The sequence below is a fragment of the Thermobia domestica genome, chromosome 12, assembly GCF_964235325.1.
Source record: "Thermobia domestica chromosome 12, izTheDome1.hap1.1, whole genome shotgun sequence".
Classification (NCBI taxonomy): Eukaryota; Metazoa; Arthropoda; class Insecta; order Zygentoma; family Lepismatidae; genus Thermobia; species Thermobia domestica.
In genome coordinates this window covers 186,148,002-186,292,180 of record NC_137465.1, presented here as the reverse complement: position 1 = coordinate 186,292,180, position 144,179 = coordinate 186,148,002, and the positions used below count along the sequence as shown (strand labels likewise).

Here is a 144,179-nt window from a genome sequence, read left to right as displayed (position 1 = left end):
AAATTGTAACTGTTTAATTCCATGTGACAATAATTCCAAGTATTGGAAATCTTGTATGTAATTCGGTTAGACTAAATAATAATACTAATACTAATACTAATACTAATAATAATAATAATAATAATAATAATAATAATAATAATAATAATAATAATAAATTTTTATTTAAGCTCATTGTAGTCATTCTTGTAGTTATTGAAGATTAATCTCTTAACTCTCAATTGTTAAGAAAACGTTTAGATGAAAGTGCATTTAAGTTGTGAAATATATATTACTAACGCTGCATGTTTACTATAAATACGGCTATTTGAGTTACCGTTCTTACCAAGTTATTTGAAAGCTTTTATCTTGCAAGTAAGATTACTCAAATGTAACATGCCGATTTCATTCATACTTCACATAGACAGAGACTACAGAAAACTGGCATTTTTTACTACCGAGAATGTGGGGTGTAAAATCAAGCATTGTGAATCGGAATGAGTGGATAAGCATTGTGTAACAATGCAACTGTGAAACAAAACTATGTAAACTTTGAGTATACATTATTTTAAAAGGGTCGAATGAAAACTACATTATTCCAGTATTGATTTGCGAGACCGCGAGAAGTCTCGCGCGAGACGAGAACAGCTTTTGATTTTGCGAGACGAGACGAAACTTGTTTCAGTTCTCGTCTCGTTTGGTCTCGCGCCCATGCCTAAAGGCTGTGATAGAGTTGCCGTTTTCCGGACATTCGAAGGTTTACAATCCCTTGTGAAAAGGATGTGTTTCAGTGCACTCTTCATACACTGCTATGCCAAAACGATGGTGGAGTGCATGTTATCTTTCTTCTGGGAGTTCGGACCGTTTTCCGAAATTTCGTTTGATAGCCACTCCATTTTCTCAGGAAGAATGTGAAAAGAGTCTATTTAAGACTTGATGCCATTTCAGTAGTGCTTATGGCCTAAAGGAAATAGAAGAAAGAAAATGATAAAGGGTGTTCAAACGATACTTGGCATATATGCACATAAGCAAGAAAACTGGGAACGGGATATAAAGCTTATTGAGTTCGCAATTAATTGTAGTTTTTTTTCTGCAACGGGATATAGCCCACTTTTATTCTTCGAAGATCTTTTAGACACTGCTTATATGAGCCTAAAGAAAAGAAAGAAGAAATTTAAGGGGAATCAGATTATTGCAAATATGTACGAGAAATTCAGCAGAGAATGGAAACTGTATAAGCGGGCAAACGAGGTACAGATGCGAAAACATGCTGCCAGAAAGCAGATTTACAACAGAGGTCGTCGACCGAAATCCATTCAAAACTGGACAGATAGTATGGTGGAAGACTATTAGACTTTCTTCTTTTACAAATAAAGTGAGTGCAGCCCTCTTGCCGAGGTGCAGTGGTCCTTGGAGAATAGAGAAACAGCGACAAATACATACATAATTCGAAATGAAATCAGTGGGAGAACGGTCAAAACAAATGCGGGTATGTTCAAACCAGTCTTTATGGTCCCGGAGTTTTGTAAAAAGGCACGAGAATTACAGCCAGAATTCGCAAAAACCTTATTTCCTGACGAAAAAGAAACTAAAACTGGGTGAAAGATAAAGCGTCCCACAGATGAAGTAATTTAAGACCAAATCTTTATGCTGTTTTATTATTACAGTAAACCCCGTTAACACGAATTCCAAGGGACTGAAAAATCAGGAGTTCGTGTTAAAAAAATTCGTGTTAACCGGAGACCTAAATTTTATTATTCGAATACATTTTCTCCATACATATGCACTACAGTATACAGACTATACATACCACTACAGTATATTATGTATGTCTAGAAAACACTAGAGATGGTATCGAGACGAGACTGAGTAGTCTCGGTGTCGTCTCGTTTCCAAATTCGAGGCGAGACCAAGACTTTTCTCCGTCTTGATATCATCCACAGAATTGTATCGAGACGAGGCTGAGAGTTTCGGTCTCGTCTCGATTTCGAAAAGCACGGCTCGGTCTTAAATTCGAGTTAAGATCGAGATCGAGACTAGTTTCGGCCTCGGTACCGTCCTCTGAAAAGTGAAAACTCTACAGTAAACTTATTATCCTATCTTCGAAGATTTAAAAAAAAAAAATTCCACGCAGAAAATCCAGGTCAAGTTATAAAATTGATAACTCCGCTAGCAGGTTGGGTAACGCTAGTAACGGAGAGGTATTTATGACTGCTGTCACCAGTTTGAAGTTACAGGGGAGAGAAGATGTTTTGTCTCGAGCTGTCGCCAGCAGCTCGTCTGCCAAGCTCCTGCATGTTCAGCGCTTGACGGAGGACAGAATCAACACCTCGTAAGAGAGGAAATATACCTGTTTCTGGTTTTTCTCTTATTTACAAGGCAATTTTCGTCTGTATAAATACTGTATGACAAAAACTGATCTGGAGTGGAATCTGAAATAAGAAAAATGATCTAAAAAAAACAAACAAAATAAAAAAAGGATTGAAGGTTCGAGTTAAATGAAAACCTTTACTGACTCACGGGACTAAAAATTAGTTCGTAATTCGTGCTAACCGAAATTCGTGTTAACCGATAAAACTTCCTATAAGATAACATACAGCAATGCCGGGACCGAATTTTTGTTCGTCCTAACCGAGTGTTCGGCTTAAGCGAGTTCATGTTAACGAGGTTATACTGTATTATTATTTAGAGAAATTTAGCTACTTTAGGAAACCAGCCTGTCCGGGACTTCAGATTTCTCGTCTCTTTCTTACTGTTAACCCTACAATCACACCGTGGGGTCACCGGCGACCCCAGTGCATATAAAATGCGTTCTGCGCTAGCGCCGTTGTGAGAGAGAAACACAACACTTCGTCTAGCTTCAGTTCGGAGCATGCTGTTGACACTGCAAGTTGCATTGTTGTGTTGGTGCGGAAATTTCTGTTATTTTGAGTGCTCGGGTCATATATGACCCCACGGTGTGATAAATGAAACATAGTTTGTTTCAAATAGCCATATAACAAATCATTTTCTAGTGGGGGATTTTTTAGACAATGAGACGCAGAAACCAGAAATAATCTTATTCTACAACCAAACTAAAGGAGGCGTGGATCAATTTGTTCAATACTGTCATTCGAAAACAGTTGCCAGGAAGACACGTAGGTGGCCACTCAGAGTTCTTTATGGTATGTTAGTGCAGCGGCACTAAATAGCTTCGTTATCTTCAGTTGCAATTCGGGATCTAGTTCAACACTGAAGAAGCATTCTGATTTATTGAAGGCTCTTGCATTGGCACTCTGTGAAGAACACATGAAAAGGAGAGCAAATAACGAGAAATTGCGAAAACAGCTAAGGAACAATATTCGTCATGTTCTTGGCATCGAAGAGGAACCGGTACAAAGTGTGGCACCAGTTGGACGACCAGGTAGATGTGCTTTCTGTAGCCGGAAGAAAGACAGAAAAGGAGTACCAGTGTGTTACTTGTGTAAGAGAAGTGTGTGTGCTGAACACCGACACAACATTTGCGAGAATTGCAAAATGTAAACAATGGTAAACAATGAAAACTGCTTCATTTATGTCATCGAACAATTGAAACCCAATGAAAACATTTAATATTGTTATCATGTAGAACTCGTGTATTTTAGACTAATTGGATAATCGGTAAAGAAACGAATTATGTCAACATATTTAAAATGTGATACGTGAAATGTATAAGATTATATGACCTAATAAACCTAACCTAACCTCACCTCATTTAACCTTACTTAACTTAATCTAATACATATAGATATAATCTAACATATATATACATATATACACATATATACATAACCTACAAAACATATATAATCTAACAAACCACACAGTATCTACCCTAAGTTAACCTAATATTATCTAATCTAACATAATATAACCGTATCTAGTCTAATAAAACGACTCTCCAGACGGGTCGTATATGACCCCACGGTGTGATACATGTCCTAATAAAAGCACGGTGTGGTTGTAGGGTTAACATCGTTGTTTTGTAGACACTAATTTCATACAATTTTTAGAAACCGAAAACATCACACAGTGTTACGTCGCTGCTCGTCCCAGAGCAGGTTCGAACTATGAACTCGAACTATTGCCATGTGGACGCACCAAGATATAACAAGCGTCGATTACGGACACTAGTAGTAATAATAATAAGAAATTTCGTATGTCTGATCCTGGCTATACTTTGAAGGATATAAGAGCCATGCAATTTCAAGAGTGGGTGCAGGAGTATTATCGTCATATTACTCAAAGGGGCTCCAAATCTAGTGGCCTCAAATTAGATGGACACTTCTACTAACTCAAATTCTACGAATGAATATGATTTCTACTTGGATCTACTCACAGACGAGGAGGAGTTAGATACCGAATCACTCCCAAGAACGCCAGGTAACAAGATATTCTGTGGATGGTGTTGAAGGAGCAAGGAAGAAGTTGGAGTTTGAAGTGTATCCTTATTACAGGATTGTGGTGCAGCGGACAAATAAACTAGTTGAAAGTGGAGTGAAATGGTGAAGTGAATAGAACACTTATTTATCCGAAATTCGATAATTTCACATATCAACACATATTTTTGTGCAGAAAAGGTAATACTTGTTTTCCCGTAAGTTCGATACGCTGATTAAGGAAATGCACTTCGTTTTCCCCTATCACATCAGGTTTTTGAGTTATTTGCAATGCTCTAACTTGCTATGAGCGCAGGACTGCATAGATTTTGGGGCGTTTTAATTATTATCAATAATAGATGGCAGCACAGACATGTTTTTTGTGTCGCAAATTTATATAACAGAAGTTCTTTAAATAATTCCTAATTTAGTATTGTTTGTGTAACTAGTTTGTTATATTTGCAGGACTTGATATAAAACATAGAAAAAACTCAGCAGATCTATTTTATGTTTGTGGAGAATTTACTTCTAAATCTCAAAGGAGACGAATTTCTGATGTTCTCAAAACTGCATACAGATATTATTTCGGTTGTCCTATTGGTGATCAGGATCGAAAATGGGCACCCCATTTTACCTGTAAAAGATGTGACGTAAGGCTAACTCAATGGCTGAAGGGTAAAGATCACTTGCCCTTCGGTATTCCAATGGCGTGGCGAGAACCAGCTAATCACATAGATGACTGTTTTTTCTGGTTAACAAATGTGACAGGATTCTCTGCGAAAAACAAGAAAGCCATCCAATACCCAAATCTCCCTTCAGCTTTATGACCAATCCCTCATGGAGAAGAATTGCCTATTTCTGTTCCACCAACTGCAATACAAGAGTTCCCTGAAGAAGATCCATTATTACTGGATGAAACGAGATCATACACTTCCGGTGATTTATACGTTCCAGAGAAAGAGGACAGGCCTCACTTGATACCACCACAACAGGAACTAAACGATCTCGTTCGTGATCTGTACTTATCTTAACAGCAAGCCGAACTTTTAGCTTCTCGTCTGCAACAATGGAACGTTCTGGATCAAGGAACGAAGGTGACTGTGTTTAGAAACAGAAATGGTGAGTTGTTACCATATTTCAGTGTTACAGATGCTGGTGTTTGCGCCTGTAATGATGTAAACGGGTTATCTTCAAAATTGGATATTACGCATAAAGTGGCTGGCGCCTATTCATTGACGCTTCTAGTGTTAGCTTGAAAGCTGTACTATTACATAATGGTAACGTGCTTCCTTCTATACCTGTAGCATATGCTGTAGCAATAAAGGAAACTTACAGCAGCATGTCGAATATTCTACAACCTATTAAATACAATGATTACAGGTGGCAGATTTGTGCTGACTTCAAAGTCATAGGACTTCTTCTCGGCTTAGAAAGTGACTTCACAAAACATCCGTGTGTTTTGTGCTTTTGGGACAGTCGTGAAACAGAGAAACACTACATTGTTAAAGAATGGCCGGAACGGATGAATTAACTCCTGGGCAATATAGCGTAAAATGCGTATCTCGTTGATCCGAAAAAAGTGGTTCTTTCACCTTTGCATATAAAACTTGGACTAATGAAGAACTTTGTGAAGAGTATGGACAAAAGTGATGAGGGCTTTCAATATCTGCGAACGATCTTCGCAGGTTTAAGTGATGCGAAATTAAAAGAAGGCGTATTTATTGGGCCTCAGATAAGGAAATTGCTTTCCGATTATGTCTCTGATGGTAAGTGAAAGTGAACTAGAGGCATGGAGATCGTTCAAAGACGTTGTGAATCGTTTTCTCGGTAAACGAACAGACGAAAACTATGAAATGCTGGTGAATAACCTTCTTAAAAAATACAAGGCACAATGGTGTAGAATGTCGCTCAAAATACACTATCTGCATTCCCATTTGAGTTTTTTCCCTGAAAACCTAGGTGATATGAGCGATGAACAAGGTGAGCGTTTTCACCAAGACATTTTCCAGATGGAACAGCGTTACAAAGGGAAATGGGACCCGTCCATGATGAGTGATTACTGTTGGTTTCTCATGAAAGAGGACTCAGCAACATACAAAAGGAAAAGTGTTTCTAAACGGTCTTTGCTGTAAATCAGTTTCCATCAAGCCTTTATGTAAATATGTATCACAAATACCAATGATAAATGTTTTGTTTATAACATTTAATATTGTATAATATAATGTAATAAGTATGTATTTCTTTCATTAAAACTGAATTTGACTTTATAAGCACTGTATATTTTATACCTGAAATTAAGTTAATTTTGTAAACTGTGAATCATCATCATCATCATCATAGTAGAAAATCTGAGGGTGATAGGAAAAAACTGATTGCATTTTCGAATTCAGGACGTTCGATTTATTAATTAAAGATCACATAGTCAATGTCCATAGTTAATCTTGTTCTTAGTAACTTGAAGCTGCTTGTTAGAATGACACAACAGAAGTTCAATATAAGGAGAATGTCATTTTCTATTACTTAATATGCAAATTTTGTTACTTTTATCACACGTCATACGTCGTCTTTTTTATATACATTAAAAATTCTATCAGTGTTATTCAAATTTAGTGTTATGTTTCTATTAGATCAAAAGAAAATCACATCTCATCTAACAAAACAAAAAATCTATAAGCATCGTTGCAACTGCTACATTGGGATATAGATCAAGCTGATTCTCACTTAAATATCACAGATTCTATGAATAATTCGGCATTATTTTCATTAGTAAATTTCTAATTCTTTTACTGGTAACCCACTCTCTTTTTGGTGTAGTTATATATGAAAGTGAAAGACAGCACAGCTATTCGAAGAAAAGCCAAATCAGACACACGTTTCCTTTTTCAGCCATGTAGCATGTAAAAGAACTAGACAAGAAAGATATTTTAGCTATTGTATCTATATACGAAACTCGTACTCGTACTCGTACTCGTACATTTGTACAGCTATCCTGTATCACATACTGTATGATGAAGCCAAAGAGTTAGTTGGCGAAACTGTAACACGTGTTGAATTTTAACGTATATATATAGTTTTGCTCAGCAAATAATTAGTTTATATTTAATGTAAAAAAAGGTTCTAGATCAAAGCATTTTCTTTGGGGCTTGTAATATATATATATTTTTAATTCCACCCTGAAAACTTTCCTTTCTCTGCCGTCCTGGGATTCATTGGTGAAGGATTGGTCTTGAAATGAAGTAGGAGACGAATGAGATTTAGGCGTACCCAGCGGACTAATCTCGATATGATATATTCTCAATCTTAGTAACGTTTTGCATTCAAGGATTTACTTTTGAGCCTCATGTTATGATAGTAAAGCACCAAAATCTCTTATTTTCTGTTGTTAAGCATATAAATTTAGTATTCACTGTTAGAATCTCCTGATTTATTTGTATATAAAGTAACAAATCTTTAATATTAATCAGCATCTATACGAGAAACAGCAACAGATGTATAGGGTAATTTACGAATATTCGAAAGGCATCGAACCTAAGGCGGCACTGTATACTTCATGAAACAATTTGCGTTTAATTGGTTTGTGTAACTATACGTTCTCATATTATATATGGAACAATGGTCCTGTTATTTGAGTTTCAGATGCCAAGACTGCGTTCAATCACGTATTAAAACAGAACAAAAATCATAATTGGAGAAGAAAAATGCTGTCCGGATTGTGTATGGGAACAAGATCTAAACCCATCCTTTCACACTCCAGACTGTCTTACATGTGGAGAAAATAGAGAAGCTATGGTTGCGACACGGGACAGCAATGAATCCATATCCGGAAACCGTAAGTCCGTCTACACTGCAGTACACTATGTCCAGTACAAGTGCTGATGACTCGTTATTGCCCGCACAAATGCAGACGCTCTTCCAACAGCTAATGGTAGCATCCAAAAGATAGATGAGAAACACATTCAGGAGTTTCTCAAGATATGAGAAGAACAAAAGAGATCAAATGAGAAACAGGCATAGGAGAACACAAGGGAAGACCAACAACTGCAAGCCCAAAGATTAGAAGAGGAACCTACCCAAAAGATTGGTGAATATTTCAATGAGCAGGCTGAAGATCAACACAAACAAATACCTCGGATTGATCGCATAAAGTTGCACATTGACTAAACCGAAGAATGCTCACTACAATGAATCGAAGGCCAATACCTGCAATCACCTGTAGATGCAACAAAGATTTTGAAGGTTGTCAAGAAAATCTGCTCAGACTGAGGGTCAAATTAGAACAGCCAAGAAATGGCTTCACATGACAATAGTACCACAGCTTCCATCGTGCCAAGAAGAGGACAGAGAGCGTACCGATGCCATTAAAGACAAAGTAAATCTATTGTCAACCACGCTGACAGAACAGTTGCCTCAGACGGTTGTACAATGTGTGGAAGAAAACTAAAGAACTGCAGACACTCCCACAACAAATGTTAAAGGGGAAAGAAAGTCACTAACGCGTCCAAATGCTCCACCATTCGGAGCGGAGACTGTACAATTCCAAAGGTCAATGGAGACGCTTGTGGCTGGGCAAAATTTCCTGATGGCACCAGGATCGAGGAATTGCCTTCTTTCGACAGATACTGACACAGATCTACCTTCTTCTTTCCTGGACCGATTGTTAGACGGCTGCTGGTTATACGGCATAGCTCAGACGGAACTTATGCCTATCCTACTTCGTATTCTCAAAGAAGCTCACAAAATGTGGATTCATAATTACCTGCAGTAACTTGATACATTTGAGGATTTCGGCACGGCATTTCTCAGAAATTTTCAAAGTGACGCCATCGTCCAACGGAAACTCATTCGATTACGGAATAAAAGATGTAAGCAAACTCCAGAAAACTCTGCGCGAATTCTTCTGGGAGCAGATCAAAGCTTTTAGAGAACTCAGCTGCGATTCGAAGTTCTCTCAAATGTAAAGAACTGCGAGTGCAGTGACAGGTCATTGGTGCACTAACTTTAAAATACAGAGCAACTCTCCATGATCATCTGGGACTGTGAAGAGTTGGGTCGAATAGAAAACCAACATAGGGATGGGAATCCTCATCGCGATTTACAAAGAGGAAGTCGTATCACACAGCGAACACAAAATGTGCAACTACTACTTACATCAGCTTCTGTGCATTTGAAAACCAGAATTCGAGAGAAAGGGATAGGTCTCATCCTCATCAGAGTCGTGTTAACGTGAGAGGAGGACATCAGAGGCAGCAAAACCGGAACTTTCAAAATCGGAGAAACTCTCATGTAAATCGAGATTAACCTCCGGCAATGAATCAGCTTGTGCTTAGAGAGGTAAAAAAGTTTGGTGATACTGATGTCCAGACCAAATGAACCGGCTCGCACATCAACTAGACTAGACACATCACCGAACACAAAATACTTGCACACATACAAACAACAAAAACAGCCTCCGGATATCAAATGTGAAAACGAAGGAACTGATACACGCCACAGTTAGGATAAACTTTCCCCGAACACAACCTTATTAAATCGTTAAAAAGGAAAAAAAGTCAACACAAACCCACTGCAGAACGATTAGAAAATAAATTCAACGAACTGGCACTGGAGCAAGACAAAGGCCCTTGCAAAGTTGAGTTAGTGTAACAACTCAAGCGAGGATCACAGAAAAAAAAACGCTGCAAACCGGGCTAGGAATTCAGTGAAGAAGACGTAACGGCCCTTATTATCAGGATCAGAAACAATACACATTCCCTCCAAAAGGAAAAAAGAACTATCCAACAAAGAAGAACTCTGAACCCAGAACTCTGACACACACATAGAGAACATGACTCACACTATCATACTAAACTTTACAAACCAAATAACTCAATGTTGTTGAGGTATTCTTTGAAAAACAACATACGATGGCTTTACTACTATATAACACACGAGAGGCGAAGAAGAAATCTAAGAACAAAGATCTAGTCATTTATAGTCATTATATTCGCATTTACCAACTAAATGCTAAAACACCCTATGGAAACTATGGACACCGTATGGACACCCACAGCTTAGGTGACAGTTGGCACTATACATTCCCGACGGGATTACCAACTGGATTGGACACATCACCCTTCTCTTTAAAGGGCGAAAAACAAACTATCCAACGAGGAACTCTGAACCCAGAAGCCAAATAAACTAACACACACTCAGAGAATAACACGACTCACACTATCATACTAAACTTTACAAACCAAATAACTCAACGTTGTTCACGTATTGTTTGAGGAACAACATACGATGGCTTTACTACAGTATAACATACGAAAGGCGAAGAAGAAATCTAAGAAGAAAGATCTAGTCATGTCTAGTCAGTATATTCGTATTTACCAACTAAATGTAAAAGCACCCTATGAAAACTATGGACATTAATAGCTATGGACAGTTGGCACTATACATCCCCGACAGGATAACCAACTGGACTGGACACATCACCCTTTCCTCCAAAAGGAGGAAAACATACTATCCAACAAAGAACTCTGAACCTAGAAGCCAGATAAACTGACACACAGAGAGAATAGCACGACTACCATTATCATACTAAACTTTACAAACCAAATAACTCAATGTTGTTGAGGTATTCTTTGAAAAACAACATACGATGGCTTTATACAGTATAATATACGAGAAGCGAAGAAGAAATCTAAGAATAAAGATCTAGTCATTATATTCGCATTTACCAACTAAATGCTAAAACACCCTATGGAAACTATGGACACCGATAGCTTAGGTGACAGTTGGCACTGTACATTTCCGACGGGATTACCAACTGGATTGGACACATCACCCTTCTCTTTAAAGGGCGGGAAATAAACTATCCTACAAAGATCTCTGAACCCAGAAGCCAAATAAACTAACACACACAGAGAGAGAATAACCCGACTCACACTATCATACTAAACTTTACAAACCAAATAACTCAGTTTGTTGAGGTATTGTTTGAGGAACAATATATGATGGTTTACTGCAGTATAACATAGAGAGGGGAAGAAGAAATCTAAGAACAAACATCTAGTCATGTCTAGTCATTATATTTGCATTTACCAACTACATGTAAAAGCACCCTATGAAAACTATGGACATTGATAGCTTAGGTGACACTTGGCTTTATACATTTCCGACAGGATTACCAACTCGACTTGACACATCACCCTTCCCTCCAAAAGCAGGAAACAAAGTATCCAACAAAGAACTCTGAACCCAGAAGCCAGATGAACTGACACACAGAGAGAATAACACGACTATCACTATCATACTAAACTTTACAAACCAAATAACTCAATGTTGTTGAGGTATTGTTTGAAGAACAACATATGATGGCTTTACTGCAGTATCACATACGAGAGGTGAAGAAGAAATCTAAGAACAAACATCTAGTCGTGTCTAGTCATTATATTCGCATTTACCAACTAAATGCAAAAACATCGTATGGAAACTATGGACACCGTATGGACACCCATAGCTTAGGGAACAGTTGGCACTATACATTCCCGACGGGATTATCAACTGGACTGGACACATCAACCTTCCCTCCAAATGGAGGAAAACAAAGTATCCAACGAAGAACTCTGAACCCAGAAGCCAGATAAACTGACACAGAGAGAGAATAACACGACTACCATTATCATACTAAACTTTACAAACCAAATCACTCAATGTTGTTGAGATTTTGTTTGAGAAACAACATAAGATTGCTTTACTACAGTATAACATACGAGAGGCGAAGAAGAAATCTAAGAACAAAGATCTAGTCATGTCTAGTCATTATATTTGCATTTACCAACTAAATGTATTTGGTCTAGGAATTAATTCGTGCGGGTGGACAAGAGATGGCGCAACGAACGGAGCGTCCCAGAGTTCCGTGTATCCACACATGTGTTGCAAACCCCTGTCATCGCGTATCGTTCGTAGTATAGGGCAGTGGATTAAAGCGTCAACAACACCAGTTTGTAGTTAAGTGAACATGGCGCAATTTGTGCCTGATAAAGTGTTTTTGCGGGGTGTCCTGCTGCATTACTTTAACATGCAGAAAAGTGCGACTGAAAGTCATCGTATTTTGGTGGAAGTGTATGGTGACCATGCTCTAGCTGAGCGAACGTGTTAGAAGTGGTTTGCACGGTTTAGAAGTGGTGATTTCGGCTTGGCAGACCAAGAGCGAGCTGGACAGCCAAAAAAATTTCAAGACGAAGAATTGACAGCATTGCTCGAGCAAGATTCGTGTCAAACGCAGGAACAACTTGCAGCAGCATTAGGCGTTGATCAAACAACAGTCTCCAAACGCTTGAAAGCCATGGGAATGATTCAAAAGATGTCACATTGGGTTCCACATGAATTGAAAGACAGAGACGTTGAAAGACGAAAAACCATTTGCGAATTGCTGCTTCAACGACAGAGCAGAAAGGGGTTTCTGCATCGAATTATTACGGGTGATGAGAAGTGGATCCATTACGAGAACCCTAAACGAAAAAAGGCCTGGGTGAAACCAGGTGAACCAGGTCCACCACAACCAAAACGAGATATTCACTGTGCAAAGGTTATGCTGTGCATATGTTGGGATATGAAAGGTGTGGTGTACTATGAGCTGCTGCAACCGGGTGAAACTATGAATGAAGAACGTTATCGACGACAATTAATGCGTTTGAAGCAAGCTCTGGCCAGAACACGACCAGAATGGGAGAACAGACATGATAAACTTATTGTTCAACATGATAACGCTCGCCCACATGTCGCACAACCGGTCAAAACCTATTTAGAAAATGTCGGATGGGAAGTTTTACCCCACCCGCCGTATTCACCAGACGTTGCTCCTTCGGACTACTACTTGTTCGATTGCATGAACAACGATTTGATTGGACAGCGGTTTACTTCTTCAGAAGATATCGAAACATGGGTCTCTGACTGGATCGCTTCCAAGGATGAGGACTTCTTTCGCCACGGAATCCGTACATTGCCTGACAGATGGGCGAAAGTGGTGGCTAGCGATGGACAATATTTTTCTTAAGGTATTTATGTATTTTGTGTTTGTACTACAGCTTCAATGTGTGCGTACCAACCGCACGAATTAATTCCTAGACCAAATAAAAGCACCCTATGAAAACTATGGACATTGATAGCTTAGGTGACAGTTGGCATTATACATTCCCGACGGGATTACCAACTGGATTGGACACATCACCCTTCTCTTTAAAGGGCGGAAAACAAACTATCCAACGAGGAACTCTGAACCCAGAAGCCAAATAAACTAACACACACTCAGAGAATAACACGACTCACACTATCATACTAAACTTTACAAACCGAATAACTCAATGTTGTTGAGGTATTGTTTGAAGAACAACATGTGATGGTTTACTGCAGTATAACATACGAGAGGCGAAGAAGAAATCTAAGAACAAAGATCTAGTCATGTCTAGTCATTATATTTGCATTTACCAACTAAATGTAAAAGCACCCTATGAAAACTATGGACATTGATAGCTTAGGTGACAGTTGGCACTATACATTCCCGTCATGTCTAGTCATTATACTCGCATTTACCAACTAAATGCAAAAAGACCGTATGGAAACTATGGACACCGATAGCTTAGTTAACAGTGATTCAAAAAAATGCGAAGTACAATAGTAAAAGATTTCAAAATGAGATTCTTGAGTGTGCCGTTAAATTTGTTCTGGAAACAATTGTGGAAAACAAATGAATGTGGTTATTTTACAGATTTAGCTGATGAAACAACAGATTACTCTAATACTGAACAGTTGTTTCTGCTAGATACGTTAACGCAAGAGAAGTAGGAAAACTTAAGATTCATGAAATGTTTCTTGTTTTTGTGGTCCTGCATGACTTAAATGGTAATAGTTTGGCGGATGAAATTAACATTTTTTTTTCTATCATGTAGACTGAATTTATCTAAATTATGTGGACAGGGTTGTCATGGAGCTGCCATATGTCAGGCTATATGAATGGTGTTCAAGCTCATATTTCAACGGAATTTCCTAAAGTAGTTTACAGCCACTGTTTCACACTCGTTGAATTTGGTACTGTCAAATTCTTGTACAGCAAGAACTGAAACTGGTTTAAGTACAGTGAATTCAGTTATCAGTTTTTCTCAATGAGTCTCCAAGGAGAATTAATTCACTTTTGCTAACTGAAAGGAAGTATAGAAAACTTCTAAATTACTGAGTAACTAGATGGATTGAATATAATAGTATTATTGTGTTTAAGGAATTAGGAATTAGAATTCTAGGTTGTCGACATCTGAGGCCATTTAGCCCGTCACGTATATGAGGGATGACGTCCCTAGGCGAGCACGAACGGGAAGGAAGGAAGCTGTCTCGGACCATTATGTTAGATACCATCCCGACATTTGCCTGGTATGAACGAGGGAAACCCAGGAAAAAACTCACTCAAGATGGCTGGCCTGAAAAAGTTGTTACGTTTTTGCGACTGAGTGTCCTTACCGGGAATCGAACCCGAGACCGCTCGCACCGAAGACAAGAGCGTTAGCAATTACACCACGCTATCATTGTATTTGTTGATCTTTCTGATGCAATTGTTGACGCCCTTCTGGAAATACAAAATTGTACAGACAAAACCATAAGAGAGAAGGCATCGTCTCTACTAATTTAATGAACTTTGGTTTCATTGTACATTTCTTCATCGTAGAGTCATTATTTTCTTACACCGTAACTTCCATGGGAGCTTCAGAAAGAGAATGTCGATACGGTAAAAAATATACGCATATGTTTAAAGAACAGTGAGAATAATAGAAGATATTAGGAGTAACGATAATGAGAGATTTCCCAGAACATTTGAGAGAGCAGTGAAAGTAACGGAGACATATAATCTTCAAGTGGTGGTGCCCAGATTTTTTAAACAGAAAACACTACAAACAGAACATCGAATGCGAGAACTCCCGGGATTGCTATAGAACAGCGGGTTACCAACCTTTCTTGGATTTACTTATTGCAGAATTCAAATACAGATTCCATTCACAGGATATTACGGTAACAAATGTGGAAATTCTAATACCAACACATTTTGGCGACACAAAGTCTGATCGAAACAGACTTTCTGAAATCGTAAAGTTCTACGCTGAAGGCTTAACGTATTGCAAAAATGTTGTTCAGGCTGAATATGAAGCCTGGAGGCTCCTTTTCAGAAACAGGAGAAATCGTTCTACAACCGCTATAGACAGTTTGTTAGTGTGTACCAGTACCTGGTTCGCTAATATAAACACACTTAGAATTTTTTGTATACTTCCTGTGTTCTCTGCTACATCAGAGAGAAGTTTTTCAACTCTACGTAGGTTGAAAACATGGCTGCGTTCCGCCATGACTGAAACTAGATTGAACGCGTTAATGGTGAAGAAGCGAGTCGCTTGAGTGTGGACAAAGTAGAAGACAAGTTGATAGAAAAATCGCAAAGGTTGGGTTATATGTTAAAAGATTTTGAAAAAAAAAAAAAATCATATTAAATCTTGAATGGAACATGAGTTGATAACTGAAAAGTTTGTAACAGTGCCTCTTGAGGTTGAAAGTAAAATCATCTGCGTTGAATTCTGTTTGCAAGAATTGCGTCATATTTCAGGGAGGAACTGGTCGAACCCTTATTGACTAAGTGTTGTTAAAAGTTAAAATATCTTTTCTAACGTAAATTCTTGACCATCAGTTAGATAAAATTAGCATTTGTGATATTGAGAAATGTACTCCGAGTTATGTCATCGAAATTTGGTGAGTCTGATGTGTTATTAATTATTAAATTGTAATTTGATGAGCTGATACAGTTGATATAGGTCGCCATTCAATTTAACTTGTCAAGTGAATGCTGGGTTGATTAAGTGTGATTAAAATCCACTCATGGTTTCAGCATTTGTTAATAAATTAGATATTCTGATATTAAATATTTTTCAGAAATACTAATCAGTACTGAAATTGTTAAAACTGAATTAAACCTGAAGTAAACAGATAAGTGCTTTAAAACTTATAGAAAAGTTGATTATTGCATTCAATTAATTTGGTTGTTAATGTTCATTGTATTTGGTTGTAGTGATCTATATTTTTCTCGAAAATAACTATTTAAAATTTGAATTCCCGCCACTTGTCATTTAATCCTACGATTCAGGATTTTTTATGAATACGTATATTACAGTTTCTTGTGTAACGAAGAGAGGGGCTGGAAGTGAATTATTTGAACCGCAATTGCTAATTACTGCATTTATTGAAAATTACTTCGTTAAATTGCTTTAATCATGCACTAACTATATGCTGATTACTCTCCTACTACAAATATTGGGGGTGGCGTTTTGTGACCCTTGTAGAAGGCCGATGCCCTTCTCCATCATCTGCATATCGAAATGCAGATGAGGGGCACATTTGCATATTGATATGTAAATATAATGATTTTGTGGTTTAATTAATTGCTTAACCTTAGCATATTCTGGGCATATTATTTGATTTATTAGTAATGAAGTGTGAAACACCCCAGCATAGCACGTAAATATTAATACAATATTGTATTATATTGTATTTATTTCATTTGTGTTTACTGCAATTATAGGCATTATATAGTGTATTAATGGGTTGCATATAATTACTGCGTCGTTGCATAATGTAAAGTTTACAGGGGATGATGGAAGGAAGGATATTACAAGCATAGATGAAGGATTAATTAAATAGGAAATGAGAAAATTCTATAGGAATCATACATGAGTTTTCAGAACGCTTGGAAGAGAGCTAGCGCTGAGTGAAGTTTTTTTTTTTCCCGACTTACTGTCGCCTAGACTACTAGATGTGAGGTCTCTCTCAACTCAACATGGAAAGAAATTACCAAAATAGGAACTAAATAAGTATCTTTATACACAGGAAGTAGCCTACGGACTTCCTTGGTGAAACTACACTGAGTTTGATACAGTGTGTTGAAGCAGAGCATTTGTATTGTTTCAAAAGCCATAAACTTTTTCGCTTCCACATGCGAAATTTTAGCTTTCTATAGGTGTGATTTCCAATGCACCGAGTTCAAGCGTCATTTCCTCCCCCCCTTCTCACCAAAAACCAGTAACCTGGCCAGCGAGCCTTTTTCTTAGTTCCCAAAATGCAACACCAATTTGAAAATGTATACTCTGATTTAACTTATTTTCTGTGTTTAATATTAATATTTACGTACTAAGCTAAAACACGTTCTTGGAAATACCGCACAAAATTCTGATTTATTTGAACAGCGTGTTTCCCTTATCGAACAAGACACTTGGATCTTGTATTTGTGAAAAATAAATAATTAACAAAAATGTTTCCTTCAATCTCTCTCCAGGCAAACATGGCTGCATTAGTAGCAGACAGTTTTGAACGACAGCCACAGAAATTGGGTGTACTGCTGCTTCTGAGAGAGATGACAGTTCATAAATTGTATATATATGTATTCTTTGTATGTTTACTTTTATTTTGATGTATAATATCATATGTTTCTCAATTTTATTTGTATGTAACAAGTGAAGAAAAACAAAAGTGTGCGAAAAACTTTCATAGTTTCTGCTGCGAGCAAAAAGTTCAGTGTTGGCCGTTGCTCAGTGTAGGGGCAGCACGTATCAGCCAAGAAAGGGTAAATTTGGCTACGGATAGTGGCTGAACAAGTGCATTGTGCAGGTCGGACCACACGCAAATCGCCTCAGGGCAGAGAACTTTTTGTCAAAGGTTGCTTGAGGAAGCGATTTTCTTCGTTTCCTTGTTTTTGCCAGAAACATATACTCGTTTTCCTGAGAGAACGAGGTAGTTCAAGTCAAATTCGTGAAGCAACAACATATAGTTTTTCGGTTCGAAGGAAGTCACCTGACTTCGCTAACAGAGTGTTCGATACCCAGAACGAGGTGTGAACAAGTTGTTTTCCGGCTCCCCTGGATTTGTCCTGTGAACAACTGAATACGCAAGTGCATAAAACTCAGTTTTTTTTTATTTTAAAAAGCTATAATCATACTACAAAATGTGTAAGACCTACACATATCTGCAGTTTGTCATCAGTGGTGATTACTACATATAGTGACAATGGAAAATAAAATTTGAGATCAACAGTTTATAATTGTTCATTTCTCTGAGTGCTATGGACGCTCAATAGAGACCACAAAATTTAAATCTCGTCGCACCTCCCAATTTTAATATGGGAAAACCCAGTTTTTCAAACATGAAAGAAATACATACTTTACGATATCTCAGTTAGAGATATAAAAACCTAGGCCAGTAACGTCTCTAAGCTGTGCCTGTCCTTGGACATTTAGTACAAGGTTTAAGCAATTATAGTTTGCTTGTAAATAGGAGCTATTAAAAATTCCTTCATTGAACGTGTGAAGTCCAGCTTACCATATCTCCTACCGAACATTTTTCATTTTAATGGAATGGGAATCTAGGAGGACACTGTGTCATACAACATAGAACTTGTGAACAGCGTGTGAATATCGGAACAGTAAACCAGTATATTAAATTGTGTTTATTTTTATCTTCAATCTGTGTATTTATATCACAGATATTAAAATATGTTTCAGTAAAATACCTCTCTCCTCTAAACTGTTAGAGACAAGAAACTCAAAATTATGAGGAAATAAAAGAATGTTGTAAATATTCCTATATATATATATATATTTTTTTTTTCTTTTTGAAAGGTCAAACAAACCTTTATAACTTCAGGTTAATCCTACCTTCTCCTTTTGTTATTTTTAGTGTGTTAAAATTATCAAATATATCTATAGTTCTAAAAAGTGTGTGTGTAGTGCACTACGAAATGGTGATGATTATTAGTGTATCGAAGTTTGGATATCAACACATTCATCCTATTTTATGTTCCTGATTTCCGTTGTGGAAAATAAAACTGCCAGCTCTTACCAGAACAACTGTCTATTCAATTTGCTGTATGGTAAGTACCTGTGCTAATAATATGTTTGTTACAGGAGTGTGATTCAAGGAAGCATTTTCCCCTTAATTGCATATGTTTAACCACCTCTCTGTATGGGGCTCAGAGAGAGTTCTGCCCAAGGAACCAAATAACAGTCATGAAATAGTGAAATAACATACAGGCTGCTACCTGTAAATTTTAATTGTCAGATATATTTTTTTTTTAACCTTATTTAAAATATATAACTAACTCACTATTTTAGCATCTTTGAGCATGGCTGTTATGCAGATTGCCCTGAGATCTGCTGTTCCACAAAACATAAATAATATTGCTCTACCGACTTCATAAGGGAGTGGCGGCCCTTACAGGAGAGAATCTTATCTCCAAGAGGGAATAAATCTTTACTAAATTTTGTATTTGCATTCTATGCAAATATTTCAGTTAATAAAAATATTCCCAGCCACTCTCCTTCATTATTTATTTTTTTTATTTTGTGTTGGTGTTCTTAGGTAAACAGTAGTTTCGGCTCTGGCTACCTAACACCTCACAATAAAAGTGGCTACCCAGCTGCAGGGCTCGATACTTCACGCTTTTGCGCCACAAATAAAGTGGCGCCATCAGCGTAAAGGGCATGAAGTATATGTTATATACTAGCTGGTCAACATACAGTTTGTGTTAAAATTTCGGTATATGTTTTCTTTCTCTTCCCGAAAAATTTCCAAGAACGTAGGTGTCTTGTGTTTGAAATTTATGTGTGTCTTGAATATTTTGATAGCCATTACTGTGTTTAGAGAATTCAGTTTTCTTTTAGAACTTTGGGGGGAAGAAACCTTGTAATTCCTTTTATTTGTAAATGGTGGTAACGCGAGCACAGGCTCGAAGAGTAAGAAATATGGACACAGAGTTTGTATTTGAAGAGTTCGCTCAGAGAGCTGGGGAGCTCTCCGATGAGAATAGTGTTAATGACGCGCAGAGCGCTAGCGAGCGTCCGGTCAGCGTGGTGGGAGACGCTGATGCGGTGGATACCGTTCCGCCAGTCCCCAGTAGGGAACCGGGAGTACCTTTGCGGGAGGAAAGGGAGGTAACCACAGAATTTACAGAACGAAATGTTAGCCCAGCTGAAAATGTAGGTAACTCTTTTGAAAATATTAGTACCATACAGTTAGCTTCCATTTTGGGTGAACTTGTTAAAAAAATTGACGAAAGCACGAGGAGACAAGAAGAAAATGCAAGTCAGTTAAAGTTAGAAATAGAAGCAAAATTAGAGGAAAGTACGAGAAAACAAGAGGAGAATGTGAAAACGTTAGAAAGTAAATTAGTAGAAAATGCACAAAGTTTAGAAAGGAAGTTAGAAGAAAACTCAAAGGGTGTAAAAAAAGCTATAGAGTCAGTCAATGCTCGTTTTGAAGTTCGGTTAGATTCCATTACTTCGAGACTCGAGCAGAGTGAACGGGAATTGACGGAGCGACTTGAAATCACTACTGTAGAGCTGAGGGGGGAGATTGAAGGCGCTCGGGAAGATCTCAATTCTCGCGTCACGGAAACCACTAAGAGATTAGAAGAAAATTACTCAGAGCTTTCTGAGAGTGTTAGACAGGTCTCGTCTCGTGTAGAACAGACCACACTTACTCTGAATAATCAGGTCAGGCGAGTGGAAGTAAATTTCGCTTCCCAACTAGCCAGGATCCGGGGGGAACTAGAGCAGGAAACGCCACTCGATGAGATCAGGTCGGAATGTAACGGTAGCATCCAACAGATGCAAGAGACCGTTCATGACGTGTGTGCACAACTCGAGAAGAAAATGGAGGAGTGGAAGAGCTCCATCCAGAAGGAGACAAGCGAGGTGATAGAGGGGAGACTCGCTAATATCTCTGTCTCCGGCACACAAGAAAGACCGCCATCTCCGAACGACATCTCGAGTCGCGATCTGCCTGGTTCTCAACCTGGGAACCTCGCTACTTCCCGCGAGACAGAACCTGTCCCGTCGACGTCTCGCTCATGTAATCATGAGACGAGACAGCATCTCGCAACAGCTTTTGGTCTCATACACAGGGACGTTACCTTACCTGTGTATGCTGGAAATGAATCTAAGACTGAAACGTATAACTTTCTCCAAGATCTCGACCGGTACTTTGAGGTCACTGGAGTACCGGACGAGATGAGACTCAGTTTCATACCGCGAGCAATTCGGAATACTTGTTACCAGTGGTTTCAAGTTAACAGGAACAAAATCCACACTTACGAAGATTTTGTGCAAAACTTCAAACAGTGTTACCTTAGCGAAGAGCGGCTGGCAAACCTACGGGCTACTATTCTCACCTCCCACTTTGACAATCGTGTACACAAATCCCCCGCAGAATATCTGCTGGATTTGTTACACAAAAATAGCATATTAGAGCCTAGAATGTCTGATGCTACATTACTGAAGGTACTTCCGCGTCATTTCCCAAACTGGCTATTTAGGGCGATAGTCTCTTCTCGCCCAAAGACAATAGCAAAACTCTTAAATCTTGTACAGGAACTGCAGTCGTCGATGACGAATCGCGACCAGTTTTTCCAGAGTAACCAGAGGAAAGGGGTCAACATGCTCCAAGTGAGCGTGGAAAATGAGGACAATAACCCCTCTGGCCACAGTGGTAAACACGCTGCTCGTAAGAAAAATAGAACGAGAGAAAACCAGCGTCCTTACCAGAGAACGAGACATCAAAACACGAACCAAAACAACCACCAGCGATCCCCGCCTCGCCATCAGAGCAGCGGAAGTGGGTCGTCTGGCTGGTCACGTGGGGGAAACTCCCACTCCTCTCACAACAACAACGTTCGTGGAGCCCGCGGTAGGAGGGGAGGGATGCGCCAAACGGATAGACCGCAGGGAAATTCCTTCCGTCACGAGGACCAGGAAATCCAGCTGTTGGAACACTATGACCGGGCGCCTCCTCCTACCAGCCAGAACCAAAACATTACCAGGAGTAACCAATCCTCTTCTTCTGCTCCCAGAGAATGAGGACTGTCCGCATGTGCTTGGAACAACGGTAAGATGGCTATGGAGAATACGAGTACATCTGAGTTGACAAATGTAAATTCCAAGTATGTGCGAAATTTAGAAGAAAAAGTAGAAAATATACACTTATATGAAAATACATTTGAAACCGCAGTTAAAGAAATTTTTGAAAATGTAGAAGGAAAAGAAGAAGAAAATTGTAAAATTTGTTTAAAAATTAAGGCAAAGAAGCATTTCAGTGAAGGCATGTTAGAAAATAAGTTAACCTTGTTAAGTAGGACTGGAGAACACATCGATTTAGATAGGGCTGTATATGAAGAGGCCAATGGCATTTTTAAGAATTTATTTGATTCAAGTAATGAAGAACTACCCAGTAATAACGTCATCTCACTGCCAGAGATTAATGTACTTTTGTTTGGAAAGGAAGTTAATTCTTTATTAGATACAGGGGCTACTTGCTCCGCCATTTCTAAAGAAATTTGGGACTCCGTCTCAAATAGCCACCCCACACCCGCATTTTTGAGTGCTAAGAATATACGGGTTACGTCTGCTTTCGGAAGTAAATCTGCGACGATCATAGGCCAGACGCTGTTAGTCATTCAGATACATGGGAAGGAATTTCATACATTAGGCATCATTATATCAGGTCTGAACAGATCTTTGATTTTAGGTTCCAACTTCTTTACAGAATCTCGTGCCGTGTTAGACTATGACACCGGCCTTCTACATCTCAAACATCCTCATGATGTAGAAGTGAAGTTTAGATCAGTAGATTGCGAGACTGAGGATCTAGTAGTTCGTTGTTTAAAATTGAATGGAGAGTGCGAGAAACCATATAGTTTCATAGATGAGTTAGATACTTTTGAATGTAATTTTTCCCCGTCAGATGAAGGACGGAAGGCCATACGGGTTAGCGCACAAAATGAGCATAAAACCTGCAGAGAAAAGGCTGCTCGTGCCCCGAACTTGAATGATGGTAGATTCCCAAGTGCCCAAGAAATGGCAGTTCATGTATTCCCACCAGAAGAGTGGTTAAAAGTGAACACACGTGCCTCCCATTCAGATATAGAAGATTTTGTCTCGAACTACTCAGATCTCTCAGCCTCACAAAGAGAGAGTTTGAAAGCTGTTCTTTTAAAGCACCAGGCGCTTTTTGATATCAAGCCAGGTTGCATAGCTAACTACGAGCACGAGGTTGGAGTAACGGACAAACGTCCCATAAAAACTAAATTGTATCCTTACCCAAAGAAATTCAGGAATTTAGTATCAAATGAAATTTCGCGTTGGGAAGCCTGGGGTGTGATTAAGAAGATGCCTACAGCTTATATAAACCCTCTGGTAGTGACGCCAAAAAGTGACGGACGCATCCGAGTTTGTATTGATGGAAGAGCTCTGGCCAAAATTTCAGGGGATCTCTCCGATAGACCTATGCCACCCCTATCTGTTCTCCAAGACATTTGCGACAACTCTTGGTTCAGTTGTGTAGATGCAACCGAGATGTTTTTACAGATTAAAGTGAAAGAAAGTGACCAGAAATATCTTGGGTTCCTACATGAAGGCATTTCGTATGTTTTTCAAAAACTCCCCTTTGGAACAAAACAGAGCCTTGCTTCTTGCGTAAGAGCATTAGATATGCTGATTGGATCAGAAGCTAGAAAGTACTGTGGCGCTTATGTAGATGATTTAATTCTAGCCAACAGGAGCTTCAATGATCACTTAGTACACCTCGACAAAGTGTTGGGTTTACTCACTGCGGGCGGCCTAACTCTCAAGCTAAAAAAGTGCAATTTTGCAAAAAATTCATTGAACATACTTGGTTTCCATCTTTCGCAATCCGGTATCGGTAAAGATCCGGCGAAAGTGAAGGCGGTGTTAGATTTTAGGACACCACGAAACGTAAAGGAACTGCGTTCCTTCATTGGCTACTGCCAGTACTATCGTTGCTTTAGTAGGAAGTACTCGGAAGTTCTCCATCCGTTGTTCCAACTGCTAAAAAAGAATGTTAGGTTCAAATGGGAACCAGTACATCAGGCAGCAATGGACAGGATCAAGCAGATCTTCCAGGAGGAAGTAGTACTGAAAACCGTCCTGCCTGACAAGCAATTAATTCTTAAATGTGATGCGTGTGATATTGCATGTTCTTCTCTGTTGTACCAGCGTGATGACAATGATGACATTCGTGTCATTGCTTTTACATCACGTGTGTTTAATGCCGCACAACAAAATTATTCGATAACAGAGAAGGAATTTTATGGACTCATAGATGGCGTTGTTAAGTTTAAACAGTACTTAGTTGGTACTAAATTCATAATACGCAGTGACCACCTTGCTCTTAAGTTTATTCTCTATTGTAAACTTACAAACCAGCGCATCACCCGGTGGGCGATGTTGCTCTCCAATTTCAATTTCGAATTCCAGTTTGTCAAGTCCAATGAAAATCTGAGTGATTATCACTCTAGGTACCCTCCTCACACAAAAGAAGACCTCAGTGTTGCACGAAAGCCTATCCTCCAGGAGTCGCTGATGTCCATCCTGACGGAAATCCCATGTGAGTTGAGGAAGATGATAGCCATACTACCGGAGATGCAGTCTTCAGATCCTGTCTACGGCAAGATCAAGAAAGATGTCAAAGAGAAGACGGACTCACCAAAGGTGAATGGTGCTTGTCACCGTTTTGAAGTTTTAAACGGGCGCTTATGCAAGCGTGACCGTGAAGGAGTCCGAATATGCATCCCAGAAGTGTTAGTAGTTCCACTGCTCGATTATTACCATTCAGATCGAGGGCACATGTCAGCTAGCAAACTACTTCCACTTCTATCAGAATTTTTCGTATGGCCGAAAATGAGGGCAAGTGTGAGGCGTTTTTGTGCTTCCTGCGAATTATGCCAAAAAAGCAACCCACCCCAATGTTATCGTCCGGGACCACTGAATCCCGTAGTAGTGGAGAAGCCAGGCTACTTGGTCTGCGCTGACTGGTTAGGGCCTCTAACCAAGGGAATTCGGGGAGTCCATTTCATATTGGTATTTTATGATGCATTTTCCAAGCTAATTGGCTTGTACGCATGTAGAAAGGCAAACACTACCACTGCAATAAGGAAACTGAAGAAGTATCTGAAAGTTAACCCTAGTGTGGAACTAGTCTTGACAGACAGAGGGTTACCTTTCCAGTCTAACCGCTGGAAAACAGAGTTAGCAGATCTTGGTATCAGGCACATCACGTCAACGCCATATTATCCGCAAGGTGAAATGGCAGAGGTAGCTGTCAAGGCAACAGTACGTTTGCTACGTAAATTGTGCCATGATAACCAAAAATTGTGGCCCAAATACTTGGAGAAAATAGAGAAGTGCTTAAATTCGGCCAAACACCTGACCACTGGCGTGTCAGCCTTTGAGTGTCACTTTGGGCAGTCTATGTCTAGAGACATAGCCAGGCTGTTTAAAATCCCAAAAGTGGATCAGCGCCATGACGTGCAGTACTATGTAGAAATTGCAAGAAAGAACCACAAAAGGAATGCTGCTGCACGAAAACGTAACTTCGACAAGTCACACCGTACTGTAAAGTACAAAGTGGGTGACCTTGTTCTAACTAGAGTTTTCCCCAAGTCGGATGCTCTAGCAGGTGTGTCAAAGAAGCTCTTACTCTTGTACTCGGGACCATGGCAGATTGTCGCCACCACTGGTCGAAACATGTACACACTAGGGGATCCAGCGACTAAAGAAGTCAAGATGACAAGAAATGCTTTTCTATTGAAACCATACGTTTCTAGAGAAGAAAAGAATCACAGTGGTACTGGTCAATAGAGAAAACACAGATCACACATATAAGCATCATTTTACCGGATTTGACAAAATGTGTATATAGTGTTAGTGTTTAGTGTATATTTTCAGTAAAATAGTGTATTAGTGTATTAGTGTATGTATTGGAAACCGATGTCATTTATGTTTATGTAACTCAGGAAACACTGAATTCTCTATTTTTAGCTTTTGTGTATTGATTTTCATTTATTATATTTACTGTGTGTTTAACTTTGATTTTTTTTTTTTTAACCTTGGATGTATTATGTACCTAGTATATTTCAGGAACGAAAAATGTGCCCTCCGTATGATCTACGTCCTGTACTAGAAAGTACAGCACCTAGAATCATAGGGGGGAAATTACTGTAGAAGGCCGATGCCCTTCTCCATCATCTGCATATCGAAATGCAGATGAGGGGCACATTTGCATATTGATATGTAAATATAATGATTTTGTGGTTTAATTAATTGCTTAACCTTAGCATATTCTGGGCATATTATTTGATTTATTAGTAATAAAGTGTAAAACACCCCAGCATAGCACGTAAATATTAATACAATATTGTATTATATTGTATTTATTTCATTTGTGTTTACTGCAATTATAGGCATTATATAGTGTATTAATGGGTTGCATATAATTACTGCGTCGTTGCATAATGTAAAGTTTACAGGGGATGATGGAAGGAAGGATATTACAAGCATAGATGAAGGATTAATTAAATAGGAAATGAGAAAATTCTATAGGAATCATACATGAGTTTTCAGAACGCTTGGAAGAGAGCTAGCGCTGAGTGAAGTTTTTTTTTTTCCGACTTACTGTCGCCTAAACTACTAGATGTGAGATCTCTCTCAACTCAACATGGAAAGAAATTACCAAAATAGGAACTAAATAAGTATCTTTATACACAGGAAGTAGCCTACGGACTTCCTTGGTGAAACTACACTGAGTTTAATACAGTGTGTTGAAGCAGAGCATTTGTATTGTTTCAAAAGCCATAAACTTTTTCGCTTCCACATGCGAAATTTTAGCTTTCTATAGGTGTGATTTCCAATGCACCGAGTTCAAGCGTCATTTCCTCCCCCCCTTCTCACCAAAAACCAGTAACCTGGCCAGCGAGCCTTTTTCTTAGTTCCCGAAATGCAACACCAATTTGAAAATGTATACTCTGATTTAACTTATTTTCTGTGTTTAATATTAATATTTACGTACTAAGCTAAAACACGTTCTTGGAAATACCGCACAAAATTCTGATTTATTTGAACAGCGTGTTTCCCTTATCGAACAAGACACTTGGATCTTGTATTTGTGAAAAATAAATAATTAACAAAAATGTTTCCTTCAATCTCTCTCCAGGCAAACATGGCTGCATTAGTAGCAGACAGTTTTGAACGACAGCCACAGAAATTGGGTGTACTGCTGCTTCTGAGAGAGATGACAGTTCATAAATTGTATATATATGTATTCTTTGTATGTTTACCTTTATTTTGATGTATAATATCATATGTTTCTCAATATTATTTGTATGTAACAAGTGAAGAAAAACAAAAGTGTGCGAAAAACTTTCATAGTTTCTGCTGCGAGCAAAAAGTTCAGTGTTGGCCGTTGCTCAGTGTAGGGGCAGCACGTGTCAGCCAAGAAAGGGTAAATTTGGCTACGGATAGTGGCTGAACAAGTGCATTGTGCAGGTCGGACCACACGCAAATCGCCTCAGGGCAGAGAACCTTTTGTCAAAGGTTGCTTGAGGAAGCGAGTTTCTTCGTTTCCTTGTTTTTGCCAGAAACATATACTCGTTTTCCTAAGAAAACGAGGTAGTTCAAGTCAAATTCGTGAAGCAACAACATATAGTTTTTCGGTTCGAAGGAAGTCACCTGACTTCGCTAACAGAGTGTTCGATACCCAGAACGAGGTGTGAGCAAGTTGTTTTCCGGCTCCCCTGGATTTGTCCTGTGAACAACTGAATACGCAAGTGCATAAAACTCAGTTTTTTTTTTATTTTAAAAAGCTATAATCATACTACAAAATGTGTAAGACCTACACATATCTGCAGTTTGTCATCAGTGGTGATTACTACATATAGTGACAATGGAAAATAAAATTTGAGATCAACAGTTTATAATTGTTCATTTCTCTGAGTGCTATGGACGCTCAATAGAGACCACAAAATTTAAATCTCGTCGCACCTCCCAATTTTAATATGGGAAAACCCAGTTTTTCAAACATGAAAGAAATACATACTTTACGATATCTCAGTTAGAGATATAAAAACCTAGGCCAGTAACGTCTCTAAGCTGTGCCTGTCCTTGGACATTTAGTACAAGGTTTAAGCAATTATAGTTTGCTTGTAAATAGGAGCTATTAAAAATTCCTTCATTGAACGTGTGAAGTCCAGCTTACCATATCTCCTACCGAACATTTTTCATTTTAATGGAATGGGAATCTAGGAGGACACTGTGTCATACAACATAGAACTTGTGAACAGCGTGTGAATATCGGAACAGTAAACCAGTATATTAAATTGTGTTTATTTTTATCTTCAATCTGTGTATTTATATCACAGATATTAAAATATGTTTCAGTAAAATACCTCTCTCCTCTAAACTGTTAGAGACAAGAAACTCAAAATTATGAGGAAATAAAAGAATGTTGTAAATATTCCTATATATATATATATATTTTTTTTTTCTTTTTGAAAGGTCAAACAAACCTTTATAACTTCAGGTTAATCCTACCTTCTCCTTTTGTTATTTTTAGTGTGTTAAAATTATCAAATATATCTATAGTTCTAAAAAGTGTGTGTGTAGTGCACTACGAAATGGTGATGATTATTAGTGTATCGAAGTTTGGATATCAACACATTCATCCTATTTTATGTTCCTGATTTCCGTTGTGGAAAATAAAACTGCCAGCTCTTACCAGAACAACTGTCTATTCAATTTGCTGTATGGTAAGTACCTGTGCTAATAATATGTTTGTTACAGGAGTGTGATTCAAGGAAGCATTTTCCCCTTAATTGCATATGTTTAACCACCTCTCTGTATGGGGCTCAGAGAGAGTTCTGCCCAAGGAACCAAATAACAGTCATGAAATAGTGAAATAACATACAGGCTGCTACCTGTAAATTTTAATTGTCAGATATATTTTTTTTTTAACCTTATTTAAAATATATAACTAACTCACTATTTTAGCATCTTTGAGCATGGCTGTTATGCAGATTGCCCTGAGATCTGCTGTTCCACAAAACATAAATAATATTGCTCTACCGACTTCATAAGGGAGTGGCGGCCCTTACAGGAGAGAATCTTATCTCCAAGAGGGAATAAATCTTTACTAAATTTTGTATTTGCATTCTATGCAAATATTTCAGTTAATAAAAATATTCCCAGCCACTCTCCTTCATTATTTATTTTTTTTATTTTGTGTTGGTGTTCTTAGGTAAACAGTAGTTTCGGCTCTGGCTACCTAACACCTCACACCCTGACCAGTGACGATGCGTTTTCTCAATATATATATTAAACACACACGTTACAGTTGGAATTCGTTCTTTATGAGCTCACAGGAATTTCGAAGAATGTTAATTTTGTAGATAATAAATGCATTATTGTCCCAACTGTATCCTACCGATTTCAGTGCTAAATGGTGTTACCTGAGAAGAGCCAAGTAAGAGACAGCACGACAGCCGTGACTATTTCTTTTCTTTTCTTTTCTTTTTATTTCAGTGGAAGTATTGCAATTTGATTACGTTATTAGGTTGTTTAAATTTTGGCTCCGTTGTATTTTAAAATATTTACGTTAGTTACATACTATGCTACTACTGTCAGGATTCATTTCGCTATTTCTCCTGAACAAGACGTGTTGTTAATAATATATTTTGTTATTAATGATAAAAACTGCCTAATTGAGTCTGGCCAATGCAGCACAGTATAGAACATCAAAACAAATAAGATTTCCATTTGCATTATAATTAGGGGATAAAAATGGGCCTCGATATGATAAATCAATTGTGGAATTCGTAAAATTCATTTACAAGAACGTAAAATTTTGAAATTAGAAATGCGATAGAAGAAATTATTGTTTTCTCCCATTTGTCTCTCTCCCTAATGACGAAGCGCTTAGCGAAAGTGCTTGAATTGTACATTTTACTTTATGTGATTCTGGTTGTTTCCACCTATTTTCTTACAAGTACTACAAATACTTATTTATACATACTGTTCATTTACCATTGTTTCTTACTTCTTGCTATTGAATGCGTCGAACAAGGTAATTGTGTATTTTGCTCGTCCCTTGCCTCATAAAGAAGAACTGCTTCAACAAGTAAAACTTCTTCATACAAATCTCGGGTCGTCATTTCAGCAGTGCGTGCACACAGTAACAGTAGCCACTGAAACACACGTGGGAACCCATTGAACACTTTAGTGAATTTCTCCACAGTAATGTCTTTGCAGAATCCATACCGCATCCAATAACTGGAAGATGGAATAGGAAGATAAATGCTATTTTCTTCAGCGTCATCCACGGGCTTTACATTAATTTTATCAATATGACATTTGCTTTTCGTTTGAGATTGGACATATTCTTCATAGTCAACATCATCAAGAATTCTCACTTTTATACGCTCATATTTAATATCACACTTTTTACCACGAGGGCGTTTCTCGGTGGTAGTATTAAATTCTTTGACATACTTTACTTGCCTTGGACATGGCATACGTTCTACTCTAACATTATAGGACATATTTTTCACTAATAACAGCTCCTTGCAAGAATCAGGATCTAACAAATAATCCAAACTAGTTTCTGTAAAATCAGAAAATGCTACTTCTGGAAGCGATGATCTTTCGGTGTCCGGTAGTCTTTTAATAATCTGTTCCAAGTAACTTGAATATGGGTATAATGAAGGTTCTAGTGTAGGTGCATCAATACTCTCTTCATCGCTGTCATCAAGCACTTCTACACACTTTTTCATAGCACTGTACAAATGGCCATAGTATGCTGAAATAAAAAAAAAGAAATTATCACTAATTATTCATATATCAGGTGACAATCAGAAAATCGAATTTCCTTATGGATTATATATGACAGTGGAGGACATAACATCCACTGATTATATCAAATAACATCCACTTATTTACGTAAGCTGATCAATAAAGACTCATCATCAGTGTTTATGAAGTGAATACAAGAGCAAGACACAGAAAACGGAACACGTATGTGTAGTGGCAGAAGTGACGAATAGATCGAGCAAGTTTGAAGGCCATGACGTCAAGAATGTGACTTCGGCAGCCGTTGAAGCACAAGTAGTTTTCAGTTTCGCATAAGGTAACATGAAAGTGAAACGCGAAGAACAGTACAGAAATTCTGTTGACTATCTTGCAAAAGATCAACATTCCGTGTACCCCACCCTCCATATAGCCCTGATTTAGCCCCTTGTGATTTCTTTCTTTTTCCAACTTTGAAGAAACACCTTCGGGGATGGCGTTTCGCATCTTCAGAGGGAAGGGGTGAAAGCTGCGGAGGCGATTTTGAAGGATCTGTCCAAAAATAGCTTCCAGCATGTCTTTGATGACTGGCAAAAATGTTCGGACAAGTGCATTGCATGTAATGGAGACTATCTTGGAAAAGACCAGCAACATTTGGAGGATTTGTACCGGTAATTATGTTTTATTCATTTATGATCATTCTTTATTAATCAGCTCTCGTAATATTGCACGAAATTATCTGTAAGTGCTAGTCCAATGATATACAAAAGTGACAAAGTGTGCAACTCCATCGAAATTCGAACCCGGTTCTCAGTTTTACCGCACCGATGCATTAATCACTACGCAATCCAGTTTGCTTCCCCCATATGTGTTCTGTAATATAGACAGTGTGTTGTCGAAGCACAAGTTCTAATTACTGAATACGAGCAAAGACTTCAAAAGCGATACAATATATGATTATTCAGGAGCGGACTGGCAACCACGCATTGGTACGGCAAGCCGGGGACCCGGGTTCAAATTCCGTTTCATTTGTTTTTTAGTTGTTTACTTAGTTGTTGGTTTACTTACTTTCTGTATATCATCTTTTAATGGACTCTTCATTATCACCATTTTTAAACAACTTTTTTTTTAATCTAAATTATTTATTTACTAAACTGATTTACTGGTAATCAGTTTCTATAATTTGTCTTTAATATAAATACACGATTTGTAGTATCTACCTTTCGTGCGGTAAATTATTCATACTTGGCATACACCGCACAGTGTTTTGTATGCCATTTGCAATTCCCACAATACGACCAGTTCAAAATATGGTACACTTATTCGTTCTTTGATGAAGTACTTTTCAACACCGATATAACAGCTAGCAGTTATCAGTAGACTAACCCAAGTAAGTAATGGTTTATATTCGTTGAAACTTTCGTTTTTAAATTTATCCATACTAATTTCACCTAATTTTTAGCTCATGTAATACATGCTGCCCTATGGCTCTCCTTCTCAAGTTATTGCTCGTGTCCCAGAGTAATTTCTTACGTTCCTTTAAAAAAATTAAAATTATAAGCACTGAATCTAACAAATATTTTGATGATAATATATATGATATTTCCAGAGCAAGAAACTGTTAGCTTCGACTCAAGCCAAATTCCGTTGCTCGTTTCTTCCACTTCATTCCAATTTAAATTCCTGTACCCTATGTGTAGAACACACAATAAGGTAAAATTATCCTAAAGTTAAGTCCAGTGCTCTAAAAGGGGGAAAAATAAATAAATAAATAAATAAAAATACACACTAGCTTTCGACCCATATCAATGAGATGAGAGGTGAGTTCCGGTTTTAACATGAGAATAAAGACTACTAAAGATATGTATGGAATTACGCACCTTTTTCTCTCAACAAAGAGATATTCATTTAGTTAGCGTTAATTTCATATATACACCTTGATTTTTCTCGCTACTTTTAAAACCTAACCTAATTTTCTACGCCGATGAAACCATCAGAATGAGGGTTGCAATGGCTCAGTGGTAGAGCGTTCACCTCTGGTGCGTGCGGTTTCTAGTTCGATTCCAGGTCGCGCTAGGTGGGCTTTGTGCTGGACAACCACCGTGTGTGTAGAGTTTTCTTGGAATTTTTCCCGCTTCTTCCCACTTCCTTCACTCCACCATTTCATTCATGCTTATCACCATCGTCTCCATTAGGTTACCAAGCATAATCGTGGGATGTAAAACTGAAAGGTTTTAGTTTGAAAACATTCAAGCTGTACCGATTCTTTTTCTTTTACGTTAGACGACAATAATACTAATAATAATATAAGCAAAAACCGCCACGTTATAATATAGATCCTTGATTTAAACCTGCTGACTCTGACTGAAAATTCATTCGAGCATAACAATAGATCTTCGTGGAAAGAATACATGTACTGTAAAAATGCCAGAAAAACGAATATGCAAGAACTACGGTCCGTATGACAAAAAGGAAACCCGTTAAAATGTTCATTTTGAAAAAGAGGTTTAGATCTCAATACTCACATAAAAATCTTGGCTGGTAAGAGAGTAAATACTACTAAGTATTGAAATTTTGTTCTTTTATAAACTTTTTTAAACAAAAAGTACACTTAGTAAAACATCACAATAGGTACGAACTTAAGAGAATGACAGATCACATGGAGAGCTATACAAATATACTGTTAACAGGCCTAAACAAATGAACTCTCAAGATATAATGTACTGTCAGATTCTTTGGCTAACGGAATCCAAGTTTTGTGAATTTTATACTCTTTTGCTCTTATTTTTCATTCCTTAGAGTTTATTTAAGCTACTATTTTCCATGAAATAAATTAGGTTGTGTTGCTACACAAATCAACATGGAACTTTTCTAGAAATACAAGTTATTCCGACTTAATACTTAATTCTCTATAGCTAAAGATGATGTACAATGGAATTAATCAGAAAGTGAAACTGTACGACTTGGCTGGAAATTGAATGAAAGACCCATGGTTATACACCGCGGCTAAGGGAGACTATAATGATGATAAATGGTGCCAGAATGGGAGGAAACGGGAGATTCCTGAAAAACTACGCACATGGGATTCATCCATCACGAAATCCATCTGAATTCCGCTCATGTTCTTGTATACAATATATGACAAATTCTGACCAAAGCATATATTATGTAATAAATAATAGCGTTACAGTTTCGGCAAAGTATCTTTGCCTTCATCAGACACATTATGAACTACAATTTCTAAGACTACATATTACATATCTCTGAAAATGAGGTCATATCTAGGAACCAATAAGATCTGTCCTTTCATTTTTAACAGTTTTTAATTGATTACATATTTGTAACTTTTAATGATCCAACTTTCACTTTTGATCTATGAATGGATAGCGTTACAATTTCGGCAAAGTATCTTTTGCCTTTATCAGACACTATGTGATATACAATTTCTAAGACTTCACTTTATATATCTCTGAAAATGAGAGGAGGTCATATCTAGGAACCAATAAAATCTTTTCTTTCATTTTAAACAGTTTTTAATTGATTACATATTATATATCAAAATTATCATTAATTCATCATTTATCATTAACTAATTACATATCAAAAGTGAAAGTTGCTCATTAAAATAATACACGAAAAGTTTAGCTTTCAAGTGAAAGTTGAATCATTAAAAGCTGCAAATATCGTTAAAAATGACTTGACAGATTTTACTGGTTCCTAGAGATTACCTCCTCTCATTGTCAGAGATACATAAGGTGTAGTCTTAGAAATTGTATTTTATAATGTGCTTGAAGAAGGCAAAGATACTTTGCCGAAACTGTAACGCTATTCTTTATTAGATAATATATGCTTTGGTCAGAATTTGTCTTCTATTGTGTACACGAAACCCACTTAGTGCGAGTTCCACGCACCAGAGGTGAACGCTCTACCAGTGAGCAACCGCGACCCGGGAAACTAAATCATGGTCACCAGCTTACTGTGTCGGTGAACACAAGAACTACAGTATATGGATAACCTTCGGAAAGACTGGTTACATAGTAGTTAACGCTCAGGCAGGATAAACCAAAAGTCTGAATTCGACCTGGCATCTTGTTGCAAATTTTCATTCTTAAATTTCGTTATGAACCATTCTTAACTAAAAACCGAAACTGAGATCCCATAATGTAAGGCTTCTCGTAGTTGTGATAGTTATGGCAAGAAATGCCTCAAAGTATGGTAATGTTCACACGACACTACTAATTATTGTGAAGAATACATTCTGTACTGGTTTGAGAGAAATGGAAGACAACTGTCAATGGATATTTTCAATAGTGTAATTATTCAGAAGATAGTTATGCGATATCAGCCTACTTAAAGAACAGTTTCTAAGGTTGATCTCGGGCGTAATTCTACCTAATAATAAACCGAAATGCCAATATCAAAAATGTAAATAGATGTTGTTTAATTAGCAACCAGAGTAGGATTTATCATTCGCGAGGTAGTAGTGCACATTCAAAGTGTTAAATCAAATGTAACACCTTTCAATGTTGCATGTTAACTAGCAACAAAATGTAACCTATTCCATAAATACAGTACATATACTGATATCACGAGTTATATTATGGTTACCATAGTCGTTGTGTAAAAATTGTTCTTGACGCTTCGTGTCTGTATCTGCGAACAGTGTGTGAGTTACAAGGGGGATAAGGAGGAAATCCCCTTTGATAATACTGGATGTATGCTACATGTATATATGCTCTGCCACGTGCAAACTGTCAAGTGTTGTGAAGTTCAAACATTGGTAAGAACAAATATCACTCAGATGGAGAAACCTAATGTAAAATATGCAACTGCTATTTGTATTTCTCATATTTTCCTACACTATATAGAGTTCACCCGTCATAAGTGTAAGCACAACAGGAGTTATGATACTGTGCATATGGTCAGAAAATAAGAGAAGACCTCGAGAGTGCGAGCTGCGTGACTGTTCAGGAGGCAGCGAATTGGGTAGCGTAGTGATTACCGCTTTGGCATGGAAAGTCGCAAATAAGTTTGATTCCCGACTTACTTCAGCACTTTTTCACTTGCTGGATTTTCACGGTTAATTGTACTTCAATATTTTTATATCTATATATAAAAGTGTTTCAGTCCTTGTAATGAATGTATTACTTTTATGAACTTTCCAACAAGCATAATAAGCAGTGTGTCCTATAGTCAATTCTTGTTTTGGAAGCTTACCAATTAAGATTTTGATGCAATTTACATGATATCCCAATGTATAAAATACTTATACTTACATCTATTTTTCGATGCTTCACCAGGCGGCAATTTAGCTTCTTCATAGAACTTCAAATACAAATCAGGATCACCCAAATCATTGGGGTCCAAAGCAGCTTGAGCCGGAAAATAATGTTGTTTGACTATTGAATTTCGGAACTCAATGAACTCGACCCAGTCCTGCCACACAAATAAGGTTCTCAGTTTTATATTTTCACTTTCACTAGAATCTTCGAATTGTTCTTTCAAAATTCGATTTATTTCCCTCGCACATTTCGATTGTTGCCTCTCTGATTTATCATCCAAACCAAAAATGATTTTTAAAGCAACAACGATGAAGGCTAAAATTCGACCTTCATAATTAGGAACTTCTCTGCGTTTACGACTTTTCGTCTCACATGTCATAGCTGTTGGGCATAATGCCATAAGCCTCTCCACATAGTCCACGAGGCAACCTAGAATATTTAGACACATTAATATGTAAAAAGATAGTGCTATATTAAAGTATAGTAGCGAAACAACCACTAACTTCTTTTATGTACTCTGGGAATCCTAGTTAGATCATTAATTTTCCGGTATAATTTCGGCAACCAATGGTGTTGCCATCGACTGCCAAACACTAATTGAAGAACGCAAACTTTACAAAGAATTTACAAGTTATTCAACTCAGTCCCTTTCAAAAGAAACATTAATATGAACAGTTACTTTTTTAACGATTGGTTATCAACTACATACACTAGCTCAAACACGAAAAGTAACATTTAGACATAAATAAAACAATCTTAAATAAAACACAAATTATACACACTATTTACAAATTATACCAGGAAATTAATTATTCAATTAGGATTCCCAATGTATCTGAAAAAACGGTTAGCATTTAATTAATTTATTTGAGATGGTTTTTTTCTACACACAAGATTTTATTTTTCTAAAAAGCATGGTGCATACCTCATACATATAAGTTTTACAAAATATATCTACTACCTAGAAATTGAAGGAGCTGCTCCAAAAGTGTCGAATTTTCCCATTTGAGTTGTGCGCATACAATTTGGTGTGGGAAGAGGTCGTAGCCTGAGACCTGCACATATAAACAATGGTGGCCATAGCTCAGAAGGAATATGACCAAAAATAGGTCGACAATACAATGGAAATGCCCATTAGGCGCACATTATTTTACATATTTTGTTTATATCGCCCAAAAGAGACGGCGCGCTCCATTGAGGATCGATGGTGAGCTCTACAAGCACTATGAATTTCATCGCATCGAATAGGGAAACAAATCGCGTCAAAGTCAGAGGATGTACCATCTCCGATGTGGAGACTAACTTGATATGAGGCAAATATCTCACTTTGTTCGTGCACATATCCACCCAAGGCATAAAGTACTGCATTTTCGTTTTATATGATTTTGCTCGGAAGGGACGATTGCATTATAGGATATTTTTGTCAATGTTCAAATGGAGCACGGACAGTTGGATGTTGTGCCTATGTTATGCTCATTATTTGGTACTTAGGAATGGGCAAAGCAATTGCACCACGTCCGAAGACATCTGCATTGTTCGATGATTTTATTCAAAAGAAGACGGATCTAGGCTCTTGGGAGATAACAATGAACCATTCCTGTCAGAGGATAAGGAAATCGACAATTGAACCCTTTTGCATATTTACGTATAACACATTGCACCGTACATAATAATCACCTCAAGTGCCTGAGCAGTACCGGGAGTAAGGGAAACCTTTAGTTCAGCTCAGGTAATACATCAATCATTTTGTATCTTTCAATACCACTGTTACGCTAGTGCAATAATGAGGTTTTTTTTTTTTTTTTTTTGTTTGTTTGTTTGTTTGTTTTTTGCAAACATTCTTTAAGATATGGTGCACAATGTGCGAAATCCTAACTACCATTCAATTCCACTTATTTCATCTATAGCAATGTCACTCAGCGGAAATACGACACAGGGTTACAGCATTTTCTTCCGAGAGGTTTGCCTCATATCAAGCCAGTCTGCGCATCGGAGATGGTACGTCCCCTGACTTTGACCCAACTTGTTTCACTGTTCCACAGACTGAGTGCGATGAAATTCACAGTGCTTGCAGAGTTCAATGTGTAGTCTCACTTCCATAAAACCTCAACAGATCGCGCCCCCTCTTTTGGGTGATATACACAAAATATGTCAAATAAATGCGCACCTTATGGGCATTTCCATTGTATTGTTGACCATGTTCCCGCTGAGCTAGAGCCACCACTGTTTATATGTGAAGGTCTCAGACAACGACCTCTCCCCACACCAAATTGTATGCGCGCGACGCAAACGGGAAAATTGGGCACTTTAGAAACAGTTCCTTTATGGACAAATTCTGTGTTGTATCAAACGTACGCATGACTAAGTATCCCTAATTACTTCGTTTCAGACATTTGCACTAATAATTCTATTTACAATTCTAATTCCTTTGAAGAAATCTGAGTACTACGAAAAGAATGAACTCACCGAAGAAAAGCATTTAAATAATGATCCTTGTTAGTCCATTTTAAAACTTTTAATTATTATCTTTCATTAAGTATGGCTACGGACCCACAGGAGAATCGAAAGATAAACATTTAAATTTTTTCACAAGAATTATAATTAGACACTACAGTCTTTCAAGGAAGTAAAATGATTACGTACTTTATTATTATTATTATTATTATTATTATTATTATTATTATTATTATTATTATTATTGTATTTAATTATGTATTCTGAAAATACTCACTTGGAAGATTCAACTCTTTCACAAATTTCTTCACCAGTAACAATAAGGACGGAGTAGGAACTTCTGGAACACCAAGGAAGCGTGCCATGCTTAGTGTAGTTTTCCTGACATTTAAATTACGTGGTACATCAAGCACTCTCAGGAACGTCAAGTGATCTACTCGTTTGAATTTCCATGATGATGGAAATAAGTGTCTTACTGACGAATAAGAAATACGGTTTTCTCGAATCCACCTAGAATAATTACAATGTCACATTTCAGTTAGCAGTAACACTTCCTAGCTTCTAGTAATGTTACCATAAGCTAAAACTCAGATTACAATTTATCGGACGGACAAGATAGTTAGCGCTCTTGCTTCGCAACTAGATCTCGGGTTCCAATCCCGCGACCATCAGTCTGTCGAAGGTTTTTCCATGACCTTTCTAGGGCCTACCACACGAATATCGCAAAACACTGATGTGACAGGTCTTTGTGGGCCTGAGCTGCTCCAACGCCATCTCTTAGCGACCGGCTGAACTAGTCCGTGGTCAGCGCGCTGCGTGGCCATGTCTCTAACAGGCGTATCGGACGGACTAGTGGCCGTCAACCTTTTTTAATCACGTCATTCCCCAGTTTGCCTCACGACGCTGCGTGGACACCGAAAATTGGGAAGCACCGGCCGGGAATAGAACCCAGGACCTCGCGAACGGTGTCCAACGCTTTAACTACTAAACTACGGTGTCCCCAGAATGTTACAATAGTCCTTTTTAATACAAGTTTTTTGAAACTTACTGCCATACTTATTTTTAAATTTCATTTAGTGAAAAGTGGTATCACAGCTGCATCTGGATGAAATTGGTAGCTAATAAATAAATGTGATTGGTAGTAAATAAATCTTCTACACAAAATCCGTTCATTACAGTGCATACAATACAATGTAATATTTTGACACGAAATATATTTATCTATACTATTAATTGTATTAAAACTAATTGAATAATTCTACAAATTACATATTGTGTGAACATTACACAAATACGAGTTTTTAATATACACACTACACAATATTTGTGTTTTCTTTGCTACGCATATGCTATTCAAATATGGCGTGTGAGAAGCAGAAATCAAGTAGCTTTGAAATTTGCCAAAAAAAAAAAAAAAGTTAGGTAAGAGCGTATCCCTTGTATCAACACTTTCAATTTCAAACTACCCTTCCCTACTTACTCTGAGGAAGGTGACAAAAAATAGTCGCTGAAATTATTAGATACATAACAACACAAATATCGGTAAAGCCAGGGCCGCTGGCATTAGTTCTGCAACCCAGCTCTCTTGGAAGCGAGATTGTGTTGTGGGGATCGGCTTATAATGTGAGGATTGAATTTGCATGATGGAAATATGCACCCGCTAGCTGCACTGAATTCGGAGCCATCTTAATAGTAGGTCCAGAGTCTTGGTAAGACAAAACAAAAATTCAAAACTAAACAAATATCGGTTAAGCTTATAGCTTTAACAAAAACAATATAGAACTTACCGCAATACATCACTTAGCTGAATATTGTCCTGAACTATCCGTAGACCCAAGTAAACCAGAGACAATAACCGTTCCCGTGTTATTAATCTAGGGTCACATACTCTTTGTTTCTGTAGCGCCTCATATTTGGAAGAAGTACTCTCTTCATCTTCACCTTCACTCAGGAATTCCATTGCGTCGCTCGTATACCTAGAAATATACAAGAAAACGAAGGAATAGGAATTGTTGCGAAATAGAATAGTTATAATTAGAGACCGGATGTTAGGCAAAATGCCTATTGTTTAATATTAAAGATATGATCAAAAATAACGTTTCAAAGTTTATGTGGGGGGTTATAGTTTCGATTTAAGCCAATTTTATTTTGCCTATTTTGCCTATTTCGACCTTTACTGCCTAAATAATTGCTTTAGTGCCTAATGTTACCTATTTTATGCATTTTCTTTAAAATAAGCCTTCATTGGGAAAATATATAATTTATACAAAATAAATAAAGACGCATATATACGTATAATAAGTGTTTGTAAATACAAACACATGCTACATTAAAATGTACATACAGGGTGAACTTCAAAGATGTGCATATACTTTGGGAGGTGATTAATTACATCAAAAGAAGACAAAAAGTCCTGTTGTATTTTGCCGAATTCTGTGTCGTGTACGAGTGACAGTGGTGCCAACTTGGAATCGAAAATCAAATCTTGACAATTGGAACGGGACAAATAGGTGTGCACATACGTTGAGAGGTGATTCGTGACATGAAAAGAAGACAAAAAGTCCTGTGGCTTGTTGTCGAATTCCTCGTCGTGTACGAGTGACAGAGGTGCCAACTTGGAATCGAAAATCGTACACATACTTCGACAGGTGATTCGTGACATGTAAAGAAGACAAAAAGTCCTCTTGAATGTCAGGAAACACCTCCCGAAGTATGTGCACACTTTTATGTCTCGTACCAATTGCCAGGATTCGATTTTCAATTTTAAGATGGCACCCCTGTCACTTGTACACGACGCGGAATTCCACAACATGCAACAGGACTTTTTGCCTTCTTTTGATATGCATCAAGCAACAGGTCTTCTTTTGATATCACGAATCACCTTCCGAAGTATGTGCAGATCTTTTAGGTTCACTCAGTATGTATGAATGCATAAGAAGCTTCGTTTTTATAAGTACAATAAAATAAGATATTAACAAACAGGTATGTTTCTATATTCTTTGAACATTATCTATGACCTGAACCTATTTTTTAATGGTATTGAGTATTTATCTTCATTATTTCGAGTTACATTTTAGTGCCTATTTTACTGCCTATTTTTAAAATTTTTAGTGCCTATTTGCCTGCCTATTTTACAGGTTTTTAGTGCCTAAACATCCGGTCTCTAGTTATAATATGATATACACTATTTTTAAGAGAGTGAACTTAAACTGATACTAACAAAATCTCTCTAAGCAGAAGTATTAGCTCTGCACCAGAAATAACCAATTGAATATTATTTCTTACAAAACTTACAATTTTGGTGTTTCTCGAGTGAACTTTAACAGTACATCCATCAGTATTCGGTTTCCACACGTCCAGCAACAATAAAAAGAATTATTTCTCATTTAATATAATAAAAGAATAACGTAATATACCTAAGCGTATTTGGATTTTTATTTAAAAACCTGTAATATCTAGGTCTTGAAAAATCACTAACATCTTTGACGAGGGCAACAGTACTTCTTAAATTGGGAATTGAATTATCGAATATTACATATTCCGTCTGTGAGTTTCTTCATCCAAAAATTAATGAACTTGGCTCCAATTGAAAACAGCAGAAACTGCCGGAACTCCTAATGAATTGCAAAATAATGGACGGGTGAAAGTTAAAGTGGTTTACATCTCTCACTCACACAAACGCACACACACACAAATTTGGATAATAATTACATGGGTGCATGGGTGTTAAATTTAGATAAATAAATCTGTAACAGAAGATGTGAAGTAAGTCAGAACTTCATTTTGGAAGATCCCAGATTTCAATAGGCAATGTAGAAGTTCTAATGAGAAAGGAAACAGCTGATTTGTTTATCAGAAAAGTGGTGTTAGTCAAGAAAATATAACTTACACCACCAACTTTCACCCGTTCATATATTAACAGAAGAACTGATGAAAATATACAAACTCATGTATTAACTATAACGGTACTGTTGGCCTCGACAAAGATGTTAGTGGTTTTCAAGACACTGAAATTATAGGCATTTTAATTAGATCAAATACACTAAAGTATGTTACTTTATTATCTTATTATGAGGGCTGAATAGTAAAAAGTGACTGACTAACGGAACATATTACTGTACTAATTTTTCTTATTTTAACCCTGTGAAGCGGGTAACTGACGTTAGTGGTAAATAATGAAATCGAAAATGAAATGAAACTTGCACCTTTACGTTTAACGGTTATGCCCTGTACTAGACAGACGATTAGTGAAAGTGAATGATTATGAAAGAATTATTGGAATGAGAATGTGAAAGGAAACAGGAGAACCCGAGAAAATCCACGGAAAGGACGTATTGGCCACCATAAAGTCAAATGGCCTGGGAACGAACCAGAGCCTCTCGTACCAGAGACAAGCGCACTACCACAGAGCCACCAATAATGAAACTGATTATATAAGATTGTCATTCTGCTTCCGCTTGAAATCACTGGGAAAAATAGTGTTTGGTACACTCATGTCCAAAATTATTGTCGCATGTCTATAAATACGTTGTTATACGAATATAATTTGATAACGAATTAGCCCAATATTTCTTATAATGTTAGCGTGTGTATAATCGGCAAAAACATGTATGTGGCAAATTTCATGTCAAAAGAGCAGTAAATAAGAACAACAAAAACGAAAATAAAATTTTCTTGTCCATTTAGCAACATTTTATTTTATTCATTTCAATTTTCGTATTTATGATTCTTTTCCTATGACATTTACAATAAATATACATTTCCCGATTATACACATAGTATCAGTATTAAAAGTACCCTGCAAAATCATTATCAAATTATATTTTTTACAAGAAGACAGTTATAGATATGCGGCAATCATTTTGGACATGACTGTACATCGCGAAAGCGAAACGATGAAATAAAACACGATGATAGAAGCATACAATAACAACAAAGAGGGTTGGCAAGGCACAGGGTGGGTCGGTGGCAGAATTCTGCTTTTGCGCCGATAAACTTTTCGGGTAACTATGCCAGAAGTGATTTAAGGTGTTTTGTAAAAAGCATGTGCCGATAATGACTTCGCACTTTACATACTTACTGAGCAGTTGAAATATCAGACACACAGGATTCTTTTTCGCTTGAGTCTTTATTATAATCCGCTGCTTCTTCACCTAAAGATTTTGCCATCTTTTCCTGTTCTGCCTTGAAGAGTTCCGCCTGAAAGAATAAAATATATAACAATCAGTTAAACGGAATTCGAAGGAAACCAGCAAAAGGAAAGGACGCTGTTTCTATCTCTTCATTGGTAACATATCTTTTCCACTAAGATACAAGACGAAGACTTCTTTGTCGAAGAATCCTTGTGGCTGTTTTAGTGGAGCCATGCTACCCCCTTTAAATTACGCTGCAGCTTAAGTGAACTTCAATGCATATTTTAAATATATAAATATACCTAAATTGTGTTCTATTTTGAGTTTTTGTTGCTAATAATTTGGGAGTTTCTATGTCATACACAAGAAGGTGGTGACAGGTGGGGGCGGTGCTCTCAACACATGGTATCCGTGGGACATCCGCATATGGTGTTCAAAATACATACATTACTCACTTTCGTAACACACGTAATCATACTGAGCAACCACAAGTAGCTGTTTACGCAGGAAGCTGGTCGTATAAGTGTGCAAGGTTTTTGTGGGGGTTTGTATTCAATGTGCACAGTACATCTTAGTGCAGTTGATAAGTGTTCAATGTCAGTTTGAAAAAAAAAAAAATGAATGAAATGGAATCTTTAAGTTTAACGTTCCACGGTTATGCCGGTTAGGCTAAAGGAGACGGTGATAATGAGAAATGAGTGAAATGGTGGAATGAAGAAAGTGGGAGGAACGGGAGAACCCCGAGAAAACCCACGAGCACGGTGTTTGTCCACCACAAAGTCCACACGGCGCGAGCTAGGATCAAACCAGGGACCCCAAGCACCGGAGGTGAACGCTCTACCACTGAGCCACCGCGCCCCCCAATGTCACTTTGAAGTATTGTATCCAAAGTGTGCTGAAAATCTTGGCACAGCTGGGGGTATAAGTGTTCAATGTCTTTATAGGGTATTGTATTCAATGCGCACTGTAAATCTTGGGGTAGACAGGTGATGATGGTTGCCAAAGCCCGGCTGGTGGTCATGAGCCAAGCCATCACGGTGTGGATATGGGTCTTATTCTGCTGAAATATAAGTGACGCAGAAATGTCCCACATACGATCGGAGGGCAGGGTTTGTCATACCGACTGTACAACGCATTAGACACAGCTCCAGAATGAAGATCAGAAAGAAGCAAAATATATAGCTTATTCCTGATCTTATCAGAATGCCAGTTGCATTTTCAGTATGGCACGTGAGATCACACTAACCTGCACATTTATGGGCCCTCAGATAGACGTCATTGGGTTGGTGTTAGTGTCTTACGAGTTAGGTTAGAACTGAATATATATCTGAAATTTGGGAATTGTGTCTCGCATTTGTTGAAGGATTACAGAATCAGGGGATTTAGGATTTAGATTTCTGGGCTTTCGGCATCTAAGGCCATTTAGCTCTTCACGATTTGAGGGATAATGTCCCTCGGCAAGCACACAATCCGGGAAAAGGAAAGGAAGAGTGAAGGAAGGAAGCGGTCTAGGACCTATAAGTTAGGTACCACCCCGGCATTTGCCTGCTATGAATGAGAAAAACCCACGAAAACCTCATTCAGAGTGAATGGCCTGAAAAAGCGTGTTAAACTTTTTCGACCGAGTGACCCCACCGGGAATCGAACCCGGGACCGCTCGCACCGGAATCAGGGGCTTTATTGATAGTAAATAACTTAATTTACAATCTCGGTCCAATCGTGCATTTTTTTTTTTTTTCACACTTGATACAGTAATTTGAAGGCACTAAATATACAATTACTAGAATTATCTTGGCAACACTGAAGTAAAACCAATGTTTAGCAAGTAGAAGAAAACAGGGATAGACACTGTGCATGATGTGGAGCAGTAGTTTAGAGGAAGTATACTATAATCACACAACATGGAACTAAACTCATTTCCGGGGCGGCGCTCGCTCTGTAGTAAAGCATTTTGGTGCATGGGATTCCCGGTCTTCATTCCAGTTTTCCTGAAGCTGGCTCTGTAGTGGACAAATACCGTTTGAGTAGGTTTTCTTGCGGTTCTCCTATTTCCCCGAAGTTCTTAATTCCACTATTTCGTTCAAATTCTTATCACTGTCTCCTTTAGCCTCGGAGCATAAACGTGCATGAAGCATAAAAATCTCACGTACGCAAACTGGTGATTCGGGGAGTTTCGGCGCGCACTATATCCCTGAAAGATGTAGCAAGACTTGATCATAAGTGATGTAAATGTCGCAGGTGTTGTAAACATTTTCCGAATGGATCTACAAATGATTCACCAACATACGCAGTGAACTCTAGACGTATATCATCATCAGTGCACACTACTGAAGTTGTACTAGAATATGGGGTGGACAGGAAACAAGGGGAGGGATTACAATTACTAAAATAAGATGACCCTATCTCGGAATCCCTTAACGTTTGTGACAAGAAATTTGGTATTTGGGCTTTTTAAAAATTATTATACATGTGTTTCAACGTTCTTTGAATGTCCTAGAAGGGAAGGAAAAAGGTAGAAAACGAGAGAGAGGGAAAGGGGGGTTGTAATTATAAGATATCCATGCCTTGGAATCCCTTAAAATAGTTTAACACAAATTAAAAGAAGATCATATGTTCATCGCCTTTGCTACAGAAACTATGGGAGTTTTTAGCCGGGAAGCTAGGGAGTTCCTAAAGGAAATTGGGTCGAACTTAAACCTCAAGACGGGAGATACGAGAAGTGCACAATTTTTACTTCAGCGTATTAGTTTAGCAATACAGAGAGGTAATGCGGTCAGCATTTTAAGTTCCTTCCCTTCTTCAAAAATGGAAGAAGTTTTTTATTTGAGATGAACCTGAATTTATTAACACTTTCGACTGAAAAGTTTATAAACTAAATTTTATCAACTCCGTGATATTTTCTCCTGTTACTTCCAAACATGTGGAGGATGGACTTATTCGCTATTTTTAGTTATGAAGTTAATTTGTTCTATACACACACATACACACACAAAGTACTAGTTGCATTTTCCATCATTGTTACTGTCATTATCCTTATTATTTAATTTGTAAAGTATATGTAGCAACCAGCAAGTAATATGTACTTTACATATGCAAAAAAATATAGAAACAAATTAGCAATGTAAAAAAAAATTGTTATTTATGACTATGTACATTATTACATGAAATTATGGGTATATTTTATTTTGAAATAAATCTATTACTCTTATAAAAGTTTAACACATGTTTCAACATTTTTAGATGTCTGTCTTACAATGGAAGGAAAAGGGATGGGAATGCTTTTTTAACATGCCCATACGAGAGGTTCGATTTCCCCCCCCCCCCCTCCCAAGACCACGACTTCAGACGAATTCTATACGAAAGGTGAAGGAAGAGCGCAAACTCTTACTCAAAGTAACACTTGGGGCCATTCGCTAGTTCAGATATGAAAGAATCTTACCTGCATTAGTCTCATCCACTTTTTCTTGTCTCGAGTCGATAAATCGGACACACTGGCAGCACTGAGTTCCGAAAGGGAAGGAGCAGATCCTTTCCTTTTCTTTCTATTCTTCTTCTTTCTTGAGAGAATTCCATAAATAACTTCGGCATCTCTGAAATAATTGTTACAATGAATTCAGAAAAGCAAATCTAAATACAGATTACAGATTATCAAGAAAGAAAGAAAGAAATGAAAAAACTACGAATTCACTAAATAAACTGTCACTAAATTATACCTATTATAGGTTATTTTAAGCACTACAAAACTTGTCAGTTACATTTGCTCATGAAATATTGATGTGAGCTGTTGTCTCTTAAATGCCTATAAAGGAAAAATAGGCTTTGATCTGGTGGCAGTGGCGTTGCCGGGAAGACTGGCCCGAATCTAGTACCCTTTTAGTACAATGGTACCGAAAATCATTCTGCTTACTTGCAGTATGCTCCATTTGTGATCACACTGTTACTACGTTCTTTAAAAATAATTTATCACAAAACACAAGTATGGATATCACAAAACACAGTTATGTGCTCAAAAATTACTTTTCAGAAGCTTTATATTTAACACTACCTAGAATTTCAGCACATTACATATATGCTGTACTCTTCATATTTTGGAGCTCTTTCTCGTAGCATATGCTTCAAAATTCACCGTCTGCGGGTGTGAATAGAAAGTATTAAGAAAGTAGATATTTGACCCTTTAACACGCCATTTTTCGAATCAGACTGATTTTTTTTTTTTTTTTTTTTTTTAATTTGGAGTAGTTTCGGTGTAGGAAACACGGGATATATTTATTTAAAAAATAATGCAAATAATATGGGGTCTATGGGATATTGTATGGTGTCTAAATATAGGGTCTATACAAAGTTGCGCGTTGACATCTGCAAAGTCCACTAAAACCAAATAAAACCAAAAAAAACGCGACGAATGTCAGCGTAATTGCACTTTTGCACTTATTACATTTCTGTCTAACACAGAAAAAGTCAACAGTTCAAAGTTGTCCACCTAGACGAGCAAAGAAAGCTCAAAAATGACAATATGGCGTAACTTGCGTGCAACAAGTAAGACAAAGAGTCAAACGCTGGCTTACTATGACATCTAGCGGGAAATTTAGAACTTCATTAGTGAAAGGGCATCTTAGGTGATACACAAAGCTGCTCTTCTATGTACGCACTAGAAACTACATGGTGCATTACAATTTCAAAGTAAACTTTGCATATATGCAAAGCTGCGCGCTAAAGGGTTAAGTTTTATTTATTTATTTTTAAAATATATAGTATCTGCTTAGCCCGCTGCCTCGGCGCTATGTGTATGTGGCCCCTTATTGCCGGTGGAAGCACTAATTTTCAGTTTTGATCCAGCATCATAAGGCAACTGAGGAGCAACATAAATTAAGATATAATGAATCCCCATCTAGAAAGCTAGAAGTAACGAAATTTGGAAAACATTAATCTGACTAAGCAGTGCTCAATTGGACGAGCGTCATCAAGCCAGCTATAGCTATTTATGGGCTGTAGTAGAAACAAGTTCAGTACTTCCTTCTATCTGACAGCTAATTTCTTTATGTATTTCAATACTGTGCAACTAAAGAACACTGAAAATAATGAACGCATGGTCACTGTATTGGCTTTCAAAGGAAGCTAATATCCTGATCACACTTCAAATAACTGAGATCAATCTCGCTGACCATTGCTGTTTAAAGACGGTAATGTGAGAGATTTTAATTTACAGCTGTATAACTATTCCTAGTTTTTGTTAGTAGAAAAATCTAGAACGATCTTTATGCTTGAAAAATTCTACTTCAGAATCTTCTTAAAGAAAGAAAGGAAAAAAAAAGTCTGCAGAAAGTCGAATCACGCCTAAAACTGTGATAATTTTTTCTCTTTTCTGTTGTTCTACCTGATGAATGAAGAGAAAACAAAAGCAAGGGACAACGAAGAATCGAACCCGATTGTCTAAGTACTAGTCGAGTACGGATCCAATGAGCCACGAAACGCTATGTAGCAGTCTCATATACTTTGTAAATATATGGCTAATAACTAAGTTTGAAAGAACGTAGTTTTATTTTCTTCTTTTCATGAAGTTTATATATATATATATTTCAACAGTGTCTTGTGTGAACTGCAACGAGAGGAAGATATTTCATTTATTGATTTTGTTAGGGAATGGATCTTTAAAACCTTTAAAACATTTAATTAAATTGAGAAATTACAGAAGGGTACACGTACCGATTTCATTCTCACAGTAAGTGGTAAAAATCATACTGTCCCACGAAAAACTTTTTATTATTATTATTATTATTATTATTATTATTATTATTATTATTATTATTACTGTAGAAGATAATACGTGAAGACGAGGAGGTTAGTTGAAGAACGTGGTGCTTGGAAGGCTTCTCAGTTTGTGGCAAGTAAGCCGCTAATAATGACAGAATACCTATAATGATGTAGATGTGTGTGTGATTTTGCAGGGGAGGGGGTACAAAGTCGATTTCACCGCCATTATCGATGCGAGTTCTCATTTGTACAACTCTGGAGCCACCAGTGAACAAACCATCTCTACACCAAGTAAGGTATTCGTTCACTAAACAGTAACTTCACTGAAGAAATATTCAAAATAACATGCTCGATTCCAGTTGAAATTATTTGTAATTTTACCAAAACAGTATAGATGTACTGTACGTTAATCCTCATCGCCGATTGATGTTAACGATATTATTTGAATAGTGTCTATTCAAAACTTCGGCAATTAAATAGATATAATATATTGACGTATACCAAAGTTCAAGATAAGATTTGTATCATGCGTTAGTTTAGTTTCTTAAATAGTCATACCAATGCTTATTAGTGATATTAAAGAAAAATACAAACATACCGTGAGCGAGAGAAATGCATTAATAAATACATAACAATTGTGTCACAAACAGAAATATGACATGTCCTACTACATTACCTCTGACACACAAAGGGTGAAAAATGCAGGATTGGGCTAAGATTCAAACCCGGATCTCCGCGCCGATGCTTAACCACTATGCTACTCAATCTACTCCTGAACAGCCATACATTCTATCCACATTCAACATTCTCTTGAAACCTGTGTTCTTCCATTTATCATATACCTTACCTCTTTTTAAATTTTCGTCCTAGTCGTGGTTGTAATGGCTCAGATTTTGAAATAAATGCCACTTCAAGAATCTGGAGATATCGGACCCAAAGTTGGAGAACCACAGTCTTTAACGTGGGAAATGCTCCTAAAGATATCAAGTCATCCACCATTCCCTTCAAAATGACGTTGAAAGCTTCCCATGACGTCCACTGATAGCCTGCGTTAGAAAATACAAAGAATAAATTACAATGAAAAATGTTAAAATCGACGAAAGCAATTTACCATACTAACACCATTAGATGGTGCCAGCGAATAGCAAACGACAGGCAGGTACTTAATTCTGCACATGAACAAGTAATCAGAGAGAGAAAGAGAGAGAGAAAGGATCGGGTGTTCTAAAAATGGTGCCCACGGACCACAGAGCACTCTTCTACAGACCAAAATAAAACTAAAATGTTATAAGATGAAATGCCCTGGCAACGTCGCAGATTAATTTGGAGCTATCAGCATTACTCTACGAATACAACAAGCAGTTGAATCGATTTCTACACTAATAAGTGATGCTAGTATCAATCAATATCGACATTAGTTGCCATATGGAAAGAATCGATAGAACTATTTGATAGATTGGTACATCTAATCTATGGCTCTTTATTTGCGACGTTGCCATATAGTGCAATTTGTCTCCCCAGACGATGACGCGAAAGGTATACAATGATATATATTTTTTGCTTTATTTTGAATTGTAGAATAATGCTCTGTGGTCCGTGGGTGCCATTTTTAGAACACCCGATATTATATATATTATCTGGGCTTAGGCTTAGGATTATGAAATTTCTGGACATTCGGCATTTACAGCTATATTAGTCCGTCATGTATGAGGAATGACGTCCCTCGGTGATCAAATTGCTCATGGAACAGGAAAAGGAAGAACGCATCCTGGGACCATTATGTGAGGTACCATTCCAGCCAGGCCCGGACTGGCTACGTCGAGGGCCCCTGGCGCTGATAGCTGCTTGTCCCCCCGCCCCCCCCCCTTCCAAAAATGTTTGTAACTTCATCTTACATTTAAATTCAAATCACTGTTAGGAAAATGTAAATGAGCTAGTAACTTTCTGCAATGATCCGTTTCCGTATTACCGCTAAAACCAGACTCACAACCAAAGTTTACAATGTTATATTTGCAATAAAGTTTTCTTACACACCAAAGACATCACACATACGGAAATATAAATGTGATATTCTATTAAGCCTATTAATGGATTATAGTTACACAGCACAGGCTATATTTCCGTAACTGCAAGTTTCAAAAAGGTAAGATATACATTTTGTAGAAACACAAAACTGATCAAGAATCAATACAATATTAGAACATTAATAGTTTTCACGTTACAGTACTTATTTTAATTACTTCAATTTAAGTTCGTCGCTTGATTTGGCTATTTCATCAATCAGATCTTTGTTAATATTTGAAAACAAGTCTCTTTCAACTGCAATAAGCATTAGAGGAGAGAGTATCTCGTTGGTCATAGAGGACCTTAAGCGATTTTTCACAATTTTTAGTTTGGAAAAAATCCTCACGCCAGTTACTTGCATGCTGGGCTGAGTCAATATATATTTTATTGTTGAATACAAATTTGGAAAGAGATCTGACTGAGAAGAAAGCTCATGCACAATTTTGAATGCACACGATAAACATTTTGAGCACTTCTTCTTTTGGCTGTGGTATTCATATAGAAGTTCACTACACTGTTAGGCGTTATCATCTTCACTGCTTCCATCATCTTCCTTTGCCTTTTAGAGGTTTCCAGTTTGTAGAAATGTGGAGTAATATACGGGAAACTGCTTCACTTCCTGAATAAATTTCGACCTACTGCATTTCGTGAGTGTGCAGACTTCCTGAAACATATTTTTGGGGGTCTAACCAAGAGCAGTCAATCAAAATATCCTTATTTGGGGCAAATCTGTTGGAAATATTGTTTATAGCCGAATCTAAAATATTGAAATATATTGTTTTCAATTTTAGAATCGGAGAAATCCGCCTACTATCATCTTCAGAGAGTTCACCACCCAGTTTTTTCCCTTTGTGGTATTCTTTTTTTCTCGAAGAGATGTTTCTGTTTCCATTTTAACGTCCTCGTAAATATTAAAAAAAAAATAATAAAATAAAATTAAAAAAAAGAATTAACGTACTTTCCCAATTTCTTTTGCAAGCTTTCAAAGTTGTCATCTGTTCTTTTGCTTACATGACTAAAAAACGTATTTACCAAATGCCATGCTTTTAGAGTAATCTTAGTGTTTTGCTTTGCAGAAACACTGACACAGGTGACATCAGAGAAAAAAGATCCAACAAAACAAATGCTACGAACAAATTTTCAAATTTGCTCCATTGCCAAATCAAATTTCGAGCTGAAAATTTAGTTTTACAACCAAAATTTCCATTTATCAGTTCTAATAAAATTGAAAAGAAATTTGCGAGCTTGCTTGACAGAAATTAGTCTTGTTGTAAGTCAAAATCAACAATGGCCTGAAGGGCCTTATTTTTACTCCATCACCGTGTAGCACCTATCTTCTGTTATCTGTACAATTTTCTGACCGTGCTTGACGCTCCTTTGTCTCTCTTTCCCATACTGATATCTTCTTGTACGAATGGTTCAAGAAAGTTCGAGATTCCTTTACAAGACCAAACAAATTTTCTGCATCAGGACAATTGATAGTTGAGTCAGCCACTACTAAATTTAAAACATGGCCCATACAATGAGTGTAAATTATATTAGGATTGTTAGCTTTCAGATAGGCCTGAAGACCCTTGTAGCATCCTTTCATATCTCCTGCACTGTCTAAAGAGCAAGCAATAAAATTTGATGTGAAAATTTCGTGTTTTTTCAGTTTACTTACGACTTCATTGTAAATATCTTCTCCACTCGAATCCTGTATCGCACACAATTCCAGGAGTTTTTCATATGTTTTCCCTTGAAAAACGTATCTTACACAAACAGCTAACTGCTATATTACTGAAGTATCTTAAGTAGTGTCTACCATAAAACTAAACGAAGCAGTCTCGTTAAGATCTCTCAAAATAAGGTTTCTCCCCTATGACGTTAGAATTTTTAACATTTTATTAACAAATGCTTTGGACAAAAAAGTTAAAAGAAATCCTCTTCCCACCCGACACCTTCCTGAGTTACCCGCATTTCATGTTTATTCAAAGAAGACAAGATTTTCTTTTTTTTACTTTCCGCAGTGCATTTGTCAACATGAGATTTTACAATGGCATCACATCCTGACACTAATAAGCCTAATTGTAGGAAATTTCCATGATTGTTGTCAGAATACAGGGAATAAGGTCCTTTATGTTTTCACTTCTGTATGCTAATCCTTGCCTACCATAAACACAATAATATCTATCAACCTCTTAACTGATCTACGGGTTTCTACTCCATGTACTCTTTCTTTCATTTGATTTACTTAATGAGGGTGTCAATATCACCTCCTCTACAAGAAAATTTAAGTATTTAAAATCAACAAAATCCTTTTAAGAACTTAAAATTGATGTTTTTTTTATACTACTTTATTTCTATGTTTAGCATTCGGCGTTATTCGTTTTTTTCACTTTTCAGCATTGGGGGCCCCCTGGCGATTGCCAGGTGGCCGGCCTAGCCAGTCCGGGCCTGATCCCAGCATTCGGTGTGAATGAAGAAAACCCAGGAAGACTTCACTCCGGATGACTGGCCGGAAAAGGCTTTTACACTTTTACGACCGAGTGTCCCTACCGGGAATCGAACCCGGGACTGCTCGCACCAAAGATGAAAGCGTCAGCGACTACGCAACATGGGCCATGTTTACCATTCTTACAAGAAAACAACAGTCAACTTGTTAAGATTATAGACATAAAAATGAACTTTAAAAATCAAACTATCTCAAGTTTACTATCAACACTTATGTAAGAAGCTTTGAGTTCGTTTTTTAAGTATTGTGAGTTCCTTTCAATAATACAAAATATATTAATAATTAAATCGGATTTTAAATGTGTTTCTTGTGTATAATTTCAAATTTTTATCTTCCTCGATTAAAATCTAGTTACTATTAGTTTGGTACCACTATCACGTGATTCTTAAATTCCAACATAGAATCTTTCTAGGAGTTTCACAGATACTTCTAGTTTCTTTATTTTTTATTTATTTATTCATTATTATTATTATTATTATTATTATTTTGCTCCTTCAGTGTGTTTAAATATTTTCATTAATTCACATTATATATATATTATAGGTAATACTGACCTTCATCACGGACGTCTTTAGACGACACTGACTCTTTACTGTATTCTGCAGTATCTTCTCTCTCAGCTACGTCAAAATCTGTGAAACCTTCATTGTATTGCTCCTGAATGTCCTATAATTATTGGAGAGAACATTTTAAATAGCATTTCAACAATAATGACTAACAACTCTTTTTTTATCAATCAAGTTAACCTCTTAAGTGTGAAATTCTTGGGAGACAAGTAGCTCTAGAAAACTGAATTTTTTCTTGTACAACTTGTTTGTTATATATATATATATATATTCTCCTTGTATCCATTGCAAAACAATGCTCAGAGTGTCTACTAAAATTCCAAAATAAAATTTCGTGACTTTTTCTTTACCAAATCACAAATTTTCCTAATATTTGGGTGTGAATTAGGCCGAATTTTCCTCCATGCGATAAAAACGTACTTTGCTTGTTATTTGGTAGCGTCTAAAGCCGACGATAGACATTTTTGGTAGTGAAATTTGACAGTTTATAGAACAAAATTCTTCAATCTGTACTTACATTTGTAGTTTAAAAAAAAATCGTGACCCAAAAGCTAAATTTCGTGACTTTCATGACCGTTTCCTGATTTCGTGACTTTCATGACCGTTTTCTGATTTCGTGACCGATAGACACCCTGATGCTACTAATATTAGTAGCGAAATTGTGAAGAAAAAATATCTGGGTGTTTATTTATTTACAGCATTCACACTTTGATCTAGTAAAACCAAACTCAAAGTGTATGTATACACATCTTAGTGTATATATATATATATAGTGGCAGATCCAAGATATGATCAAGGTAGGGGCTAAACCATAGTTTGCCGTTTTATCCAGTGTAAAGCAGGATTGAAGCCCATTTTATCCAGTGGATATCTGAGCGTCAAGGGGGAGCTATAGCCCCTATAGCCTCCCCCCTTGGATCTGCCACTGTGTATAAATCATCTACATTACAACTCTATTTTGCAGATCTACTGCATAATCTGGAAACGATAAGTGTATAAATGCCTTTTACGACTAATGTTAAGTTATATTTCTTGTACGTATTTGCATATTAATACATGAAGTGAAAATTTGGAATAAAAATTAAACCAAGGCAATTGAATACTGGATAAACAATGGGACTATATTGCTAAATACTGAAACCAGGGTTTCCACTCTCTTTCCCGACAAGGACAAATCACCAATTTTCCAGGACTTTGACATAGGAAGGTTTAACAGAATTGCAGCTGTAGGTTCAAAATTCAGAACAGTGAAATAAAAGTACAGTAGCTTACGCAGTGAATAATAACGCAATTACAGTATTAATACACAATAATGAAATACACAAAGCGGAGCGTAATGTGCTGCTTCTTTAAGTGGCCTCCCAACTTCCCTTATAGCCACCCAACCCACTCACATCAGCACATGTATTTTCATTCTTTCTACATGTCATTTCAATTGTGTACCGAACAAATTTACAAACAACAAAAATCTATTTTTCGTACATGGTATCTTCATTGTGTGACAGATATAATTAGAGAAAAAAGGAATTATATTACAAGTTTTTCAACTGAGTATAGAGTTGTGTGATTTCCTCATCTATAATCTCTTGGGTGAAGCCGCTCTACGGATAGCATTTATCTTTGTCAATAAAAGTAAAGCAAGACTTCTGCTCTGCTTCATGTGCAAGCTGGTTTGCTTTAGTCTACAAAGCTTCACTTGTTTTAATCAATTTCCTTTTCTTTCTCTGCAGCTGCTCTACAGTCCGCAGCAAAAAACCTGCAACATGAGCGTGTAAGTTTATTGTGAAACGACGAAGTTTTTTTTGCTCCAAAATAAGTGTACAGGGGAGGACGCCGAGGTTTTTCGTGGCATGATTCGTGCCACTTAAACGTTATGTTAATTCCATACGCTGTTAGGCGTAGTTTCACAATAAACTTACATGCTCATGTTGCAAGTTTTTTGCTGCGGACTGTACATTTTCACTTATCTCTTTCCTCTTGCTCTGCACTTGATTTTCTCTTTCAACAGTCCTTAATTGCTCTAGCGTTGCCTTTCATGGAAGGCATGATGCAGCATTTCTTTTGTGATGTTGATTGAAGTAAAGTATTTATGAGAAATGTTATATATCAATCTCATGGAGGATTGATACTTATACAGTTCGATGCATAGAAAATGTTACAAAAAGTTCAAGTCAAACCTACGAACAAACTCTTGCGCCGTGTGCTTATGCATTCAGAAATACACTTCTTATCGACTATTTACTTCCGGTATTCAACCCAACTCACCCTCTCCTTGTCTAAAGCAGTGGGTGACGTAATATACTCTTTCCATTCCGACGAGAAAAAAAAAAAAAAAAAAACACACACACACACACAGGAACCAGTTTACAAAGTTTATGACTCTAAAATCGTCTCTTTAATTCGTTTGTTCTGAAATTCCTTTCTAAGGCCTGAATGAAACAAAATGTCACAAAATGTTCCCATAGCTTCATAAACGCTCTTATTTGCATTCTTTCCCTTCTTCAAAGGCTGCATATTACATCAACCTAGGAAGAAGTTCCTTGAGAAATCTATGGAAATTGTTAATCATGGCAGTAGGTTTTGTGCTTCTCAAAGTCTGTAATACGGGCGCAGAGCTCTAAAAGCTACTGACAGAAATGAGTATGTTATTCATTTCTTTTCAATAATTACAAGCAAATGTTCTAGTTGGCGTCATTTGGGAAGGACAAAAGGGTGTAATTGCCCCCTCCCTTGAGCTTAATAAATACATATTGTTTGAGCACATGTATAGTAATATACTAATAAAAAAAAAAAAAAAGTTCGATCCCAGCTCGCGCCAAGTAAACTTTGTGGTGGACAAATCCACATCATTTTTGTTGACTTTTGACTTAAATCGATTCTTTTTATTTAAATCAAATCTTTCTCTTTGTATAATACAAGTCGCGAACTGAAGAAAAACATCAGGAATTAGTATTAAATGTTAATTATGCCATTTAAGTGGAAGTATTGGGGTTCAATTTTGAATTAATCCCCAATCGTTAACTTATTTCAATCCCAAACAATGTTTCTTAAGTATTAAGGAAAAAGCACAGCAACGTTTATCAACATGACACTTTTTGACAGAAGTTATTGATGTTTGGGATAGGCATATTTTAAAAAAGTCGAAACTAGCTTGCGGCAAGAAATACATATAAATACATATAAAATACATAAATTTCGCCTAAAGTTATAAAATCTAATTTAAACAGATCCCAAAGTAAAGTCCGGGTAGGAAAATTTTTGTCCACGAAATTTCACGTCGAGAATGGCCTGAAAGAAGGAGATGCAGAGAGCTTTTGTGAACGCGGCACTGAACCTCCGGGTTCCATAGGCCACAGAGTGAGTTAGTGTTTTTTTGTTATAAAATCTAAAAAGTTTTGGAGAGGGGATCGGACCCCCTCTAAATAGGCTCCTATTATCTGGAACAAACAGACGCGCACGTAAAAGAATTTTAGTCTTAAATGTCCATAGTGATTTCCCCGTTGGAGTAGTTAACGATTTTAAAATCCTATGTTACGAAGAGAAAAAGCAGGATTCCCCCGTTACCGTTCAAAACGGGATTTTCCCTAACCATCCTCCTCCATGGGGTTAAGTTCCAAAGTTGGCAGGTCGTTTGTAACAAAATTTTGAAAATTTACCGGGAAAAAATGAATAATTTGCTTATTTGTGTGCTAGATATGTTAGGAGAGTGGAAATTGTTTATTTTTCTCTATAACAGACTATAAACATGGAACTATTTGACAAGTACTGCGATGGAACAGGGTTTGAAAAAACCTGGGCTTTTTTGAAAAAGCCCAACCCAACTGGGCCCATATGGGTTTTTTCGGGTATTTTCGGGTTTAACTGTTTTTTTTCGGGTTTAATCGGGGTTTTTCGAAATATTTCAATGTCTTTGAGGTAAAAGTGTTAAAATGTGATTTATATTTCAAGATTATCATTGTCACAACTTGCAACAATTTTCTACTCACTGCTGTTTTGAAAAAAAATGGCCGCCATTTTGAAATTTTACATTCGATCGCCGAGAAATTCTATACAGCAAATTTAGCATATCTCGTGCTTCCACCGTCAAAATTTCAACTTAAAAGACTGAAAATTGCGCTTCATAGCGTGGATATTCGCTGGTTTGGAAAAATGGCCACCATTTTGATATTTTACGTTGGGATGCTGCCAAAATCTATACAGGAAATTTAGTGTCTCGTAGTTGTACTCTGAAAATTTTAACTTAAAAGGCAGAAAGTTGTGCCATGTAGTTTGTGTGGTAGAGGCAGACAAACGAGTTGAGTTGATTTTGCGTTTAACATCCCTTTCAGCAGCGAGGCTATATGAGACGGGACCTACTGATTAACGTGAAATCCGAACCACATGAGCACCCTCCGGGAAGCAAACCCGGGTCCCACGCCGAAGACGCGTACACTATCCGCATAGCCATGAAGGAGCTAGACAGACAAACAAACACATGTAGAACAAGTCATCTAGAAGCCTGACTGACGTTCGCCAAATATGAATACCAAAAGGGGTCTATTAATTTAAAACAAAGATACAATTCATGTTGTATGAAATAAATAAATGTTTTAAAATGTCTTATATGAAATTACCATCTTCCAGTGTAAATAAACCTGCTATATTTTCTCCATGAGAATAAGGGACCTGAGATTCCCCCTGTCCCCCCTCAACTTTCCAACAAAATGCAATGAACTGTACTCTGGTTATGAACAAAAGTATAATAGGCCGCGGTGGCTCAGTGGTAGAGCGTTCATCTCTAGTGCATGGAGTTCCTAGTTCGATCCCAACTCGCGCCAATTGAGCTTTGTAGTGGACAAATACCTTGTGCGTGGGCTTTCTCGGGATTCTCACGTTTCCTCCCACTTTCTCCATTCCGTCATGTCATTCATTTCTCATCATCACAGTCACCTTGATCATAGTAGGTATAACCGTGAGACTAAAGATTTCCTTTTATTTTTTTTCAATAATAGGCGAAAGTTCACTAAACAGCAGCTGCTTTTCTCTGTTCGTACCTTGCAGTTAATTGTACAGACTAGAGATGTCAAAAAACTTAAGAAGTACTATAAAAATGTTTTACAGAAAACAATATGCAAATTATTTAAATCAGTGGTACAATCTACCTTCAATATTCTTCGCGCGTTTAGCAATATTAATTTACATTTGCCAAAATTACGTTCGTCAGTTTAATCTGATGAAAAGCTGATTTTCCTCCCTGTGTCGTGTGTAATTGTCAGGACCAGATTTACATTTATCTAAGACCTGGACCAAAGCACAATTCTGTGCCCCTAGCCTCTGAAAAACATTATAATTCTTGTTAACTTATCTAATGTGTTGCTGGAGAAAAGGTAAAAATGTAGAAACCCTCAAAGCTATATATATATATATATATATATATTCCGGAGAGTATCCGAGTTTCCATCAAGTACAATGGAAAAAGTAGCATTGCAAATTTCGCTCGCTATTAAGTCGAACAGGGTGGTGTAATCCTCGAAATTGTTACATACAACAGCGTACTGTTTGTTCATTCACTAATTACAGGATTCCAGCCAATGTCAGAACTTTTTGTTTTTCACTTTTCGAATAAGCTGATATTGATAGCAGAAATGAAACGGAGATAAAATATAAGACATTTCCCTATCCCGACTAAATTTACGGGGACGCAGGACACTCGGGCCCAAAATCGGGACGTATGGCAGGCTTATGCGTAAAATAAATAGTTTTATTTTTGAAGTATTCATTTCCGATCCTTCTGTGTTTAATTCGGGAATTCCATGAGCATTTCTTTCATGGCGTGTACATCAAAACTTCCACTAGTACGGAAATTTGAACTCAGCACTTGAAATAGTAAGCGTTACATAGTCTTCGGAACCCCGAGCATTAAGCTTCTTAAATTTGACAAGAATTTTTACGCTATTGCTGGTGTTGATTTTACAGAATGCTTATTTGAAGAGTAGCAACAAATGACTGAACTAAACTGTTATTGTTGGAAAACCAAATTTTAGTTGAAGAAACTTGTATTTTACATCAAAGGTAAGAAATAATACTAACAGTTTTACTAATGTATTTACATATGTACTATTAGTACCGGCACCTATGACCTTAAACCCGTCAAACGTATGACTGATAATGTCCCTCAGTGTCGCAAGTCGACGAGCACACTAATCACGGAAAATATTTTCTAAAGTACAAAATTGCTTATTTTACTTCAAATAGGCTATAAGCATAATTTATACATTAATTTGTTCTATAACTATCTCAAGCTAAGTTTTTTTTTTTTTTTTAATTAATTAATTCATTTATTGCATTCAGAACTTTATAAAGGTCTTATGTTGAATGTTGTATACCTTAACGTGAAAGCCTCTAATTCGCCTTAAAGTCTAAAATCTGATAAAAATCACTTACAATGTGATCACCTTAGTTGTACCAATAATATACTAACAAATAGATCAAAAACCCAGGTGGTTTTTTTCAGGTGGGTCCAACCCGAAAAAAACTACCGGTTTTTTTCGGGCTGGGCCCACCTGGGCAAACCCTGCGATCGAACTACTTCGCGCACGGTTACCGCATGGTTGGATTATGGGAAAGTAACAAGCATTTGTATTGGAACATGGCTGAAGTACAGAGACGCTCCAGCTGGTATCCTTACGCAAAGATGAGAAATTACTCTCTATTAATTTTAACAGGGAAGGTTCTAGATTACTGGTCCCCCATGTAGGTTAGTAGCTGGGTTGGTTTCTTTCTGTACTTAAGTTTATACATTTAATTTATACAGTATTGCCGAGCGAGCGTTAGCGAGTGAAGGCGGGTTAGAGCCCCGTAGGGCACGTTGTTTTCTGTCTTTATTACTGCTGAATGGGAAGGGGGACCAGTAATCTAGAACCTTGCCATTTTAACATAATGGGTCCAAACTTCCCTAACCCTAAGCTATCCCGATCCTACTCTATGATATCCTTTTAAAGCGGTCCTAAAAATTGATAATCTTTATATTTTCGTAACTGTTATCACTTTTTTTTTGGGGGGGGGGGGGTCAAAAGCCAGGCGGATGACCAATTTCGGAATAAATGCCGATCCGTGGATCAGCAAAGTAAGCAGCTGCACTCGGAAAAACATCACCTTGTACGCATATTATCAATCGGCACGCAATTATTTGGGCATGTATCTGGGTAATAACAATTCTGAATATATTGGAAAACCATTTGAAGCAAGTAAAAGAGAGGGGTTAACTTTACAACGCCCATTTCAGCGGGTATACTCACTAAAAAACGACAAATTACACTCTGCTAATTTTATGAAAAATAGGTCAAAACTTCCCTAATCTTAAGCTAACCCGTTTCTATTCCTACCCTATTTATCCCCATCTTAGGGTTAAGTTCCAAAGCTGGACGTCCGTTCCTAGAAAATTTTGAAAATTTATCAGGAAGAAATGAATAATTAGCTTGTTTCTGTGCTTGATAATGTATAAAGAGAGCGAATGTTGTTTATTTTCTTATATAAACGGTTTTAAACATTGAACTATTTGGCAAGCGGAGGGAACTACTTGGCGCAAGGTTACTTTGTGGTAGAATTATGGTAATGTAATGAACATTTGTAAACATGGCTGGCTAGTGATAATTAGAAATCAATAGAAAGAAGTGGGGTCAAAGACACTGGACCCTCTTAACGGAACATTGACCGAAAAATCTATTAAAAGTCATTGTTTTATAAATCTAAAAATAAATTGTAGATGATGCGGTAAGCAAATAACTGTAAAGAAACGTGAAGAAAGTTATATTTTTCAATGTAACGGTAAGTAACGTAACCAATACGGTGGCAAAGTTCTAGAACACGGGTCCCTCTTCCCATTTATCTGTAATAAAGACAGAAAACAGCGAGCCCTCCCGGCCTCTAACACGCCTATTTTAGTACAGAAAGAAACCAATTATTACGCTTTTAGCCAAAAACTAGGCGGACTACCAACTTCGGAATAAATGGCGGAGCGTGTATTGTAGTCTACCCCTACAACAAATCGACGTACCGGTACATATAAAATAGGTCTGCATCAATTTTTTATGGGATGTAAGTATGCACGTAGACTATGAATCAGTACGCAGCTAGTGTGCAAGCAATAAATAAATAAAGTGTAGAAGGCATAAAGGATATTATTAACAATACTAAACGTGACATTGAGGTAATGAATGTATGTGACCTCGTATTCTAAATCTCCACGAAAAATATTACCTGTGACTGAGTCTGACATTCAGTACAATAATAATATCCTGCTGATTTGAGAAATTCTGTGCCACCACACACTTCACATTCTAACATGTTCGCTTATATTTGCAGTTGCAACGAAATACAATTTTTCACACAATACGCTAACAAAACAAGCACACACGTGAAAATGAAGTTCATGAGTTACCGGCACCAATGTTGCCAAGACGTTCATTAAAGATTCCACTGGATTAACATAAACTATCATTTTCTTTAATGCTATAGGGCCCTATCCGCATTTACGTCGATTCCAAGTATTCGCTCGACGAACCGTTCGTGAGAGTAATACTAACTAACTAACTAACTAACTCTATGGCCTATGGAACCCGGAGGTTCAATGCCGCGTTCACAAAAGCTCTCCACTGAGTTCCATCATTAGCTAACTGCATCCAGTTTCTACTTTGTATTCCAATCTCTGCGAGATCCATCTTAATATTGTCCTCCCATCTGTGTTTAGGTCTTCCTAATGGTCGTTTTCCGATTGGTCTTCCAGTCAGGACTTTGAAAGCGTTTCTACTTTCTTCCATTCTAGCTACATGACCCGCCCACCTAAGCCTCCTAGACTTGATGACCCTAACAATGTTGGGTAAACCGTATCGCCATTCCCCATTCCCGTTCCTCTTGGGTCCGAATATTCGTCTCAGGATCTTGTTCTCTAATACTTTCAGTCTACGTTCTTCCCTCAGAGTAAGCAACCATGTTTCGCAACTATACAGAACAACAGGCATGATTATCGTTTTATATATTTTAAGCTTCAAATTCCTCGACAGAATTCGCGACGACAAGAGATTTTGAACCAAATAATAACACGAATTCCCTGCTTTTAGCCAACATTTAATTTCTTCGTGAATATGATTTTCGTCTGTCAATATTGATCCTAGATATTTGAAACTATCCACTTTATCAAAAGTATTATTTAATATTTTAACGCATCCATAATTTGCTGTATTACGGTCCCGACGCACTTCCATGTATTTAGTTTTTTCTGCATTTACTTCTAAACCCATGTCCCTGCAAGCGTTTAATAAGATCTATGCATTTCTTTCTATTGTTCTCATATCATCCTCTATTAAATTTACATCATCAGCATATGCCATAACCTGGTGAATACCGTTCAACTATAGCCCCTGGTTGCTATCTTTTTTTCCTTATAGCGTATTCCAGAACAAAGTTAAATAATAATGGCGACAACGCATCTCCTTGTTTCAGGCCATTTTCGACTTGAAAGCTCGTGGACAAAAATTTTCCTACCCGGACTTTACTTTGGGATTCATTTAAACATATCTTAATTAATCCAATTAGTTTTCTCGGTTTTCCAAGTTCTGTAAGAACGTTGTATAATGTTTCTCTCCTAACCGAGTGGTACGCCTTTCTAAAATCAATAAATAGTTGATGTACCGGGGTATTGTATTCCCACTTTTTTTCGAGTATTTGGCGAATGGTAAATATTTGATCAATAGTTGATCGATTTCGTCTAAATCCGCACTGATAATCTCCAATAATTTCGTCTGGGTATGGGGTCAATCTTGCTAATAGAATATTTGAAAGGATTTTGTAGGATGTTGACAGAAGAGAAATGCCTCGATAATCATTAGTCAGTTTTGTCGCCTTTCTTGTGAATTGGAACAATGATTGATTCTTTCCACTCTTGTGGCAATTCTTCCTTGTTCCAGATAAGAAGAATGAGTTTGTGTATCTTGTTCCACAATTTTTCGCCTCCAGCTAAAATTAAAGAGTAAATCCAGCCAAAGTGAGAGTAATACTCCCGGAAGTAAGTTTTTCGCGCGCTAACCTAGCCAGCCAAGTCACAGAATTTATATCATGGGAGTCAACGTGTAACCAAACGAGCCCTGCGGGTAGGGATGCGCACGAGTCGAGTCGAGACAGAATTTTCCTGAGAAAATTCGAGTCGAGACACAGCTCTTCCAATAGAAAAATATACGTTTTTCGAGTCGAGACATCACTTTTGCAGCATATTTTCGAGACGAGACAGCCTCAAATTGTGTCTCGTGCGCATCCCTACCTGCGGGGCTTTTAACCCGTTCCTACTATTACTAATACAAGTACTAATACTAGTACTACTACTAATAATAATACAACAACAACTACTACTTATCTGCTCAAAAGTAAGTAAATAACTTTTTTTTGTATTTTATTTTAATGAAAAGATGTTAGGAAAATTTTAAAAAAATAAATCTTTCCTCAGGCCGGGTTTGAACCCACGCCAAAAATGATTTCCATTACCAACACATAGTGCTAGCATGCTCGGCCACGTATAATAATATTTATTCTACGCTCGGCCACGAGGACGAACGGCAGTAACCTTTTGATTTCTGCTATGTGTATACTGCGTGGCAAGTAATGGATAATGCCAACCAATGAGAACCGTGTATTTAGTTCCTACTTCCGTGAGTATTACTCTCCCGAGCTAGTTCGTTCGCTCGCTACCCTAGCCGCTGTTTGAAGTTGGTCATGTAAAATGTACAGAAAATTTTGGGCAAGAGATAGAACCCAACCAACTCCTGCGGTGCCTTTAACCCGTTCCTCCTCCTTCTCCTACTACTACTATTAGTATTACTACTACTACTACTAATACTACTACTACTATTGCTACTATTACTACTACTACTACTACTACTACTTTTACTATGGATCCGTATAGTAAAACTGCAAGCTTATTTTACTGAAAAACTATTATGAAAATTTTAAAGAATAATCGGTAAATCACATTTTTGAGTATCATTTTCAATCTTATTTTAATGAAAAAAATGTGTTATACAGTTGCTATAGGTATACTGATTAAATAACTAAAGCTCAAGTATAAGTTGGGATGGTCAAACAGGTGTGGAATGCGCTTATTATAGGATTGCCATTGGCACACGGCGCTGCAATCGGAGCAGAAATGCTGGGGAAAATGCTACGAAATACAGCAGGTTCTATCGACAAGAAATGCCATAGGATATGCCATGGCATGGGAAATGCTATAGCATTTGCTACTTTACACGGTAGGATATCGATGATACGATTTTTACTACGAGAAATGCTACGATAAATGCTTCCGTCTAAAACTAGCCTTAGAATCGAGATCTGCGTTCCAGCGTCCCGAAAATATTTCTCGGGACGCTTAAATGTCCCGTATTTCAGCAAGAAAAAAGAAGTCATATTATAGTTTGATTTTTTTCCCACAGGATTAAGTATAGCGCTATTTACGGGTAAATCATTTGTGTACGTTTGCTTAACTAGGAAGGAGAAAATCTACTAAAATGGAAGAAAGTAAATTAGTATATAATACTTCTTCTCATTTTAAGCATTTCAAAGATTCTCGTAATTTAGTAGCGTCCAGGATTTTCATTTCTGAAAGATGACAACCCTAGTTTATGAATCGGTTTGTGTTAAAGCAATACAAAATCTGCGTTTCAGTATGCTCGCATTGAAGTTATCTTTTATTCTGTCTTTGAATATGTTGTTTTGCAATAGGTAAATAATAATAATCATCAGTGACGGCTCTTGTAATAAAAGATAGCGTGGGCCAAGCCTCAAGACAAATACTTTATGGTTACTACTAGTACTATAACTACCACTACTAAGATGTAGTAGTAGTAGCTATTCTTATTATTTGATTATTAAGTGAATTGCTTAAAAATAAGTCAAAATTGCAGTCAGAAAACTTATCATACTAACACATCAAGTTCCCTTTGGGGAACCCATGGTACAATTTCTACCATACGGGTGTTTCATGGTACATTGCAGCATTATAACTCTCCTATTTGAGGTTTTTCGTCCGTGTTTTTTGTTTTTTTGTTTTTCAAGTCCAGAGGTATTGTAGAAGACCTTACGTATGGTTTCATACCTTCCTGCGCCGAGACATAGGAGGTGATGACGTCATAATTCTAAAATTTATATTTCTTTTATTATTTTCTGGCGGGTCTACGTTCATTATTTTTTGGCGGGCTTATTTTTGCACGTAGAAGATTGAAATTTTGCACAAACATTCAGTCCACCGAGTAGTATTTACCAGATTTTTTTCATGTTTCTGCGTTAAAACAGGGGGGGATCCAAAGAGACAAAAGTTTTAAAAAGGAATATTTTTGCCAAAAAATCCCTTTCTTCGGAATTTTCCCGCCTTAGATACATGATGGAGACATGTGAATGGTACCGCCTGAAAGTTCTGAAACGCAGTTCTATTCTGAAGAGAATGATGGGTGAAACATGACCCTAGGGTAATTAGGGAAGTGTCAGGGAATTTTTATCAAAACATACTTCTGTATAAGGGAATTTTGGACATTTTCGGTTTTTTTGGGGGGGGCTTATTTTTGCACCTAGAAGATTGAAATTGTGCACAAACATTCAGTCCACCGAGGAGTATTTACCAGATTTTTTTCGTATTTCTGTGTTAATACAGGGGGTACAGAGGGGCTAAAAGTTGAAAAGGGAAATTTTTACCAAAAAATCCCTTTCACGGGATTTTCTCGCCTTAAATACATGATGGAGACAAGTAAATGGTACCGCCTGAAAGACAGTTCTATTCTGAATAGAATGATGTCCAAACCATGATCCTAGGTTAATTAGGGATGTCTCAGGGAATGTTTACAAAATATCCCTCTGTATACGGGAATATGGGACATTGTCGGTATATATTTTTTGGTGGGGTTACTTTTTCACCTGGAAAATTGGAATTCTGCATGAACAATCAGCCCACATAGTAGTATTTATCAGATTTTTTCAGATTTCTGCGTTAAAACAGGGGAGTCCAGAGGGGCTAAAAGTTGAGAAAAGGGATATTTAGACCAAAAATCCCTTTTTTCGGGATTTTCTCGCCTTAGATGCATGATGGAGACACATGAATGGTACCGCCTGAAAGCAGTTCTATTCTGAAAACAATGATTGGCGGATTATAGTCTTACCTGAGATCATGGTGTTTTACGGTAATTTGGGGCATTGTGGGGATTCTTGATAAAATTTCTCCCGCCCTTAGTGTTAAAGATAGATACTTGAAATTTGGCACACACATTCAGTATACCAAATACTATTTATCAGATTTTTTTGAGATCTCTACGTTTACACAGGGCCGCTTCAGAGGGGCCCAAAGTGTAAAAAAAAATCCCTAGAAATTTTCCCTTTGACATCAGTTTTTCCTCTCCTGGTATATGATATGAGCATGCAAGTGGTACCATTTGAATGCCAGCTCCATTCTGAAGAGAATGAGGTATGATCCATGATCCTAGGATAAATAGTGACGATGCAGTAGCTGCTTAACTGAAAGTCTAAAAAATACCCCAAAAACCCAAAATTATCCCTTAAGGAATAATCATTGAGCAACAACGTAACATAAAATATTTTCTGTAATAAACGCTACTCACCTAATTGTCTCTACATATAATCTTCTCTTCTATGCTTAAGGCTGGATAATTTCCCGATCTCTTTTGTGTTGAATTTCTTTATTGTGGTAATATAATCTTTGTATGTAGACAACATTGTTAGTGCATTGAGTTGGACTTGGCTCATCGAATTCCTTAGACAAGTCTTCACGCTTTTTAATGTATTGAAACAACGTTCTGATTCTGCTGTAGCTACAGGAGTTGTCAATACTATGTCCACCAGTTTTGACACCTGAGAGAATGTATCTGTTAAGTCATTGTTACGCAGAAATAGTAATAAATTACTGGTGTTATTAATTGCTCAAAGCATATCATTGTTGTATGTGACCGATAGTTCGGACTTCAGCTTTTCTATATTCAGCATTGGATAGGAACGGAATATAACTGTTAAGTCATTTTTCTGAAAGGAATGATTAAAAATGGCAATGTCATGAGGGTCCACTATTGAAATCGCGCGTAGTACTTTCAAACAACACGATTTTATTCATTATCACACAGTCACACGAAAACACAGGGGAAAAATAGCACATACGACACTAGGAAGATGCGCAGCTGAATTGAAGGTTGGACACGCGATTGATTTTGCATCCCTTCAGCAGAAGTAAGACAAGAGATCAAGGTCAAGGGACAAAACGAATAAAAGTGCAGGATCAACAATCTCTACAGACGAAACGAAGTTTGGCAACAAGCAACCTTCAAACCTTTTCGTTCGGAGGGGGTCGGGTGCAATCATATGATGAGCGCCTGCGATTCTTAGCCCATGCCTTCTACATTCAAGCTGGGTTTTCACATTGTTCGCCAAACAAATCAATGTAAGACGATACTAAGTCCACACTGAAACAGCTCAGACCCTTTTCCCTTTTATTTTGTATGACTGTGTGCCCATAAGCGTAAGATGGAAAAACTAATTTGAAGGAGTCCGAGAAATTATTGCAACAATACTAGCAAGACAACTTAAGATATATACATTTTTCTATGATAATATAAAAACCATGGGAGGGCCCCTTTATGACGAACCGCCTCTAACAATAATAATACCCCGTCTTCTTTAGCCTAACCGGCATAATTGTGGGACGTAAAACTTAAAGATTTCAATAATAATAATAATAATAATAATAATAATAATAATAATAATAATAATAATAATAATAATAATAATAATAATAATAATAATAATAATATAGGCATAATAATAATAATATAAAATTAGAATTTAGATTTCTGGGCTTTCGGCATCTATGGCTATTTAAGCCCGTCACTTTTGAAGGGATGACGTCCCTCAGCGAGCACACTATCCGCGGAAAGGGAAGAAAGAAGGGATTGAAGAAGGAAGGTAGCGGCCGCGGACATATATGTTAGGTACCACCTGGTGGGAATGAGGAAAACCCAGGAAAGCCTCATTCAGGATGGCTGGTCTGAAAAAGCTTTTGACATTTTTTTGACCGAGTGCTTCCACTGGGAATAGAATCCAAGACCGCTCGCACCGAAGGAGAGAACGTTAGCGACTACGCTACGAGGGGCCACAATAAAAAAAAACTATATTCTGATTCTTTACTTTATGTGTTTTTACTTTTCTGTTACAAAAAACTCTTGATTTTGAAGCCAATTATCATTTTATTTTTTAAAATTCAGCAAAGAAAGAAAACTGTTTATAATATTTATAGTGCAGATTAAGAATAGTACATCAAATTCAAAAAAGCAATTTTTCTTTCACTTTCCTTGCTTTAAATGGTTTTCGAAGGAGTTCTGGACTTTTATTACCCTGGCACATGCCCAAATAATTGCGTGCAGATGTGTGTACCCCTATGTGCATTGCAAATGCCTTTGTATCATTCTAGTACCTACTGTCCTATTATATGCAAGTATTTCATCAAGAAATTCACTCGCAGTGTCTTTCTTTGTTGTTGGCGTCAGAATTGTATTCATGAGTGCAGAGTCACTTTGCGCGGACTTCTTCTTATGATATAAATACCAGTCCGGACATACGCCATAAAAACGACTGTGTAAAACAGAAATCAACCTGTGCTAGGCGACCACTAAATGCAAGAATGCTATCTAATCGAGTCAGAATAGGAGTACAGCAGGTAGCCCACACGGAGGTGCATCCACAGAGAGTGGACGCATCAGGTAGTTTAGAACACTTGCAACTCTACACTTCTAAACATGAAATATACTTTTCTTACAATGTGCAAAAATAATCTGCCGGTGGAAATTTGTGTTACACAGTCATCTTTTGTATGCACTTATTAATTCTAACCCTAGTACACCCTTTATAATGGTTTTACACTTGTAGTATTATAGATGTAAACATGAAATATTTGTTTTTTCCATCGTAGAAATATTCTTTCACCACTGAATTTAATGAATTTAATACACTACACCAGTGATCGCCAAACCGTCCGGGGTCATTTTCGGTAGATCGCGATAACGTCTCGGATGGATAACCTCGATTCCTCTACTGAGCTGACGATAATGACAAGGGTCACTGACGACAATAACTGCTCTTCCCCCGCACAAATGCCATTGTCAGCCTCATCTTACAGTTGATTGTATATGCGTGGGGTTGTGCGCGTTGTTTTTCGTGTGTATATTAGACATGTGCTAACTTAGATAGTTTGATTTCTTATTTACTAGAAATGTAATTTTATAAACAAAAAACAATTGTAAGTTTTTTTTTTAAAAAGTAGTTGTTTTTGGTTGGTAGCTCACAGTAGGACTTAAAAATGGTACGATACTCAAGCTTGGGAAGGTTCTAGAACACAGGTCCCCCCAAATAGGTTAATAGCTAAGTTGGTTCTTTTCTGTACCAAAGTTAATTATTTAATTCACATAGTATTGCCGAGTGAAGGCGGGTTAGAACCCCGCAGGGCACGTTGTTTTCTGTCTTTATTATAGTTAAGTGGGAAGGGGGACCTGTGTTTTAGAACCTTGCCCTCAAGCTTCATAAGTTTGGCGACCATTATCCTACACAATCCTTTTTCATATGCACTCTCTCATTTTGACCGTAAAATTACCATGTTTATGACGGAGTATTCATAATCAGTGCTTTATATAAATATTGCCGTGCATGTTAAGCACGAACGACTCCCTTAAAATTTTATTTTTTACATAGTCAATTTTTAACCTTTAAAAGTTATGTTAATAACTTTCATATCGCATATCGTTTCTTTATTGTTTGGGAATCTACATGAATGATGGGAAGATGACGTCTTCTAGTCAGCCATGTTAGATTGACTGTCTATGGTTTGTAAGGTGTTGAAGGAAGTTAAGTTTAAATGGCCGAATCCGTAACCATCAATTACTAATTGGACAATATTTATAAAAATTAAGACTATTAGAAGACCCAGAAACGATAAAAATGTGGAAAGTGCGAGAACTTGCGGATAAAGTGTATGTGCAAATTATTTGTCTAATATTTTTCGACATCGTAAAAAGTCATTTCGTTTATAAGCTATGATTGAAGTATGAATTATGTATTTTTTTCATAATAAGTTATGTAGTGTGATAGTATAAGTACATTACTTTCTGGAGTAAAATTAGATGATTATGAATTAACGGCAATAGAGGCGTCAATTTATTAGCCTTGTATTTTATATGTATATTCAAAGCTCGTACAAATGCAAAGTAGGAAATTGAAGAGTAATAATAGTAATAATTTTAAAAATTATAAACAAAAGCAAATCCTTCTGTTTCAGTAGTGTTAGGGGAATGGATGGTTATAATAGTGCATTATATCTTGACGTATTTGAAATTTGAACTATAAATCTAGATGGTATCGAAAGTCGGTCTAAAATGTAAAGTCACGTCAAAGTGGTGAAATATTTTTGTGGACATTTCTGATAAGCCTATGTAACGTAATTTATGACGTACTTTCTTTAAAAAAATTAGTGTTGTGTAATTTTTTCTAATTAAACTAAAATGACAAAAATTACCATATTACTAGACGGATGGATGTCTATAATCTGTCAATAAGTTACTCATCCTCTTTTTGCGACTGGAATTAACGATACTGAACTGATTTGGTATTCACTTTTAACCATCATCGGTAGATTAGGGTCACTTACACGAAACTTCACTTTTCGAAATGTCATCTTGCACTTTGTGTTGAGTACAGCTGAAGACTAATTAGATTAGTTTAGTGACCTTTTCCGTAAATATGTAAGAAATACGGGAGTATGTTTAGTACAAGGGGTCCAGAAGCACGTAAAAAACAAAATTTACAGGAGAAATGAATGATGCAAGTACTTAGACGTAACATAACGTAACCAAATCTAACCGAACCTAACATAAACTAACCTAATATTAGTTGAAATAAGCGAAATTCTATCATTTTTTGGAAAATTATGCGGGACCCCTACACTAATATAACATAAACTAAACTAACCTAACCTACCCTAAACTAAGCGAATGTGAACAGAAAATATCAAAATTGTAATATTTTTTTAGAGAAAAGAGCTGAACCTCTTCTGCTAAACATAGGCCGAAGTATGTAATGTAAGAGAGAAGAATGAGACAGTACAATTGAAAGTAAAAGATTTAAAATCTTTTAACATACCGTTACTGTGAGTCAGAATTATTCCCATGATTGGTAACATTTAGGCTCAGAATCTAGCAACATGCTTATCAATTGAAATCCTCCGAAGAAAAATCTGTTCAAATCTGGTTCATGATAGCTTTTCTTTAGTGCCATAGGGCAGTGGAATAAAATAAAAGTAATAATAATATACGGTAGACAGGAATGAAATGTCCTTACACGCACTATAGATGGGAGGGCGGGGAATGTCACAGGCTATATAAGTTTCCGGCTGCCATCTTGAATTCAGCTTTAAAATTTACGGTTAACTTTACAATTCCCGCTCTCGCTGATATACTCACTGAGACACGAGAAATTATACTCTATTAATTTTATGAAAATGGATCAAAACTTACCGAACCTTAAGCTAACCCGTTCCTACCCCTACCCTGCTTAACCCTGTCGTACTCTGCTGTACCCTTTTAAAGCGGCCTTACTTACCGATACCGATGGAGAGTGCATTGCATAATTTACCCAAAATTTCAAATGGAAAGAGGTAGGTGTGTATGTATGTTTGATATGTCACTTAACTCTAAAATTTGTTCAGGAGTTGATTTTTTTTAAAGCTCTTTGGAATTTTGAGTGTTTTAATGCTATTTCCGTTATTTCTTATTTCAGGTTCGTTCATTGAAGGCGGTTCTCAATAAAAATTAAATACACACAGATTGTTCTGATATCGGGTGAACGAACTGAGATCATCGCAGATGATTTCAACCATCGCTATCCTGAAAGGAATCCTGTTCTCAGTTGCTACTCACCTATCCATATTTAGGGACACAGGAGCTGTTGAATATAAGCTCCATTTGGGTGTATCTAAAACTGCTACTCACGATGCATCAAGAACAGTATTGTTGTTGTCCTTTCAGAAAGACCCTCAAAGGAGGATGTGCTGTGTGTTCATGGAAAGTGGCGTGAGTCGTACCACAATAACAATCATCATAGGCATTCTACCATTACTGGCATATCACATGCTGCAACTCAGAAGCTTTAATGCTGCACAGCCTAAGTTTTATACTTTCCATCAACTGTAGACTTCTTCGCCTCCTCCCTCTCTTTCCTGCTACTATACCCTCTAGCACGTTCCTCATAAGGAGAATATTAAAAACAAACAAGTGACACCAGTAGAAGTTGAAATTATTGGAATATATGACTATATTTTGTAAACGAACGCCAAGCGGCTATTGTTGTTGTGTCGTCTGTAGCCGTTCTAGGTTTAACCCGTTTGGGGCCTGTTTTAAACAGCACCTGTATCTAAATTTCGATTGGAAGGTATCATCTGTGTTGGGTGGGATAGAATTCCTTTTAGGATGGCGGTGGTTGAAATAATCTACGATGACTCTCACACTTCGTTCACCCAATATCAGAACAGTCACTTTGCGTTTAGCTTTCGTGAGAACCATCTTTAAATTAGCTAATCTGAAATGAAAAATAATGGAAATACCATTTAAAAGCTTAAGAACAGTTCGAGTTATACGAGAGACAACCGCAGATATGAATTCCTGAACAAATTTTATTCTAGATATTGTGTCCCAGACACACTTCCCATTTGAAACTTTGAATCCAAAATGACCGCCGAGTTGCAGTATGGTCTGTAACATTTCCCTCCTCGCCTATAATATGTGTAGGAACATTCCATTTCTCCCTGTTGCGCACTCTTTATTTTATTCGACTGTCCTATGACTTTTGGCGCACGCTGTACGATTAAACAATCTCAGAGCAAAGCATAACGTTTTACTAAAAAATTCGTGTGTAACGGTTTCGTCAACTATTTATATTAACTTTTTGATAAAACCAAGAGGTATATAAATAGATGCAGAAACAGTTACACATGAATTATTCTAGTAAAACGTGTTTTGTTAGGTTATTTTAAGTGTACTTTAAATCAGATTATGTAATCTATGGTTATTTCCTTCGCATATAAGTGGAATTTTTGAGTTGGTGTTAAGAGCTGTACATGTCCGAGTAGTAATAAATATAGAATCTTGTTACGACGTTGCTTTTTGATCGTGTATAGTGAGAAATTTGATTTGCAAACTTAACTATGGCATTTTTGATGCAGGCTTAAGAACTAACTGAGTTCATTGCAGGCACTGATTGTCAAATGTTGTTTATCGAGATTAGATTCTCTTTAATAATTACTTTCAGAATGCAGAAGGAATTCGGAGAGTACTCGATTAGTATTACTGTTCCTCATTAACTGTAGTAGAATGGAAACAGGTAAAAAAAAAAAAAAAAAAAAAAAATCTGGTGTATGTGCATCTTCGTTTCTCCCTGGTCATGTTCCACTAATTCACTTAATATTTCTAAAATTCTTGTAGCACCTAGTACACTTCACTATTCACGTTAAGTGTTGTAAATACATTGAAATTCGTTCCAGAAATGTAATTTGTAAAATAAACGTTTTTAAAAGTTGCATTACAGTACAATTAATAATGATGGATTGATGCTAGAAAAGTGTAGTTGACAACAATATGTGGTCCAGGATTTGGAAAATGTTCAGGTAAAATGTATGAATAAAGAGATTCGCTATATTTCACGGTTGAAATCACAATGTAATCATTCGCTGTAAGAAATATATTGGACACAGTTTGCACACTCCGACGTCTTGTATGCATTTCCCGAAGATATTTCAAGTGACTGTGACGACAAATAGCGTCCGTTTGTCCCGTGAGCTGCTAACAAGCTTCAGCAGTTCATTGAGCCCTTCTAGTACAGTAGAGTCCCGAAAACGGCCTAATGTGGACCGGAGCGTGGCCGAGTACGTGAAAATGCCGGGTTATCGGAAATGAGGTTAAAAAGAATAAGTACGAGTGTTTTCTCAGAAAATACATTACTCCACTTGTATGTATTAGTTGCTTGAAAATATTTAGTTATAAATACTGTCACAAAGTTTGGAGTGGCGCTGTACGCATCCGGAGTAGCATAGTGCTGTCATCTGTGTATAAAGCGGAAGATGCATGTAGTGTGTGTTGGACTGTTCATGACATACGTTGATATTGTACTGAGTTCTGATGGAGTGGGGCGATTACGAAAATCGCGTAGCAGTAATTGCACTACACAAGGTCGGGAAGACAGCGGGTGAGATTTTCAACCTTCTGAAAACCCTACAAATCAGCAAGAGATTCGTGTATCGCGCCATACAGCGATACACCAAGACTGGAACGGCAGCTGACCGCGCAAGGAGTGGCAGACCACGAACGGTACGAACCTCGCAGGTCCAGAAAGCGGTTGCAGCAAGAATTCGAAGAAATTTTGTTCGAACACAAAGTGTGATGGTTGCTGAGATGAACATTAGCAGAAATTCCAAGTCTCGTGTGCTCAGGAGTGACCTACATCTACGGGCGTATAAGAGGCGGACTGGTCACTTTCTGACCCAAACATTAATGTCGCAGAGGGTCCTTAAATCAAAGAGACTGTTGCGGTTTTACGCCAACAATCTGTACAGAAAGATTCTGTTCAATGACGAAAAGGTGTTCGCAATTGAGCAGGCCTACAACGCCCAAAATGACCGTGTGTATGCCACGTCATCTACTGCAGCTGCTGAGGCAGCTCCAATTGTTCAGAGGGCACATCATCCTGCCTCAGTGATGGTTTGGTGCGGAGTGAGCTACTCAGGCACAACCCAGCTGCATTTTTGCGAACAAGGTGTTAAAACATCTGCCAAGGTGACCAGGACACAGTGCTAACACTTAAAATGAAACCACTGTCTGCTACCATGTTACCTGGAGAAAGGTGGACCTTCCACCAGGATTCCATTTTACGCCACAAAGCGAAAACAACCCAGGACTGGCTGGCACGGAACGTCCGCGACTTAATTTCTACCGCTGATTGACCTCCTAGCAATCCGGACCTTAACTCGTTGGACTACAAACTTTGGGCAGTCCTTCAGGCAAGGGTCTGCCATAAACGGCATCCGTCTGTCGACAGTCTGAAACAATCCTTGACCCGAGCAGTGAACAATTTTCCCATGGACGTGGTGAGTAATGCCATTGACCAGTGACCGGACAGACTTCGTGCCTCATCAAGGCCAAGAGGGGGCATTTCGAAAAATGATTCATACGTCAGGTGTATAACATATCAATGTAAAACATGACCAAAATAAATTGCCTTGGTGTTAATACTCTTTGTGTTATTCAGATTTAAACTTGTGACAGTATTTATGATATAACTAGGTACAAGAGAGAATAAACTGCCCAATTACCCTTAAACAAGGGAAAAGTACATACTTTATGACGGCATAGAGCCTTTACTGTACATGAAAATTAATTAATACACACTGTACAGTACCTCAGAAGAATACCCGGGAATGACTTTGAACGCGTCTGTGCGCGGGGTTTGTTTCGCCTTGCCAGGGTGTGGCCGGGTTATCGAGTGCCGAGTTTTAGGGACTATGCTGTAGTAATGGCAAATTCATTATGAAACAAGAATTTTTAAAATGCATGAGGAGACATGTGTAAAGAAAGTATGGTAATTACGTAATCTACATTTTTTTTTTTTTTTTTTTACTTACGGTGGGAATAAAAATGGAAAAGTCTTCTTTCGGTGGGAGTAAAAATGGAAAATCACTAATAAAATAACCTCTCAAGATAGTAGAGATTATTTTTGTATAATAATAAATAAATTCTTTCATTATGTGGTATTTTCATATTGTTCAATTGCACGGATATAAATATATGTAAATAAAGAAATTGTATTACATTTCAGCACCAATGTGGTGATGAACTACACGGAAATGGAAGCCAAAGTCAGGGAGGCTACAAACGATGATGCGTGGGGACCAACAGGTAAGGTTCATAGGTTGATTGACCTATAATTATAAAAGTGAAAAATATAATAGTTAATTTATTATGTATTAAATTTCGCACCCAAATAGCTTCAGAATACTAGTAGTTAAATTTGACGCAAACCCCATTGTTTAAATTAGAACATATATATAGTAAAACCTGCCTTCAACGGACTCTTTTATTAGACGGAAATATTGCACGGTTCCATAAATTTTGGAGTAAAAGTATAAACGTAAAAGTCCCTTTATTAAGCGGAAACTGTTATATGGACAACAGAAAACAAAATAAAGCTTCAGCAGAAAAATCTGAATTCCGGACTACAGCGTTTAGAAAATTTTTAGACATCCTTTGAGGGGAAAACATATACATTACACTGTCTGCGATAAATTTTTCGTTCTTTTGTTAATTCTTTCTGGACAATTTGCCTTATGGAAAAATAACTCTGGTTTACTTAGTGTGGTATATTAGACTAAAGTGTGTGCGGAAAATCGATCAGCCACGCAGCAATGTACAATGGAGATACTTGAAGAAAACGTGTGCATAGCGTATTTTGTGTTTTTTTAAAGATTTTTGTATATTAATTTGTAGAAGAAAGAAGTACTGTAATTGAACAACGTACGTATAGCAGTTAATTAATTCTGAATGTCCGTTATAAGCATGTATTTTTTAAGGGAAAGTCTACCTTCATTAAAGCGGAAACCTGACTTTAACGGAAATTTTTGCGAGTCACGCTCGATTCTGCAAAAGACAGGTTTAACTGTATGTATATTAGTGAGGTGATGTGCTAACTACTACAAGAAGTGGCTCTGGAAAGGAACAGTTGTGTCGTACTTAGCATACAGATAAGGAAAACTAGTCTCCCGTCGTTAGGTATTTCATTTAATTTGAAATAGAACGAAATCATCAAAAGCTGTGTAGTAGCTTGTTAAAGGTTTTTGTTTTACCGCTTTCAAAAATGTTAATTTGCTACAATTATCTTACTAGCTTGTTCCTTCGGTCTTTGGTACAAAATTTCGAATGAAACTAGAAAGTTATATTAACGAATGGAGGAAAGAACCGATTTTTAACACACTAATTATACAGAGTGAAAAATTTAGAAACCTTTCACTATCGTATTACCCCTAAGTACTACGCTTTTTTTTTTTTTTGTCACATTAGTATTACGCGACTGTCAGACTCTGAACAATATATTGTGGACAAACTAACGATACGATGTTAATTTTGGCATACATACTAAATATAACCAAGAAGGTAGAGGAAGCGGCAGTCGGAAGAGGCGAAAGTTGCGGCGAAAACGCATTTCCAGCAGAGTCTGATGGACTACGCGTAGTACTTACGGATTAATGAAAACAAATTTTATATACTGTTACAGCAATTGGTAGCTTGGTCTCGGATACTATTGTGGATTTTCACTGTTTCAACGTTGAAAGTAGTTGGTAATTATTGTCAAGACAAATATATTAGTACTTAGTAACCGTGTACAAATTAAAAGAAACGTATTCGCGAATAATCTGCAAAACTGATATTCTGCACAGACTACTATGAGTTCACTGCAGCATTATTACACAGATATTCTTTTGCTCTATCAATATAATCCCCCAACGTAAATCACTCCGATTTGTAATCTTCTTGCCCTATTTTTCACTATTTTATATTTTACTGTATTGAAACAATATCATCTCCTGTCCGTAAATTTTATAATCCGGCTTACTTGTATGTTTGGATTTGTAGGTACGTAATTCTTGTAATGTATGAAACACAGTGTAGTTCTGAGTCCATATTCTTTGTAGTTTTGGAGCCCTCCAACAGTGTTAATAGAGTTTTAGAAATATCTCTGTGATCATGGGGCGCCTATATAACTCAGAACTATCAGGAATCGACTAATTATCTACCAATAGGCGGTAAAAGAAATGCAATCTTCTATTGTGTGGTGGTTAAAAAAATGTACGTGATATAATAAATTGACGCATTTATTGCATTACAGTACAGAACATATTATTCTAATACAGTATTTATGTAAGTGGCTGCATAGTAATGTTTCTAATGTACAACAGTAGAATAGTGTTTCCTTTTCTGTTAGGAATAATATTTAAAAATTTTTTTGTAAGTGTGTAGGAATAATATTTACAAAATTTTTTTGTAGGTGTGCTGATGCAGGAAATTGCACAAGCAACTTTCACATATGAACAGTTCCCGGAAGTAATGGGAATGCTTTGGAAACGTATGCTGCAAGACAATAAGAAGAACTGGAGAAGAACATACAAGGTAAGTTAAAAAAAGACGTGTAGTGTGCCTTTATTACAAAGGAGAAAAATGTTGAAAAAGATAGTCATATCATGTAGTGTATCTACATTAGTATTCAATAGGATTGGGCAGTGGATATGGGTGTATTTCCAGATTTTGATAAGTGGTAGTCACAAACTTTTGAAAATGCAAACGTACGAGTTTTTACATTGGTATGTTCCTTTAAAACCTAAGTTAAAACTAAAGGCAAAAGAGAAGTTCAGTATTTTTTAAAAGTTCGTATCTAAGGTATTGATGAGTTTTTGGAATTTAAGGGGCAAGATGGCAAGCGATGAGGCAAGATGGAATTTAAGGAAGGACGGGATGAAAGCTCTCAGTTTTGGAAACTCCCAGCAAGTCACTCATGGTAATGGCAAGAAACGATTTGACTTGCCAAAGCGATTTATCATTTAATCAGCCAAGTACAGTGTAACATTAATATTACTAACTTCAGCTGTTCTGGATAGTTACTTATTTGCCCTAAGTTCGTCAAAATAGTAATATTGAACTGCTTAAGACGTAATTTACTCCATGAATGTTCAATAATAACTCACAGAATAAAATAGATTTAAACTTACGTATTTTCGAATACTTTCCAACATTTACCTTATATTTTCACAAAATTTCTTTATAAATTAAATCTAACATCCATTCATAATGGCGTCCTTACTGCATAAAAAAATCTGTTTGGCCACAAAACTTAACAACAATAATGCACAGGTCTGGCCATAAAAGAAAATGATGTCTTTGGTACCGGACCATTGTTCATAATAACATTTACATATATATACAGATTATCGTTACAACAGTCACTTCTGCAAAGAGTCCTACGAAACTTCGCCATTCTTTCACGAATACCTTACATATTCCCAGGGTTATATCAGGTACCCTAAAATTTAAAATACGTAAATTTGTAAGTTTTTTTTTCTCTAAATATTTGTATTTTCTTAATATAATTAACGTTACAGAGCCAGTGTATTTTTATTTCGGTGATAAGTTGTGAAGAGCTTCTCCTGCACTCTTTTCTTTGTCCCTTAGTGTACGAAGAATAATATAACCACATAACTATATGATTACATCCGTTAATTATTAATCGAATACAAAACTTAAATATGCCAAAGCTTCCTTTTTTCCTTCGTGTTGTTGATATGTGGAAAGTATATTAAACGTGCAAATCTTTCTGGTAATATTTGTGACTGACTTTAAATTGTGTTTAATTTCAGTCTCTACTATTGTTGGCTTATCTAGTACGAAATGGCTCAGAGAGAGTGGTCACATCATCAAGGGAACATATATATGATCTTAGAAGTTTGGAGAATTACACGTTTGTTGATGAGTATGGAAAGGATCAGGGAATCAATGTTAGGTGAGTCAAATAAACGTTTAGAAAATGGAAATATTGGAAAAAAGAAACAAAGTATTGATGTAATTTTAGCCCAGTGTATGTTAATTATAGAAGACATCTTTTAGTGCCAGGAAAATGTATATCCAAATAATAGGAGTGTAATGAAGGAAGTTGAATAAGCGTGGATTTAGAGATGTTTCTATGGCAGTTTCACCATCACTTTGTTAAAGATAATCAATTTAGACTTCTGTCTCTCCTTTCTTTTTGTGAGTGTGTGCGAAACACATTGTACGAAAAGTTTAAAGCGTAGCTGTACCGAGATAGCTGTACATGTTCTAGTGTGGATATATTTGTGCGATGAGAAAATATGCTACGTATTATGTAATTCGGCAGTACTTTCCAAGAGGTTATTTCATCGCTTGGAAGGTTACATAAAGTAAGACTATTTCGATAAAAATTTCTTAAGAATTATGTTTTCTTATAGTAAGCTGTGCAGTTGCACTCACGGGCGCCAGGTTAATTTCAGTGTTCCTCTTGATTTACTGGGTTGTTATTTTCGAAGAAAATAATACAGTAAAGTATGACGTAGAGTTCTGTAGGTAGCTGAAATTACATGATTTAAATCACAGAGTGCCAGGGTTGATTGTTTTAAATCGAAATTCTTCAGTTGGATGATGGTTTTTAATAAATGATTTAAATCAAATTCATTGTGCTTAAAACAAATATAATGCAATAGTTCTGCCTATTCTTGGACACAAACCGAATGTCAGTATACTATGTGATGATAGGATCTTAATAATGCAAGTTTAAACTTTTTAGATTAACGTTTTTGACTATGTACTTAATTTCATGATTTCATATTGTACAGGAGACTTGAGGAGAAAGCTTGAATCCATTTAACCTTCAATACTCACAATTTTTTATTCAAAAATTTACATATCGTGCTAATACATGTAGCCTCTTTACCATAATTGAAATGTAACATGCTGAGCAGTTTGAAGTGAATTTTTTAGTACTTACCTCAAGCCGGGTTTTTGCCAAATCACTTTGATTAAAATACTTATTCTGAACGAAACAAGGATTTAAAATATACGCCAAAAATAGATGGTCTCGCGACTCTATGAAGTTAGAAATATAAGATTCAATATACAAGCTCAACATTAAAAGCATTTGACAGTGCTTTCGAAAATTCCACTTGTAAGAAGAAAAAAATTTATATATATATTACACATTGAAATTAATGTAGTCTGTCTCATTATCACGAGAAAACTTCTGAACTTTTTGAAAGCAATTTTTGAACATAGTATTGGGCTCGAGTCGGGATTATATGCCATTTTTTCATAAGTGCATATCCTAAGGGGGAAGGAATGTTTAAAATGTACGCAAAAGATCGAGTATCTCACGTTCGGAAGATGAAACTTCGTATATAAACTGTTCATGAGAAATAAGTGGACATGTAACCTATCATTTTAGAAAATTATAACATCATCTCTTTTCAACACGAGAAAACCAATTGAATTGTTTGAAACTAATATTTGAGCATAGCACTTGACTCGAACCGGTTTTTTTATCATGTCATTTTCATTAAAATGTGTACCCTAAGGGCGGAAGATGAATGAAAAGCGGTACGCCGAAAATTGAGTATCTCACGATCTTCTCATGTTAGGAAGGTGGAACTCAGTGTATAAACTCTTCATTGAAAATAAGTTGTTGCGTGCATCAAAAATAGTTGAACCGTTCAAAATGATTTTTAAACACTGCATTTGGGTTGACCGGGGTGTTTATCTCATTGATTGAAATGCATGTCCTAAGTACAGGAGGAGTACGGTAAGTTTTTCGCTAACAATATCGGCTACACAATTTGAAATGAGTTTTTGAAGATTTAGGTCGAGCTGGGATTTTTAAATTTCGTTTCGATTCGAATATGTATCCCAAGAACATAGGAAAGGGAGTTCAAATATACCTCTCAAATACTTGTCATAAACCTATTCTTTCCGTGCTAAGAACAAGTATTTGAGCTAGTTAATGAATAGAAAACAAAACGAAAAAAAAAAAAAAAATGTAAAAAAGTCATCCTTGATTAGAAACATCTTACTGCTAAAATATTTTGAATGTTGTGTTAACTACGTTTGTCATACTGAGTGCAAATAACTTGAAATCAGGTACTCATATTCATGTTCAATTTATGCAAGTTTACCTTGAATAATTTTACAATCTTACACAGGGTGTCTATCGGTCACGAAATCAGAAAACGGTCATGAAAGTCAAGAAATTTAGCTGTATGGTCACGATTTTTTTTATCTGTACGAATATAAGTACAGACTGGAAAATTTTATTGTATAAAACGTCAAAATTCGGCGCCAAAAATGTCTATTGTCGGCTTTAGACGCTACCAAATTGTAAGCAAAGTACGCTTCTATCGCATGCATGAAAATTCGGCCTAATTCACATTCAAATTCGCTCTTGAGACTGTCCTTCAGCTGTCATCATTGAGCAGTAGCGATGCAAATCGCACCGCATCGCCGAATCCACCTACGCATCTAACCAGTTTATTCAACTGTGAGAAGATACCAACCTTTTATCACTCTTAAGGAACAGCCTTTGAAAGTAGAGATAAGATAAAGATAAGTGCTGAAGAATATAGGTACTGTTATTAGTTTCTGAATATTACGAAATTTTATGGTTTGGTAAAGAAAAGGTCACGAAAAAGTCACGAAATTTCATTTTGGAATTTTAGTAGCTCTGTTAAAGAAAAGATATAGATATTTGTGATTTAAAAGTTAGAATGAAAGGAGTATAAAAAATGTAAACAAAACACTTTGGAAAATGCATATACTTGCTGTGTAGCACAGTGCGCAGTATTTGCAGTTTGCAGAAGGTATTATATTCTACACTGTATATTTTACTTTGGTTGTAATTAAGATGCTTAAACAGAAAAATGAAGATCGCCATGCATTATCTTTCTTTCGTGCAATCATCGTGAACTGATTCCTGACACCAAGATAAGAAAAAAGTATAGACCAACTTGGTGCACAAATGCTTCCTTTCGGAGTTATACGCTAAGTGAACTTTAAAGGCCTATACCTCCAAAACTATGGGACCTATCGTAGTCAAGACTTCACGTAGGAACTAATACTTGGGGCGTTCAAAAATGATTGGCACTACAATTAATTTGTTTTCATAGGAACCATTTATTGAACAAACGATTACAGTTTATTTTAGAGGTATTCCCCGGCAATGTCTATGTGCCTTTGCCACCGTTCTGGAAGCTTCCTTATTTGTGTAGCAAACCATTCTTTGGGGTATCTCTTTGTCACTGGCGGACAAATGCGTGGAGTTCATAATTTGTGTTGAACTTTTTACCTCTCATGCCCTCTTTCATTGTGTCGAATAAAGCATAATCGCTAGGAGCCAGGTCCGGCGAATATAGAGGATGCGGCAGTACACTAAGCCCTAGTTCATGCACTGTGGCATTGTCGTATTGGAGAAGAACGCCACGGCCCCATTTTCCTTGTCGGCGGAGTCTATGCAGTGAGCTGCAGTAGCTCTCACTGTCGATGGACGTATTGGGAGGGAGCCATTCCACCAGCAGTATCCCTTCCTGATCCCAGAAAACGGTCGCCATTTGTTTCAGCACGAATAGTCCCGTCCGTGCCTTCTTGGGACGAGGGCTTCCAGTATGCCTCCATTCCATGGACTGGTGTTTCTTTTCTGGAGTCTCGTAGAGGAACCAAGTTTCGTCGACGGTGACCAGACGCTCAAAGAACTCGGTCGGATTTTCACTGTACTGTTGCATAAACTGCTGGCAAATTTCCACACGCTTTTGTTTCTGTGCAACGGTGAGGTCATGAGGCACCCATTGTGCACACACCGTGTGCAGCTTCAAATTCTCATGAATGATAGTGTAGTGGGAACCCCATGATAGACCTGTTTCTTTTTCTAGTTCATCAGACTTGATTCTCCTGTGCTCTATTATCAGATCATTCTCTCGCGCGGCATTGCTTGGTATGCGTGCAGTTGCAGGACGCCCAGTGCTTTTGTTTTTTGCAGCACCGTCTTTGCCTTCTGTAAATTCGGATACCTAACTGATCTGCGACTTAGTGCGTGTCCCCACATACGGCTAATAATCTGTTGTGGATGTCTGAAGTATTCACTCCTTTCCTCAGAAAAACCACACTGTCCACCCATGTGTGTCTGCTTCCATACTGTCTTTTCGCTGTCCACCAGCGTCCTGGCAAGTTGGAACTGCTGCTGCTACAATGTGCTACCTACGGAAAGAAACAAAACCATTTAGTGGAGTTTGATAGTACTATAGTAGATATACATCTTAATGCATACATCAACAAACATTTCAAACTGCTACTTGGCACCAGTTATAGGGGGAAGTGCCAGTCATTATTGAACGAACTAAATATATGCACTATCCAAAAATATATGTTTCAGAATCCTAAGGTACTCACGCAACGGTTCTTACAGAGGGAGTTTGGCTACGGGCGTATAATTAAAGTTCTCACCAGCTACCTCTAGAAAAATTGTCACGGAAGTACCACAGGATTCTGAAATATGTATTTTTGGATAGCGCACATATTACTTCCTAAGTGAAGGGTTGACCCGCCTACGGTAGGTCCCATAGTTTTGGAGCTATGGACCTTTAAAGTTCATTTTTTCTTGTTTTCGGCAGGCTGTAACTCCGAAAGGAAGCATTTGTGCACCCAGGTTGGTCTATACTTTTGTCTTATCTTGGTGTCAGGATCACATCCCAAACGTTGTTGGTGTTGTTTTGAAACACCCTGTATATTGTGTATGAAATACAAACTGATTCCTAGATTACTGTTACTGCATATGAAATGCTTATTCTATAAGCATAAGAAATGCGTAGATCTACAATAATTTCTGCTTCAAAACGCTTACTTTCTGTAAGTTAGGCTCTTTTCAATTGAACAGATGGTGGGTAACCTTCTGCTTCAGTTTTACGTTATTGTTCTGTTTCCAATTTTTTGAGAAGTAGAATTAGTAACTAAAAATCATATTCACTTTAGCGTATGTAATAAGAAGAAGAACGCGAAGTTGTAGTGAATATAACCATTCAATTAATAATTTCTCTCCGGAAAATAGAATAATTAAGAAGAGATTGTGTGAAAACAAGAACAGAAGAGAAATATATATAGACCATCAAATTATATTTGAAAGGTGGTAAAGTTAGCTCATCCTTCAGAACCAAATTCAAAGTCAGATTCTCTCTTTTGCTGCTATATGGTTAGTGTACGTACCTTTGGCGGTGGAGACTCGGGTTTGATTCTCGGTGGGAGTTCATGGTATTTGGATTCCATATTTAGCTCTATATGCATGTCTCATATTACTTCGAAGGTGAAAGGGACGTTCAGTTCCAAAAGCCAAATGAATATTACGAAAACTTAACCTTTTAATTAGGTAAACCCCCCTTCCCCCCGAGAATGGTCACAGCAAAACTTACCGAAAATTTTACAATTCCAGTACTAAATAACAGAATAGTAGACTAATAAGGTACTTATATTTTTCCAACATTCATCTTTATATGTTCGTTGTTGACAAATTTTAGTGATTATCGTCTGCAGTATATTTCGAGGAAAATTGTACTACTTCCGCCAGTATATTCTTAAAAATGAGTGTTTTGTCAAACTTGAGAAAAGTCTTACTAAACTAGAAAAAATGAAAGGAAAGATGAAATTGATTCACGAAGTTGTTGCCAGGAAACACTGAAATGAGTGTTTAAAACGCAAATCAATCTGTGCTCATTTCGTTGTGTAATTAACTAAGTAAATATGAATAATTGAAGCAGTCCTTGCTAGGCATTACATATGCTAGTATATCTTCACATGGTGACACAGAACTATTGTTTTTCTCTTTTTAGGCATAAAGTGAGGGAATTGATAGATTTTATTCAAGATGATGATAAACTTAGAGAAGAAAGGAAAAAGGCTAAGAAAAATAAAGACAAGTATGTCGGCATGTCTAGTGATACAATGGGTTTCAAGTACGGTAAGATTTTTTTTGTAATTGTACATGTAATAGTAAATAGTTAAATTCTGTATCGGTGATAATACAGTTTCATTTAATTGTTTACTTCTGTGGTTATTTAGTCAAAAAGTTGAGAAAGGAGTTTTTCTTGTCCGAAATCATAATGCATAGAAAATTAAGTTTTACACTTTAGAAAATATAACAGCTGAATAATGAAAATATAAAATATTTTAAACGCTGAATCTTTACATACTCACTGTAGGAAAGTACTTTATCTACAGTAGAGTCGTATCAGAAAGACTTGAGTACAAAAGTTTCAATTAATTCTGTTGTTGCAGTCGTCAGATATTTCATGTATTTCGCTTGGTATATTTTGTGTTAAATTTATTTTGTATCATACATAGGTGTAGAAAGGTGGGAAGATCCTCCTCCGAGATGGAAGAAAGATGACTTTCCCGACTGGGATCCAAACAAAGGTGGAGGGAGTTCAAGGTATGCAGGAAAGCAGACGAAGAATTTTCATTTTCATAACAGGTGGGCACTTGAGGATTTGATTAATTGTGAAAAGAAATATCTTCATTTTTTGCGCTTTTCGGAGCAAGTCTCACTAGTAAGTTGTCTTATCTTTTCTTTAATCCAGTTGTCAAAACTGTGAACTTGTAAATCTAACTTTGTTGAAGGCTTATTCACAAATTCAACTCTAGTGTAAACGTCTTGCTTTTGATATTTCGCTGTGATGTTCTTGTGATTTTTCATGCATTGTCTGGGTATTTGGCCTAAAGTAATACCATAGTAGTTGTGACGTTCATGCTGTTTTTGTATTTCGCTTTTTGGGGTACGCTTTTGTTATGTCATTTCGTGTGAACGTCAGGAAATTTGTGCTTGTTTGCCTGATGGGGATTGTTTAGTCTTCTTGTAAGATTTTAATTATTTTTGCTGTATCGTAATACGGGTTTACATAATATGTTCGTCAACTCATAACTAACGACAGAGCATTTTTCATATATGCTTTCATCAAAATGCTTGTATTTCATTCAAGTGCTTTTGTCGATCATTGTGAATTACTAATCTTAATATCGTACTGTATAATTCATTTGGTGCCTTAACTTTTGATGCATTTTATGTAGTAATATCCGTAATTTGCGCGCAGAAAGAATCTAACACTACTACTCCGCTCCGAAGGAAAACTAATTTTGGATTATATTATCTCATCGTACTGATCAATAATTTGAAAGCTGAGAATAGATTTCTATAGTTATACTGGAGCGCCCACATCTTTGTTTCAGAATCAAATGTTCGTGATTATTATTATTATTAAAAAAACTTGTAATGTTTTTTCTGTTGTAACGTTTTGACCTTCGTTTTGCTAAACAGAAAAAAATGCTGATAGAAATAATGGGTTCATTTGAAATGGAACAGTAGATTGTGGCTCTTAAGATTGTCCATGTATGTCAAAAATAGGTAAGATTTTCCTGAACCAAATTTGGTTTTGGCTCCCTCATGAGAGTGTGCAAGGGTTAGAAATTTTTCCTTTCATTTTGTGATTGCGATAAAATTCAATACCTTTAGTATCTAGAAACTGGCACAACAGAAAAATCGTTTTTTTTTTCTTTTTTTTTTTTTCTTTCTTCTATCTTTCTTCAAAATCATGAAAAGGTTAGTATTCAGTTTTAGAATCCTTACACATAAAGACGCAAGATTTTTCTTAAAGCGATTCTACTTTTGAGAACGGCAACAGAACGGCTGCTACTACTCAGAAAATCTTTTAAAGGCTCAAATCAGGTAAGTTGACATAATCACTTTTAAAATAGTAAAGCACGTCAATTAGCTTCTTTAAATTGATAGATAATATACCTATTGCGCGATGTCATCATTCACCTGCCTTACTCACCCGTCTCCCTTAGCCTAAAAGGCATAATCATGGGGACGTTAAATTGAAACATTTCATTTTAACTTAAATGTCCCACAATTTTGTCTCATTAACGTGAACCCGTAGTTTCTGTCAACATGGTTTTGTGCATGTTGAAAAGAAGATTGAAGCATAGTTACAGGTTACTGGATGTGAAAATACAATAAGGACGAACATTTATTTCTGAAACAAAGATAGCAGTGCCTCACTGAAAGAAGAGGAAGGCGTTCTGAACTTACAACACTTACCGTCTAAGGAAGGTGAGTGAGTTGACCGAATGAAATTGCAGTATGTTTTTCTTTGGATCAGAGAGGTGAGTGGTAGATTAATGATATTCACCTAACTCCATTTACGTGAAGTAGCTTGCGTTTAACTACTATTGTGGTTACTTTAAAAAATCAAGGAGCTCTTATTAAAACTTTTCCGACTCGACCTCCGTGTTCTCTGAAGTCAGATAAACTCTGTGCATAAACTATCTATATTTGAAAAGCTATTGGTTTTTCTCGTAGCGACAATGAAGATTACTAACATAACTATATAATTGATTAAATGTTCCTGCAACGCATGTGTAAGATTCTTCTTTCAAATCTCTTACCACTTTCACCCCTTTGGAGGCAAACGAGACACACACACTACTTAAAACTTCACGTAAACAAGATTAAGTGAATATGATTAAACATTTGTTTTGATTCCTTGAGCGTTCGGAGGTAATTGAACTGTGACAAGTTTCTTAATCATCATAATGTAAGCGGTTTATGTCGGCACCTGTACAGATTTCAATGTAAATTAAAACATTGTTGTTTCCAAAGTATTGAGTGAAATGTTGAATCGTTTTGTAGTCCTTGGATGGTTGAGAGAGGTTGCGAAATGTCTAGTAAGTTTCGGTAGAATTAAAAGGCAGCATTGGCCAAAATTTATTTAATAAAAATTCATAGTGAGAAAGTGCTATTGGACATAGAATCAAACTTGGGTCTCCGTCCCTGGATAGGAAGCGAACTGGGTTGCGTAATGGCTTCGCATTCGAAACCCAGATTCTATTCCCTATTCAGTTGTACTACTTCGCTTTTTGATTTTTATTGAAATTTTCAGAAATAGAAAGTATGGTGTAAAGAAAAATTGGTTTATTTTCTTACTTTTCATAGTTATATTTGGTTAATTTTTCGTATCTTCGGAAACTTTCGTGTCTTGGAGCTTCGTCTAATTTCCATTATCATTTATTTCTTCATGGTTCAAGTGAAGGTTTGCAAATTTTTAGGCAAGCATAAGAAAGAAAAAAATCACAGATTTCATCATCTTCAAATAATCTTACGAAGTAACTGCTTATCCAGATACTGCTAATATTTCACATAAATTTCTTACATAACATAGGAAACAAGCAGAGTGACTTCGGAATTGCATCCTATACGTAATGTTTTGGAAATCCACATGATTCAGAAATATCCAGTAAATGCGGTTTTCTTTGCGTTATTGATTGCAATGTATTGAAACGCTTTACAGATGAAACTCTTAGTTCCTCGAAATTCGCGTTTGTTCGTATAAACGTATGTTGTTAAACTTAATCCTTAATTGCCCACGCTTGTTGTTTGTGATAATAATTCGTAGTTTCATAGTAAAAATAAGTGAGGCAGAGTGTCCAAAAGAAAGAAAGAAAGAAAAAAAAAGAGTATCAGAACAGAACAATGAGATCGTTTGAGTAACACATTGCTTTCGCAAAGAAAATAATTGAGATGTGTAGAGGTTAGAATTCACTGAGGAGAATTTTCGTTTTATGTACTATATCCGAAACACAGTGCAGTGGACTCGCAGTTCACGAACCCTTCTCCTCGCAAACAAATTGGTTCACGCACAACTTTTTGTGGAAAGTTTTTCCCTCATTAATATTTCGGGATATTAAAGCATATGCTCGCCTGTGGTAACTGGAGTGAAGAGCAGAAATTTATGGAAATGCATAAGTTGTAGTTAATAGGACAGCTAACAATTTTGAATGATAATGCGATATCTCACTTTGGAAAAATTCCATAGCGAAGAAAAAGATAAATCTCTTTAGATTAATTTATTATGCGCACATCTGAAAAGGAATCCTTTAGAAAAGTGCGAAGGAAAGAAGAGTTTCGTACTGTTATGTAGAAGGGAATTCTCTTCGAAGCAGTAATTTCTTTCTCATCCCTCAGGCATTCACCTGTGTCAATTTTTATTTCATGTAGTGTCGACTTATTTGTCTTTAATATTATTTTAATTTTATATTAATCACAGAAAAATACTTAAAAATGTAAAAAAGACAAGATTATGTATCTTTTGGTTAGAACGGATTAATTGTATTTATATTTCAATAGGGAGAAAATTATTTCAGTCAGCAAACAGCATTACGGAACGGATTAAACTTGTCAGTGGTGGATCCACTGTATTATAACAAGTTTAAAATAGAATAATACGTCTTTGGATACTCTGTCTCATTGATTAACTGTATGTTTTGTTTTAATGTAGTAACTGTTTTTAATATGTTTGTAATGTTTCGTTTGTTTTCATTACCCATTACTGTAGTATAAACTAATGAATTACTGATTTCATTTGCGAGCCTTGTGAGGGAATGAAACATCAGCATTTCAGTACCTGAGCTGATCCATAATTTGTGATAAAAGTTGAAAAGGTTGTCTTCTTTGTACTTTGGGAATAATAAAAGTTGTACGAGATCACGTAATGTAAATCATGGTTGTAAATTAGGTCAACACTGGTAATTTATGTTGAATTATGTTTACTGGTGACACATGTTTCTCTTATTGAAGTCTTGATCGAAGCTATGTATTTAGGTATTCATTTTGTACGATATTCTCCAGATGCTGAAAGGAGTCCATGTTGAAATGGAAAATAATAATGAATTTAGTTCTAATTGCAAGATTTCGGTTGTAAGCGTGCATTTTTAAAGATTGTTTTAAAAAAGTACATTAAAAGTCGAATTTTTAAAACAATTTATAATATGGAGAAACAAAAGTAAGTACCTTCTGCATTTTTTTTTGATACAATTTCTCTTCAGAAGGATTATATTACAATGGATATCTTAACAATCTACGAGGGCTGTCCAGGAAGTCCCAGACGTTTTAGCTTATCGCGGCAGTGGGCGGGGCTAGAGCCGCCATCTTGGTGTTATAACGTTGCCACACTCAGTACGCATCCAGTTGTGACGCTCTTATTGTGCTTTCTGCGACGTTACAATGTGCGCTGCAATAGAAAATCCCGCCTCTTGTGAGGTGAGTTCTGTAATTTGGTATTTGTTAAAAAAAAAAAAAAAATCATTGCCAACTGTGAAGTGTACGAACATGCAATGATGAGTGAAGGCTGAGTGAGGCAATGGTGCATTGATTTTATAAATGGCCGTTCCAATGTTCACGATGAGGACCGCAGTGGTAGTCTTAGCCTTGTGTCTGATGAACTGGTGAGGCATATCGACGACAAAATTCGTGCAAATCATCGTTTCACGGTTTCCCAGCGATGAAGACATGACTCACTACAATACGCTTTGGTACTGACGCCGAACTGCATGCCGGTGTAAGCCAGTGATTGAAATCGCAGGCGGCAGATTTTTACCGCGACAGTATTGAAAAACTTGTGCCACGGTATGATAAGTGCCTTAATTTGCATGGTGATTATGTGGAAAAATAGCTTAAGAGTTTACCTTTCAAATGTGTATATAATACAATTTGGTTTATTCATTCTGTTACTTTTTATTATTTTCAAAACGTCTTTTACTCTCTGGATAGCCCTTGTATTTGGAGGGAGCAAAAATAAGAGCAAAAATTTATTCTTAAGATTTATTATTTAATATTTCTTCCCTTAATGCTTAGCTATTTAAATCTCAAGGAAGGTAATGTAAAAGAAGCGTATAGTAAAAATCAGAAATATTTATATACCGTAAGGATCTATGGTGATAAAGCTTGCATCGTTACACGAGAATATCCATCGTTTCATTCCTTAATTTTTACTTACCTTGCTAATAATTAAACGGCGTGACAAACATCTTGACATTTGAAGGCGGCGATCCAAGTTCCCTTTAAATGTGCTAGCAAATGAGAGACCAGCGGTATTGCCACGTTTATTTTGCACACATCCACGTCAATCCCCTGTCACCTGATCGCGCTGTAGTTTGTCTGCTTACCCATAGCCACACCTCTTTACCACTTGGCAACGTCACGCCAAAGCTTGTGTTCTATTCGTTTAGCTGAAATGCCAAGATGTTTGTCACAGGCCTTAGATTGCTTCCATCGCATCTCTCTCTCTTTTTTTTAATATCTCTCCCTCAATTTTTTTAAAAAGAATATGCTAACTTGTTTCTTTCCTTTGTAACAGTTATCTAATATTGCTAATTATCATCCCCATTTAATTTTCCAACTCCTTTCTATTGCTATTTTACTTCACCTAATTTTCTCAATACTCACGGTCCTTGTAATTCTTTGTTGTTAACGGCTAGGCTGTATCACAAAATTGGAACAGTGAAGGTGTTAACGTTAAATTAACTGCCCAAGGAATAGCGACCTTATTTTTTTTTATTATATGTTCCGAATTTTATTTCTATCCAACTCTCTCCCTAAACCTTTTTAAATAATTAAAAATCGAGTTTGCGGAACACATTATAAAACTTGTCTTTGTACTTACTGGAAGGGTCCAAAGAATCAGTTATTCACTGTAAGTGTTTAGAAATCTATATTTATCACCCATACGAGATATACAGCTGGTTTTCTTATGTACATTCTTGAAACAGTACCTGACGATAATTATGTAAGTTAAACCGTAAGAAGTAGTCAGTTGATTTGTCAAGAACTGATTTTTAAGGATTAATTTACAGACTGGTGTCCATAAAGACTGGGTACATAGGAAAAAGCTAATTTAAGTCAATTTAATGTTAATGACTAATATTTCCAACATGATTTCCGTGCTTTTCAATGCATTGATGCGCTTTGCAAGATTAAGGTGAACTCGATGGAGTAGGTCTGAATTGCTGTCGATTTCAGCTCTCTGACTGGTAATACGTTCTGTCAGGCGGTCTAATCTTTATCGAGTAAGCGCTCTCTTTCAGCATATCCCAGAAAAAGAAGGGGAGAAAGGTCTGACGAACGAGGGGACCACTCCACATGACCTCTTCTACCAATCCAGTGAGGAAAATTGTCATTCAACCAATCTCTTAACAGCTGCAGGAAAATGGGCTGGGGCCCCATCCTGCTGAAAACAGTCTTGGAAGTCCCTCACCCATTACATGTTCATCAAAGAAGAAAGACCCTAGCACAGGAGCTTTCCACAAACCACGCCACACTATCACTTTTAGGCTGCCCTGCTGTTTGGATGGACTCATCCAATGTGAACTGCCTTGAGACCAATATCGAAGATCTTGTCAGTTCACTTCACAATTAACATAAAACAGCTTCATCACTGAATCAACACACAGTCTTCAGTAAAATTTTCATCCAGTTTATCTGCAAACCATTCACACATTTTCATGCGTCGATTGGGGTCATCTTTATTTAAGTGATGCAATATCTGTAACTTGTACAGATGAAACTTCTCTGCCAGGATTGGTTGTTTGACCTTGGAACACCCAATTCTGTTTATGTCCGACGAAGCAATTTCTTTGGGCTAGCATAAACCTTAGTCAAGACAGCCTCTTTCGTTTCGTCTGGTCTTTGGTCGTCCGGAACGGGGTTTGTTTAACACACTGCCTGTTTCTTTAAACTTGATTAATTTCCCTTCGGCGGTAAAACAAATAGGTTAACGATGATGGTGTCGAAGGTTAAATTCTTCGGCAATTTTGCGATACGATCGTCCTTCTCGTCCACGTAAGAATACCAATGCAATGGTAAGAATACCAATATTATATCGATAATTTTCAATATATATCCGCACTTCCTTCCTCCAAGTTGAATTTTCAAGATGAAATGGTAAAATCCATTCCAGGCCCGAACCTCATCTATGTTGAAAATTTTTATTGAGAACAGTGTGGAGGTTCAAGAGTTGTTAAGTTACAAATATAGTCACTTTCATTTTTATATATGTAGATAATTTATCGCACTAGAAAACAGGTATTTGTTTACATACAAAATTTTGTATGTATATTAGAATATAAGAATATTAGATAGTGATTAGATGTCTTAGTGCATGAGTATTAGTGAAATTTGCCTACTACTCTTTCGATTAAGAAGTAATTTGGTTAAAATTAACAAAATTTTACCAGATCAAAGAGCACATTAAGAACTCAGTTTCATTCAAGCAGGGTTTGCCCAAGTGGGCCCAGCCCGAAAAAAACCACCGGGTTTTTTCGGGTTGGACCCACCTGAAAAAACCCATCTTAAAACCCACCTGGGTTTTTGACTTTTTTGTTAGTGTATTATTGGTACAACTAAGGTGATCACATTGAAAGTTATTTTTATTAGATTTTAAACTTTCTTTGGGCGAATTATATGCTTTCATGTTAAGATGGACAACAATATTCAACATAAGACCTTTATAAAGCTCTAAATGCACTGAATGAATAAATAAATAAAAACTTCACCTTAGCTTGAGATAATTGTAGAACAAATTAATGTGCGGATTATGCTTATAGCCTATTTGAAGTAAAGTAAGCGATTGTATATTTTAGAAAATACTTTCCGCGAATAGTGTGTTTCCTGACTCGGCGCCGCCGTGGGACGTTATCCCTCATACGTTGACGGGTTTAAGGTCATAGATGCCGGTACTAACAGTAAATATGTAAATACATTACTAAAACTATTAGTACTATTTCTTACCTTTGATGGTAACAAAAGTATTCAGTAAAATTTGGTTTTCCAACAACAACAGTTAAGTTCAGTCATTTGTTGCTACCCTTCAAATAAGCATTCTGTAGAATAAACAACAGCAATAACGTAAAAATTGTTGTCAGAATTAAGAAGCTTAATGCTTGGAGCTCCGAAGACTACGTAACGCTTACTATTTCAAGTGCTGCATTCAAACTTCAGTATTAATGGAAGTTTCGATGTACAGTAAAGCAAGCTGCATTTTCAGGGAAAACTCGTCGTGAAAGAAGTGTTCGGGAAATTCCCGCAATTGAACTCACAAAGCATCGAAAGTGAAAACTTCAACAATAAAACTATTTATTTTACGCTGGAGGATATTTCATTTCATTTTAGACATTTTGAAACATTTACTTTATAAAATATGAATTATAGGCCTATCTTTGTTAATCGTTTTAAATTAATTTTCGGAAAAGAACGGTCTTGCAACAAGTGCTCGGATAATTCCCGTAATTGAATGCACAAAGCATCGAAAGTGAACTTCAACAATAAGACCATTTATTTTACGTTGAAAAATATTTAAGACATTTTGATGAATTATGTCTTTGTTTTAAATTAATATAGATATTTGGTATTCATATTTGGCGAGCGTCACTGAGGCTCCTGAGATGACTCGATCTACATTTGTTCGTTTGTCTGCCTTTACCACACAGTGTTCAACTTTCGGTCTTTTAAATTTTCAGAATACAAACCAGAGACACTCTACATTTTCTGATTAGATTTTGGCAGCATACCAACGTAAAATTACAAAATGTCGCGGTTTTTTTTTTTTCCAAAATAGCTGATATCCACTGGCGAAAATCGCGGGGGGATGATAGGGACATATCCCCTTCAATCTTGGAACTGTCCTCCTCAATAATCCGATTGGAAATGTGTCTTTTAGGAAGAAATGTCATGATTTGTGTCCAATTGCCACAAAGGAAACTAAGATGAAATTGATACATCACAGAATAAGCCTCAAATCTCACCGCCTCCTAATGTTGAAGACAACTCTGCTCCCCTATCCATGTTGTCCCGGAGTCCCACACAGGGGACATAAAATATGACGGTATTATTATTGCTTTACAACTTTAAAATCAGACTGGCAACATTGAAAACTGTTTACAGGGAATGATCATATTTGGATCATCCTTCATATATTTATTTATTTATTTTATTTAAATATATATATTTATTTATTTTGTGGGAACGGTTTTACCCGTCCCCCCAATGTTGAACACAAATTTGCGCCGCTGCTGATATCCACGCTACAAAGCGCAATTTTAGGTCTTTCAAGTTGAAATTTTCAAAGTAGAAGCACGAGAGACTAAATTAGCTGTATATATTTTGGCGGCATAAAATTTCAAAATGGCGGCCATTTTTCAAAATAGCGGCGGCCATTTTTCAAAATCCATGCTACAAGGTGCAATTTTCTGACTTTATAAGGTGATATTCTGAGGGTACAAGCACAAGACATTCTAAATTTGCTGTATAGATTTTTTCGGCGATCCAATATAGAATTTCAAAATGGCGGCAATTTTTTCAAAACAGCAGTGAATAGAAAGTTGTTGCAAGTTGTGACAATGACACTCATGAAATGTAAATCATATTTTAACATTTTTACCCCAAAGAGATTGAAATATTTCGAAAAAACCCAATTAAACCCGATAAAACCCAATTAAACCCGAAAATACCCGAAAAAACTCACATGGGCCCAGGTGGGTTGGGCTTTTTCAAAAATACCCGGGTTTTTTCAAACCCTGCATTCAAGAGCCCTATTTGTTGCAACAGAAACGCTTCATGGTGTTAGATGTGTATGCAATTGTAAAAGTTCTGTAATTAATGCACAACCAGGAGTAAACGACTAAAAAGCACATAAATGAAATGAGTTCCGACTATTAATTTTCAAGAATAACTACAACCGTTTTATTTTCGGAAGCTTATTTTTTAAATATTCACAATATTGGAATTTCTCAATTTATATTTTTTACGCGTTCGAAAAAGAACTTCCATTACTAGTAAAACTAACCTAATACAAAGATTTTTGTTATTTTCCCAATTTTTCCGGAAAGAAACCGGGAAAACTTTTTTACCAACTTGTTCAAAATTTACGGAAATTTTACAACACTAGTCAGGGTTAAGGAATACTACAAATATAAGGATTGAGTAATTAGGTTTGCGCATATATTCTCGAACACACACACCAGTCGACGTACTTGCAGTGTAAAGCACTTCCGTATTGTGTGGCCAGATGAGATTTTAGGGCTTTTCAAATGTAATGCTGAATTGTTTGTTGAAATTACGCATTCCGTTCTAGCAGCGAAGCTCTCTGAAACCTAGATCGAACACGAAGTCCCGTGCAACAAAGGCACTCGTGCTTACCATTTAGAACAGCGAGCTCTATGTAGTGCTGGAAAACGAACAATGCTTAGAGCTGGGATAACGTTGTCAAGTTATTTACATCCTTGCTGCGTAAATTACATCAACGGGAAGCTGCACACTAGTCTTGTTCAGTCTTATTTTTTACGTGGGTGTTACCGCCAGACAGCAACAAGAAGAGAGAGGAATTGGGTTTGCGGCCTACCATAACAGCAATACCATACATAATGCTTCTGTTTAATTCGTCTGAAGTGAGTATAAAGTGATGTGTGCGGAAGTTCTGCTGACAGTTTTACTGTTTGCGGAAAGACACCTTTGAAACCAAAGCTGTAACCCCAATGAATAAGGTGACGTGCAGTGTGTACTTTGATTGTAAAATAAGAGCCTAGGACAAGCACAGCACCCCTCATATATGTTGCATATAATGTGCCTCTAATCTTAGTTTATTGTTGAATCAAGAGATTATTAGTGCGCTTTGCTAATTCCCATGATCTGGAAAGAATCATCAAACTCGTAACTTATTGTTACTTCTGTATAAAAGTCCAGTAATACACACAGCCCAGTATTTCAAAGAAAAAAGATGCCAACTTTGTAATTTCCTCATATTCCGTCGGCTATGCGACCAGTGCTGTACGGAACTTTCTGTTCCGGTCCCACCGAATTCTTATACAGTAAGGGACGAGGGCGATAGTGATTCATTGTTTTGTACATCTTCAAGAATAATCAAGTAAAATGATACAAGTTTAATAAACTAAAGATCACATTATTTTATTTGTTTTTAGTAGTTGTATCTACTGTTATTCACTGTCTCCTTGTCGGCAGGGTTATTTTTAATGGTTTGTCTAAATGTGCACTTTTTGTAATTCCACTAACAACGATAGAATTTTACACATGCACAAAAACAAATCAATCTCACTTAGTTATAAGGTGGCAGCTCAGAAACGTTAAACCAGCTGGATAAGTTCGTAAGACAGCGTTACTAAACACATTTTTTCCAGTATTTCTAAAACTAATTGACAGGAAGGTTTAAGATTCGTACAAACATCCTTCTGTGAGTGTTAACGTTTTACGTGGAGCTTGAACTTTGGTAATATTATGCTTTAGTAGTATGTAAGTGTTTGATAAATCTGAAATAGCATCATTCTTTAGAGTAAGAACACTTATTAGAGGTAAGTCATTTGTTTAAAAATTTATTTTCTGCGCTCTATTATTACCTTCATTACAAGGTTATTTATCAAAGCATACTTCTGCCTATGGATAGTGAAATCAGTTTATTAAATTATCAGCATATTTATTTATTTTTTTGTGCAGGTCGACTTCAAATGGAAATGTTTTGGGTTATATTAGCTTGTTCGTTTCTAACTGTTGTTAGTTGCATTTTTGTATTTTAGTGATGATGGAGATAGGTACGATTCTGATAACGAACGAGAGCGAGAAAAAGTTAGGAAAGCAAAAGAGTACAAAGATACAGATAGTATGGATTCATTCGATAGAAAAGAGAAGCCCCGCACTCGCACAACACCGAAGAATATTAAAAAAGTGGATCTTGGCGCAGCGGCTAACTATGGAAAAGAAATATTACAGGTAAGATTTTTCTTCTGTGATTTTAGCTTCTGTAATTGGAGCGACACTGGCTTTGTCTGCTGGGTCCTAAATATTTTCTAAGGTTTTAATAACAAAATTATACATGAAAAAAATTAATTTTCACGAAATGAGGGGGATTTAAATATATATTAACAAGAAATCAGTAAAATCAAACTGTATATGTATTTTTTTTCAAGCGGTATCGCAAATTGCGATGCATCTGTGCATCTCTCATTATTACCACGGAAGCTAAAATAGGGAGACAGCCGAACAAATATTATTTCAAGAAACTTTTTTTGAAGGGTCAGTTAAAAAAAAAAAAAAAAAAAAAAGCCTGGACTTTGGGTTTCAAAACAAAATGCCACTATGTTTTTCCTTCCCTTTGTCTGCTTATTGCTATTGGGTCATTCTCCAGACCACTTCAGGTTTCGGGTCACCCCATTCTTGTATCTGTGTGTGTGTGTGTGTGTATGTGTGTTAAAAAAAAAAAAAAGCCTTGAAGAAGAGGCGCAGGTGCAGAGAAAACAAGTTCAAATTATTTGGACCTAGCCGATATATAGTGTAGCATGAATGAGGTTTGGATATGGTTAGGAAAATGCAGAAGTGCGCAGTAGATCACTGAAACAGTAACGACATTCTTCAGCACCGAAAATGTAGAAAAATACACTCTTTTTCTCTTTTCTTGTCGCTTTTCATTTGAAGGACTGATATACAGAATGCCTATTTACGCCCCTTGTAAAAACCAACATAAGGTATTTCGTATTTATTTTATTTCTCTTATGAATTCATAATTACTCATTATAGTACAGAAATGGGATATAAAATCTACAAATTGCGGTATAAATTGAAATTTTTATTAGTTTGCCGCACAAAATGTAAATCGTAAAAACCGCTGATATACAGATGATCAGAAAAATGGAAACACCTGTAGTTGGCAACACGTCAGATGTATGGGTTGGCAGTGGTGTCGTGGCGCCCGCAACGCCGGACCGCTGGTGGTGGTGTGTCAGGTCGGTTTCCATACTATGTCAGGCGCAGTGGAACAGCAGTGTCCAGTGGCTGCAGCAGACGGAGGTAATGTAAAATGGGAGACCTCTCAGATTTTCAAAGAGGGCAAATTGTTGGTGCGCGGTTATGTGGAGTGAGTGTGACGGCAGTGGCTACTGTGTTAGGTGTGACGCGTGGGACAGTGTCGAAGGTGATGACGGTCTACACAACACACGGGAAAACCACATCGGGGAAGCGGAACAGTGGGCGGAAGAAAATCATGACTGACAGGTCACGCCGGGTATTAAAGCACATTGTCACGCAGAACCGTCGTGCCACTGCGGAGCAAGTGACGGAGGAACTCAATCAGCACCTCCCCCCACCCTGTCTCGACAATCACAGTCCGCCGCGAATTACATGACATGAACTTACGGGGTCGTGTTGCACTGGCGAAACCGCTCATCAGGGACCATAACGCTTTCGCATACCGCAAATGGTGCCGCGACCATGCAACTTGGACCGTTGAGGACTGAAAACGTGTGATATGGTCGGATGAGTCATCCTTGAGTCATCCTTCACCCTATTCCCAACCACGGGCCGTGTTTATGTGTGGAGAACGCCCAAAGAAGCTTATGATCTGCACTGTCTCCGCCCAACTTTGAAACATGGCTGCGGCTCGATGATGCTGTGGGCCGCCATATCATGGTTTTCATTGGGTCCTGTGGTCACACTTAGTGGACGAATCACTGCCAACGATTATGTCGCAATTTTAGGAGACCACTTGCATCCTATGGTCCGGACAATGACGCCATCTTCCAGGATGATAATGCACCCATTCACAAAGCTGGCGTTGTTGCAGCGTGGTTTGAGGAACATCAGGATGAAGTTCAACACCTCCCCTGGCCCGCCCAATCCCCAGATCTCAACATAATTGAACATCTGTGGTCCGTCTTGGAAATACGACTCCGGCGACGATTTCCACCTCTATCCTCTATCACAGAATTGGCCGATGCCCTGCACGAGTAATGGTGTAAAATTCCACTTGCTACCATTCACGACCTCTATGCCTCCATCCCACGTCGCATCAAGGCTGTTCTGAAGGCCCGACACCATATTAATCTGGTAAGTTGCAATTTCGTTCAGGTGTTTCCATTTTTCTGATCACCATCTGTATATATATATATATATATATATATATATATATATATATATATATATATATATATATATATATATATATATATATATATATATATAAAGTTGATATAATGGTTGGAAACCATAATAGTATAAATAGTTTTTTAGTCAGACTTGAGATACGTTCACAAATGACAACTACACACAAAGTTCTTGTGGTAAAGAGAATACTAATGAGAATAGTATTTGGCAGGCATATAGATATTTATAATCTCACTTGTCTTAAGAAACTTCATGGAGTCAGCCAAGTTTAAACTCTTCTTTCTCGGAAACAAGATTTATGCATTGATATCGTTGTGGTTTTCAGCTATTCATATAGAAAGGTCTTTTATACAATAGTACATTGTTTTATACAGAAAAATACCCTTTCCGTATGTCGTTGCTTATTACAGTGGATGTCAAAGACGAAAAAAGACTTGTTCATACGAGCTAGTATTGCAATTTTCGAGATTTATTATGTAACTCAAATTGACGTAAGTCACATAGTACTTTACTATACTGAAAAAATTCGAGTAAAATTTTGAATATTTACTTTATCTTCAGTGTCCTTATTTTTTCGTTTACAGCTTAATTTTCGGTACTTTTGTGCTGGTACGTGGCGTACTGGCTAACGCTCTCGCCTTTGGTGCGAGTGGTCCCGGGTTTGATTCCCGGCGGGGACACTCGGTCGAAAAAGTGTAAAAGCTTTTTCAGGCCAACTATCTGAGGTTTTTTTCTGGGTTTTCCTCGTTCACACCAGAGAAATGCCGGATGGTACCTAACATAAGGTCCCAGGCCGCTTCCTTCCCACATCCTTTCTTCCTTCCTTTTCATCGGATAGTGTGCTTGCCGAGGGACGTCATCCCTCATATACGTGACGGGTTAAATGGCCTTAGATGCCGACAGTCCAGAAATCTAATTCCTAATTTTAATCTTGTAGTGGTACCTTATTCTGAGGGTATCTCTAGGATAGAGTTAATGTATAGGTTTGTGTTAGGTTAATAATTGTGAACGTGCTATAAGTACAGTAAATCATTTAAATGTGATACAGGGTTTTACTTCCTTAATCCTTTTTTCTGCATTTTTCATTACAATGTTAAACAAAAGAAGAATGTAGAAGCAACATCAGAAGAATATAACCTTTTCCAGTCCTTTTTTGCCACCTGCCGAGAAACTGAGCGAGTCCAACCAGGACTTTTAGTATGTTTCTTTGCTGGAGTCCGTTCTACATAAGAAAAGGCGTTGGACAGGCTTCGACAGTAGAGCAAGCGAACAATTTATTTTATTATTATTGTTATTATTTTGAGTTTAACGTCCAACGGTTATGAACCGAGGCTGAGAGAGACTGTGATAATGGGATGGATAATAATGGTGGAATGATAAATGAGATTGGAACTGGGGAGAACTTCGAGAAAACACATACACTCCGTAAGGGAACATACAAACGAGAAAAAGAAGTGTCAGACATCGATAACGAAGCGGAACGTCCAGTATCCCACATGGCAAATAATCACAGCTGATAACAAGACTCAGGGTAGGGATTAACGAGAGATTGAATGCACTAGTATAAGTTGTAAACTAGGAAAAGGAATTAAACAAAAAGCACATTGAATAGGAAGATAATTCGCGTGATTCATTGATTTGTTGGTTGGTTTGGGCTTAGTGTCCCTTTTTAAAACCAAGACTATATGAGACATAGAGCTAGAACTTAACGTAGGATCCGAACCTTAACGAACTCCCACCGATTAGCGTACGCGCCTTTGGCGTGGAAGAGACTGGTTCGATTCCCGGCGGGAGCTCATGTGGTTCGGATTCCACGTTAATCAGTAGGTCCACGTCTCATATAGCCTCGCTGCTGAACGGGACGTTAAACTCAAAATCAATCAATCAATGAAATAGCTGGTTGAGTGTGTAATGCTTGCAAATCACTATTTTATTGCAATACTTAGTGTTGCTAGTTGTCTGGAAATGTGCATTTTAAAATAAATTATGACGTCAAACCTCTTGGAGAAAAATTCATTTCCTGTCATCAAGCAAGTACTTGATATACATTATATTAATACTATTTTTGAACGCTTAACAACTATACAGAAATATTACAAAGTTTGTCTTTGATTTCTGTTAACATATAAATGTTGAGGTGATTATTGGATACCCGTATTGAAGTATATTTTTAAGCTAATGGATAATGTACTTTTATTTCCGTTGGGAAGACTTTTAAAGTAATAGGAAGTAAATATCACCACGATTTTGAGAATGTAATACCTTAGATGTAGTGGATAGCACAAAAAGAGTTAATACATCGTGCGCTAAGCGAACTACATTCGAATTTTGTGAATAAACACAGCTCGCCTAGAATTCATAACACAGCGAAGTACTATAATTTGTAAGTTATCATTAGAAAGTTCATTGGGTTCAACAATAAAATAATTAATCTAGACATACTTGAGAAAAGGCGAGACATTACTCCACATCAATATAGGGCTCAAAATTCATTAAACCTGATTGACATTCATATCTGTAATAGTATTAGAGCTCTCCCAACGCAGCAACACAGCAAGACAATTATTTTATCTATAGCGATTACTCAGTTTGATCTCTCTCTCTTTAAATACCAAATCCCGACTCTTAGAATTAATTTTTAGAACCTATCAAGTTACCTTGTTTCCTGGGATTCTTATCACAATGCTTTCTTTTGAATCCTTACAAAACGTCTACATTGTATCTTCCTGTATAAAGGTGGTGTTTCTAATTTAATTCGTTAATCAAAGCAAGTTGCACGTTGTCAAAGTAAGTTGAAGTACCAGTTATGAATTTATTTTGGATTCTTTACAATAGTATTAATCAATATTTTCCTTTCAGAATAATAGTCCAGCAAAGTCTGTGTCAACTCAGCAGAAACAAGAGAAAAATAGTGATCTACTAGGAGAAATTTTAGATAAATCTAGTTCAACAATTGGAGATGATGATTTCAATCCTCGAGCATCAGAAACTGCTAGTGTAAATAGTGAATTTGGAGATTTTGAAAGTGCATTTGGAAAACCATCATCGAATAATGCAACGCAAGACAGGTATTATTTTGAAAGTGCTTTGAAGAGTGTTCTCATTTAGAAAAAAAAAAGTTAATCATCTTGGATGTAGTCGTGATTAATGAAAGTATGCCACCTCTCATCGAGTTCGGTGCAGTGTATAAGTAAAAGTCGACGGGTTGCTCAGTATTGAGTTGGTAAAGCAACCACTAGGAAAGTTCAGTGAGATTTTTGTTTTCTTTCTATTATGTGAGAAAGATAGTTCGTTTACCGGACGGTAGAATTGCGACATGTGTGTTACACGATATTTTTTTTTTTCTGTAAGAAAAAATGGACTAAGTGATTTCTCATATGAGCTTTGTTCAGAAAGCATATAGTAATTTTACTACATGGGTACTGCAGAGCAATCCAAATTTGTCATTCTTCATATTAGCAAACCGCTTTCCATAAAGTATTCGTGTTTTGGTAGGGAATCGATTCATTGAATGAGAGATTCAAGTTGTCCTCCTTTTCCTTCCTTTTATTTTGAAGATTTTTAAAAAATAGTAATTTTCACTCTTCATTTTATTTTTCTCTGGATATATCGTACAAGTTAACCGAACTCATTTGATCGGGATAGAACGTGGCATGTTAGTAGATATTTTACATGAGAGTGGAAAGTATGTTGTGTAGGTTTTTGGTTCCCGAGTTGTAGGCGATCAAAGTTCCAAATTCATTGGTCATCACAAAAAGATAAAAAGTACTGTTTAAATAGCAAACAAAGGTCAATCTTGGACAGATAGAAAGTAAACATCAAATGAAGTATTTTTTATGACTGCGTATTTCATTTTTTCTATACAAGATAATCCAAAAGTGTGAAAAACCCTCTAATAAGTGGACGAGGATACATCATAATGACGTCCGCGATCTTGTACGTAAGTAGCTTGAATGGAAACCGTAGCTGGAAACTGAATGGTAGTTATTTTTGTTCTAGCGCGAACCATTACGAACTTATGACTTCCTTTATTGTGTTCTCAACAAAAGAGGTTAGTCATAGGGCAAGGACCTCGCAGTTATATGACCTGTTCAGTGTGTTCCCATTCCGGTCGGTTGTCAGATGCATTATAGTTTTCAGTCACGGAAAACCTTGCACATAGTGTCAGCTATATTGTTGGAACATGCGTCCTCAATTATTCGTTTTTCACTGCACACCCAACAGATTTCACATTGCCCCCACATGTAGTAGTCCAGTGCCTTCATATCAGCGGAACGAGGGGTCCATTCCACAGCACCTTGCCGACCAATCCACTCATTAGGAAACCGCTAATCGATGTACTCGGAGACCTAGGTACCGTAATGAAGTGGGGCGCTATTGTACTGGGAAGACTTAGGGAATGACCCATCCTGCGACAGTATAAGGACAAGATGTCGTCTTCTAACATGCGCCTATAATCCTTCGCCGTTAGGGTCCCTTCGATGAAGAATGAACCTACAAGGCGAGATCCCCACACGCAATACCATACCACACTGTCACATTGCCGGGAGTACCTACAGATGCGTTGGATATATCGTACGTCCAGTACCTCACGTTCTGTTTACCTCGCCCGATACGTATAGTATGCCTCCTCAGTAAACATACGTCAGAGACGCATGTGGGTTTCTTTCGTAGCTGCAAGAGCTCCTTCGTGGCTAAGCGGTTAGCATACGCGCCTTTGGCGTAGGCAACCCGAGTTCGATTCCTGGCGGGAGCTCTTGGGGTTCGGATTCCACGTTAATGAGTAGGTCAACGTCTCATATGGCATTACTCCTGAAAGGAACGCTAAACTCAACTCAGACTTTCGTAGCTGCTTTACAGCCCATTGAGCAAATTTCAGACAGTGTAAAATGCTGAAGTTGCAGCTTGTAAATGTGCCACTTACTCTTTGACCTAATGCGCATGATTGAGGTGTACTGAATGATGGCAACACTGCCACAGTTGTTGCCTTGTCTGCTGGTGAGTGTGGTCTACCAGTCTTGAGTCGATTTACCACAGGTCCGGTTTTGTCTAATTTCCTCAACATTTTGAACACTTCCCGGATGATAGCCGTTAAAATCGTCTCCAATCATCCTAGAGTTTTGTTTTCTCTCTGCATGCGTCAAGGCCATCTTCTGCTAGTAAGTCACCTGCAACGATCAAAAGAACAGTCATAACTTTGTAATGGTTAACACTAGAGCAAATAAATAGCAGCACTTTTTTTTTTTTTTTTTTAATTTGCTATTAAAGTGACATCATATACTGTGGTTTCCATTTAAGCCAATTGCGTAAAATTCAAGATGGCGAATGTCACTGTAATGTGTCCGTAAACATTGTCCCCTACCTACATTGTTACTTTGGTTATATATTTGCAGCGTTTAGCTACGTATTAGGGCATTTGTACACTTTTGGACCCACTCTGTATTTCGATCAGAAATAAAAATATGCAATGAAGTCTTTAACATAGATGCCATCTGGCACGTTTTAAAATAATGTGGGAATCCTAGGGCACATGATAGGTGTTAATCAATCTTAAAATGTACCAGATGTAGAAATGTTATATTCCTAGTGTAATTTCGGCAAGCAATCCAGTTGGCTTCGACGGCTGGTCATTGCAAGTAATATTTTCATGAAGTTTATGCTGCATTTTTCTTAATACTGGAACGTATCCTGACCAAACGTTTTCCAAACTAAAATAATAGTTTAAACTTAAATAAATAAAAATTAAAAGAAAAACTTGGAGTGTCCTAATGAAGATGTACATGAAACAAATGAGGGAATAAGGAAAGAACTGAAGAGTAACGATTTTGAAGGGACTTAAAAATTGGGTAAACTATATCACAAAAGAACAAGAAGTTCAAAAAACAATTGTAAGACATGTAAAGAGCATAATTCTGCCGTTCTAAGCGAAAAGACCTTAACTCCACATTTTTTGAAAATCGAGATATTGGTATGGGAGTTCGTAGTACAATTCTGCATCTATCTAAAGCGAAATTGACGTAGTTTGACCAATAGGTAGGGAGTAATGACGTCATGAGTGTTTCCCTTATGTTCAAAACTGTAACTGAAAGTAAGCAGAAAGACCTTAAGTGGCAATTCATAAGCACAAATATTTAACTGTATTACCACACAAATTTTAGATCGTGAAAATATATTTAATAAAGTTTTACTGAAATACAACAAATTTGAACGTACAGCGTAAGCCAAAACGCGTTTTGCTTATTTTCTCGAAAGTATGCGAAATGGAGTTAAAGCATTTTTTCTTAGCACGGCAGAATACAGACTGCATACAATTAAACGTGACATGTCAAGAAACTTGAAGTTTTTCGAATTAAGTCATAACGTTTAAAAGTAAAAGGGGAAATTTAATATGACATGTGTCACGGAAATTTTAATTTTTTGTATTCGTCAGAATTCGAGGCGCATCCAGAAGGTAAATACCATTTTGAAGAAAGAAGAAAAAAGATACAGTTTTGTTCAAGACAAACTTATTTTACATGAGAGAGCACACCTTAAACTTTTGTTCGACATAGTTTCCACCAATGTTCTAGCGGGTGACCAACTTGTCCGAACCTTCCTCAACGAAAGATCCCGCCAGTGTCCGGCAAGTACGCATCTTTTCATTTGAACGCCACCGTAGCACTAGTGTCGGCGTCGTTTCACTGGTTTGTTGCCTCTCCACTGACAATAGTACGATTGAGTTGGCGCGAGTGTGCTGTGTCTTGTGATCGTTTACAGTGTTTGAAATAACCCTTAAACCCACCGACTGTCAGATTTGTTGTATTCGGTTTGTGAATGCAAGGAACGTTAAGCCTGCCGAAATTCATTGTCAAATTGTAGAGACTTACGGTGAAAATGCAATGATTGATGGTATGGTGCGATAACGGGTGAGGCAGTTAAATGAAGAGCGGACAAATGTCCACGACGAACCACGAAGTGGGCGGCCTTCTGTTGTGACTGATGAATTTGTGAGGAAAGTGGATGAGAAACTTCGTGAGAATAGACGGTGCACAATGACAAAGCTTTCAGATGAGTTTCCTCAAGTTTCTATAATTGTTTTGCATGACATTGTTACCGCCCACTTAGATTATCGCAAACTGTGTTCTCGCTGGGTTCTGAAAATGCTTGCAGAATTTACAAAACCAAACGATTTGCAGTGCTTTGACATTTTTTTTACCCGTTACAGCGAGAAAGGAGAGGAGGTTTAAACCAAATCGTGTCCGTTGGCAAAACGTGGCTTCGCCATGTCACCCCAGAATCGAAACAACATTGAGTGGAGTAACGCACACAGGATCTCTCACAAAGCAAAAGTTCAAAATGACAATGTGAGCACAAAAACTCATGTGCACAGTGCTTTGAAACAGGAAAGAGGTTTTGCTGGTTGACTTCATATCCAGGCGTGAAACCATCAGTGCGGAATGATACTGTAAGACTGAGAAAACTTCGGCATGCAATCCAAACTAAATGGAAAGGAATCCTCAGTAAAGGAGTTGTGGTACTCCATGACAATGCTTGTCCCCAATACTGTTGGTGCCACCCAAACGTTAATCAGACAGTTCGGTTGGGAGCAGTTTAACCACCCGCTCTACATCTCCGACTTGGCGTCGTCTGACTACCACTTGTTCCTGCTCCTGAATCGCGAGCTTGGCAGTAAGCGCTTGAAAGTAACGACGAAGCAAAAAACGCTGTGGAGGTATGGTTGATTTCATTGGCGGGATGGTTCTTTGAGGAAGGTTTGGACAAGTTGTATGACAAGTGCTTGAACATTGGTGGAAACTACGTCGAAAAATAGTTTGTATGCTATTTTATGTAAAAATAAATTTGGCTTGAACAAACCTGTTTTAATATTTTTTCAAAACGGTACTCACTTTCCGAACACGCCTCGTATATGACGATATAATAATTATTAAACATAAGAGAATATACAACAATTAATAAATATTATACAAATCACGGAACTACCTGACATTTATTTAAAAAAGCCTAGATATTAAGCATATGTAGATATGATGTATATAGTGATCCTACTTATGTTTTGATCAAAAAGTCGCACTTTTTATCATTAAAAGCCACTTATATCTTTGAATATCTTTATCCTTCTTTTGTATCAAATTTGATTTTATTGATCGGTAAGTGTAGAAACGAATAGTTGTATTTCTGTGTGACGTTTCCAATCATTTCCCGATTTTTCTTCTAGCAATTCCAATGACGAATTTGCAGATTTCACTAGTGCATTTAATAGTGGTCCAGGATTAGCGGCAAATAACTCGAATTCATTTAGTTCAACAAATGCAAATCAAGTAAATAATTCGGATTCAGGTAAGGATACTGTCAATAGTATATGCTTTTTCAAGTTTATTATGCATAATGGAAAATGCAGCACAATAGTTTATAATTAAAGAGCTTTTAGCAAAGTCAATCTGAGTCCAGAAAATGATACTGACAGCGTGTCTGTAGCTGACAATTATTTTGAAGATCTAAACATGTATCCATCTCAGCTGCTCTTGTTTATGGTACTAATATGATTGACCGAAAGATACTGTACTTGTGCAGGCCACCTCTTCCTCGATGTGAATCGACGGTCAATCGAGGTGAAAAGAAACATCTATTATCTACTTTCAGCATTGAAATTATATAAGACTATACCTATGTATGAAAATGGAATCAGAACTGCTATTGGGGTTTCATTTGAGGGAAATAACCCCTCCTAGGAATCGAACCTGAGATCCCGCGCATTAGCCACTTACCCGAACAGTTACTGATTAGGTATTGCCTTTGGGGCTAATTAGCAAAATAGCCTATATCCGTTATTGTTGTATTAAAGATTTCTTATCAGTATCACAATGGGAGAGTTTCTTTCTTTTAAACAGTTTCAGTTTTGGATTAAACTTATTTTTGTTAATAGTTTCTGAAATGTTTCAGATTATATACTGCGTTAATTGAATATATACATAGTGTTTTCCTGCTAGTAATGTAGAGTGGAATTAAAAACAAAACTGAAGAATGCTTTCGAATCTAAACTTTCAAGAAAACTGTCAGATTTCCAAGATTGATTTCAGTATAATATAGTTGACTGTGGCTTCTAGAGAACACCTTAAAAGTAAACTATAAAGATTTACAGTCTAGTTGTGATTTTTCCAACTGGGTGCTCTATAACGTCACCGTTTGCTGCTCGCATTCACGGCAAACTATACACTGTAAAAAAGTACAGATGGAAGAGAGGTGACGTTGATAAAAGACAATGATGACAGACCATAATTTCGATGTAGTAGTCGATGGTTTTGCAAATAAGTTCTCGTGGATTCATGACTATTCTACACTGCCAGCTATTCTCATTTGTTCCACGTGTTATCTCTTTCTTTTCCCCAGCCGTGAAAACATTCTCCTACATTATACAATGACAGTTGAACATACCTTATTTGAATTTTTCGTTTTCAGTATCAGACTATCAAATATAATAGATGTAATGTGATACCTAAACCATTTATGTGTCCACTGGAAATGAACTCAAAGTCGCACGCATATTTTCCAGTGTGCTGTTAAGAATTAATTACGTTGTGTACATTTTAAGTCCATTAGTCCATAGTTTAGCAATGATAAATTCAGTTTGTTGATATGTCTCGTGTTCTTTGATTGCAACTTATTATACCTGTAATCATTGTAGTGGTTATGCACCCTTTTGTGAATGTTTTGAGTGAAGGGTTTCCAATACGAATGATACGCATACAACCTAAATAAGAGTTCGTAATGTAAGCCGTTTGAAAGACTGTTTTATAAATTCAGAAGGATGCATTAAAGAATAAGACATATCGTTGAATATTCGCTGATTATCCTGTCAACAGTATCAAAACTTAGGTAAGGTGAAATGTGATTTAGTGGGAACTAGTATGAATTACCCGTTTCGCTGGTTTAAAATAAGAAAAAATAGTAATATATTCCGTTAGTCAGTCACTTCTTACTATTACTAAGCGCTCTCTGATATCGGTTATTTTCGATCATTTTTAAATATCTCCCCAAAGTTGTGGGGCTGCATTTGGATGTGGGTGAATGAAATGAATTATACGGGAGAGTCTCACAACGCTTATGTTTATAATTTTAATGTATTAATGTATGTAGTTATTATACCTTTGTAATTTATTGCCATCCATCGTATCCCCACTAAATCCATTTTTTACGTACTTTTCTTTAAGTCAGAATGGTTGGGGGATGTTCTCAGATCTTGCAGGGTTAATTAAACTCATTTCCCGATGTCATAGAATGATGACATTTTGCATAGCGACAGAAGTTGGTTGACAGAAATATTTATACATTTATTAAGTAACAGTAATTTTAGTTGGATCGTACTGTCCGTGTTGGTCAAATCTTGCAGCTTGTCTTATCTACCTAGGCCTTGCTAGCTGGAGGTGAGGGATGGAATGCGGAAGGTAGTTTCCGGGGTCGCCGAGACGAATAATGACCCGATGCCGTTTGAGTCCAGTTTTATAGCCCATCAGTGTAAGGGGTGGAAATGGGAAGGTGGTGACAAAAATAATCGAAAACTACCGATATTAGGGTCCAGTCCATAGTTCTTGATGTCACTGGATGAATAGTGATACTCATTACTACGTAAGTTCAAATTTACTCTGCATCGACATCGGGATTAGAGTTGAGATAGGTAGGGCGTGACAGGTAAAAATAATAAAAAAAGGACCAATATTAGTGTCTAATTTAATCCATTTCTAAATATTTATTTAAGTCAGAATAGTTTTAGTTGGACCGTATATGAACTTTACAACCTCAACTTAAGTCATTTCCCGATTCGTTATGAAACAGTATAAATCGAATGACAATACAACGACAATCCATTCTAATTTTTACATATTTCTATATATATTATTAAATTATTATTTCTCGCTATTAGTACATATACAGGGTGTTTCAAAACAACACCGAGAACGTTTGAGAGGTAATTCCTGACTCCAAAATAATACAAAAAGTACAAACCGATCTGGGTGCACAAATGCTTCCTTTCGGAGTTATAGCAGTGTGGAAATTGAAGCACTTCGAATCCTGGGGTGAGTGGGTGGGGGGAGTTAGTGTGTACTTAAAATATACTTGTATTAAGGGAGTACTCTTGCAGACTAGGCGGTAATTTCTCAACACATTCCAAAAGAAACTTTTACTCGGAGGAAAATACCTCTGTACCACTGGTGTATCTAGGGGGCTATCGACCTCAAGCCCCCCCCCCCACCCTGAAATAAATTTGTTAGCTTTTTGCATACCACGTATCTACAACAATAATTCGTACCATTTCTAAGAATTTCATTGACTTTTCATATTCTTATGCTCTTTGTTCAGAAATCATACTGTATTTGTCAAATTTCATTCCATGTAAGAACTGCGTTCCTTTTTTCTTTTCTTTCGTCCATTCTACTCTTCTGTTTCTTTTACTTAGTTGTTACTTTCTTTCGTTTCTCCTATCATACTTTTGACCATTGTTAGTTGTGATTCAAGTCGGCCGTCGTCAGTAACCAAAACAAAGAGGAGCTGATAAGCGAAACTGGTGTTCCACACCAACTTGCACGGATATCAACATATTGGGACTTAAGTTATTATAGCAAAGGAATATTTACATCGTTTAGTTATAACGAAAGTTAAATGTTAAAATTTAAAAAAATCAAGAGTGAGGAATAAGTTACCCTATAAATTAGGTAGGCCAAGAGGATGTTTCCTTTCTCTTCTATAGATAGAACAAAAGGTTAGATACATTGCTAAAGTTGTGTGTGTGTCATATAAGATTCACCAGTCTGAAATACTTGCCATTAAAACTGCAATCAGTATATTTCAGCTTCAACTTGTCTCAACATTTTCTTTCAGGTAAAAACAGATAAAACTGAATATTTCCATTTTTTCTAAAATGAAATCAGTGAAGTTGAAATGAGATTAAAAATATTCAGCATGTATTTGCAGGAGCATCATTTCAGATTTGTCTTGGGGGGGGGGGGTAAGATTCTCCACCGACATACAATTTTCACGTTTTTCCTTAGTTCCTTAGTATATTAGTAGACACTCGATTAAAATATATTTAATTCTCAAACTTCCGCAATTGCCTCCAAAACAAAATCCTAAATATAATACTGCCTTGTACAGTATGGAAAAGGTTATGATTTCTCAGTTCACAGTATTTTTCTTTATATATATATTTAAAAAAAAAAAAAATGAAAGATAAGTTTTTTTAATGTACATAGCGCATAAAGGTGCGTGGGTACCCTCTGTTAGAGCGTCTCCATTAAAACTGTAAATTTGTACTCTGTCTTTTTGGAGTAAATTCCATTTCGATACGATTCCTTAGCAATGAGTTGAAAAACTGATGATTTCTTATTTGTTTATATATTTATTTTTTGTAATTACACATGAAGGTTTGATGTTATTACCAAGTCCCCCCCCCCCCTAGAAAGTACAAAGTTAACGAGGTTCCAGGGAAGTGTTCAGAGGTGCCTGGGAATTTTTCCCCTTTTCCCCCTTCAATTACCACACTGAGTTATAGGGTGCCGCAAACACGAAAAAATCAATTTTAAAGGTCTATAGCTCCAATACTGTAGGACCTACCATAGTCGGATCAAGACTTCACTTAGAAACTAATATGTGCCCTATCCAAATATCCGAGTTTCTGAATCCTGTGTTACTTCCGCAACAGTTTTTATAGAGGTAGTTCGTGAGTACTTCAAATTATATGCCAGCAGCCAAACTCCCTCTATAAAAATCGTTTCGTGAGTACCTTAGGATTCTGAAATATGTATTTTTGGATAGGGCACGTATTAGTTCCTAAGTGAAGTATTGAACCGACTACGATAGGTTCCATATCCATAGTTTTAGAGCTATGGACCTTTAAAGTTCATTTTTTCATGTTTTCGGCAACCTATAACTCGGAAAGGAAGCATTTGTGCACCCAGGTTGGCCTATACTTTTTGTCTTACCTTGGTGTCAGGAATCACCTTCCAAACGTTGTCGGTGTTGTTTTGAAACACCCGATATATTGATCAGTATCGACACACTATGAGATGATTCCTCAGATCAAAATCAAGGAAGTTCATATGAACCTTTGAAAAAAAATGCATAGTGTCAGATCTAAGGCTTTGGAGTTTACGTATCTAGTATAATATCCAGGGTATCTTCGTAAATTAGTTTTAGATTTCGGAAGTTGATAAATTTGAAGAAATGATAGTGTGAAAAATCTTAACAAAAAAATAAAAAAAAAATAAATAAATAAATAAAAAAATAAAATAAATAAATAAATAAAATAATAATTTTGAAAACATCCTTCCCTTACACTTAAAAAAATCGTATTAAGAAGTTATAAAAATTATGTTGTCAAGAAAATTAGTTTTCAAAAGTTGTAGAAACTAACCATTTCCGGTTTCAACGTTGAGCGCAATAGAGGAAAAACGATAATAGATAGTGAGAAGCTGTTTCCTGCAATCGATTAAGCATTCTAATACATTTCGTCTCTATCCTTAACAATCTGTTAAAAGCAGAAGTAATAGAAGTCCATTACAACTTACGGATTCAATATTGAGAAAATATCACTCCATACAAACATAACTCCTTCACACATGGTGTACCGTGACACTACTACTTGTTAAACTTACTCACATTATTCTAATCATGCATTTGTATACGGTTGCATAAAAATACTCAGCAGAAATTAGCGGAACTGGGCCAAAGTTAGGTCACAAGAAGATGATAATGGTGATCACTAGTTAACGCTCGAGGGACATCTCGAGCGGCCATACAAGCATCTGTTTGGCCAGGTAGCGAATTGTACAAATGCTGAACGTCTGTATGGGATACAATATCCCTGGCTCACTGTAGATTTTGATTTTGCTGTGCGATGGTTGGTGCCAGAGTTCGGCTGGGGGGAAGGGGGAATAGACATTGCTTAGGTGCGGAGACCTAGTAGGTCAGGGTAGAGGATGTAGCTCGATTAGAGTACGCTGGATTGTCCTCACTGTATGTGCATGTGCATGTGTATGTGAATCACTACATGCCCGGATACAGTCTGGAGAACTGGATTAATAATGTTACAGTTGCACGACACACTACTTATACCCGTGAATTAAAACCAAAGGTATGTTGTCCCCATACCAAAATCGCAGGTATGTGTTTCACGTTGCGAGTGAGAACAATTGTGAGATTTTCCCCACTTACGTAAACATCTGTTGAGTATTCGTATGCTCACATACGGGCCACAACGGCCGTGATTGCGTTGTTGATTGCCTTTTTATCAGTTTTCGCGACCCTACCAATCCTGTGCAGAAGTTTCTCGGGGCAAGGAAAGCCACCTCTGTTATGGGAAGCTTCTTTTCCAATTGCGTACATAGCAACTACTGACACGTCACAACTCATGTGAATAACAGTTCTGCAGAGCAACCACTCAGTTTCTTGCAGCCCAACTATACGGTTATGTTCGGTCACTTAATTGTATAATAGCCGTTCACTGACGTGGTCCTGATATTTCGGACACAGATTTTGATCAACATACAATCGGTAATTATACAAAGTATACTTGTATTGTTCGACGACTTTCAAACAAATATCAGCATGCCTTTTACGTATATTTTGGTCAACCAATGTGGTTGGCGATATGCTGAGGCCTTTAAACGAATATGTTCTTTACAGAGACACAATTCTGTGATACGAATTACGTTCGAACCAGATAGCGTTCTTAAATGCGTTACCTCCAGTGTTTTAATTTCCTTAAGAGATATTCAATGTAAAATTCATCTCATCTTGTTCAAAAGGAAAGACACTATTAAAATTTGGAGAAAACAGTATAATAAAAGCTATGGACATGTTTTTGGATTAAAAATACGTGATTGCTAAGTGACATCACAGTATGTATAAAACATATTTCTCAGCTGAAACACAGCTCGAATTCTTTCCTCCATATTTCATAACATTTCTTGTGTTTTCCAAGTTTTTATATTGGCCTTTATTTTACTGTTATTTAGGAAGAATGAAACAGCTGAGAGAGAAGGAAAAAGAGAGAAAAACTAGTTTGTATTTCAAGTAACTCAAACAAACGATTATAAAAAAGACTTTTATTTTTTAGGAGGGAACAAATCAAATACAGATCTATTGTTGGGCCTAGGATTGAATACTGCACCACTGCAACCAGCGCCTAATGTTCATCCACTTTTAGGGAATAATCAAAGTGTACTTGGAGGCTCAAATATGTTGGATGCAACTTTTACCTCTCCACGTAAGTACTTGTATACAGGATTTTCTTCAAAGTAGTGAATACATTGTGTCATTATGTTTATAAAACGTTAATTAGATCTGTTTTTTAAAAAAAAGAAAAATCGCGATACTTCCATAAAAAATTATTGTAGATTTGCTAGGTTCTTTTAAAAACTCAGCGAACGGTCTTTATTAAGTGAACCTTCTATCTTCGTCTCATTATCTCTGTATACAGGAAGTGGAAAAAGTACTTCACAAGCTTCGTTTCCCAGTTTTTCACTGATTTTAGGGTATTACAGAAAACGAAATAAATAAATAAATAAAAATACAATTGTTAGTTTGCCTAACCTGATATATAAAAGAGAAAATCATCTTGTGTTCGATCGAATCACGGAAAAAGTTGCTGAACCGTTTGAAATAAATATTTGGATATAGGATTGGAAACTACCTCGAATTGGTTTTTTATCATGTTACTTTGATTAAACTGCATACCTTAAATGGGGAATGGGGGCAGTTGAGTATCTCAGAAGCCCTCACACTAGGAAGATGAACCTCGGTATATAAGTTCCTCATTAAAAATAAGGAGACATTTGTTTCATCTAACTGAAGTTGGATTTTTATTGTCACTTTGACATAATAGTGCATCACTTTGACTAAAAAGTACATCTTAAAGGAAAAAAGTTCAAAATTCATCCCTGAAATAAAGAGTATTTTATAGGTTTTTATCAGAAAATTTTCGTTGAAATGCGTATCCAAAGGAGGGAATGGGGTTCAAATATTTTGCATAAGTCTATTTTGTTCCTGCGAAGAACGGGCATTTCAGGTAGTTTCTTAAATAATATAAAACACTGATATAAACCACGCATTTTGTTTTGAGATTGCATTTGTTTTTGTCCAGGTTTTAATTGCCTACGTGATTTCTTTTAAGATTTAAACCTTAATAAAGTATCTACAGCAGTAACACTCCCTGTACGCAGTGTTTTCTAAATGTTAAATAAATCCGAAGACGCATTTCACTATAATTTGATTTCTTCAGTATTTTGAAGAAAAAAAATATTAAAAAATAAATAGATAAATGACGGGATTAATGAGCACCCGTAAGTCTGACTCGACGTGCGTGGAAAAAGTAGAGCATTTCCGGAAATACCGTTGCTTACACGAAAATATTTGTATGAGATATTTGTAGCGTGTATTAAGACCTTTCATTTTCCAAAATACCACAAACGTAATGAAATTCAAAATGTAGTTATACAGAAATTGCTTTCGCAGAATGTTCATTATTTTATATAAATTGTCCTTTTTTCTCTCACTTATTCAATTGTTAGGTAAGCATAAACATCTTCTGTAGTCATTACTTAATGAAATGGTGGGATGCATATCAAATAATAATCAAAGTTCAGTACTCGTTAAAACATCCAAATAGTAATCCTAACACAGACATTTTAGTTTTTTTTTTTTTTTTGGGGGGGGGGGGTCATTTCAGTACGTAACATTGAAAAACCTTAGGTTACTTGATCTCTTTCACTTGTAGAAATTAATGGTTATGGTAAATAAGTAAATGCTCTTTAGTTTCTTTGTTGTGCTATCTTTCTAATACAAGTGATCAAGGGGCACGATAGCTCAGTGGTAGAGTGGTACGGGCACGGTACCTGTGGTGCGTGGGGTCCCTGATTCGATCCCCGGCCAAGTAAGCTTGTAGTGTACAACATCGTGTCTGGATTTTCTCGGGGTGCTCCCGTTTCCTTCCACGTTATCATTCCAACAAATTTTCCATCATTCACTTGTCTTAATCATTCGTCTTTCTTAGCCTAAAAAGCATAATTGTGGGACGTTAAACTGAAATATTTCATTTAATTTCATTTTACTACTTGTGACCACATTACTACAGGGAAACCTAAGAGCGCTTATTTAGCCACCATAATCATTATTTTCTACAGCAAGGTAATTTTTTTAAACAGAAGATACGGACTAAGGATGACTAAATATCATCACTAAAACAATGCGTTAGGAATACTATTTGGATTGCTTGTTGAGAACTGAACTTTTATTATTCTACCTAGTGCTTTGCGCGTCAAGTTACGATTGGTTGATTTAAGTTGATTCCTTTTTAGACCGATCTATATGAGAGAAGACCTGTGCTTAAAAGTGGGATACGAACCACTACGAAATTTCCAGTTTCCAGCTGCATCGGGTTTTCCCTTTATTTTCTGTTTTATCTTCGTTTATTTCTTTACCAGAAGGAAGTGATATACATAGTTAGTTGAGAGTTTAACGTTTATTTCAGCATTGAGATTTACGAGACAGAACTGGAGCGTAATGCGAAATTCAAACCACATAAACTCCTACCAGGAAACGGACCCTGGTCTCCTGTGAAGTCGCATACGCGAACCATGTAAGCATGAGGGAGCTGTAAGCAAGCAAACATTATTTTTTTATTTGTTATAGAAATGCGTTGAAACTTGTTTCTGGATACCAATATCAATACACCATTAGTAGTCAGATGGCAAGAAATACTTTGTACTATGCTAATATTTTTACATTTAGAAAATATTCTCCTATTTTTTACACAAACTAAAGTTAACTCTAAAGTGTGTAAAGAAATTGTAATAAGATTCTTTTTTAAAAAAGAAATAGTAGTAATGTGCACTTTTAATACAGCTAGAAATAAGATTTATTTTCTTATTAGTACTAGTGTAGTATAGAGTCCACCAAACGAATGCTAATAGTATGAAAATTATGGTATTTAATCTGTTTCTATCCGTTGAAAGAACTGAATCGGTCATTGTTAAAAAGGAATAGATATATATTGTATTTCAAATGGAACTTATCCCCTTTTAATAGTAACCGATTCAATTCTTGACATGGTCACATGATCTAAAATTTGATGATAAATTATTTACGACAGTAATGTTGTAATGAATTACAATTTAAGATTTACTTTTTTCAGTTGTATACCAGTGTTGTTTTGGGGAAATTTTTGAATGAAATTTTTATTTTGTAATCTGTGTAACAATTTGATTAATGTGAAATTATAAAGTGCATTTAATATGAAGCCAGTGATATTATCTAGCCTAGAAATTAACCACAATGATAACGTTAAGAAACAGAATGCGGGTAGACTTTATAAAAAATCAGCTCAAAATAATTTTCTTTTAAATAATGTTTTGAATTATATGATTAAGAACTGTTGGTGCTTTTCAAGTGGAACATTTTCACCTTATCCAACTTGCAGCTGGACCTCTGGAGCCAGTGAATCAATTGAATCCGATGTGGACTAGTGATCGAAAAGAAATGGAATTGGCTGTAAGTGAAGTGGTAACTGTGCTGAAATCGAGTTCGAGGAAAGAAGAGGTGATCGCAGCTGTAAGAAGACTGTGTGATATGCTCCCAGGTTCAGAAACCTTCCAGAAATTTTCTGGTTTGGATAAAACCCCAATTCCAGTGCATATTTTTTGTGAACATTTTTATCGACCAGTTGCGTTCGTAATTTTTGAATTGCTTTCGCCAAAGTGGGTTGGATATACCACAGGAAAACATATGTGTGATTGGGAACAGTTGTTTTTGAATGGACCTGAATTAGAAGCTCTTGATACTTTAGTGGGAACAATACAGAAAACACCTGTCAGTTTTAAATTAGATATATTAGTAGATTTATTAGAGAAAGTTTTGAAATCGGGTGTGATCAGTAATTGGTTAGTAAAAACTTGCAAAATAGACGGGGACAATTCCGTGAAAGGGAAACAGGTGGAGTATGATGAAATGGTTCAGTTGTTGATATCCATTCCAGAACGTGTAGCTAATAAATTAAAAATTCATAACAGGAAAATCTTTGAGGTGGATTACTATTGTAAACTTCTTGTATATAATGTTATTTGTTGTTTACAATTTTTGATGGATGGTATGAAACAAGGTGTAAGTTGTTCAGTTTATACTTTGTCATCTCTATTGAGTAAAATATGCTTAGTGTACAGATCATCAAAAGCCATGGTTATGTTCATACATATTGTTGAGGAATTGTGTAAAGATGATTTTGTTGCTCGAAGACTTGTGCAGAATATGTTTTCTCGGGTAGGTGCCAGAAGTGTTGAAAATACTTGCCTGTTAATACTACAGAATACGTCAGGAGCATCTGCTGTACATAGGTTACTCGGATCGGTTGTAGAAAATAGCATAGACTGGAAAAATGTATTGTGTAACAAACTACTTTTCTTTCGTCATTTTGAAAACGATAAAATTTTGAAAAACTTGTTGGGTTATCTTGCGGTTGCTCAAAACAACCAGAATTTTCTTGCATCTAGTCTTTTAAAGTTACTTGCGATTTGGGGAGATAGTAGCGCAATTCTTCATACTACAATTGAACAGCATTTGTACATAACTAAAGCAGTTCTGATCAGCGTTCAGTTGTTAAACGAAGATAATAGAAAGCGAATCAGGGACGATATTCAAAGATTAGTTGTAGGGGGAGTCCCAGTTCATTTATCTTCTACTCTAAAGAACATTCGTACCATGGGAATGATAGCATCGGAATTGATCGTAAATACTTTAAAAACCACCGAAAGTAATTTGAAGTTTGAATATGATGATGATAATGACCATATTGTTTCCCAGCTAAGAAATCTCATGACTTCAAAAGAAGATAAAGAGAATTCTGAAATATGGAATTTAGATAAATTGAAATGTGATTTGGGTTTAGTGACAAAGGAGCTTTGTAAAGAAAATACTCCAAGTAATGATAGTGAAGCAAATGTACAAGAAGAAAAAAGCGTTGAGGTAAAAGTAAACGAAAAACAAGCTGACTCCAGTGATAGAGAATCAGTTCTTGATAGTGATGATGATTTAGAACCGTATGACATGTCAAATGATGTAAAACTTGAGAAAACGAAAAAGCCTGCTTACCTCCGAGATATGATGGAGGGCTTAGTTGAACAAGAGGACCGGGATTTGTTTATAAATAGTCTAGAAGTCTGTGAAGAACTTGTGTTTAAACAGTTACACGATGATGATGAATCGCTTGCGATTGAAATTTTGCGTATTTTGCTTCATTTGGAGGATAAATATTCGATGGACAACTTTTCTGAATGCTTATTTAATTCATTGGTTGCTGTAACAATTACATATCCATCACAGTGTGCAGAGTTCCTATGTCAGCAAGTGTTTGAGCGAAATTACAGTGTTCGCAGAAGACTAGATATATTTTATGTGTTACAAGCATCTGCTCAGGAATTGGCAAACGTACGAAAGACACGAGGTCAAAAGGATACATATACGATTGTGGACGCAAATATCAGAACACAGAAGGACAGAGGAATTTGTCCCTGGAAAGAGATTATCGAACAGAGAATAGAAAGTAATACGAAACGATATCATAGCAAACGAAAAGTTACGAATCTTCAAAAGAATGAATTTGCTGCTGTTGTCGGGCATTTTTTCTTCCCTTTATTGTACAATTTCAGCAAAGAATATAGTATGTTCGATCGAGATGTAATTCTTCTTGTGGGACTTCTGAATACCCTTGCTGTTGTTATGAAATGTGCTGTGAATACACCGAATGTGTCAAAAATTGGACATTGTTTATTGGATTTTGTTTGGAATTTCCGTTATCACAAAGAACCAGCCGTGAGACAGTCTGTTATCAGTGCTGTTGGAGCTATTGTATTGAGTGTACCAGCATCGTGTGTAGTCAGTGACATCCAACAGCAATTTTGGGAATGTTTTGAATGGTTAATGGATATTTCTGAAAACGATCCAGATCAGACATCAAGGGAAATAGCCAGTATAGTGATGTTTCTGATGAAAAATGCAGCTCAGAGTGAAATACCTAAAATAGATGTGAATTAGTAAGACAGAATTTACGGTGAAGCTCTGCTCCATTTTAGAGTAATCACTGTATTAGTATATAGCATTCGCTATTTGATGTAACAAAAAAAAAAATTTCCGTATGAGAGTTTCTTAGATTTGCATTCAATTCAATCATCTCATTCTCAGCTTTCAGTGTAAAGAGAGTGCAATTAAAAGGATAGAAATCGTTTTATTTTGTACGTTTACAATAATTATGCAGTTAGTATTGTTTATATATGTTTATTGTAAAAATGGCAGAGCTGTGATTTGAACGAAAAAAAAAAAGTCCTTTCAATTGCTTGATGTTCAGTTCAGTTGGCACTTAAAAAATAAAAATAAAAAAAAAACTATGTACGTGCTTTCCTTTGTATCTGAAGAGTTTTGCATTAGTTTCAATACTTATAGCATGCATTGTTCTCCATACTGAACGCATTTTTTTTTTAAAATCTTATTTCGTAGGTTATAATGTCTTTTCGTTGATATTGTTACTTTGCTATTCTAGTATTCAGTTTTTTTTTCTAATACAATATTGCAGGTAACTGGATTTGAATGTCATTTGAAAGCATTCATAAAATTTGCGTTAAATACAGTATTTTTTTTTTAAAAAAAATAAGATAAATGGAAACGTTTAAACGTTACACAAATACATGTTTGTATAATGTTGGTACTTGTACAGTTTCTATTGAGAAAATTATTATTTTGCTTGCTTGTATAACTATTCAAAAAAAAAGTATAAACGAATGCTAGAAAAAAAGTTTATTAAAAGTTATAATCTCTCTCTCTCTCTCAGTATTTAAATATATTGATAATGTATTTTAACTTTCGTATTATAATTTAATGCGTTCGATTCAGTATTTAGTTTTATCCTTTCAGACAGAGGAGTAATACTGTTATATTATTTCATTTTCATGTAATGGCGGTGATACTAGGACTGCAGTGGCTCAATGATTGAGCGCTCACTTGTGGCGTGGGGAGCCCTGGTTCGATCGTAGTTGTCGCCAAGGATGGACAAACACCGTGTGCGTGGTTTTTCTTCGGTACTCCATTTTCCTCCGAATTTCTTCATTCCATCATTATCATCCGTCTCATCATGAACGTCTCTCTTAACTTGGGTGCATAATCGTGGACGTTAAACTAAAGGCAGAGATAATAAGGGATTAGTGCAAAACACGAATACAGGATATAGCTGAAACGGTAGAGACCTGCCATCTTGCAACCGAAATACCGAATTCGATTCTTTTGTTGTTGTTGTTGAAGAAGTACTCCCATTTCTAACTGGATATTTACTAGTAATGTAATATTCCTTATTTTGATTTACGCCCTTTAACATACAAATCTTGCAAATAGTATTTATTGTTCAGAAAGCCCAGAGCAAGCTGATAAAAAGAAAAGTGTGATCATGATTTCTCTATTCAGTATTTAAGCGTGTGCGTTGACTGCGTTTCCAGGTTTTAGTACAATCTGTTTTTTTTTTATGGCATTGTGATTTCTATGTATCCTTTAAAGGCTTTGAGAGACCAGAAACACGAAATCAGTTTTGGCGTCTTTAAATATTCTTTAATTCTAATGTTGGAATACTTATATTGATGTGACCGCAACACTTGACTTAACGAATGTTAAAGGTGCCAAAACCAGTTGCACTTTGTCGATTGGCTGATTAGTTGATTTGTATTTGTTTTTAGCCAGCATCGAGGCTATATAGAATAAAACAGTGGCGTATTTAGGATTTTGTTTGGGGGTTTACATAAGACGTGAATGAGCACTTACGTTTTTCCTCTTGTGTGCCGACAAATATTAATGAAGTTGTGTATATAACAAATTTATTTCGGGGGAGGGGGGCTTGAGCCTGATAGCCATCCCCCTAAATACGCCACTGGAATGAAACCTACAGTTTAAAGTGTGAACTGAACAGCTGTAGTGCTGTCGATGCTTTCCCAATGGCGATCCAGCCGAGGGTTTCGTGCACCAAAGGCTTTCGCACTAGTCACCAAACCAGCGATAAACGCTTTTCTGGTCGGTTAAAACAAATAACGTATTATATTTGTGTACTACCACAAGATAAAATACATTTTTACATTTGTGAAATTACGGTTGACTTGTAGACTATGCGAGTTCAATATTGAACCAGATCTATAGCTCCCGGCTGCAGTAGAAGGAAAGTGAGAGCGGAAACTTATTAAGTACTAAATTTCTACCATTTTTTGTCTTACAAGCAAAGGGCGCGATATCGAGACTCGAATTGCGCAATAAGAGTTACATATGCTGAAAGAACATCAGGTAGTTAGTAAGTTACCAAATTATTAGCTGCAGTCCGCCAATAGGGAAAAAGTTATGGGACTGTAAAGTTCAGAGCCTGGCGTACGAAAACCACACAAAACTTAGCATTTGGCTTGTTCCTCTTTGTATTGACAAGAGATAATGAACTCGAACGTATTCCCATCACCGAACATGATGTTTGACATAAGAAAATCTGTATGAGAAGAATTGTCAGTGTTACCATCCATAGAAATTACAGCGTTGGCAGAATAAGAATACCTCGAAAAGCTTGCAAGTAAATAGTACGTGATCGGGACTTGCGTTGCACAATACGGGTTATAAAGTATATTCTGAAAGAGCATCAATCATGAAGTGACCACGTTATTAGCTGCAGTCCGCCAGTAGGGCAAAATTATGGGGCTGCAAAGTGAATATGAGAGACTATGGCAAACAGAAAGAATAACCTGCTTGTATGTGCAATAGCAAATGGTATTTGTTTGGGAAGGGGAGATAGCTATGTAAATGACAGTGTTAAGCCACACAATTGATATGAAGAGCAGAAAGTATCGAGTGATCCAAACAAAAACAGTTAGTACAATATGCACATCGGATGATAGCCAGCGACGCGCAGTGATAACACATTTCTGTGGTGAGGGAGTCAAAACAGTACTGAATTGGTGACTGGAATGCTTTCGGTGCGATGTCCAGGTATCCTGCTTTATAGAAAGCAAAGTGAATCATGTTGCGGAACAGGGGAGCGCAGAATTGGTACAGTGTGAACGACTGGAGACGCAGGAAATTGTCACGGTGCCAGATGTTCGTTTCCTGCAACAAGACAATTGTGTCAGTGACGAACTTGACAAAGTTCTTGTAAGGACAGAAAAAGTACACGTCCAAGGGCTGCACCAGCCCTGTATATCCAGCCGGGATCAATTGCTTCCTGAATGTGACATTTGCAGGAACAAATTTATCGGAAAGCTCGTCGTCTTTGTTTGGGGTCCGATTCGCGATGCTCGACATTTGTGTTCTCTCTGTCTGTCGGTATGCCTCACGATAAATGCCCAACGAACAAACCGATTCGAACCCGAATGCATTTTCACAGGTTTATCGTGAGGTCTACTTTGCGAAGCACCTTCATACTAGTGTTCTCTTGGTAGCTTTTGTAGTTCTATTTAAATAATATTCTGTAATGTTAATACAAGTATATTATAACTACTTTGATTCTTACAAACTAAATAACTTATTATGTAAAACGTAGTTCCGTGTGAACCACGAAAACATGATGTCACAAAACACCGTTGTGTTCACTCTTTCATTCGCTGCAAACCAAGCTTTTCGCGGTATTCTTATTCTGGCAACACTGTAATTTCTATGGATGGCAACACTGACAATTCTTCTCATACTGATTTTCTTATGTCAAACATCATGTTCTGTGATGGGAATACGTTAGAGTTCATTATCTCTTGTCAATACAAAGAGGAACAAGGCAAAAGCTAAGTTTTGTGTGGTTTTCGTACGCCAGGCTCTGAACTTTACAGTCCCATAACTTTTTCCCTACTGGCGGACTGCAGCTAATAATTTGGTAACTTACTAACTACCTGATGCTCTTTCAGCATATGTAACTCTTATTGCGCAATTCGAGTCTCGATATCGCGCCCCTTGCTTGTTAGTAGAGTAATACGGATAGAGATGGCATATTTTCTTGAGTCCCTGAATTGGTTCCAAAATACCGCTTGACACTATGCATTACCATGTACACTGATGTCCAAAATTATTGTCACGTGTCTATAAATATTTTGTTGTAGCAATATAATTTGATAACAAATTCGCCCGGTATTTCTTAAAATGTTAGTATGTGTATAATCGGCAAAAACAGTAAAACCAAAATAAAATTTTCTTGTTCATTTAGCAACATTTTGTTTTACTCATTCTAATTGTCGTATTTATAATTCTTTTCCTATGAAATAGTATCAGTATTAAAAGTACCCTGCAAAATCATTACGAAATTATATTCTTACAGGAAGACAGATGCGACAATCATTTTGGACATGAGTGTACCTTCTATGGGGATTAACGTTGAAACCAGAAACGGTTGATTTTACTAATTCAGTTTGGATAGAAGATTGACGGTGACTAAACCTATTCTTGGGACGCTGAATTTTATTTCAAAAAACTGTATCTCGCTATATCATACAGTTTTTGGTCAATGAAGATCGATATTGAAACTGGAAATACTAGGAAATTTCTACCACTTCCAGTTTTAGTAGAGTGTTACAGATAGAGATGGTATGTTTCCTTGAGACGCTGAATCTTCCAAAAAAAAAAAATCTATAGTGATAAATGTTAACAGAAACGATTGATTTCTACCACTTGCGGTTTGAATAGAGGTTTATTGGAGATAAGACCTATTCTTGAGACGCCGAATCTATTACAAAAAACATTTTAATATCTTGTTTACCGTTTTTTCTCTTATACCTGTCGACAGACAAGCGGATGGGCATAGCCGTTCTGTAAGACTTCCGACACTTACGTATAGTTTGGAATGGTATTACATATACGTGTTGTTTCAAATTGGTAACCTGTGTGTTGAGTTCCCTATAAATGCCGTAAATTTCAAAATTAATTCGAATCTGGAAGGCTAGATGTAGTTTTATTTATATCAAAAGAATAATCACGATTTTGGAAATAATATAAAGACTTGCTCAATCTTTTAACTTTACTTTAATCATATTGTAGCAGTATTTCCTTCTGCATGTCACCAAGTTAAGTGTACAGTACTTGTTCGAGATAATTCCTAAATTTCGAAAATTCCCAAAGAAATAACTTACGGCAATTTCTAATTGTGTATTCATGAATCAGTTACACGAGAATAGTTTATAGTTATTATAATTCAAGTTCACAGTTTGGGTTGTGGTACTATTAAATACCTAAACCTTAAAAATGTATTTTGCCAAAAGAAATATAATGGTGTGAAATGAATACCTTATCTAGCGAATACTTTCGTGAAGTGTCAGTGTGGATGGATTGATCTTGTTACAAAATCCAGATAGTCCACAATTCTTGAAGAATATTATTGTAACGCTACCAATCGAAAGGTAAAATCAGTACAGCATCACCTTCATTTCTGAGTACGAGATGTATTCTGTTCCACGGAAATAATGTAAGCGGAAATATGTTTGTATGCAAAGTAAAAAACATGTAAGTACATCATAGTTTTTCCTTTCCTACATTGTGTTCCTTTGCAGTATATTATATAAGATTTGACTAAAGTTCCAGGACTGATGCTGGTACTCAATAACTGCTAATGACAGAAAATTGTTTATCGTGTGAGATTAACGCTTTGATATTCTTTTCCAGAACATGTGAAGATTCGGAAAAGAGAACATCTATGAACTTCTAAACTTAATCATCAAGACACACTAGTCTCATTGTCATGAATTCGTAGATGAAACAGAGCTTCCTCCTGGCAATACGATTAAAGTACGCGTCTTTGGTGTGGGAGAACCAGATTTGATTCCCGGCGAAATCTCATGTAATTCGGATTCTACGTTAAGTTGCAGGTTCACATCTCCTATATCTTCGCTGCTAAAAGAGGCGCTAAACTCAAATCAACTTAAACCTACATGGAACAAAAAGGCAAACTTAAGTTAACGGAAAATCAGCAATAGAGACGTACAAGATGATGATGTGTTTACTGGGAGAATGCCCTATTTTGTGGCCATGAGTTTGAGTGGACTTCCGTACAACCAGTCGTTCAGAGGATAATGTAGAGCATGTTTACGACGTGCTGCAGTCAGACTGTTGCATGACCATCTGCAAGATGGAGAATGTGCTGCACATCAGCTGCAAAATCCGACTGATCCTGAAAAATGATTTGGGAGAAAGGAAGATTTCTGTCTTATTCTTTGACTGAAGAGTAAAAAGCTCAGCGTTTAGATTGCATGCTGCACAGAGTTTAAGTCCGTGGAGTCGCACCGTTCATTGCTGGATCACATTGTTACAGGCATCGAAACCTGTTGCTATCAATATAAGAATCCATGACAGTGGAAATCAGATGTCCTCAAAGGCGGACATTTATAAGGGCACGGATGTTCTCTTCACAAAATCTTCACATGTCGTACAAAAGAATATCAAAATAATAATCTCTCAGCAATTTGCTGCCAACAGTTACAGATTGCCATCATCAGTCTTGTAATTTTGCTATCAAATCTTGTAGTTAACAAAAAATGTATACTAATATTCAAGAAACGAGCACCCACCTCAAAAGATCTATGCCTTTATCCGAAGGTAAGATTGCAATGAACCAATATGTTTCGTAACAAAACACAAGAAGATTAATGCCAATTTCAGGTGAGCATCACTGAGGTTGACTCAAAAAAGCAACCAACCAAATAAACAAACAAAAAAAAGTTTGTCAATTTTTGTATTCGTTGATACAGTTACAGTATATTTGAACTATATTATGCCCCACAAAATAAATGAAGAACTCCCTGGTAATCCTATGACTGAACTTTCCGATACATGTATCCACAGGTACAAATCCTGTTGGAAGTATAAATCCTCGAATGAAATCCTGAGTAGTGGTCCGTACCACACTTAAATAGTAGACCCTGTCTTCCATGGCCTAGGTGTTACGTAAAGAGCTAAGGCAAAATGTAATACACAGATAAAATACTGTGTACATAGCTTACATATATAAAATACTATGCACTGGCCAGCTTGTCTAGATCTATTCTTTTTTACCGTAATAAAATTGTTGAAGAAGAATTAAAATTGTAAGTATTACTATACGAAAGCCACTGCCTTAAACTCAGTAGAATAACGCTCTTTGTAAGATCAAGGAGTGCTGGGTCTGTTAGAGGAAAGGTGGGTAGTCGTTCGTATTCATCAGATGATGTTAGCATTCCGGCTTCCACTCAGCGTCGAGAGTACAATTGGAGAACCACTTTGAAAAAAGAAGTAGCGAACTTTGGTCTAGAAAGCATTAACGGCATTGGAAACCGATGTGCTTACTACACATTACCCCAAAAAGATAAATGCTGGTAGCCATTGGCTCCCTAAAGGCCATTATGCCAGGAGTTTAGTGTAATGCAATACGAAATAGGTTTCGTTAAGATTTTTCGATATCACTTGGTAAGACGAATGATTAAGAAGTGAACTGAACTAATTATGCAAAATAATTTTGCCACATTTTTTCCCCTCAGTTCTCCAAGCTCAGTGTTGGGTTAGGTACTAATTTTTTGTACCTAGGTACAGGTACTGATCAAAGTACCTAGGGTACTTTTCTAGGTATAAGTTGTTATCCAGCAAATTATTATGATATTTAATTCTAGTAATAGACCATGGGGGGCTTTATTGTACATTAGATAAGGACAGTAGAGTTTTGTAGATTAAGAGTGCATATCCATTTTGACGCTTAGTGAACATATTTGTATTTTCTGGTTCATTTGTCAAACGTCTTTCGATATAAAAAATATTTTCTTTGGGAAATGTGTGATAAGGTTTGCAAGAAACCTTATTCAAAGAAAAGTATTGTAAATCAACCGGAAAACACAAATATGCTCACTAACCGAGCAAAATTTATCCATTTCCTCTTGCTCCAGTAGTTTCTCGCATTTATATCTGAAATTTCCGGATTTTTCTTTGATTTTGTACTGCTAATTATTTTCACAACAGCTATTATCAGTTAATACATGTAACTGAAATACTAGCATTTAATGAATATAATTTTTGAGTAGGGTAACAAATTTTGATTCACTGAAAATCAATGTCTGCGAGACAGATCAAAAAATTTCTTTCAAAGAAACAAGGAAATCTGCAATATTTGTTTTGTTCGCATCCTGCCTAAAAATGTACCTAAAAGTAGGTACTAGGTACAAGAAAATCGTACCTAAGTATAGGTACTAGATACTAAATATACCTAGGTACGGGCCTTAGGTACGCATTTTGTACCTAGGTACTTCCCGACACTCTCCAGGCTAATATACCTAGAGATTGAAGATCAGGTGTCTCTCTTTTGTGTATTTATTTCTTCTGGAATGTAAATTTAGCCCAGTTGTTTGAAATCTGTTATGGTTTCTAATGTTCGAAGCGTTGTATTTTCAGCGTCGACGTCATATGACATGTGATGACAACTTTTAAATCCTTATCAGGAATCGGATCCGGGACAAAAAATACAGAAAATGCGCGCTATACTTAAATTAGCAGGAATCGCCGTAAATGTGAAAGAAAATACTTTTTACTGTAATTATAAGATGCACTCTGAATATATTAGACTAATGATGGCAGATTAATGCACAACGGGCCAGGATAAAATAAAACCATACTTGGGGGTATTTTTCGCGCCCTCTCTTGAGGTGGCGGTTCATAATGTGCATAAGTCATAAATTTACTGAATTTTCGTTCTGTTTCATGTGTATAGGCAAATTAGGGCGTGAATTACGAACATTTTAATGTAAATATAAAATAGGATTTTTTTTTTTCTAAAAATCGTTCCCGTACAGAAGCCTTACCTTAGTTCGCGACCAAAAGGTTAAAGAAAACATTTTCACAGTTCAAAGACTAATCTCGATTCAGATATTATACATTATAATGACCAGTTAAACTCTTCCTGTTACGTGGGGCTCCGCGTAGCGTAGCCGCTAATGCTCTCATCTTCGGTGCGAGCGGTCATGGGTCCTATCTTCGGTGGGGACACGGTTGAAAAAGTATAACAACTTTTTTCAGACCAGCCATTCTGAGGAATATATTCGTGGGTTTTCTTCATTCACACCTGGCAAATGGCGGGATGATATCTAACATACAGGTCCCAGGACAATTCCTTCTGCATTCTTTTGTTTCTTTACCCCCTTCCCCGGATAGTGTGCTCGCCGAGGGACGTCATCCCTCGTATGTGACGGGCACAGGCCATCATTGTATTAGATAATGGTATTAAATGATAACTGAACTTGGTTTGGTTTTAACGCAATGTGAGTAGATTGTATATACTCACTGTGTTACCTAATTCTGTTTTCCTCTTTTATTTTTAATTCTAGCTCCAGGCTCAAACTTGATGAGTTCTCTACCATTGCAACCTTCCAATGCAGCTTCTCAGATGCCAGTGTCTTCCAGTCAGCAACAGCAGGTACAATTTTTTTAAACACTTCTTTGGTTTTTCTATGTATTTAAAATGGAATTCTTAGGAATTTTTTAAGTGATAGATGACTTTTCTGACTAAGTCACTTATATAATAACAGGGGCAAGCTCGTGTCACTTAATGAGTTCCCTCGTGGCTAAGCGGTTAACGTACACGCCTTTGGCGTGGGAGACCGAGTGGGAACTCATTCGGAGCACACGTTAAGCTGTAGGTCCACATCTCTTATAGCCTCGCTGCTGAAAGGAATGCTAAACCCAAAATTAAGTCAAATCCTGGCACTTTATGGTGCCCAATCCCAGAATTATTGTCGCATAGGCTTGCACCGGTAATTACCGATTCTGTAAAGGATAAAATCTTTCAACGAATTCAAAACTACAAACAAGTATCCATTATAACAAGGATAACAATACAGACCTCAACTCAAACCAGCACCTCTATTTGAACGAAACGGGTACTGTAACTAATTATCTTACTGTTTTGGAAGTAGTTATGTTAACTCATTTTTCGCCGCAATTTTATCCACTTTGGAAAATGGCTGAATTTTATAGATGTTGTTACTATAGACTCATGTATTAGAGAAATGTTTAAAAAAAATCAATATATATATACAAAGGGTGATACGAAAAACAGGGTGTTCCATATATGCAACGTTAGCGTAATGAGGTAACAAAATTTACCGACTTTATTAAATGTGTATATTGATATTTGCAATAGTGTTATGAAGGCAAATACACACGATCTTGACATCATGCCGTTCCACATGCCTATCTTTGCCCATTGTAATAATTTTAGGAAATGGGGGCACGCCATAGATTTTTTGGAAGTGGGAAGTCCCTCAGCGTTTCCCCTCACTTTTACCCCTGTATATAATATGTACTTTCCTGGATCTTCTTCGGATAATGTTCCATTCAATAATGTTCAAACCATTTATTATGCAAATAGATACAACTACTATCATGAAATTAATTCCACGAACTAAGAACTGTTCAGCTATTGATTATGGAGATCGGAAATCATCTACACACTCCTGGTGCGGGAACAATGCAAACTGTATATTCAAATCTTGTTTGGCCGTGGCATTTTCGGCATCATCTTTTCTCTTGTCTATTTTTCTCAAAAATGTTGAACAACGCCAACTAGTGAAGATCCAGAACTGAACCGGTTTGGTCTCCCAGTAGCACTGCCAGTCATCCGAATTGTTGAGTTCAGCAAGTCACGTGCTATTGATCGCCGAAAGGACTGTACCGACATCGCTTCATCTTCATGTATTATCTATTAAAGCTTCCACCCATTTACCACTGCTACATCAATGAAGTTCACAAAAATTGACCACCATAGTTTTCCGATACGAACGCGTATTCTATAGGTTGACACCAAATTTTCTAGTAGGTCGACTCCTCCCATATTGCGAACTACACTGAATTTTATATACCATATTTCGCTGACGTTGCATATATGGTACACCACCAATATTTTGCATGTGACATCAACGTGGTAAACGAGAAGTGCACATTTCAGCTTACTACGAATATAACAACAACTAAAGAACTGACTAACACGAGTCACTTGTATTGCCAGATACGGAATACAAAAATCACTGGACGCTGACCTCTAAATTACAATTTAAAAAAAAAAAAAAAAAAACAATTCCAAAGACACTGGCATATATTGTAAATTGTTTACTTCAAGAACATAAGGTCCAAACCCTACCAGAACCAACAATACAACATTTTAAAAAGATGTATTAAAATTGAGTAAAAAAAAAAAAGAAAAAAAAAAGAAAAACAATCTTAAGTGTTGCATATATGCAACGTCAACGAAAAATGGGTTAATACCTAGGTAGCGGGATTGTGCTACCTCTGGTGGGGCCGTCGTGACAAGGTGAGAACTACATGCTTACTCCCAAGTCTGCGGCGACATGGCTAGTGCTTATTTGATTCTGTATAAGATTTTAAACATGAAAATGATTGTTTTTAAAATGTTCAAGATTGTCAGTATAGTATATATCAAATTCTTACCCGGATCTTGTGCGAGTAAATGGAATCTTTGCTTGGATTATTTTTGTTTCTGGGGATTCAATTCATTGAGAGCTGATTGTGATCGGATTTGATGTTAAAACTATAGGCTTTATGTTCATATAGACTGGATGCTAAAAGAGCACGTTCAACGCCATTGAAGTAATCTTGTATCCGATTAAAAATAATGTTTCTGATTTCTTAAAAATTATTTTATACGTATAGTAAAACTTTACGTAAAGTTCAAAAGAGAAATGTGAGAGCAAAACTTAGGTGTTTCATTTCATTTACGATAAAAGTAGAAAGATCCTTGGTGGCTCAGTGGTAGAGCGCCCACTTGGAGATGGGGTGCCTGATCCCTCGTTCGATTCCAGTTTTTGCTAAGTAGACGTTCTAATAAACAAAAACTGTGTGCGTGGGTTTTCTTGGAATTTTCCCATTTACTTTGACATTCCACTTATTCTTCTATCATCATCACACTGTCTTAGTCTTTGGACATAAGCGTGAGGCGTTAAAAGAAAATCAGAAAAAAAAAAAATTCAAGATGTAGTGTGAAGGTACTCTGATTTGCAGAAATGAAAATCCATACATAGCAGTGATAAGTACGGTGAAAACCTACAATTCTCATAGGATGTATTTTCATTAATGAAAATAAAATGTTCAATTATTGTTGCTTTCTTTTCCAGGTTGGCAGTACATGGAGAAATTCCGGTGGACTTGATATCAGCATAGAGAACCTGACAATCTCAGGTCGGTCAAGCAAATCAGTTCCTCCTTCCATGAACCAACTAGCTGGCAGTACCCCAACGTCTCCCGTAGCAACCCCTTTGCACCCTGCACCAAGGCCTCTTGGTATGTAGAAAAATATTTTTTTTAAAGTTCTCTTCTGCCCAACTGTGTTTTGATTTTAAACACCTGCATGAAGGTATCCTGTTTTGTTCAGTATTAGTCGAGCTTTACATATAAATATCCAGATATAGTGTTGAAAAAAATTCGAAGCAGACATGGAAAACAAATTATCAAAACAGATAAAATCATCATCACACAACACAAATGAAAGGAAGCTATAATTAAGTGTTTCTACCTCATCAGTTGGAGGGGAAAGTAGTTAAAAAGAAGTAGCGTTGGCTTGATTGAAAGTATGTGGAAGAAGAAAACATTTCTCTGATTGGATTGGTAAATAAGAGTATCAGGGAAAAGAATAGTTAATGGTGTATATTTATATGTGCGTTTTTTCTTTATCGGTCGAGAGCGTGGCTTGGTGAGCATCGGCATCAGCGACTGATATATTGATTAAAACTCTGTGCAAACATTCAATATTGATGAAACTTCTTGTGTTTTCTTAGAAGCTGAAAGAAGATAAGTATAGCTTAAGATTGAAATCGATTAAGATTAAAAAGGAAATTCTCCTACTACGAAATTCGGTTTATTAAGAGACCGTACTATTCGGTATTAATAAAACTTCTTTCTTCTTTTAGGCGGAAGAACCATACGTCTTGCGTGAAATTGAAGTTGTTAATGGTGCACAAGATATAGCATATCTTTTTAGCAGCTTAGCGGTGGAGTACTGGGTACTATCAGAATGGGTGTCTTTATTACAGTGCCCTTTTCTGATTGTTGACTATAAAAAAAAAGCGCTCCAGTCCTCTCATCTTGTCTACTGGCTACCGCGTTTCTTTTGTCCATGAGGTCTTGCGTTTGTCCAGGTTGAAGAGTATTGAACGCACTAGAATGGTCGAATTCCACATTAAGATGTAGATCCAATTCTTGTAGAACCTCAGTGCTGGAAAAGGACGCCAAACTTCAAAGAACAAACAAAAGGCGCCAGTTGACATCAGCGAATGCACCACTAACTGTAAGGCCGTTCTCTATTCCTTGAATATTAATAACACTGAATTCAGTTACATGTAGCGTGTGTTGTCGCTGATCGATTTAGGTGTTTTTAATGCTTGTTAACGTGACGTCTGTTCTAAGTGTTCACATTAAATTTCGTTATTTTCCTTTCCGGTACTAGCTACAAACATTTTTTAATAAATAGCATACAGTATACGCGAAAGCAAACCCTTGTCGAGTCCTAAGTACGTGATTTGTAGAGACATTCACTGATTATTTATTTCTAAATAAAAAGAAAGAAATTATAGGAAATTATCAATGCAGATTTAGATGAAATCGATCGACTATCGACCAGATATTTACCATTCACCAAATACTTAAATAGAAGTACAACACCCCAGTACATTATTTATTGATTTCAGAAGGCCTATGGCTTGGTAAGGAGGGTAACATTGTAAAACATTCTTACCGAAGTTAATATACCAAAAAAGCTAGTTTGATTAATAAAGATGTGTTTAAGTGAAACCCAAAGTAAAGTTCGAGTAGGGAAATACGTGTGCATATGCTGTAAGGAAAATTACAAATGCCAACCAGAGTCTTGAAGTGAATAATTTCATTAACCCTTTAATGTATGATTTTATTTTCTGTGAAAAAAAAAAAAAATGCAAGAGAAAAGAAAAATGAGTAACGGAAGTACTGGTACGCTGAAAGTGCCATCTAAGCGGAAACTGTGGAATTACAACTAATTTCGAACGTTCTCAATCTGGTTCAACATGCATTAGCAACTACATACCGTTATGTAGGAAAGCACAGATTACATTTATATCTGTCCCACTATGCATTGTAGGGTTAAACGCCTGCAAGGGCACGTGTTCAAACAATACAGAGAAAGCTAAATACATTGGATTTCCTCGTGACCGTAATATTGCAAATTATAGATATGTTAAAATATCAAGTAATACTTGCGACAAAGTGGACACTTTTCAGATATCTAGGATCAACATTAACGGACTAAGACAGAGTCCATGAAGAAATTTAAGTGTCGACTGAAAGCAGGAAGTTCATGTTATTATTCAGTCCAGTCTCTTCTGTCTGCGAACTCCATCTAAAGAATTTGAAGCTTCTCATATATAAAACCATAAATATGTCTTTTGTGCTTTATGGTTGGGAAGCATGGTCGTCTACTTTGAGGGAACGCAGACTGAAAATATTTGAAAATAAAATTCTGAGGAGGATATACTGACTTAAAAGAGACGGGAAAGCGGATTGGCGAAAACTTCATAACGAGGAACAGGATAATCTATACGGTTTTCTAACATTGTTAGCGTTATTAAGTCTAGAAGGCTCAAATGGGCGGATCATGTAGCCAGCATGGAAGAAAGTAAGAGCTCTTTTCAAAATTTTAATTGGAAATTCAATCGGAAAACGACCATTAGAAAGACGTAGGGGCATATGGAGGACAATATTAAGATGAATCTCGCTGAAATAGGAATGCAAAGTAGAAACTGGATCCAGTTGGCTAAGAACAGCATCCAATGGAGATCTTTTATGAATGCGGCATTGAACCTTCGAGTTCCATAGGCAATAGAGTGAGTAAGTTACCCTTCGGACTATAGATGAAGTTATACAATACCAGAGACAAGAGCTTTAAAGAATTACAGAGCGAAATAATGTACACAAGTTATGCCAGTAGGTATTAGTTTTGAAGTGAGTAGCATATTCCTCATTGACGTAGTCCAACCTCAGACATCACGCATGATTTTTCAGCTTCAAAGGAAATGCAGTTTCATCGACACTGAATATTGTTTACGTAAGTTATCTCAGTACATTAACTTGCTGCTGTAGTACATAAACTAATTAGGCAACGCTTTCGACCAGCAAGAAATATACATAAACTATAAAAACTCTGTTAAATTTAGTATTGAGTTATGCGTTAGTGTTCTAGTATTTTCTTGTAATCTGTAATGTGGTATTTCAGGACGCATAGTCAAGACTTCGAGAGATAAAAGTAGTCTTGGGTTTATATAAATATTGTACAAACGTGTATCCGGAAACTCGGACTTTAGGCTTTGAAAGTAGGACAAGGAAGTAACTGTAATCACATCCAGTTGGACCCCATATTTGAATAATGAATTACATAATAGTTGGAAATTGAGAAAGTTAAGTGGTTGAAGTAATGAGACTATTTGGTCGGTTGGTAAGAGTAAAGAGGATGGAGTGAAATTTGTATGTACATTTGTAGAAAGTGAAAACTGAAAACTCAAGGAAACATATTCACATCAGGTACTGTGATTGTCAAGCAGCGCCGTGCTGTTTACGCAGTAGGAATATTGGCCGTACATTCCAAGCTTATAGTAGCAGTTGAGAAGTAGATAAAGAATGGCCATGTGTAGCCAACAGCGTATTGTTAGTGAAATACGGAGAAAAGACATGCCAAGTCATCGTAGGTTTTCTTTGATCCAGCAGTTACCGTGATTAGAGCTAGAGGATAAGGTGTGCCTGTTAGAGGCTAGGTGGTCATTTTGCAGAATTGTGAAACATACACGAGAAGTATACGTGTAGCACGAGGTAGGTTCACACACACACGTTAATCCGATTCGGAGAGAGGCATATGTATGCACGCCTTAACCGACTTATCAGACGAGCTGTAACTGCAGATAGCACAGCGACCATATAATAGATTACTATCAATGTCACGTCTAAGGTTCCAACTAGGATCTCTCAGTCATTTGTTGAATGCAGTACTTCACCAGTATTGTTCTGCCAGATTTTTCGCATGCCCGCGGCTTAGTTGTAGAGCGCCTACCTCTGGTACGTGTGGTCCCTGGTTCGATCTCCGGCCAAGTGAGTTTCTAGTAGAAAATCCATGCCCTTGGATTTTCTCGGGGTACTCCCTTTCTTCCCACATTCTCATTCCACTGATCCTTCCATCATCATTCACTTGTCTTAGTCATCCGTCTCCTTTTATCTTAAAGGAAAAAATCGTGGGACGTTAACCTGAAAGATTTCATTTCATTTCCTCATGCCTCGCGAACGGTGTCAGAAATCAAGAAATTTGAGGAATGAATGAGTCAACATTCTAAGTGATTAAAACCAGTTCTGCATTCTATCGGGTGAGCGGCACTTTGTACAGTTTTTGGCTGCAACTCGTAGGACCAACTCCAGACATCATGATGTAGGGAGCCTAGTCTACAATAACTGTTTACTTTGGTATTCACACAGAAAACATTGTCCAGTGCAGTATACATCCAGAACATTATTCAGCTCGTTTGTGATATCGTTCCTGCACAATCAGGGAGATGTATTCTTCTAACAGCCATATTTTTAAATGTGTTCCTTTCGCCAGAAGTGGCCTAAGTGGTACATCATCTTTGTATCAGTCACGAAAATAAAAATGCAAGAAAGTAGGCGAGACAGAATATCTGAGGAACGTGGAATACATGGTGTTCGAACATTAAATTTTTTATGTTCATCCTCGCTAGTCAGTTGGTAAGCTACTTGGAATAAGAACGAATACACTCTGGTCTAGAAGGCCAGAATTATAGGAGTGATGTGCTGATTACGCTTCATCTGGTCTTTGCCTTTTAAATGCACGCTATCTTTTGTTCCGTGCACTTTACGGAAAGAAAATTTAAGTTAAAATGCATAGAAGGCTTTTATTTATTTTTCTGTATTATTAACTTGGTGTTGATCACTAGATCCTTCCGGGTTCAACAAGAAAATCAGTTTAGGTTGGTACAAGACGGAAGCACATCAAATGAGTCATAGATATATTACCAATAACAAACAATACTTTGTTGTACTGAATATATTAAGAGCTTGCATTTAAGTAATAAAATATTCAACGTTGCTTTTGATGCGTACATTATTTACACCTTCCATTTAATTATCTTGAAGGTATAAGTTACAAAACACTATTGAAACCTTCAAGGCTTGAGAAACGTAATTTATTGCTTTTACTGTACTTGACCAAGTAATTGTGAAATTAGGTTTAGTAATTGTATAATCCGAACTCATGAAAATTTTCACATTTCGTCAGAACTTAGGGGCTACTTTGAAAAATTATCATAGTCATTCACACAGATTTTACACGAAACTTCAAAAATTACTGAAACAAAAGCATTTTAAATTTTGAAACTATTATTTTCATCGCTTATTAATTTGATAAATAATTTCAAAATTTCTAGTTTTTTTTCTTTCTTTAGAAATACAAGTTTTCATGTCTCTCCCAAAGTTCATATGAACAGTCATACTAGTTAACTATTAACTGAAACTACCGAGTTCTACGTCGAAGCAGCACGGCGCTCTCTGGCGGAAAATCCCTCTAATTTCTATCAATTGCCACTAGGTCGATTGTGCAGAGCCTTTTGTCTTCACAGTCCGCACTACTGCAGTCAAGTAAAAATGGCGGTCCAGCAGCAGAAAGTGTTCTAGGTCATTGAGTTTGCTAAGTATAACTCGATGATTACAGTGCAAAGACATTTTTGTGTGAAGTACCAAATCGAACCTCGTAATAAATATAATTCTCGCAGATGGCATAAGCATTTGGTAGACATGATCTGCTTATGTAAACATAAGACCTCTGGGTCGCCATGTGTCTAAAAATAAATTCGCGAGAAGCCAAACTGTTTTGGAACGCACTCCTTCAAAATGAACTCGTTATTCAAGTAGGTAATTAGAGCTGCCACAACAGTTCGACGAGTGTTGAGACGTCAGTTGATTATGAAGCCTTACAAGTTAATTATTACATGTTCTGAATGTTGTGTTTACAAAAGGAGCAATTTGCTGGCCAGACATTGGATGCTATTGAAGAGGACAGTAATTTCACTGGGCGAAACAATTTTCCAAAGTGGCAAAGAAAAAATAATGTGTGAATTTGAGGTCTACAGAACCCACATGCTTATGTTGAACAATAGACTAGCGCAAAAAAAAAAAAAAAAAAAAAAAAGTTTTGTGCAATATCATGTTCAGCCGTATACGGCCGTATATATACCCATGAAAACAGTTAATGGTGGAAACTACCTTGGTATATTACAAAAGTGGGTATTTCCGTGGCTGAACGAAGGTTTAGAAACCATTTCTCAACAAGGCGGGGCACCCTCTCACTGCTATCGTCAAGTGTAACAATATGTAAATGAAAACCTTCTGAACCGTTGGATTAGTCAAGGAGCTACCGATTTAACATCTTTTACGTGCGTCGATAGTTTTATGTACCACCATTATCAAAAGACCTAAAAGAGCTGATAACTATTGCTGTAGTGTCCGCAGTGGCGTGGTGTGACACTTTCACGATTGTTACCGGTTGTTGTTGTTAGAAGTATCTCTAGTTTTTCAATATCTGAAAATTAGTACTTTTTTTTCTTTTAGCGTATCAGTCATTTCAGACTAGGCATTGGCAACGATTTTTTAGAGGGGGAGACAAATCCCACTTCATTTACTTTGATCTTTTTGAAAAGTGTGTCTTTTCAGGTTCTTCCATTTTTTACTAAATAGGTTCGAAACCGTCTCTCAATGATCTTAAATATTCTTCCAAGTCATCTATTTTTTTTTTTCTGCAAAAACTTACATCATGAATTTCCTTCTGTAAGATATTGAACAAGATTCCTTATCTTGATCTTATAACATAAAACAGTTCAAGTAAAAAAATTGAAATCGAAACTTTGAATGGTTTGGTAGAATTTTGCTGCACGAACTCTGGTTTGAGAATCTCATTCGTCGATGTTTTCGTCATGGATTTAGAGAGTCCTAACAGTTCATCTTTAAAGCTATACAGCACATCACTTATCCTACTTCTATAGTTCCACCTTGTGTTTAAGGCTGTTGGGATACTTCTGTTGACTACACAGGTCGGTAGCCAGTCCAAAAATGTAGGGGGGGATGAAGTTAGGGGGGGCAACCTTATTACAGTTCATCACCATATTATAGTTCATTTGCAAGTCTACCGTGAAAATTTTAGGGGAGCAGCAAAACTAGGGGGACACTGCCCCCTAAACCCCCCTGGATACGGGCCTGTGACTACATAGTCCAAAGCGTTTGTTCTTTTTGAAGACTTCGAGAAAAAAGAAGCAAGTCACGACAGTTTTAGAAAAAAAAAACTTCACCCTTTTGTACAGTCTAACACAAAATTAAGCGTATGAGCATGAGCATGACAATGAAAAAATACACTTCTGTATATCTTTGTTTAACAAGAGACTGCTGCTTCCTACCTCACCAACCATAACCGAAGCTCCATCGTATGTTTGAGCAACAAGTTTTCCATATTGAAAATTAGTCAGACTGTCAAACACAATTTGGGACAATCAAACTACGGTATGATGAAGACGATTGCACAGTTCTTTTTCAACACATCAAATGGATCAAAGTGCAAATTCAACTGGTAGGCTAGAGGCTAGAGCAGGAAATTCGCTGAATCGAAAGTATTCTATACTAAATTAAAAACAAAAGTATTTTTAACTTAATTAGCATAAATCCTAAATAATAGGCTAATAAATATTCGAATTACAAGAAGCGCCGGGAAACATCTTTACTTCTCTATAATTATCATTACTATGAAATTGTATACTGTTAAGACAATTAAATAACTTTAATACGGAAATTGCAGCCAAGTTTCCATACCTGGATTAGGAAGCAAACGAAACAGTATAGCTGAATCACACTACCAGCTCAATCCTCTATAGCAAGAGGAGAGCGAGTAGAATAAACATGCTGATGATATTCTAGATTCTCTTTGTTTTGACAGGGAACGTTCCTATTTTTTTCTGTTCTACTCAGCCGAACGGTAACATAAGGGCCATTCCGAAAGTCCAAATATGAGCGCGCAGGATGCTTCTGGCTGGCACGCTGAAAGGTGCTTCTGGAGTGAATAACCGCTATCGGGATTCGCGTTACCTCTGAAATCTACGGTGTCAATAACAGTATGTTCCTATTTGGCGCTGGCAGTGTAAATGCGGCATAGCCGTCCGAACTTAAAATGTTGATGATGAAATTTAGAGACATATAAAAACAACGAAAAACAGTCATATTTTTACCGTTACCGCCGGTAACAGCGGTAATATACACTACACGCCCCTGAGTGTCCGTGAGAATGCGCATGCTCGCCGGGTTTGGAAAGTATTTGATTACCACGCTATGATTTTCATGCCAGTGGTGGAGAACATATTGAATATCTGTAGATAAACTGAACATTCATAAATTCATGTGCAAACTCCAAGTTTTATACTGTTTTTATTTTTTCAAAAACTCATCTTTTTGAATTTCCCACCAGCAGAAAGTGTTTTACGTCATTGAGTTTGCTAAGTATAACTCGGTAACTCGGTGATTACAGTGCAGAAACGTTTCTGTGTGAAGTACGAAACGAACCTCGTAATGAATGGAATACTCACAGATGGCATAAGCATTTGGTAGACATGGTCTGCTCATGTAAACATAAGAGCCCTGGAACGCCACATGTGTCTAAAGAAAATGTCGCGAGAATCCAAGCTTGACAGTTGTGTAGCCTATGTATCATATAGGATTTCCAGTCACTATATATATATATATATATATATATATATATATATATATATATATATATATATATATATATATATATATATA

General features: G+C 36.8%; 2 protein-coding genes across 3 annotated transcripts; one reads left to right on the top strand and one right to left on the bottom strand.

Moving 5' to 3' along the window:
* Positions 1-30,206: 30,206 nt before the first annotated feature.
* On the bottom strand, positions 30,207-63,243 carry LOC145666898 (TATA box-binding protein-associated factor RNA polymerase I subunit B-like). The gene is made up of 9 exons (XM_081734484.1): positions 63,045-63,243; positions 54,795-54,906; positions 50,530-50,728; positions 47,371-47,521; positions 43,880-43,998; positions 40,587-40,775; positions 39,077-39,309; positions 36,340-36,774; positions 30,207-31,076 (listed from the first exon to the last, which is right to left on the bottom strand). Exons 1-9 carry the CDS (start codon positions 63,129-63,131, stop codon positions 30,301-30,303), a joined length of 2,301 nt encoding a protein of 766 aa, XP_081590610.1. The 5' UTR covers positions 63,132-63,243; the 3' UTR covers positions 30,207-30,300.
* An 8,398-nt stretch (positions 63,244-71,641) lies between these two features.
* lqfR (clathrin interactor lqfR) lies at positions 71,642-132,652 on the top strand. Of its 2 annotated transcripts, none has more exons than XM_081734482.1 (11): positions 71,642-71,845; positions 77,733-77,812; positions 79,956-80,077; positions 81,319-81,461; positions 87,331-87,458; positions 87,842-87,971; positions 99,911-100,103; positions 105,129-105,337; positions 110,485-110,606; positions 117,379-117,528; positions 120,739-132,652. In XM_081734482.1, the coding sequence occupies exons 1-11, from the start codon at positions 71,814-71,816 to the stop codon at positions 123,342-123,344; spliced, it is 3,915 nt and encodes a 1,304-aa protein (XP_081590608.1). In that variant the 5' UTR covers positions 71,642-71,813; the 3' UTR covers positions 123,345-132,652. The 2 variants fall into 2 exon arrangements, with proteins under 2 accessions (XP_081590608.1, XP_081590609.1); XM_081734483.1 differs by having other exon boundaries at positions 71,643-71,845; positions 87,842-87,929.
* The last annotated feature ends 11,527 nt before the right edge of the window (positions 132,653-144,179 follow it).

Excerpts from the sequence above, each read along its gene's own strand:
- LOC145666898 (XM_081734484.1), bottom strand. The coding sequence starts at position 63,131 with ATGTTAGAATGTGAAGTGTGTGGTGGCACAGAATTTCTCAAATCAGCA. Across the intron at positions 47,522-50,529 it reads GGACGAAAATTTAAAAAGAG|AGATGCCGAAGTTATTTATG; the intron begins GTAAGGTATATG and ends CAATTATTTCAG. Across the intron at positions 31,077-36,339 it reads TGAAGCATCGAAAAATAGAT|CATACTATGGCCATTTGTAC; the intron begins GTAAGTATAAGT and ends TTTTTATTTCAG.
- lqfR (XM_081734482.1), top strand. The coding sequence starts at position 71,814 with ATGTGGAAAGTGCGAGAACTTGCGGATAAAGT. Across the intron at positions 71,846-77,732 it reads CGAGAACTTGCGGATAAAGT|CACCAATGTGGTGATGAACT; the intron begins GTATGTGCAAAT and ends ATTACATTTCAG. Across the intron at positions 117,529-120,738 it reads TGCAACTTTTACCTCTCCAC|CTGGACCTCTGGAGCCAGTG; the intron begins GTAAGTACTTGT and ends TCCAACTTGCAG.